Here is a 144,179-nt window from a genome sequence, read left to right on the forward strand (position 1 = left end):
ATTTCCTCATGTTATATATATGTTCATGGAAAAAATTAGGAGCCATCACCTCTCTTAGCCTTCCATCATCGTCATTTCCATTAAGATGGGCTACAAATTCTCTCTTGTGAAGTTTTGTTTTGGTTCTTTCCATTCACTTAGGAAAGGGATGCCCTAGCCCATCCTCCCTTTGGCTAGGTGGTGCCCTTCTTTAGCTCTCTTAGTGAGGATTGGAGGCTAGGTGGGTAAGAGGCAACCCACTCATCTTTTCAACTCTCAGTATGCTACCTTAAGAAGCAAAGGTTGATATGGTGGTTTCAGGAAGCCACTTGTCAAAGAATTTGGGATTGAATTGGAGTTCAACAAGCGCATTTAAATCAAATGGTTATTACAATAGTTTGCAAAGGTAGCTCACTAAGTTAGTTACTAGATTTAGAGCTTCCAATCGGCTTGCTACACGGAGTTCTTCTTCCAATAGTATTTTGTCCAACAAGGAGTGTTGCTATAGTTCAAAAGGGTATGATAAATCTTGAGTAATGAGGATAGCATGAAGTAAAATTCCATTGCAGTGCATGGGGCTATGTTGTATGGTTTTTATATAACGTTATTGTTCAACATTTGTCATTAAGCAAGTGCTATTAGTGGCAATGTCAAGGCGATGATTGTACCAGACTCTTAGGAAGGAATGTTGTGATTTACATTTTAGTTGGATTTTATGCCATTTTGGTAGGGTTATTTGCCTTTGTGACTGTTAGGACTTGAGCTTCATCGTCTATTTAGTATTATTTCATACCTTAGTATTAGTATGCATGTAGTCTTCTAGGTCAGCATATGTAAAGTAGTTCTTATACTTCATATGATGTGTCGCCTGAAAGTCAAGGCATAGGTCAAAAACATCAAGTAGTTGTATTCGAGCAGTTGTTTCTTGATCATGAATGGAATATGAGTGTGTGCAGCACCTAGAAATGGTTGCTAATGTTTGATCCCATTATCTTCTAATTGTCTCTTGAGTGTTGATGTTATTCTCTTTCACGTTGTTTAATCAATAATCATTATGGTGATAGAAAACAATGTCGCAATTGATGAATAGTAATTCTATGTTGTTGAGTATGATGTTTGCTTTGTGTTTGAATGTATTTCTTGAACATAATGTAGTGTTGATGGCTAGAAATACATTCAGGAAGTTCCTTTACAGCACCGTTATGTATTCACGTAGAATGATGTTTCATGGTTGTTATGGCATGTTGAAAGGCCATAACACTTGGCGATCCCTGCCAGGTTCAAGAAAATAATTTCTTGATTTAGGTGCAGATCTGGAATCAGGTCCTAAGAGATTCAGGCGATAGGAATGCTGATGGCATTGGGATTGGGTAATGTGCCTTCTATGGGATGTATTTATGTCAGCCAATTACCCTTATTTATCCAATCCTTTCCTTACCAAGAGCAGGTCCCAGGAAATCAGGGAGGCTTTGGCAAGACAACAACAACATGTTGCAAGGGTGGATCAGAAGGTTTGGACAGGCTGGATGAGGAGTAGTTTATTGATGCTGGGTAGACTTCTTTGGAAGGGGGTACATCTGCAGGTACATCAATAGTCTATCATTCTCCTGCCACTTCATCAGACTCTCCAAATTTGTCAGATGATGAGGGAATGTTACCTCTTGACCAGCAGGATACTCCTCCTAGGCATGCATTTGAGAGGCTATAGCATGCAGTGCTTGGGAGAACATTTTTGCTAAGAAGTGCTAGAATTCCACCTCAGAGGGTTCTGAATTTTATAGCATGCAGTGCTTGGGAGAACATTTTTGCTAAGAAGTGCTAGAATTCCACCTCAGAGGGTTCTAAATTTTATTCCATTACCACCTCTAAGGAAGCCCAAGAAGAGACCCAAAATGAATTCGAATCAGTTGGTTAATCCAAAGGTTCCTGCATCTAAATTTTCAAGTAAGAAGAAAGAAGACCCTGATTGCCATGTGGCAGAATTTGAGACCAAATGGACAGCCAGTGGTTTCAATCACATATACGGGGATCATGTTAAAATGCAATAGTTTGCTGCCACCTTCCAAGGAAAGGCTATGGACTGGTTTGCCAGTTTTGGTATGGTAGCCTTTAATTCATATAATGCTTTAAAAACAACATTTTTGGGTAGATTCCGTAAAGATAAAATTTTGGGAGACATTCTCAGAGAAGATCAAGAAGATCAAGCAAAAGGCTATGTTGGTGGAGGACTATGTCGAGAAGTTCAAGAATCTGTTTAATAGGATGCATGTTGATGATATACCTTCAGTTGAAATGCAGATTACCTACTTTATGAAGGGCTTGAGAGGTAAGATTTAGAATCCCATTACCAATGTTGAGATGGGCCAGAATGATACATTGGACACAATGATCAAGGCAGCTATGAAAGTGGAAAAATGACTTGGTACCTCTAGATCTAAGAATAGTAAAGATGAGGACTCTTCGGATTCAGATTATTCTAATGCAGATTCAAGATCAGATTCAGATACAGATAGTGATGATGAGGGCAGTGATTACAGTTCAAATTGTGATGATGATTCCAATGACTCTGATGAAGATAATTCTAGCCAGAGGAGGCATAAGAAGCAGAAGAAGAAATCAGGATCAGCCAAGACCAAAAAGAAGAAAGCAAAGGACAAAGATAGGAAGAAGTCAGCAATAGCAAGTTATATAAAATGATAAAATAGAAGTTAAAAGATTTGGGTATTTCTGAAAGTAAGAGGAAGGAAAAGCATTGTGAGATATGGCAGAGAAAGGGCCATGAAACTAGGACTTGTTGGTATAATCCTAATGTCAGGATGGCACAACAGATGCCAGTGATGCAGGCTAGACTAAGACCTATTCAACCAGCAGTAGTAAATCAAATTACCCCGGATACCATACCACAGAGACCCTTCAGAGGACCTAGAAGAATGTAGGCTAGACAGCCTTGGGGAAATTTTTAGGCACAACAACAAACTACACAAACGGGAGCATGCCACTATTGTGGAGGTCAAGGACACTTTGTTGGATCAAACTGTGAGCTTTGTGCAAGGCATAGGACTGAGAGAGGAATGCCAGTAGCAAGGTCCCGCAATGATGAAAGACTTGCAGGAGCATCTCATCAACAACATCCACCTGCCCTAGTTGCAGCAGTCCTTATAGAGTTACCTAATCAAGGTGAGAAAGGGTAGACTCCTGAAGGTACAAGAACTTTGGTTGTATGGAAATTCAGCAAGAGAAGGTTCATGTAGAGGCAAAGGAGATGTCAGGTAACACTAATGTTGTAAGTATGCATGTTAATTGTGATTGTTCTAATTGTATTGAAGTAGAGGAATGTTAAGAGAAACCAATGGTATTAGCAGTAACTAGAAGCCAAGCTGGTAAGAAGCTTGATTGGCATGAACAAGAAAAGACAAGAAAAAAGGCAACAAAACAAGTTAGAAAGTTGCAAAAACTTGCTGAAGAATTTGAATTTGATCAAGTTGATGATGTAGGGACTTCAGGCATACTGCAGCCTGAACTGCAGAACCAACTTCCTGAATATCATGAGTATGTTCTTGAATAGTAGAATCAGTTTCTTGATAGCAAATTTGCTGGACAATTACAGCAAGAAGGTTCAGAAGAGCTTTTTCAAGCTTTGGCCAAGTATTCTTTCAGTTGACCTTGGAGCAAATTTTGGATTTGATACCAAGATTTAAGAAGAAGTTACTCCTAAAGATGAGGCAGAAGCAACAGGAAGTCCTTGAAAGTACAATAGTTCAAGATCAAGCAATTCCTGATTGTTAGGCGGTCATACCAACTCAACAAGAGGTTGTGGATTACCAAGTAACTACCATTCAAGTTGAGTATGCAGGAAGAAAACATGATGATGTCCTATTGGATGGGGGTTCAGGAGTTAATATACTTCATGAACATACATATTTGGCAACTAAGCAAGAGGAGCTTTTACCAGCCCCATTTCAGGTCCGGATGGCAGATCAAAGGAGGTTACAACCTTTGGGTATCTTAATGAATCAACAAATTTTAGTGGCTAGTTCAGAGTGAGCTTTGTTGTGCTGAGAATGACAGAAATTGGAGACTCTTATGCAATGCTTTTGGGGAGACCGTGGTTTAGATTGGCCAAAATCAAGCAGGATTGGGGAAATGATTATGTGTGTATTCCAAGAGGACTCAAGGAAATCAGGTTATCTATAGTTAATAAGGTTATCTTGAAAAGTTCAGCTAGACCTATAGTAGCTCAGACTATTAACCTTGTAGATGAAGTAGAAGATGATGAGGAGGAATTATTTCTTTAGGAAAATCCTTCTGTGGTTCCAGCTTTTGAGATAGATGTTGATGGTATTATACGAGGGTATCAAGAGCAGCCCAATGTGGCTGGAAATGCCCTTTTGGAGCATCAACCTGTTGAAACTGCAGGTCAAAATCAATCTGGACAGTAATTAGAGGGTCTTCCTAAAGGTCAGGAGCATCCTGAATTTCAGGACAGGTCAGGGGGAATGAGCATGATAAATTATTTCAAGACCAAGCCACTACTTATCCTAAAGTTTTGCAGCAAGAAGGACTTGAAAAACAACAAACTGGTATGGACAATTTCATAGACAGTTTAGATGTCCTGGATGATGAAGGGAAAAAAGCCATTGTGCAGGTTGAATTAAGGTATGAACATACAATGAGAAGATCTGCAAGAGTTGTTGAAGATGAGGTTCAAGAGCTTAACATGAATATTGGAGGAGAGCCTAAACCCATCAAGGTCAGTATTTTTGTTGAGGACAATTTCAAGCATGATCTAATTCAGTTGTGTAGAGAGTTCCAATATATTTTTGCATGGGATTATACAGATATAAACGGATTTGATCTAGATGTGTGTCAACAGAGGATAAACTTGAAGAAAGATGCTAAGCCTATTGTTTAGAAGAGGTATAGAATGAATCCTAACTATGCCAAATAGGTCAAGGAAGAAATTGACAAGCTCTTGAGAGTGGGGTTTATTAAACCAATCAATGAGGTTACTTGGTTATCTTCTATTGTTGTAGTGCTAAAGAAGAATGGGAAGATCAAAGTTTGTGTGGATTACAGGAAATTAAATGCAGCTACTATTACTGATCCTTTCCTCATTCCTTTTGTTGATTCTCTCCTAGATGATGCGGCAGGTCATGAGATATATAGTTTTCTGGATGGGTTTTCAGGATAGAATCAAATTAGGATGCATCCGAAAGACATGGATAAGACAGCTTTTATCAGAGTGGGGAGCTTATGTTAGCACAATTATAAACTTTGGGTTGAAAAATGGACCGCTTGAGTTTCAAGGAGCTGCTCATAAGACATTTAAGCCTTATCTAACAACTTTTATGAGGGTCTTTATTGATGATTTTTGTGTATTTGGCAGCAAGAGAGAACATTTAAAACACCTTAGACTATGCTTTCAAAGATGCAGAATGTTTGGCATGTCTTTAAATCCTTTTAAGTCAGTGTTTGCAACCAAAAGGGATGTGTTGTTAGGTCATATCTTGTCAGAAGAAGGCATGAGTATTGATCCCAGAAAGATTGCAGCTATTCAGAAAGCTGAAGCTCCAAGTAATGTGCAGAAAGTCATGCGATTTGTGGGCCAAGTTAAGTGGCATAGCATGTATTTAAGGTACCTATCACATATTTGTTCTCTTCTTACAACTCTCACTAAGAAAGGGATACAGTTTGTGTGGAGGGAAGATCACGAGAGAGCCTATCGTGTTCTCAAGAAAATGTTAGTGGTGGCTCCAATCTTGCAACCTCCAGCATGGGATTTACCTTTCCATATTTTTGTTGATGCATCTGACTTGGCTATGGGAGTTGTTCTAATGCAGGATAAGGTATCTGGTTGGTATAGACCAATCTATTATGCAAGTAGGAGATTAGCACTGTTGAAAAGAACTATTCAGTAACTGAAAGAGAAGCACTTGGAATGGGTTTTTTAGTGCAGAAATTTAGACATTATTTGCTGGGAAATCAAGTCATTTTTCATGTCAACCATCAAGCACTCTTGTTCTTGATAAATAAGCCTCAATTGACAGGTAGATTGGCAAGATGGATGTTGCTGTTACAAGAGTTTGACTTCAAGGTTGTGCATACCCACGGGAAAGAGCATGGTATAGCTAATTATTTAAGTAGATTGGAAAATGATGAGTCTGAAGTTGGAGTTTCTGATCAGTTACCTGATGCCGAGCTTTTTGAGATTCAGGCCCTTGATCCTGATTCATATTATGACCAAATGCTACATTTCCTGAAGTCAGGAATTATGCCTACACCTTTCAGCAGATTAGAGAAGAAGGTTGGCACTGAAGAGCAAAATATTTCAGGTTATTATGAATACACTGTGCAGGAGGGGAGTTGATAATGTCTTGAGAAGATGTGTTCCTAAGTTTGAGCAACCAACAGTGTTACGTGAAGCTCATGCCGGACTGTCAAGAGGTCATTTTTTAGGAGAGATTACATGCAGGAAAATAGTGCAAGCATGGTTATGGTGGCCTACTGTGTTGAAAGATGCTCATCAGTATGCAAAAGAGTGTTTGTAGTGTCTCAAGGAAGGTCAACCACTTGACAAGGATAGGATGCAAGATCATCTTGTGTTGCCACTTGAGCCATTTCAAAAGTGGAGGATTGACTTCGTTGGTCCCATCAAACCAGATGCAAAAAGGACAGGTAACGGATACATTTTGGTTTGCACTAATTATGCTACTAAGTGGGTAGAAGCCCAAGCATTAAAGGATAATAAAGCAGCAAGTGTGGCAAAGTTTTTGTATTCTAATATTATGACCAGATTTGGCTGTCCTATTGAGCTTGGGTAAGCATTTCCTGAATCAAGTGATGAGAGAACTAACTATCACGCATATGATTCTACACAAGAAGTCTACTCCTTATCATCCTCAAGCTAATGGTTAAGCTGAAAGTTCCAACAAGATTTTGCTTTGTATCTTGAAAAAAATTGTTGAAGATAATCAGAAAGATTGGGATATTAAACTTGGTTCAGCATTGTGGGCTTTCAAGACAGCATATAAAGTTGCACCAGGGCTTATACCTTTTAGGCTGGTTTATGGTTTGGAAGCGGTAGTTCCTATGGAATTTGTAGTTCCAAGTCTGAGAGTTGTTGTTATGAGCAAGATGGATCCTAAAGAATCTGTGCAACATAGATTAGAACAACTTTTGAAATTGGAATAGGACCATTAGCAGCTTATATTACAAGTGTCACACAATAGAGGAGATAGGCCTAGGTTAATAGACATGTCAAGAAGAAAAAATTTCAAGAGGGAGACTGGGTTGTAGTTTATAACCCTCGCCTTGGCAAGTTTCCTGGTAAGTTGAAACTCAGGTATGCATGTCCCTTTGTCATTTTCAAAGACATGGGTCAGGGTACTTTTTTGTTGCAGGACTTGCAAGGGAAGGTTTTACACCCTGTAGTGAATAGATTTAGGCTTACGAGGTTAGTACAACCTTATTATTCAAATGTTCATGTAGTTACATGTGTGAATGGTCTAAATACCATGATGTTGAGGTGACACTTAACACACAACAGGGTGGACTGAGAGAGGACTTGGACTTTGGCATGCAAATGGAAAAGGACATGTATTCTTTTGGGGGTTTCTCTCCTTCTCCACTCTCGACTCATTATCGGCCTGCAACTCTCATCGCCATGATGCACACTCATCGCTCTTCAGTTGGGAAGCTGTCCCTGACCAAGCGTGGCCGCCAAGAAGATGACGATGATGAGCTCTATGTGGCCAGCGATGACGATCGATTGGTGCAGCAGGGAGATGACGAGGTAACACTGCCGAATGCTTCATCTCTTTCTAGCCCTAGTGCTGTTGGTACTCCCTTTGTGGACTCCAACTTGTATTTGAATGTTGAGGCACAAGTTCATTGGTTATGGTTGCAAAAAATTGGGTTGTATGATTATGCTCATTTGCCAATGGGATCGTTGGGCATCAAATGTGCATGCCTCCATACAGATGGATATTTTGAGGCACTCAAATTGCAGAATTGCAGGTCGTCTTGAGTTAACTCCTACCATTGTCAGTCAAAAGTTTGCACTCCCTATGAATGATAATCCAATTGGATATTGGTGTACGAAAGACCAGATGCAATATGTTTTCGATGAACCAGCTGGACCCATGAATTTATGTGCTGAAGCGCATTGATGGTGTCAAGAAATTGCAGTTGCGTTGGTTCATGGAGCGCTTCATGATGTTCATTAAGGTCGATAGTATTGCTCGAGATACTTATGGCATTCTTTACTATGCAGGGCATTTGGGGATGCCAAATTGGGCATGCCTTATGTTTGATAGGCTAAAGGCTGAGATAAAGATCTCCAAAAATAAGAAGATCTTTCAGAAATCTCGGATGGGTTGCTTTCTAGTAGGTTTGTATGAGCATGCACGGGTCTTGTATCTAGAGCTTATGGTTGAGTATTTGCTGAAATTAAATGTTACTTATTTGGACGAAGATGCAGTGGAAACTGATCATAAGGTTGATGTTTCTCATGAGATTAAAAATGTCAATGATGCTCATGATATGTTTGATGGTGATGCTGCAAAACAGGCTATTTATTGTGACTTGAAATAGATTGGATATGATGAGGCATATGCCAAGTAGGTTGCTTCCGAATTTGTCAAGGGAAATCATAAAGATGCAGGTATTAAAGATGTACTTCATGTTGGTAAGCAGGATGATGGGGATGCTTTTAGAGTGGATGGAAATCTTTATGCAAAGAAAAAGCAGAAAATTGGGAAAATATGGTTGAGGAGTAGGTCTATATCGCAGGAGAAGAAGCAAGATGCTAATCTTGTTGCTCCAAATCATATTGACAATGTCTTTGGTGATCAGCAGGTGAATGAAGGTTCAACAGAAATACCTTCAATTTTACCTGGTTCTAGGATGCATGATGATCAGTTTGGTAGTCTTTCTGATGTTGTTTGAGTTATACAGAAACTCATGGCATACTTTCAGGATTATGATAAGCGGATTGCTTGGATTGTTGTTCAGATTACTGACATGCAGATTTAGTTGGCCTACCAGCAGGCAAAAGACAATTGAGGACTTGAGTCTGACTCTACAGCACAAGCAGTCAAAGTATGATGCATTAGAATTGGATCTTAGGGATAAAATTGTAGATATGCAACAAATGTTGGATAAAAACAAAATGTCTACTACACTTTTTGAAAAATGGACTAGTGAACTTAAGACTAAATGCTTGGAGGAGATGCAATCTTTTATGGGGAAACATGTTCAACTTCATGTTGATTATCAAATGTTGTTGGAGAGATTTCAGCCATTGAAGGAAGTTGAAAAGCAAATTTTTAGCAATGTTGAAGTTGAAGTGGATGCTTCATTGATATTGAAATCTGACTTTGAGGATATTAGAAATGCATTGGTGAATGATGTCAAACTTGCATGGCAAATGGTTGCAGATAGGTTTGAAGGCATGATTTCTCGGCCTTATCATATGCTTAAGAATGTCTTTGTGTCCGCAGATTATGAGGATGTCATGCATGAGAGAGATGCTTTGAAATTGAAAGTGGAGGAATTGGAGACAAAATGCATGGATGTCAATGCAAAATTGGAGAAGGCTTTGGATGTAAAGAGAGCAAGTGAAGAGCATGTAGCTACTTTGTTGCAGCATAGAGATTTTTGGTCTAATGAGCATGATTCTGTCATTCAAGAGGTGGTTCATACACTTTATCAGGATTTTTCTGTCATGGTTCATGGGATAGTTCAGAATCATGATGTTGGTGCTGTGGCATGTCAGATATCTTCATGCACAGACATCATTCCCTATACTCGTAGATCTTTATAGCTATTACTTTGGATGTAGTTTTGTTTTGTTCATGATACATTTTGTTCATCCCACTAACTCTTAGAACCAATTATGCAATAGCATAAGAGGATTATGATTATCCTAGAGGGGCTCTACTCATGATAGCTTAGTGTGGCTTGTCAAGGAGTGCAAGGCCTCTAGCAAGGCATAATTGTGTTCTCTGAGTAGTTCTTCATCATATTTAGTTTCCATATGTTTAGTTAGCTATCTACATGCTTGTGGGTTTGAGTCATGACTGGCCTAGTCATCCACCGGGCTGTGCCAGGTGTTAGGACTTGAACTTCATTGTCTATTTAGTACTATTTCATACCTTAATATTAGTATGCATGTAGTCTTCTGGATCAGCATATGTAAAGCAATCCTTATACTTCATATGATGTGTCGCCTGAAAGTCAAGGCGCAAGTCAAAAACGTCAGGCAGTTGTATTCGAGTAGTTGTTTCTTGATCATGAATGGAATATGACTATGTGAAGTGCCTAGAAATGGCTGCTGATGTTTGATCCCATTATCTTCTGATTGTCTCTTGAGTTGGTGTTATTCTCTTTCACATTGTTTAATCAATAGTGATTATGGTGATAGAAAACTGTGTCACAATTGATGAACATCAATTCTGTGTTGCTGAGTATGATGCTTGCTTTGTGTTTGAATGTATTTCTTGAACATAATGTAGTGTTGATGGCTAGAATTACATTCAGGAAGTTTCTTTACAGCACTATTATGTATTCAGGCAAAATGATGTTTCATGGCTGTTATAGCATGTTGAAAGGCCATAACAATGACTATGATCCAACTTGAGATAAGGTGCATGGTTTTAGGTCTTACCTCTAGAAGTGTCACGAGAATAGTCATCTGAATTGCTTTGCTCTTGCAAAATACGTCTTCACTATCCTACCAAGTAATCTTCCAATGAGACTAGGTCTATCATCTACTTAAAAGTGATTCGTAGATCAATCATTTATATGCCCATTATCAAGTTGAGTGACAATTTTCTATACTAGGAGATTGGTCTTATAAGTGGTCTACAACCATTTGATAATTTAATCCATGAGTGGAAGATGGTTTCAATCCGACTATCAATGGTGGCTTTGTGACACTTGTCAAGAATACTATAGTAGTGTAGCAATCACCAATTCATTCTTAGTCATAGTGTTGTTTTTGTCTCTAGGTTGAGTGGGCCTCTTGATTGTGGCCTTTACATCATCATGGGTGGGGCTTGATGATGATTTCTCTCTCAACGGTTGCATTTCAAGCACCAAATTTTCAAGTACCGGGGTGAGGCTCTATATGGATTCAAGTTTGCATTAAATGGTATCAACAAGGGTTGTCAAATTTGCTATCACAACTCACATTGATGATCATCTCTTTTGAAATGGTCAGCTTGAGATACAAATATGTCGATGGTATAATCATTCTCTCTTTCTCATCCAAGTTAGTGATTGAGGATACTTGGATAAGGAGTGTCCTTTAAGCAACTAAAGGAGGACGAAGTCTTCTTGCTCAAATGAATTTTGATGCACATTTTTATCGAACGAAGCCCTCTTATAAGCTTTTTCTACAACTAGCGTACGTGTGGCTAAAAGTCATGATTCTGTCAGCCACTCCAATTCAAATTGTTTCTCAGCCTAGGCTTTGTTTCCTTCCCATTATCATGAACTCCAATACACAAGCTAGCTATTATGAACTCCACAAGCATGATAACATCTATACTATAGGTTAACCTGAAAAGGGTATGCCCTTGTGACTGTTTTGTTGGAGGCGATATGATATGCTCATAGTGCTACTATCAAATTATTATCCTAGTATGACATTGACCATGACATGGTCTTGGCTAGTATTTTGATCAAGGTTTTGTTCATTGACTTGGCTTGGCTCTTTACTTGTAGAAAATATAGGGGGATGACTGTTTACGAATGCTCAATAATGTAGAGAGCAAGTGCTCTACTTGTTCATCAATGAAATAGGTTCCTTGATTGCTCACAATTTCTATTGGACATCTAAACCTTGAGATTACCTATTCTCACAAGAAATTGGCCATCATTCTCACATCGTTCTTTTCGTAGTGTATTCCTCGACCCGTTTTGTTATATAACTAGCAGCAACTATCATGAATTTTGCTTGGGAATATTGTGTGGCAAGATTGATGGGTTTCATAAAATCAATTCTTCCATTTTTGAAGGGTTGGCGTGTGAGCAATAGTACAAGCTCCATTCTATCCTTTTTGAATAGACACTTTCGTGCGCTAACATTCATCACAAAGCCTTACAAACCTTCTTGCATCCTTGAATAAAGTTGGCCACTATAGCTGGGATTGTAAAACCTTCCATGCCATGGTTGTGGCATTGAAGTGGCTTCTAGCTATTCCGGCATATGCTTCTTGCAACATGTGGGAGCTTTCGCTCAACCGCCAAGACCCACGGACCACTTATTGTTTCAAGCGTTCCGAGCAAGCTCTAATGGCTATCTCTCACCTAGTCGACGCACCGTCAATCCTACGAGTGTAGTGAGCTTACCTTGATGCTTGATCGAGTACCCTCCTCTCCCTTGCACTCCGGTAGCTCCACGATTCTTGAAGCTAGCTCAAGCATCCTCAAGCCTCCTCCTTCTCCAAGCTCTATTCTCCATAGCCGTGCGCGCAATAGAAGAGAAGAGAAGAGAAGAGAAGAAGAGAAGAGGAGATGGTAAAGAGCTTCACCCTCTTGATCCCTCACTCTCACACACACTCACTCCCTCATACTCTCACACACTCTCTCTCAAGAGCACACACAAGCAAGAAGGAGAGAAGAAGAAAGGAAGAAGAAGACTCTTTTTGCCACACACCAAAGAATGAGCTTCTCATTCACTTTTCAACTTTATATACAAAGCCCTAAATCCTTTTTGGGTGGTCATCCCCTTTTCCCTATTTTACATGGTCGGATGTAGCCTCGGCCCTTTTTCCCATTTCCCACCATTCTAATTTATCATATTCCCAACTAATGCGTACACTTTGCATAAGAGCGAGCCTGGCACTCTTTTACAAAGATTCGGGGGCGCTCCCACATTTTAATAGTGCACGCTTTTTCTCTTTTGTTGTCTCGGGCCGACACCGAGGCTTTCTAAGGGTCGTGCCCGAAGATTTAAATTTTTCAGGGACTGGTTACCAGTCAAGGCACCTTTTTCTGCTTTTACACTGCGCCTTTTTTGCTATTTCCCTTTTTTTTCCATTTTCCACTCCTCTATGCTGTGGGAAACACGGTAACATTACCCCCCTCCTAGCCAAGTGCCAGTCCCATGGCACTGCGGAGGGACGTAGTGGCTAGTTAGGTCGGCTACTAGGCGGAACAGGTAGGTGGGTGACACTGCTTCCAAAGTGGTTGGGTGAATGATAGGTGATGGAGTTTAAGGACGATGACCAGGAAAGATTCCGGCGTGCTTTAGGCTCCATGAATGTACTCGACATCTTTCACACTGTTGTGGCGCCCCTTATGTAGCCGATTGTCTTTTGAGTATTAGAAACACTTGAAGCAATAAGCAATCCCTTAGGAGGATGGTATTGGAGGGATTTATTCTGGAGAAACCCCCCGAATGCTGTTTGCCTTGAAAATCCGTGGCTTTGATTGAAGATCCTTGTCTTTGAGTTGAAGGTCTTCAAGCTTGTGGAATCAATAAGCGATTTGTAGATCTTGAGGCATTGGGCATGGATCATTGGACGATGAGGTTCCAAGATCTATGCCAATGGCAGTTCTACCTTGACTTGGTTCAATCATGGTAGCCATCAACAGAGCAGGCAGATGGCTGGATGTCGGCACATGAAAAGAAGTTTTGGTCATTAAAGGATGCTGTGGGTGATCCTCTTCCGCGGGTAGCCATTTCTTGAAACTCGAACATAACCTGCAAGAAAAGTTGTGCACTCCCTAAGGGGTGTGTTTATCTCGTCGTGTAGTGTGTGGTGCCCATGGCAGTGGAACTGGGAGATGGGTCTAAAGCCCTTGGTAACGTCCCACACTTGAGGACCCAGTTCGTGCTTCGTTGGAGGTGCGATGCAAGTCTTAGGGTGATAGGTCTGAAAGTCCTGCCCTTGATGTGCCCTAAGTGTGAAGTGGGGAGGGGGCTAGGGAGAACCCTAGGTGCAATGATTGTGGTGCTTCTTTCTTCTTTTTCTTATTCTCTCTTTTTTTAAAAATAAATAAATAATAAACATAAAGAGGCGTATACATGGAGACATGTGATACAAGGGCATGACGGGAGTTTACTCCTCGTCATCCGAATGGCGGGTAGGGGATGGCGGAGGGCGGGGGGCCTTGTTAAGGAATCTACGACTCAACAAGTAGCCCTTGAGGTTGAGGCGGGTTTTGAGAGTGGTGGTAGAAAGGAAGGGGTCGTTGCACTGGGTGAATTTGCTGTCGCTCATATCTTCGAGCAGTGCAACACAGAAAGATGGCAAAAGAGAAGCGCGCATCATGAGGTGAGTCATGGTGCTGCTATCTATGGCATTGGGGTCGAAGTAGAGGGGTGGGAGGTGGCGTTCTTGAGGTGCAGGCTCTTCGTGGACTAGGATCCTAATTAGTCTAAGATAATTACAAGTGGTTATGAAGGCGGGGTCAAGACAGGAGGTGAACTCGCTAAGAAATCTATCTATAGAGCTGTACAAATCGGGGAGGGTGAAGAGAAGGGCATCCCTATGGGAGGTGCTATTAGTGTTATAGATAATGGGAAAGTCGAACCTACCGTGGATGGACGGATTAAAGTCGACCCCTACCCTTTGAGGATACGGCATGAAAGTGGGGTCGTTTCTCTCAGAAGGGAGGATATTGCAAAATGCCATCCACGCGTCAAGGTTGATGTCAAAAATGTGTCTTCTCCAGGTGGGTTGGCAATTATAGCCTTCCACCAATCTAGGCACCTGGAGGACTTTATCCTGCCAAAATTCGCAATCCTCGGCTCCCCAAGCAGTTGGGTGGGCCTCTCGCTCCGCTAACCACTTGGCCTTGAGCCTTGCACCCATAGGGATGATGTCATTTACAAGTTGAATGGGTATACTTTGTTCAAGGTAGCGGGAAACTCAAAGCTCAAGTCGAAGGGGTCGCAGTTATATTCCTGTTGTTCCCAGATAATCAATTCGGCATGGAATTCAGCAGGGGGATCTTGAGGGTGCGGTAGGAGAGGGGCAGGCTGTCTTGGAATAGGTCTACCATTCAGCTTTTTCCTTGCCTTCTCTACCATTTCTTTCCTGCGATTAGCCTGGGCTGCTTTTCTTTCAGCAGACATATCAAGGGGCTGCACTTCCACTTGTTGTGGCTGAGGGGGTGGTGGGACATATTCCTCCTCCTGAGGTCCTAGATCGAACTCCGGTTCACCCCTTCTTCTTGCACATCTTCTTGTGCCTTCGTCTCTGTGAAATCGAGTTCATCTATTTCCTGTGCCGTCAGGCCTACCTGTGCAAGATATCTTCTTTGCTCCTCTACGCTCTGCGGGGCGGGTCTCCTAGCTGCAGTGGCACGTGCAGGCCTGCTGTTAGAGCTCTGCGTGCAATGGTTAACTTCTTCTGCAGCAGTTGATCATTGGCTTCGTTTCCTTCCGGTTTGGTGGAGTGGAGTAGTGTATTGAGGAAGGTGTGCTGCTGGGCTATCATGGAGAGTTGGGCTACCTCTGCCTAATTCTCAGCCAGCACCCTATCTCCTTCGGCTTTGGCTAGCCGGCGTGCCAAGTCCCGTATTCTCCCCTCATTGTGATCAGCCCATTCTTTTACTCTTTTTTCCATATCTTCCAGGCTCTCCCCCTGATGGAGGGACATAGCCATGAGTTGTTGCTGCTGGGCCTTGAGCTCACGGTGCAGGCAGGGCTGCTCCTGGCGTTCATCAGCGATCTGTGCATTGAGCTGGTCCAGCTTCACCTGCATCCTTTGCACCTACTGTTCCCTTAACTGGTCCAGCTCTGCAGCCTCCTGTCTGATCTTGTCAAGATGGCTTTGTGCTTCCAGGTTGACTGCAGGTAGCTGATCATTCTTGCGCCACAGGTGAGCATTGGTCTCCCTCTCCCCGTTGGGACGCTCCATCAAGATTTTTCTCCTTCCTTCCCAAGCAGCATCACGTTCCTTCAGGGCCTTTAATTCCTCTGCATCCTTATTGCTGGCTTCCTCCCTGAGCGCAGCGATCTCCCTTTGATATTCTGTTATCTGCTTTGTTCTCTCTAGCTGGAGAGCAACTCATGATTCTCGTTCTGTTGCTAGCTCCTCCACGGCTGTCCTCCTTTCTTCCCTGGCCCTTTTTAACTGCGAGAGCAGCTCCTTAACATATTCGTCGTATTGGCCTGCTGGAGGTGGGGGGTGGGGCATGGTGGTGGTGGTGACAACGTCTTCTATTTTCTGCCTCTTCAGCTCCGGCCTTGGCTCCAGTTTAGCCGTGTCTACCCTTTTGACTCCTGATGCTGGGGTGGCCACGGCCGCTTCTCTTGCCAGCTCCCGTTTCACCAGGAATTGTAGCCAAGTGACCATGTTGCTCTCATCGACTTTTGGGGTGGAACCTTGGGTGGCGGTGGCAATGGGTGTCCTCATGATAGGAGTGGTTGGCATGGAAGGTATAAAGAGGGGGAGAGTTGGCATCATCGGATCTTTTTCTTTTCCTTCTACTAGGGATAGGGGTGCGATTTCCGGCACACTGGTACTGGAACCAAGTGCCTCCGTTCGGTGCGGGCTCTCTGCACCTTCCTCATCTCTTTTGTGCTGCTCCTCGATGGAGCGACGGGTGGCCAGCTCTATTTCTTCCTTTTCCTTCCTTCTCAGCTCCTCTTCGGTCTTCTTTTTTCTCTCCTCCTCATCCTTGACTGACTCCCTTCGAGCCCTCTCCAGATCTTCCTTTTCTTTCTTCTTTCGCTCCTCTTCCCATTTTCCATGCAGGGCTTGGTTCGTTGTTCCGCGTGCCTCTGTGGGGTGCTCTGGGATTCTCCCTCTTCGTCTGCATCCGTCTCCGTTTCATCTGACGACCTTCGCTGCTCTTCTGTGTGAGGTGGGGATTGTGACGGTGATTCATCACTTCCTTCATCACCTCCCTTCTTGTCTCCTCCTTCTCATCCTTGCCCTAGTGCTTCTTGGATGATGGCTATAAGGACACCTCCAAACCCTATGGTTGCGGCTTTGGAGGATAATGCCTTGCGGGTTGATCGGGACGATGGGGACTCCCCTCCAATGGCTCTTCCTCCTGTTGCCAGGGCCTTAGCCGAAGCCTCTATTGTTTTCCTCACAAACCCATTAAGGTTCACCTCATCCATCAATTGCACCGCAATGCTGTCGAGTAGAGGTACATTGATTCGGCTCATTATGCTATTGTACCTCTGGCTTGAGAACAAGGCGTGCACCATCTTTGCCTATAGCTATATTTCTGGGTTGGGGATGTCCGCCAGGCTAATCCCATCATTGGTATGGACTTTACCTTGTCCATTTCCAACATGGCGTAGATGTCTTTTTCGGCTTTCTTTCCACCTTATTCGGCAGCCCTAGTGCCCTTTCCACCAACTCGAGGGTCAACTCGATCTGCACCTATCTGGTGGCTTCATTGTCATGCACCGTGATGGTGCCTCTGTTCCTATTGAAAGTGCGCAAGAAGTCAGTGCACTGGGTGTAGTCCACCCTCCGGCCCATTGCGTCCAGGTACTTTTGCAGGTGGCACTGATCTATGATTTGGCATACTGCCGGCTCTTCGATGGCCACATCTTCAAGGTTGAAGACGTGATGGAACTTCAACTGGTTGAAGGCTCTCGTCTCCACCGTAAGGCCGTACTTCGCTTGCTCCTCCTCCGAGAAGGGGAGCTTGCCCGCTTTGTCCTAGCTTGCCATGATCGCTACCTGCAAGTTCAACCATTTCCACTTTTAGTGCTTTTTGTCAACTAATTTGCTGGAGGAATAAAAGCATGGCAGATTTTATTGAACATAGCCTTAACTTTGCTTTTCAGACTTTTACCATCACATCTTACCCTTGCATTTCAAATTTAACTAACGTTTCATACTTGGTTTACTTTTTAGATTTCCCTTGTTTATTTTTTACGTTCCACCTTATTACCCCCTTCCCCCTTTGGAACGATAAGAATCCATCCCAGGATTGGAGGTTGAGAGGCCAAGGGTGTTCAGCATAAAGGGTGTCGGTCTATTTGTACAGGAGCTAGGCATAGAAGTTGGGGTTATACTCTAGCTGAGCTTCCTTGTCTAATTCGAATGGGCGGATATCGACATGCGTGATGTATGTCAGAACATTAGTTAGGAGATTGCCAGAATCGACCCTACTTGCAATGTGGAGCTCTTCCTCTGTTAGGAGGCGGTCAAGGTAGGGGTACCCCTTGATCTGCTCGTCCATGGGTTGCCCATGGAGAGTGGTTAACACTCTATACGAGGTAGGCGCAACGTAAGTGGAATCATACTCAGCTATTTTGATGGCTCGGCATTGGTCATTATGCGACATCTGTCAACCTCCCATTGCAACCTAAGAGCATACCACTGCCTCAAGAAGGGTGATCCAGTATCAGCAAGGTGGGATAACCTTGCGATCTCTTGGTTAGTGATAGCAAAAGTGGTCCGTGGATCGTATGACGTGATGAGACGTTGCTTAATGGCTTGCTCTTTGGAGACCTCGCTACCGAGCAACTCAGTAGTAGAGCGAGAAGCATGTGCAAAGGCAAATTCAAAAGTCTCCCAAGAGCAAGGCATATTGCACACTTCCGTTGCAAAGGGTTTCTCTAATAGACCCAAGTCCAAGCGGTCATAGCTGAGGGCTAGCGACACGAAGGTGGCATTGAGATGTTTGATGCAGTCCACCACATCATCTCCGGTGTCCTCCGCAAGGTCAGCGGCTAGCGCTAGAAATGACTTCCGTTCATAGGAGGGCATAAGGCCGACGGGCGGTTGAGGTTTGCTAGAACTAGAGGCTTTGATAGTACATAGTTGCGGTTGGGAGTTTTCTTGAGCCTGCAACTGGGCTGTTCGGAAGATGGGCGGGTTCGGGTCAGTCACAGCAGCTGGGCTACTACAATCGGCTTTGCTGCGGAGAGTCGGATTGACTTGGTCGAATGATGCCACCTGTGATGGTGGCTGGTGCTTGGGCCGATAGGTTTGCATGACTCTCTTGGGCCGAAGCGTAGATGAGTTGGATGGCTGGGGCTCTGGAGAGCATTGCAGCCTATGGTCTTGAGGTGTTGGGGGGCGTGGGCTAATCAAGCTTGAGGGTGGCGTATGACTAGTGCCTTTGGCCGCGGGGGCCTTAGGGATCCACAGTGAGGCATTTCCCTCATAGTAGCCTTGCACACACAAGAGGGTTTTAGGGACCCATATTTGCTTAATCACGTGGCGCTTCCGGTGATTGCATCTTGGCCTTCTAGGTTTAGAGTTATGGGTCTTATGCGAATAGGTGCGTCGACTCCTAGGTGGTTGTTGCGGCTGTTTAGGCACCCATTGAAAGCGAGGCTATTGGGTCCTTGCTTTGGTTGTTGCGGGCTGCGGTTTATGGAAGTCGGGGAGCGGCGGACGCGCACTATCCCCTCCTTAATCTTGCCTACGGATGTTTCTATTGGTGGCCCTGTGGATGGTGATGGTGTCGCCCAGCCCTTGGTGAAAGCTGTGACAATGCGCACGTTGCCGATTGCTAGGTGGATGCACTGCGACTCATAATCAACATTGCAGCGAGTCTGCTTTTTGAAGGTTCGCCCGAGCAGCAACTCCATGCCTGCGTCTGTAGCACTGGGCAACACGTAAAACAACATTGGAACAGTCTCAAACTCGATAGAAACGACGACTCTGCACTTGCCGAGAAGTGCATAAGATTGAGCCCCATATGGGCTTAATTTGACAGTACCGTGTTGAAGTAGTGGTTTGCCAAGTTGGATCCAATGCTTGTGCGTTAAGACATTGAAGTATGTTCCCTCATCAATCAAGGCATTGAAAGTGCATGTTTGCTTGGCAGACCGTGACACGGAGGTAGGCAGGTTCTACAGCTTCCTCATCATCTTCGTTGATTTCAGTGATTGTGGCTGCTCATATTTTGACCGGCAGTTCTAACATTGGTGGCTCATGCAAAGGATGAGTGGGAGGGAAGTACTTCTTGACATGACTGCCATTGAAGAAGCCTATTCCTTCACCGTCTAGGGTCTCAAGCTCGACATTACCGGTTCGGCTGATTGCCCGAACCTTGAAGGGTCCGAGAACTCTGAATTTCATCTTTTTCTTATGTCCTTTAACTTTATGTCCTTTAACTAAGTAGAGGAGCACTAAGTCACCCTATTCAAACTCGCGTTGCTTGACATGCTTGTCAAACCAGCTCTTTCGTCGAGCTTTCTCGCAAATAAGCGCGTGGGTGGCTAGAAGACGAGTCTCTGATAGGCGTTCCAACTCGACTAGGCATTGCGTCCATGCTTCCTTCCCTTCCCATCATTCTTGGAGTGCTATTCTCAGGATAGGGACGAAGAAGTCTAATGGTAGAATTGCATCAGTTCCATAGGTCAGCCTAAAGGGGGTTTGGCCGATGGCTGTTTTATAAGCTATGCGGTAGGCCCACAAGGCTGCCATCAACTTGTTGTCCCAATCACTTCGTGAGGCTAAGACTACTTTAGTCAGGATGTTGATAAGAATTTTGTTAGTTGATTCTGCCTGGCCATTAGCCTGAGGGTAGTATGGTGAGGATTTGCGATGGATGATAAGAAAGGTGGATAGGAGATATGCTATCACTTCGTTGATGAAGTGTGTGCCTTGGTCGCTAACCAGTTCGATGGGGCAACCGAAGCGCGAGATCACTTGCTCCCATAAGAACTTGGCAGTTGTCCTAGCGTCGTTTTTTCGTGTGGCTCTTGCCTCTTCCCATTTCGTGAGGTAATCCATGGCCACCACGATGTACTTGGCTTGTGAGTACTGCGCCGCGGGGCTGATGGGTACTATGAAGTCAATTTTCCATTTTTCGAAGGGTTGGTGAGCAATAATTGGGGTTAACTCCATTTGATCCTTACAAATCGGGACTTTTGTCCGTTGGCACTCGTCACAATGGCTGATGAATCGCTTGGCATCGCGAAAAAGTGTGGGCCACCATAATTGGGACTGCGCACCTTCCGTACTGTCGTGTCTCCGCTAAAGTGTCCTCCTGCAATGCCGTTGTGCGCCTCTGAGAGCACATCGTGCATCTCATGCTCACGTACACACCTACGCAGCAATCCGTCTTGCCCCAGCCTATAGAGTTGGCCTGCAATCAGCTGGTAGGGCTAGATCTTCAAGATCAAGTGCCTAAGTCATGCCTTTTCTATTGGTCGCTCACGTAGTCCGTGCTCGAGCACTTGGACTATGTCGTCTACCCAGTATGGCGTCAGATCAGCCTTAAATAGATCTCTCTCGCTGGACAGGTGGAATAAGTGGGCGTCAGGTAACTCGTCAATGATGCCTTGTCCAGCGGCTTCTCCTATGGGTATACGGGACATGTGATCAACCATGTAATGTTGTTTTCCCTTTCGTACCACCACGGAGAAATCGAACTACCACTGAGAAATCGAACTCTAGGAGCAGGAGGAGCCATCGAGCTATGCATCCTATAGCACAAGGTTTTTTCACTAAATAGAGCAGGGCTTGATGGTCCACGAAGAAGATGAAAGGTGTGGCCAATAAATAATGCCGGAATTTCTTCACGGCGAACACCATGGCTAATCCCCCCCTTTCTGTTGTCGAATAATTCATCTCCGTCTCAGTGAGTTGTCTGCTAGCAAAGCTCACTGTGTAATCTAAGTTATGTTCACCAGGTTGACACAACACTGCCCCCACGGTAAACTTAGAAGCATCGATGTGTACGTGGAAGGTAATGGTCCAATCTGGGGCTCGTAGAATTGGTGCTGTTGTTAGAGCATTTTTCAATTCTTCGTATGCCCGTTGGCATGCCTCGATCCACTCGAAGATATTTAGCAGCTTGTACAATGGCCTGGCAATCAGTGCGTAGTTCAGCACAAACCGCCGATAGTATCCTGTGTGACCTAAGAAGCATTGAACTCCCTTGTAATTAATTGGGGGTGGAAGATCAACAATAACCCTGACCTTCGAGAAGTCAGTGGCAATGCCGTTCTTTGACACCACGTGTCCTAAGATGCATCCCTGCTTCACCCAAAACTGACACTTCAAGGGGTTCAAGGAGAGACGATATAAGTGGCACAGTTCAAAGACAGCGCGGAGTTTGTCTAAGTGTTCGATCCAGGTTGAATGGACACACAGATCGTCGACAAAGACCTCTAACTCCTTGCGAAGCATGTCCTTAAAGATGGTGCACATGAGGCATTAGAAAGTGGTAGGGGCATTGGTCAACCCGAAGGGCATGACTATGTATGCAAAGACGCCCCACTCAGTGGCAAAGGCGGTCTTGTGCCTGTCTGTAGGATGCACTTGCACCTGGTTGTACCTTGAGAAGCCATTCGAAAAACTGTAGGCTTCCTTGCCTGCCACCCTCTCAAGCATGTGCTCGGTGTACGGCAAGGGATAGTTATCTCTCTTCGTAGCAGCGTTCACCTTCTTGTAATTGACGTACACTCGAATTTTGCCGTTCTTCTTCATCACAATGACTATGGGTGATACCCAGTCTGTGTGCTCAATTTCATAAATGAATCCAGCTCTCTTCAGCTTATCAATTTCCTCTTTGACAGCATGAGCGTGTTTTGGATTCATGGGGTACGGTCGCTGCTTGATCGGCGTTGCATCCGACGTCATGGGTATGTTGTGAGTCACAACTCTCGGATCTACCCCCCGTAGCTCTTCTAAGGACCAGGCAAATACGTCTATGTACTCCCGCAAGAGAGCGACAAGACTCAACTCTTCTTTACCAGTCAAGTCATTGGCAATGAACACTGGTCGGGGTGTCTCCCCTTCCAGGGCTAGGTTTACCTTCTTGACCTTGGCTGGTCCTTCGATTGGTTTGCTCGTCTGCCCTTGACGCTTGGCACCTAACAGGACCACTACCCTATCCCCTTTTTTGAATTTAGTGAAGTGTTTAGGGAGGTCCTGCGGTTTTCGCTGTTCTTCTGATCGTGTATCCCTGGGGTGCTTTGCCTCATCCTACCTTAACCGTCTCTGCCTCAGGTGGATGGGTAAGTCCCCCTTGGTGCGTCTGGTCATGGGCGGCCTAGGGATCTCTGGGTCACTATCCGAAGTAACTTCCGATTCAGAGTCAAACCCTCCATCTTTGCTAGAAGAGGTGGTCTCCCCTAGTGGCCACAGTTTAGATGGCGATTCGGTTCTAAGTATTGATGTCGTTCCTAGTTTGTGTTAGGCCTACTTGCTCAAGGTCTATGGCTCCTATGCATTCCAACCAAGCACGATCACATTTCATGCGCATGACTCTTTGCTCCATTTTAAGGACCTGCCTTTTCTGCGGCTTGGCATCTGCTCGTATCTGCTCAATTTATTGTCCTTCAGTGTCATATTCTATGGTATCCACTTCACCCTTGATCTCATCACTGAAGGATTGGCAGTCTTCGTATTCATCATAGGAATCTTTGTCATTCGACTGTTTGGCATCTCCTAGGGCTTGGTATGCCTCGTGTTATTGGTCAGGAACCAGGGCCCAGTTATACATGAGGTTCAACTCGTGCACCCTGGTCCATTGCCACTTGGAATCCTCTAAGAGATCCTGGAGTGGTTTGAAGTTGGCAACTAGGTTGCCAGCTAGCTGTCCGTTAGGTATTCCAATACCCCTTGGAGTTTCCTTTTGTTGGATGGCACTTGGAAGGTGACAGGCTTAGGCTTTCCATGGAGGCTTGCTGCCATCATGTAGACTGGTGTAGAGAGTGCTTCGTTGGTCTTGCCGATCATTTTGATGGCCTGTTCATACGCCTCATGGTCTGAGAATGGCAGGTCAATTGTAGCGAGGACATGCATCCATTCCCGCTCATCCTCTGGGCATGGGATATACTTGGTCAAGGACCCATAGGGCTGCTTGACCTGAGTGTTCCCCTTGAGCATATCAGAGATGGTGTCTAGGTTGATTGGTGAGGTCTTCCAAGTGTCCATCTCTATTCTTACAGCATCCATTCTATTGCCAAGGAAGATCAAGCCTTTACCCCAATCTTCGATGACTCTAGCATTGCGCATCCAGGGTCGGCCTAATAGGTAGTCCACTCCCTTCATGACTATAAAGTTGATAGAGAACTGGACACCTGCGATCTTCACTGGCCAATTCTTCAGTACCCCAAATGGCTTCACTCTCATATCGTTTGCTAGTGTGACGTTAAACCTAGCAGCTTCGACAGGCAGGTTTCCCCAAGTCTGAAGCATTGCGTGGCTAAGCACACTAACCCCGGATCCCGTGTCTACGATTCCCTTCCTTGTTGTGTCACCCAGAGCTAGGACCGGCAAGACCACGTGCATCTCAGAGCCTTCCCAAAAGGCGTTGACGTGCAAAGATTTAGGCACGGAGTGCAGTGTCAAACTTGGCAATTGTATTTCTGCATCCTGGTCTCGAGGGTCTGCCGTGGCCTGCTCTTGTGATCCTTCGACCCACTGCTTAAGGACTTGCCATAGGGCAGGGTGCTGCTTAAGCAGATCTCCCAGGCTAAGTGTTACAGGGGTGGTCACTAGCATTGTTAGGAGTTCGTTAGATACTCATCCTTCGTTTAGCCTAGACTGTCCGGGCCAATGGCCGCGGCTGATCTGCAGCTCTGTTGCGTCTAGGCTTGGTCTCAGCGGCACTACTTGTGGCACAGTTGCTTCGGCCGACTTAGGTTGAGGCAGTGATATTGGCGTGCTTATGCTGGAGAGATCATCGATCTCGTCCTCTATGATGGGTTCAGCGTCTTTGAGATGCTGTTGAGCCTCCCTCACCCATTCCTTCACCTTTTCTATGGCCTCTAATTGTCGCTTTGGATGTGGGTATTCCCCTATCTTACCGCTTCCCTTATCGGCTGTCTTAGGGGCTAAAGTCTCTGCCTCCGCATCATAGACTTTCTTCCCCATGGGTAGAGTCGTAGCGCTCTCGGTCTTTAGTGCAACCTTAGCTTTCGATCTCTTCTTTTTTCGCCTGTGGCTTTTCTTTCCTATCGAGGTTGCGTCAAGATTGCTAGGTCCTTGTAGAGAGATGCCAACTTGCTTCGTTTGGGCTCGGGTCATAACTCGTAAGGGAATAGGTGTGGCCTCCCCATCGGGGTTTTCGACACCAAACAGCCCCAATGGGATGGATGGCAAATTGGCTGAGCTAGAGGACGGCTTCCGCTTTGGGCAGTTGATGAAAAGATGGGTGATTCCGCACTCTGCGCACCTTTGGTCAGCCTTGTCCCTGTTTTGCTGCTCTCTTTCAGGGTAGCGTGATGAGACATGACCGGGGTGTCCGCAAGTCCAACAAGTGACTGGATCCTGTGGCTGCCCTCCTAGGCCTCTACCCCGTCCTCGTCCTAACACCATCACCGGCACGGGTCGATAATCCATGAGGACCGTGTTGCCCTTGTCGTCATGCGAGACGTAAGGGTATATGCAGGTCTCTTCATCATTTGGCTCCTCCACGTAGTGTACTGGAGCGTCGCTCGGTGGGTGGGTCACATAAGGACCAGGCGGTCTAGGAATGCCTATAGGATTTATGTCCATTCTAGGGACGGCTGGTTTCATATCGTTAGGCGCGGGTAGAGCCAATGGGGCTCCCCTTCCAAAGAATGGCTGCAGCCTATTAGCTAGATAAGGTTGGCCGTAGGGTTGCGAGTATGTAAGTCTTCTTGGTAGTCTGCAATGTGCGATATCGTGGCCGAACCTACCGCAGTTAGGGCAAGGTCTTGACCTAGGGTCTTGACACTCGACCGGCAAGTGGTTTTCGCCACAGTACACACATTGGATGTGCGGGCACGTTGGTCATCTCAACATGTCTTGTATCTTGGCTAATTTCATCTTGACCTCAACCAAGCCTTGGTTTGTCTTGGTGGCCTTCCCCTTATCTTGGGATGATGGGATTGACCACTCACTAGAGACTGACGTTCTCTCTGAGCTTCACGGGTTGGTCTCTTCTAGATTTGAGCTCCTAGAGCTCCGCTCTTTGAGCTAGTCATCGACTCTGATGGCTTCCTCAAAAACTCTAGCCACCACGTCCCGCTGCAAGCTTGAGTTGCCTACCAATGCCTTATATAACTCCTCGTCTCGAATTCCGCTGATGAATACAGTTGAAACTACTCTGTTAGTCGGTCGCTCGCCTAGAGAGATTCTCTTAAAGAGACTTCTCACATGGGTCACGTAGTCGCGGATGTCCTCCTTCTCTTTCTGCTTGACATTCATCAAGCGTACTAGCAGGTTATCGGAGTATCCGGGCTCGGCGAACCTCTTGACGAAGAGATCCTTGAGATTATTAAAGTTGGCTCGTTCCACGGCATCCAGGCTTGTATACCACGTCCTATCCTTGTCGCCTAAGCAAAGCCCGAATGCTTGCAAACGTTGAGTCTGGTTGTTGAGGCCATTGGCTTCGCAGACTTGCTCAAAATGCTAAACAAAGCTATATGGATCGTCATGCGGTTGGTACTTATTGAGTTGCTTGGCAACAATCGGTATTTTGGCCTGGCTCTTTGAGCCTTGGTTTGCCCCTGATCCTGCAAGTAGAGACGTCGCTAGTGCAGCGGCACTCTGCTCTACTGCGGTGTTATTGAGCAGTCGTTTCATGAGAAGCTCACTCAATGTCAGGTCCCCTTCTAGCGCTCTCTCATGGTCTGTTCGGTTTCGGCCAGCCAAGTTCAGCACTCGTTGCACCTCATGCAGCTCCATGCTTTGCCTTTGGCTCCTAGCCTGTTGATCCCTATTATAATCAGCTATGCCCTGCAATGCCTTGCGGGCTAGCCTTCTCTCCTCCTCTAGGTCTGCAATGATTGCGTCTATTGTCCTGCCGTGGTGCTCGTACCGGGCGTGCGTCGTAATTGCTCAGCATTTGCTGTATAGTATATGGGAATACACTCAAATCGAGCTCCTCATTAGACCAATGGTCTGAGCTTTCTTCCGTCATGGTCAAATTCTTGCGCCCTGCTATGCTGTCGATCAGGTTGAATAGTCTTGACAGATCCTCGTCATTGGCGCTCCTTGCTTGGTCCTACCCTGTGCTTCAATTGTTTGTCTATGTCTTGGGTCCTCTCCTATTGGTGGGTTCCTTGAGTGATTTATCTGAGTGGGTTCCCTTGATTATTGAATACAAACCTCAATTTATGGTCACTTGGTGAGTGTGTCATTTCTCGTGCACTTGTGCCCAATCAAGCTTTCAGCTTTCTTAAGTGTACTTCAAGTGCGAAAATTCAATGTGAGTGCCGCAAGCAATTCCTCGGCGTCTTACTCACTCTCGCTCGTTTCGGGCCTGATAGGCTTTGTTGCTCAAGTCCTGGCCATTCTAGTGGGTTCTAGGGTCTACGCTGCTTCTTACCGTTCACTAGGGGGGGTCGATCACAGGTCCTCCGATTGGATTTCCGTTCTCAACACGTTAGGTTGCTGGGGAGTACTCCAGCACGGTCCCCCTGTCCCTTGGTCTTGACTCCTACGTCAAGAACTGCCTACAAGGCTTTCGCTATGTTATCCTGGAGCGGGTTGTGCTTCCAGTCGCTCATGGGGATCAAGTTTTGATGTTTTTCCCTTCTTCTTCTTTTTCGCCCAAGGTGTGTCCGACTCTGGGAATTGGATGTCCGATTTATTACAAGTGGTCCGATTTACTAATGGTCTGATTCTAGTGATCCGATTTACCAGTGGTCCGATTTTAGGAATCGGACCAGGTGGGTCCGAGTTTGAGCCATCCGAGTCTCAGAATCGGACAGGGGTTAGGTGTCCGATTTTCGAAAATCGGACAATTGGTCCGATCGGACCAGGCATGTGGTCCGATTGCTGACGTGTCCTAATTCGTGAGTCCGATTTCCTCGATCAGACAATCGAACAAGTAGTCCGATCGAACAGGGTTGGTCCGAGAGTCCGAGTGTCCGAGTCGAACAGGTTGGTCCGATCAGATGGTAGTCCGAGCGCCCGATTCTAAAAATCGGACACTGAATCGGGTGTCCGATTCCGCCGGCCCGACGCACTTTCGAGCACAAATTCGTCCAAAATCTCAAGACATCGATGATTATAGACTACAAAATTCACCAGGAGTGATATTGGAGTGATGGGGGAGAGATCTATATACTTAGGGATCGCCGATAGCAACGTCACTCCGTGCCTTGATCGATCGAACGGTCGCCCAAGCTCTCTCTCTCTCTCTCACTTTCAGCAGCTGGTTGCAAATGAGGATTCCCTTGCCCTTTTAGAACTTATAACCCTGCTGGTCATTCCCCGGATGCTACAGATCACTCTCCTAGCGATTCCTACACATTCAAATGCAAATTTGCTCCATTTTCCCCCTGTTTTTCCCAATTTTTTCCTGTTTTACAACAGCAAACCCTATGCCTCTTGGGTGTGATTTCCTACTATTAACCTACTCTAAACACAACACAAATCGAAAGCAAAATACTGAACTAATTTCTCCATGTTTTCCAATCATCAAATAACCAGAATATCCCAAAATACTTACCTATTTTGAAGATAAAAAACACCCAACTTCCTACCTATCTCAAGCTCCGTTTCGGGGATGAATACCCTACTTCGATGCTCGATATTATGAGGCGCGCAAGTGCTCAAGCTTGAATCTGTTGGTCACGGAACCAAAATGTGGAAGCTTTTGCTCAATCGCCAAGACCCACGGACAGCTTATTGTTTCAAGCGTTCCAAGCGAGCTCTAATGGCTATCTCTCACCTAGCCGATGCGCCGTCGGATCCTACGAGTGTAGTGAGCTTACCTTGATGCTTGATCGAGTACCCTCCTCTCCCTTGCACTCCGGTAGCTCCACGATTCTTGAAGCTAGCTCAAGCATCCTCAAACCTACTCCTTCTCCAAGCTCCATCCTCCATAGCCGCACGCGCAAGAGAAGAGAAGAGAAGATGGTGAAGAGCTTCACCCTCTTGATCCCTCACTCTCACACACACTCACTCCCTCACACTCTCACACTCCCTCTCTCAAGAGCACACACAAGCAAGAAGGAGAGAAGAAGAGAGGAAGAAGAATACTCTTTTTGCCACACACCAAAGAATGAGCTTCTCATTCACTTTTCAACTTTATATACAAAGCTCAAACATCCTCAAGCCTCCTCCATAGCCAAGCTCCATCCTCCATAGCCATGCGCGCAAGAGAAGAGAAGAGAAGAGAAGAGAAGAAGAGAAGAGGAGATGGTGAAGAGCTTCACCCTCTTGATTCCTCACTCTCACACACACTCACTCCCTCACACTCTCACACTCCCTCTCTCAAGAGCACACACAAGCAAGAAGGAGAAAAGAAGAGAGGAAGAAGAACACTCTTTTTGCCACACACCAAAGAATGAGCTTCTCATTCACTTTTCAACTTTATATACAAAGCCCTAAATCCTTTTTGGGCGGTCATCCCCTTTTCCCTATTTTACATGGACGGCCGTAGCCTAGGCCCTTTTTCCCATTTCCCACCATTCTAATTTATCATATTCCCAACTAATGCGTACACTTTGCATAGGAGTGAGCCTGGCACTCTTTTACAAAGATTCGGGGGCGCTCGATCAAGGCCCCTTTTTCTGCTTTTATCCTGCGCCTTTTTTGCTATTTCCCTTTTTTTCCATTTTCTGCTCCTCTGTGCTATGGGAAACACGGTAACACAACACTTCTTCAATTTTATGCTTGGATACACATTTCCTCACTAATCCATCCTTCCCCAGCCTATATAACTATCCTGCAATGAGTTGATAAGACCTTGTTTAAATGTCTGCACATGCAAGGTCATTCATTTCAATTGGGAGTTTAGGTAGCCCATTTATCAATATGTCGACAATGTCATTAGCCCAATAACATTAGGTTAGCTTTGAAAAGTTAAGCTTCCTACTGAAGAATAAACAACACTAAATCTAGGAGATTATCATCAATTCTAGTTGTTTTCTCTCATGACATGTGGTTTTCAATGTAGTGTTGCTTGCCCTTTCTCACAATCATGTTAAAGTTGAACTCTGGAAGCAACAATAGAGGCATCTAGTGATATGTCCTATGGCACATGGCTTATTTACCAAATATAGCAATGCTTAATGGTCTACAAAGAAGGTGAAAGAGGTGGCAAGGAGATAATGGTAGAAAATTTTCACAATGTATACATAATGCTAAGTTCTTCTTGTTGTATGGTCAAGTAGTTCATTTCAATTTTTATGAGTTGTCGACTAGAGAAGCTCATAGGAAAATCCATGTTATGTTCACAAGGTTGGCAAAGCATGGATCCAATAATGATTTTGGATGCACCAATGTGCACATGGAATGTTTGCTTCAAATCAAGGGCTCGTAGGATATGTGCACTAATCAAACCCTTGTTTAAAGCTTTATAGGCTTGTTGGCATTCATTGATCCACTCCCAATTTACCAAGAGTCTACACAATGGTCTTGCAATGGATGTATAGTTGGGCATGAAGCATCTATAGTAACCTATGTATTCGAGAAAGCACTAAACTCCCGTAACATTTTTTGGTGGAGGTAGTTCCATAATGACTTGAATGTTTGAGGTGTCACGTTTTGCTATTCCATTTTTTGCATATGACATGTCCTAGAATATTACCATGTCTCACTCAAAATTGACATTTGAGTGGATTTAAGGACAAGTGATGTTGCCTATACCTCTTGAAGACAACTTGAAGTTTCTATAAGTGCTCATCCCATGAGGAGTTGATGTAGAGATCATCAACCAAAGCATTGAGATATTTGTGAAGCATGTTCTTAAAAGTGATACACATTAGGCATTAGAAGGTTGCTGGCACATTCATCACATCAAAGGGCATAACAATGTATGCAAACAACCCCCATATGGTGGTAAAGGTAGTTTAATGCCAGTTGTGGAGGTGTACTTGCATGTGATTATAGCCAAGAATCCATTGAGAAAGTGCCTTTTTGCCTATCATGTGCTCAATCATGTGTTTGGTGTGTGGCAATGGACAATGATCCTTTTTAGTGGATGTACTCACCTTTTTATAGCTAATGCACACTCCAATTTTGCCATTTTTCTTAAGTATTACCACAATGGGAGATACCTAATTTGTGTGTTTTATCTCATAAATGAACCCCACGTTGGGAAGCTTCTCCAACTTTTCTTGTTTTAGATGCACATATCTTGGGTTCATTGGGTACAATCTTTGTTTTGTAGGTTTGATGTTTGGATTTGTTGGGATGGAATGGTCGAGCACGTGCGGTGGCACTCCTTTAAGATTAGTGTAACTCCACGTTGACACGTGTCGAAATCTTTAAGAAGTGCAATGAGTTTTGTCTCATCCTTGTATGTAAGGTTATTGACAATATATGCAGATTTAAGAGGTTCTTTTTTCTCTGAAAGATTCACTTCCAAAAGTTTGTGGGTCACTCAATGGATTCGTGGATTTTCCTTCACATTTTGCTCCCAATAGAATGACCACAAGGTCCTCATTTTCGGAGTGAGTGAATCTCTATGGGAGATCAAGCTGCTTTTTCTAATTATCACTATCTTTTCAATTTCCCTTCAGCGTTCTCCACCTCAAATGTACCAATAATTTCATACTTGATTGTTTGGCTAGAGTTGGCCATGGGATATCAAGATTAAAATCTGTGCTCTCATCCCACTCCGAGCATATATATTCTGATTCTTCACATGAACTACCATTTTTATTTTGTGCTTTTGCAATCTCATATAGGAGCTGAAATAAGATATGAGGGTTTAAATCTTAATTGTTCATGATCGAGCACCTCCAAGTATCCCAACCATGATAGATTAGACTTCACTTTGACAGCTCTTGCATCCATAGGAGTCCATCCACCTTCTTGGATTCAAGATCCACCATGATTTGTTCTATGGTTTTGCTATCTGAATCATATTATGTGGACTTGTTGCGCTCATCATCTTTGCTTTTCTCACTGATGAAATTTTCTTAAGACTCGCTTTCATCCTCTTGTCCTAGCTTGTTGTCCTTCACTAAGGGTGCTACTAAATTGGTGTGATAATCAAACAAAGGCTAGTGCAACATTATCCATATCCACTCATGCTTTTGAATTAGCTTTGTGAATGTCAAGGTTTCATGGTTGTTTTTTAGATTCCATTGCCACTGAGCAAGAATCTTTCACAATTCCCTATGATTGTTAGGGACGTGAATCCTATGATATTAGGTATAGGAAGGTTCAGGATTCATCATGAGAATAGGTCTTATCAAGTCAAAGGTTTTAGGCTAGTCCATGTGTGCAATAAGCTTGCCTTTGCCAGTTTGACAGAGTATTTTGTTTGGTTTTTTGTATTCCTCTTCTTCCATCAAAGGTAGGTCAAGAATGGATAGAATGTGCTTCTAGTCTTATTTGTAACTCAAGAAAGGGATATATTTGTTGAGGGATTTTGATGTGGCCGTATAGCCCATATCTCCTCTAAGCACATTCGATATAATGTGAGATCAACAAGCATGGTTTTCTAGCTGTCCAGTCGACCCTTATTGCAAGACTAGTGCATTGCTCCGATCCTAAATGAGTTATGTGTTTCACATCTAAGCGTGGCCTAAGTGTAAATCGCAAGCCACTCCTTTTATCACTATGAAGTTAATCTTGGAAACTTCCATAGGCCAATCCTTAATCACACCTAATGGTCACTTTATAGTATATGCTCACTCCAACATCTATGTCTATGATTCCTCTTCTCAGTAAGTCATCTAGAGCCTCCACAAGAAGGATGGCATGATGTTCAACACCTTTGGAAAAAGGTATTAACTCCAAGGGCTCTCAGAGAAGGGTCACCTCCTCCCACACTTGTATGTTCATGTTAATTGCATGGAGTGGTGGTTCATGCAGTTTTGCATTGCCCTTATGCTAATAACATGAAGTGATGGTCCATGCAGTTTTGCATTGTCCTCCATCCAATGTTTAAACTCTTGTAGAGGTCGTTACTATGCATTGATAACCCAAGCAACATTGTCAGACTAGTCAAAGACAAATTGGCGACATGGTTAGATCCCACATCCTTAGAGTGATGCGAGTGACTTGGTTGGTCGCTAATGTGTTTGGGGATTTTGAGGCTTTGGTACCTTCCAACCTTAGGTGAATTGAAGGCTAACTTTTCTATTGCACGTCCTTGTCCATTGTAAGGCAATGATGTAGTGCTTGACAGCCTTATGCCGTTCGTATTGAATGCAGAATTTGGTGCTTGTTTAACTTCTTAAGCCTCTTATACTACCTTATTGACCTTGCCAATTATTTCCAATTGTCCCTTCACATTGGGATATTCCTTGATTTTAGAGGCCTCCACCTTTTGGTATGAGGGATAGTGGTAGCACTATTAGCACTGTACATGCTTTTCTTTGTCAGTTCTATGGCAATCCCTATGCTTTGCAATATGAGTTTTCAACTACTCTTTTCCTCCTCTTCTTGGCATTCTTCTTCCCAATTATGAATCCATTGGCAATCAATGGTCCTAGAATGTGACTCTAGCTTTCTTGCTTTTAGCCCTTGTGATGACATTGACAAGTATTGGTGTTGTGTCCTGATCCTAAATCATTTCTACCTCAAAGAGCATGAGGGGCATGGATGGGACAATGGCCTTACTCATGCTAGCCTTTCTTCTAGGACAATTAGGATATGTGTGGGTTATCCCGTGTTTGGGGCATCGCTAGTCTAATTGACTATCCTTAGGATATTTGATTTTCTAGGGACATCTCAAGGACACATGCCTTGGTTACTTGCAGTTCTAGCACTCCATCGGATCCTTATACTAGGTTGGTGCTCATTGTCTTCCTTGCCCTATCACTGGGATTGGTACATGCTAGTAGTCCATAAGAATTGCATTACACTCTTTGTCACAAGTCACATAGGGGTCCGAATATTCTTCCTCACTTGGCTTCTCAATGTGGTAGACATGAATTAGAAGGAGAGGATGGGGGTCAAGATCTTCTAGATGGATTGATTACAGCTCGGTGTGATGTTGACTTTTGGTCATTAGGAGTAGGCAATACTAATTGTTGTGGCCTAGGGTAATACAATGCTTTTGTTGTGGATATGGATGATTGTGGAACACATTTGCATAGGATAAGCATCTAGGCACTCAATAATAGGATGCATCATGTTCGATATGTCTATAGTTTGTGCACACTAGTGGATATGGATTATAGTTTCTGCACACTAGTGGAGGTTGGGAATGCTTGGTAGGGAGATGATCACCTTTGCATTGTATGCACTAAATGTTTGGCCGATAAGGTTATGGTTGCTTAGGGTATCCGTTAGCCTTGCTAGTTTAGTGTGGTTACGTAAATGTAGTGAGAGGAGATCTAGTGCTAAGTAGTGCTAAGTTCACTTCTACACTACTTCTTGATGATGCAACATTGATTCTTATTTTGTCCTTCTTATCTCGATTCCAAAGGTCTATGCACATCATTCATGTGCATGGCCTCATCTAAAATGATATTCAAGTTGGACCTATCAAATGTTGAGTTACTAGTCATGGCCTCATTCATGGATTCACTCCATATCCCCTTGACAAATGCTTTTCAGAAAGCCTTGGGGCTTGGCCTCTCAACAAGAGGATTTGTTTATACAAGCATTGAACCTTGGAAATGTATTCGTGTATGCTTTTTTCTTTTTGTTGCTAGAGGCTCATGAACCATATTATTGGGTTATCTCCATATCCCACTTTAGCAAACCCCATGATGAATAAGTCCTTGAGGTTAGTGAAGCACATCTTTTTGTTCACATCAAGTCGTATGAACCACGTTCTACCCTTGCTCAAGCACACACAAAAGGCTTGAGGCATCTTGTCATCGGTAGTAGTGAGGTTGTGTGCCTTACACACTTATTCAAATTAGTCTAGGAAACTATATGGGTCGTTGTTAGCTTTACACTTACCTATTTGCTTAGCAATCAAGGGGATTTTTGCCAAGTTGCATGATCCTAGCGTAGCTCCAAGTCCTACCAATAACGACTTAGCCACGTGTGTTTTGATGTGAAGGGTCTATGAATTATCTAATGCAGACTTGTCAAGCTAAAATTGCCAATCCCAATTTGTCAAGTAGAAACCTTTCTAATCAAACTCATTAGTAGAATCATTAGCTTGAACTTGACAATCTAAAACCTATCAACCTCAACCTCTGAACTTGTCAACTCGAACTTGTTAACACAAACCCGCCAATGTGAATTGGTCAAATCGAGTCTATCAACCAAAAATTTGTTGGGTGATTCATCAAAATAAGTATGCCAATTCAAACCTACCCTCCCCAATGTAGCAAGCCTAACTTGCTAACCCAAACTTGTCAAGTCATTAGGGAGGGGGAAATCTATTAGCCTTGTGGGAAAACCTATCAATAGATTAGAAAACATATTAGCTTATTAACGCTCAACCTAGTCAATCTATCAACACAATGCTAATCAACTCACCAACACTTAAGTAAAACCTGTAAATGAAATTGGGGCTCTTCAAGGGAAACTACACATCAAGGAAATCTTGGCAATGTATCAACACAAATAATGGCCAAGTCATCTACTCATCAATCTATCAACTTGTCAACCGGTCAATCTACTAATAAAATTGTCAATAAGAAAGATCTAGACATATTAACTTGCTAACTCATCTACATGGTGTCAATTTGTCAATTAGCTAGTCAATCTACCTATAAAACTGTCAACATGAAATCAACGAATTAACTTGTTGAAATACAAACTTGTGAACCTGAGACCCAAACATGCTAATTTGAAATTTGTTTATCATTAACAACTTGTGCGCTGACCAGTGTGGGGTCAATTCACCAATAAGGAGGAACCTCAATTGTCAATTTGATAATTGAGATTCATGGTTTTGTTAGCTTTGACACACGTAGATTGCCAAGCCATTAAGTGCCAACACTTTAGCTAGATAATCCATCCACATGAGACTTGTCTAGCCATTAGAGTAGAGGCTTGTCAAGCTGTTGCAGTAGGAACTTCTCAATGCCAAGCCACACCTTATTAACAGAACCTTGGAAGTTGTGACACATAACCTCCATTGTTTGCTCACTCAAATCAAGTGATTTATCGATCTTGTAGCCTAACAACTTGCCAACTTGTTAGTCCATCGACTCATTGACTGAGCCAAAATTAGGACTCTCCTCTTGGCAAGTAGAACATGAGGGAAACGATCTTGGCAACCTAGGGGGATGCAACCAAGTCAGTTGGTCAAACTCATTGTGACTTAGTCTTGCCAACTTTCCAATGTGATTCAAAAGGTTAACATGAAGTTGTTAGGGAGGGGGAATTGGGTTACCCCTCCTCCTAAGCTATAATGTAACTTCTCTTTTACTTTTTTCTTTTTAAAAAATAAAAATAAAAAATCACTTCAGATTAATATTGCGAGCCCTTGTTTCCACTTGAATGCCTTGTATTAGGTAGATCATCTTTCTCGTGGGTTGCTACCTACTTTGAGCTCTCTAGAGTGTGCAACACCGTGTGTGCTTATGTTTGGTTTGGGAACACTATTCCCTTGCTGCCACCATCACCTTTCCTTTCTCCTTGTTTTCTAGTCTGCTTGATTATTGAGGTGTCCTTGCTATTTGCTTCTTCCTCCGTGCCTCCCTCCTTGTGTTTATGTGAGTAGGAGTTGGCAAAGTGTTGTGAGGCCTCACACATGTTACATGCAAAAGAAGAGATTCACACTTCTATGATGAGCTCCAATCCATTTACATTACAAAGCTTGAGTACATGCGGTATTTCCCTTCGACAATCGCAAAGGATGCATGTTGTAGTGATGCTCATGCTTGGAATGTCATGGAGAACCACCTCATGAAGTCACCCTCACTAGGGACACGTCTTAGCAAGTAGAAATATGCTATTGAGGAGGACCATATATATTTGTCTCTGAGCTTTGGCACAGAGAAAGTGGTAGCGCTGTGTTGAGGATTCTCTTCTCGTTATTGAGTGCACTTTTGTACCACTCGTTGTGTTGCTTTAAGTCTGCTATCCAATCCTTTTTCGATCCCTCCCATGTTTACCCCTTATGCTGTAAGAAGGAGTGGTCAAGAAGAAGGAGTGGTCTACCTCCATCCCATCATTCCTTTCCTTCTTCAACTTTCATTGCTAACCCCTAGAATGTGGAGTTCGCAAACCAATTGGTGATGATAAATGTAAATAGGAAATTTTGATAGCCGTTTAGAGGAACGGGGATGAAAAGGTTCACAATAAGGCTCTCAAGAAGTACACCCAAGTGTTTGGCTTTATTTTGGTTCTATAGCCTGGGTTGAAGGGTTGATGTAAATAATTTTTATATAATATATATTTGCATTATAAAATATAAAAAACCTAGACGGTAGACCCAGCAGCGCGGGCATAAGCACACGAGTTTGGAACGTGGAATTCAGTTAAAGTACTTCAGTTCATATCGTCGACGGAATAAGGTCGTGAATCAGGACTTCATATAATGATGCACTCATAAATTGCCCTTCATAGGAGAAAGTGGAAGTTTCGCACAGTACAGGAAGGGTCGTGGTAAGTAATGATATGCGAACAAAGACGGGGGAGATTTTTTAAAGAAGGACTTTACCTTTTGACAATTTTCAAAAAAAGCACGTTGTAAAAACGTTATGTTTGTTTGGTTGTTTGGTATATTTTTGTTTAACCAACTATTCTTAGCATTGTCTGCTCTGCCCTGTCGATCAGCTGTCTTGCTGCGGTTTCGGCATCGCTCTCCTCTCGTTCTGTTTTTTGCGTTTCTTTTTTTTCTTCTTCTGGATACTCAAATTATCACATTGTCAGCAGTGCCGCTCGTGCTGTTGTGAGGCTTATAAAACCAGACAAAAGGCAATGGAGCAAGACCTGCCCCCCCCTCCACCCTTCCCCCCTCACGGTCATGGCCCAGGGCCTGGAAGACAACAGGGCCTCGGAGCTGGCAGAGGCCATGGACCTGGCGGTAGAGGCGGAAGCAGTAGTGGCGGCCTTAATGGAGCTGGCAGCAGCCGCGGCGGCGGCAGCGGCCACAACGCAAGCCGTGGCCGCGGTGCCAGTGGCAGGAGTAGCAGCGGGTCTTCCAGCAGCGGCGGCGCCTTCCTCGAAAGAAGGCCAGGTTTCGGCACCCTCGGTACGCCGACTCAAATTGTTGCCAATCACTTCCGCGTCCGCTTCCGTGCGCGGAAAATTTATCATTACGATGTCACTATCGAGCCCGAGCCCGGCAAGGGGCAACACAGGGATATCATCAACCAGGCTGTTAATATGTACCGTACTGAGAAGATGGATGGTGCACAACCTGCATATGACGGTCAAAGAGCCTTGTACATTGCGAAACCGCTACCGCAGGAGCTTGAGTTGAGCGTAGAGCTTGCAGGTGACAGTGATGCTCCCAGGAGGTTAGGCTACCTTCTCCTTCAGTGGTCGGATAATACTTGTGTGGAGTTCTTGTTAATCCTTTTTCGTTATTCTGAAAACTGATAGGCGCCGAAATCAGTTTAAGGTCACCCTGCGTAAAGCTTCAGTTCTGGACATGAAGCACCTTGAAGATTTCTTGCAGGGAAGACAACGGATGCTTCCACAGGAAACCTTGCAGGCGCTGGACATAGTGTTGAGGGAAGCTGCATCCAAGTAGTAAGTAGATTTTTTGTGCAAAACCTGGCCGCTTATATTCTTTTGAGAAGGTACAATAACACTAAACATGTTCCCATTGATCATGCAGCTTTGTCCCAAGGGGCAGATGTTTTTTTGGAAAAAGTTATGGTTCCAATGATATACCTGGAGGGCTTGTTGCCTACAGTGGGTTCTATCAGTCAATAAGGCCGGCACAAGATAATTTATTAACATTAAATATAGGTGGGCAGGAGTTTGCTGCTCATGATGTTTCTGACTGAAGACTAGCAACTGCCTTGACTTCTGCTCTAATCACTCAGCATGTTCGCTTTGCAGACATTGCTGCAGCTCCATTCCTTCCAGCTGTTCTCCTTCCGGACTTTCTTGGAAACGCTTTTCAGAAGGACCCTCGGGACCTGGCCAATGAGCTCTCTAGACCTGATGCTTATGGTGATGCAAATAGAGTTAAGGTAAGTACATTCTTGCATGATTTTTTATGGAATAGGAGTTTGGAATTTGGATGCTGGAAAAGCATTACTTGAAGCAAATGATGATTGTTTAATGTTTCTTGCCTGTCTCACATCTTTAGGCGAGAAAATTGTTGAAAGGGATCCGGATAGAGACAGTGCATAATCAGGGGGCCAAGCGTAAATACCGGATTCAAGGCATAAGCAGCGAACCTCTTCACAGTTTGAGGTATAAATCATTGCTTCTCAGGAATGTGACTTTGGGTTCAAAAAGCAGTAACATTTTGGAATGGTGCCTTATTGAGGCACTTATTGGGTTCTAAACTTTCATGGCTTCATTCTTGTATGATAGTAATAGGCGGAAAGAATCTCTCGAACATGTTCTCACTAACCCATTTGAATGTAGCACTTGTCTTGTGTGCATGCATTTCTCTTGACGTTTAGAATGTAATTGTATTACCAGCTCATTTGAATTTAGGGTTTATGATATCATAAACCTAAAGCTAGTGTGCTGCAACCTGGAGAGTTTCAAAGTCTGAGTTATTTTGTTCATGTCTGTCTGATAAAAGAAATTCAGTGAGAGTGCTTTGAATAGCAGACTGTGTAAGGAGCTGAAGAAAGTTATTTGAATTCAGGCTTTTGTAATCCCGATTTTCTGTGCTACGTTTGAGTTTTTGGTTGAGTCGCTTGAATGCTTCTCAATTTTCTGCTGATGTGAACCTGAATGATTAGTGTCAAAACTTCACAACTCAAATTTATCCTTGATCTGTTGACAAAGCCCCAAGAAATCAGAGAGCAGAAAACACATGGCTTTTAGAGTGTGTGCCTCATTGTTATGAGAGTGTATTTATACAGATTTGATATGAACGGAGAAAACATTACTGTAGAGGATTATTTTTGGAGGACGTATGGTTACAAAATGAGATTGCCAGGTCTTCCCGCAATAGAGTCCGGAACAAAAGAAAAGAAGCGGTATTTACCGATGGAGGTAATGAAAATTCACAGTTTTAGAAGGATGTTCTGTAATAGAATTTTCTAGCATCAAAAGTTATCATGTGGTTACAGGTGTGTAGAATTGTTGATGGACAACCATACGTTAAAACAATGAATGAGAACCAAAAGAAAGCGCTTCTTGGAGTGACATGTGTACGCCCGGAAGATAGAAGACGGACAACTGAGCAGGTAAAGCTCTTTGGGACTGTTTTAGTAGCATATATCAATAAACCAAAAGTCCATTTTCGTTCAAGTTTAAGTTAAATGAAAGATCTGTTTGATGGCTTTGAGAATGTTATACACCACCAGAGGGTTCACATGTTGGATGTTGTCAATAGGGAGTTGACAATGTTGGGATTAATTGCAAGTTATAGTTCACAATGTTGGCTTTTATAGATACATATGTGTGCATGGGGAGGAAAGCCTTGTTGATCCAATTTTCTGTAGACTAATAAGGTATCCATGCAAATTATTTTTGTTCACTATTTTGGTCTCATTATTTGCTCCTTTTTCATGGCAAATTGCCATTTGGGATGCTTGAGGTTCTCATACCAACTTTTTTGCTCGGAATGTTATGTGATGAAGACAATGGATAAAGTAGTGGGTGTTGGCTTAAGAAAAAGTAGTGGGTGCTGGCTCAACAAAGTGCGTGGAACCGTTTGGGATGGAATTTGGTGTAAGGATCCCCAAATATCACATGGTCTGTTGGTATTAGAGAGGTAATGGGTTCCTAAGGAGTTGATTGTGGAGTTAGAAACTTTGTAAGTGTGTTAGGAGGTGGAAGTAAACCAGACTTAGATGGTGGTGAGCATAGATAGTGGAGAGGGCTTTGTTGGTGTAGGTGCAAACAGTTGTAGAATGTTTTACTCGTCCAATATGATATCCCTCTTGACCAAGACCTTGCTGATATGGGGGTCATACAAACAGTAGACCTTGGCTTTGGAGCACTAGCCTACAAATATTAGAAGCTTTGCTTTGGGCATGAGCTTACCTATCTTGTCATATGGCCTACTTGTGTATGCACAATTCTTGAAGACTTGAGCCCTTTATGGATGGTGTAGTGTGGATAATTTGCTACTAAGACTGATGTGAACCTATTAGAAGTGGGTGCATCGATTGAAGCGTAGAAGATTGCTATCACTGCACAAAACAAGAGAGAAGAGAGAGAACACAAGAAGAGAGGAACAATGCAAAGAGAGAACTTTGAGATATGCTTGGCAAATGGAATCCATATTTGAGACAATCGTGTATAATAGTGAGTTATTGAGTTTATGGGCACTTACATCGTCCCCCTCTATTCAACTGGATGTGCTTTGGAAGACTACAAGTGAATAAATGACCGAGGAGGAGGGAGCGGACACATATATATGCAAAAAATAATGCCTAAAATGTATCGGTTGGCTAGCATCATGTTGGTCTAAAAACAAAGTTGGCTAGCCAAAAAATTCTAGAAAACATGAAGTTAAGCTTAAGCATAAGAAAAATGCCTTAAAAAATCTCGTGCCTAGTACGCAAATACACATGCAGTGACTCACTCATGAGTTGATTAAGGTGGTAACACCCTCTCTCAGATCATGGATGATTTGATACAATATAATGATGCAATGATAATGACTCATAATAGTCTATACAACACATACTATTAGAAGAGGACCATGGATACCCAATCAGTGAGTGGTCCAGTCCACCACCAAGGTTCCTCAGAGAGAACTTGATGTCAATGTTGATTGTGTCAACTTTTGAAAACAAAGGAGAATCATGGCAGTTCTCTATATTTGTCAACAATGCCTCGTAGTAGCATACATGACCCTCTTGCCAGTAATGCCTCTACGCATACATGACCATGGATTCCCCGCCTTTGGCTAAAGTACCAGTGTCTCCTCATGTGAGCTTGAACTAGGAGCCAATCCCGCTGTATGTCAAGAAACAACCCATCATGAAACTAGATGTCAATCCAACTCCAAGATTTCAAACGTGGAAGGAAAGTCTCTCTTTGGATCCTTTGCACCTATATACTTGTATAGATGAGACTCATTGGCCCCAACTCATCACTCACCCTCTCATGCTTTCTCTGTGGCATTGGAGGGTCACGACGGATGACCGCATCACCAACACTAGAAAGTAGCATAGAAAGGGGCTTGCTCTCCCTCCCCCTTTTCTAAAGAAGATCCCTTTTGCACCTTGGCCTTGGCCTTAGCCGAGGATCCATACCGAAGTTGGAGGAGGATGAGGATAATTTGTTGGAAGAGTCCATATCTTGCTGTTGCTTCTTCACCTTTGTCTTGCTTGAAGCCTCTAACTCCTTATAGTCCTTGCACAAATGTCTCTTCTTATGATAGTGATGGTATAGGGCACGTATAGGGCCTTCGACTTCTTTGACCTAGCACCCCTCTCAGAAGCTACAAATGCCTCATTTGTTAGCAGTCATGTTTGTCATGCCTTGTCATCTCCTGCTTGTGAGCCTCAGTCTGAGTCAAATGAGGACTTTAGGAGCTCTGACCTGTCTATTACTTGTTTTGACGGAGGAGGTAGTTCATTCCAGATCACTTAGTTTATTGCATTTCAGTGCATTTTCTCCTCCAGTCAGGATTTTATGTTCATTTCTGGAGGCAGTTTTTGCATTCTTCAGCCAACCTCACTTGCCAAACATTGTTCACTCTTTCCCGGATTTTTTTGAGCATTTCTAGCATTTTTACTAGCATTAAATGCTGGTCGGACATATTTTTGGCCCCAAATATCAGGTTGGCCAGTTTTTGGGATATTTGGCTTTTATGGCCATTTCCCACTTGGTAGTCAATTAGATTATTACCTTCCCTCCTTCCTTGGCAGGTGCACACTCGGAATCGTCATCTTCCTCTGTCTTCGGTGTTGCTGTCATTATCAGCTTGATCTGGTGCCCTCATTGATGTTGTGGGCTGCGTGCAAGGACTAATTAGTCCTCCTGTATTCAACATTTTTTCCTTGTTCAGCATAAGTTTATTTTCTTATTCTCTTGTAGATTGTCTCTCTCTTCTTTTGTGTTCGAGTTCCTTCTTCTGTTGCGCACTCTCACATGGTATCAAAGCATAGTATCATTGCCTAGGAGTGACACAGAGCTGACTACTAGTAGAGAAGACCACCCCAGACTTCCAGGCGGCCTTGCCACATTAGCTTTCTCTGAGAGACGGAGAGATTTCGTGCTAGTTCACACAATGACCAGAGGTGACCTACCCCGTTTGTACGAGATTTGTCTCCTCCCCATTCTCTCCATTTTTCACAAAAGGCTCGTCCTGTTGGCCTTCATATGCATTTCATGGCACATCCTCTATACAGGTACCCGTACTCCCTTCTTTGCCCAAAGAAGACCGCCTTGATGGTTCCAACAACTTGCTTTGGTCATGTAAGGTGGAGTGTATCCTTGATACCTTCGATCTTTGGGAGTTTGTTGCTCACCCTATTCCCTGTCTAGTGGAGGATCCCACTGTTGGATCATTGATGGATCGTGTGGCCTTATGGTATTGGCTCAACTCAAGAGCTCGATCTTTCATCTTTATGAGCTTATAGGATTCTCTCCTAGTGCATGTGCGCAGGTTGCGGAAAGCAGCGGTAGAGTGGACAAAGCTTGCTTCTATGTACCATCAGAAGACATTTGCCCATCAGATTACTCTTGAGAAGAAATTATGGATGCTCGGTGTTCATGGTTCTTCTTCAATGAAGGATCATATCAACAGGTTGGAGGACATGAGGGATGAGCTTGCGTTCCTTGGCAAGCTGATCTCTTTAGAGGATATGACCATGATTCTTTCAACTCAGCTGCCATCTCCTCGATTTAATGTATTCTATACGAGCCTTCTTACATCGAGGACCCTTGAGAAGCTTCTATGGGAGGAGTTTGCCCCACTTGTTTTGGAGCATGACGAGCACTCCAAAGAGGTAGCTAGTGGATCCACCTTCACCAAAGCTTTTGTTGCAGGTGCGGGAGGGAGGGGAGACAAAGAGGAAAGGGAAGTCAAAGGCTTAAAGACAAGAGAGTTCTTCAGGTACTAACTCCTACATGGATAAGCCTAAATGCCCATACTGTGGGAATCATGTTTGTCATGCCTTGTCATCTCCTGCCTCTGAGCTTCAGTTTGAGTCAAACGAGGACTTTAGGAGCTCTGACCTGTCTATCACTTGTTTTGATGGAGGAGGTAGCTCATTCTAAATCACTCAATTTATTGCATTTTAGTGTTTTTTTCCCTCTAGTTGGGATTTTATGTACATTTCTTGAGGCAATTTCTGCATTCTTCAGACTGCCTCACCTGCCAAACATTGTCCACCCTTTCCGGGTTTTTTTTTGAGCATTTATGACATTTTTACCAACATTAAATGTTGGTCAGACATACAAATTTCAAGTTGGCCAGTTTTTGGGATTTTTGCTTATTTATAGCCATTTCCCACTTGGTAGTTAGTTAGATTATCACCTTCCCTCCTTCCTTGGTAGATTCACACTCGGACTCTGTCATCTTCCTCCGTCTTCGGTGCTGTCATCATAATCAGTCTGATCTGATGCCCTCAGTGATGTTGTGGGCTGCGTGCAAGAATTGATTAGTCCTCTTGTATTCAGCATTTATTCCTTGTTCAGTGCAGGTTTCTTTTCTTCTTCTCTTGTAGATTGTCTCTCTCTTCCTCTTTGTTCGAGTTCCTTCTTCCATTGCTCACTCTCACATCATCATGGCCACCATACCGAGATGGGAGCTACTGCATCAAACTTTGGACAGAGCTTATGGAGCATAGTCCCCACAAGACAAGGTTTGGAAGTGTGGACTACATGTGTTGAAGCTGATCTTGTACTTGTGTAACATGAAGCAAGAACGACTGAATGATATCTTTAGGCTCGAACTTCATTTGTTGCTGGAGCTGTCCATAGAGGGTAGCTTCACGCATAGTGGATGGAGCCTCATATAACATTTGAAGCTTTTTCCATACTACTGAAGTTGTTATGCAAGAGGTGATTGTTGGTAGAACCTCTTTAGAAATGCATTGGAGGAAAGTGGAATACACATGGGCATCATTGTAATCCCATGTAAGCACAACTTCCTCATGCTGGACAGGGTTCCACTCATATGGAAGAGGAGTGGGAGGTTGGGGCTGCTCAATAGCTTCGAAAACAATATGCCATAGTCGCTTCTGCACAAACCATGCTTTCATGACAGCACTCCATAAGAGAGAATTGAGGCCATGAAGTTTATCATGAGTAGAGGAACAGGGAGGTGCCATTTGGAGAGGATAGGAGGAGAAGATAAATAAAATAAGAGAATCAGAGAGAAAACAGCCAGAGCACAACATAAATTGCAATTGCATGAGTTTGCACTTACAGACAGCTGATCACAATGCTGCAGCAAAGATAATCTGGTCAAAAACAGCCAACACAGCTTTGAAAAACAGTTGTCCAGCCTACAGGGCAGAAAAAAATCTGAAAATGCATATGCTGGACAGCAGAATGCTATTAGTATGACCGTTAAATGCAGCAGTCGCTGAATACAGCATCAGCAGTTGGTAGATTTGCAACAGTAGACAACAATACTCTAGGACTGAACACGGACGTTTAATACGAATCACAAGTTGGGTGCAAGTAATGAATGACTAAAAAGGGAAGCCAGAAATAAATAGGCAAAAAATACTGCATAAAATGTATCAGGTCGGCCAGCAGCAGGCCTAAAAATAAAGTCAGCCAGCCAAAATATCTAAGAAACCACAAAAATTGGCACCAAAAGAATGCCTAAAATCTTGTGCCCAACCCACAAATATACATGCATAGACTCACTCATGAGCTGACCAATTTTGCTAACAGAATCAATTGGGGTGGCCCTTCAACTCCGTGCGTGGATTGTTGAAGGAATGTTGTGCAGTGCTGTTTCCCTGATTGACAGTTTCAACAAATATCCCTTCCAGCTTGCTGAAAATGGCTGACCTTGCTAGCTGATCCAATAAGTCATCTATCAATGGCAAGCGAAAGTACGCTCGTGTCTACCACTATGAGATGATACTTGTTGAAAAACTTGTCTTGGATCTAATTTCAAATGCTCCACTATCTAGCAAGCAAGTGTAACGTAGCCTACGACCACCATGTGCACGAGAACAAGATCATGATGCCCCAAGGAAGTAGATTCAACATTTCATAGGAGTACTAATTGAGGGCTAATTGAAGAGCACAGGCCATGATGGATGAGGTTGAAGCTGCCTCGACAGTCTTGACTCCTATCTTGGTAGTCTTGTCTTTCAAGTTGCAATTGTAAGGGCAATCTCAGCATTATGCTTCCCTTTGCTTACATGTGAAATTGAAACCAGCCTTTCTTCTTGGACAAGGTAGTAATTGACCTGATTTAACTGTAATTACAGCAAGCAATAAGTTCACAAATGTGAAAATAACACTTTGCTTGATTAATCTTGGATAGCTAACACGTGATCGACCCCAACAACTGGCTTTGCTCTTTCGGTATTTCCTTAATTTATGTTGCCTGAACTTAGTAGTACAAGAGAAATGTGTTCATCTCTAAAATTCCAACATGTGGGGTTGTTGCAAATGACTAGGAGCTCTTGGAAACAAATTTCCCCTTGATTTGGCTTCAATTTGGTTACAAGCTGGCTTAGGTTACTTGCATTAATTTGTTGTTAAACTTTGATATCATTGATTTCTTTGCCATGGTTGCTCATTGCTTCTCGGTAAGAGAGATGGTACGACCTAATGAACAAGTAGGGATATTTTCTAATGGTGTATGGGTGCGCTCAAGTTGCCATGAGCAACCTCGTGGTTGAAGTAAGATTGGAAGTAGTTGAAACATGACTATGGATACGTAATTGATCTTGCTTTGTGTGCTTGATCCACCATCATAACTTGGTGGTGATGTTTGAACAATGTCTATTGTATTGGAATTCTCATTTGTTTCAACTACAGACAGGTAATTGATCTTGCTTTGTTTGTTTGATCCACCGTGATAGCTCAGTGGTAGTAATGTTTGAATACTGTCTATTGTATTGGATTTCTTATCTATTGAATCTTAAATCACCAAGTGCTCCTTTGCTTGACTATTAAGTGATCTTCAAATAGGAGGAAGCCATCTAGCCTTGGAAAGTAGTGAGCTCTTGGTGAGGTGATTCTGTGTCCAAGTGTGTTATCACCACTACCACATGTATTGTTTACACTTGAAACCGATCCGAAAAGGAAAATCCTCGTAACTTGTTAGAGAGAATTAGCAATACTTTTGGAAATCTTTGATTCGATTGCTCCTCACCCATTGAGAGTTTACATTGACACTAATTGCAAAGCATAAGGTCTTAAATTCCACAACTTGATAGAAGATAAGAGAACTTAAAAAGGTGAAATGAGTTTCAAATCTTTATTACACTAGTTAGTAGGGAGTTGCACAATTATAGATTCGAGAACCCAAGCTTGAACCCTCTTCAAATTCTCTTCTTCAATATCACTTGTCACTCCAATTGGATGCCATCGCCAGTACTAATGCTGTTACCAGCATCCCCCATAAACACAACCGTGATACTACTTGAATCCAATTTAATAGAGATATTGCCTCTAGCCATGTTGACCACTTGTACATTGCTTGGTAAGATTTGGGCATACATGTATCAATGGAGGACTATATGACACGATTCATCTTATTGGTACATCTTTAAGCAAGAATGTCCCACAATAAAGTTGATATGGTGATGGATATTGAGACACATTGGCTCAAGCGATTTATTAATATCACCAAACATGTGTCATATGTTTTGTCGCCTTCAATGAGGGAAGGAGCAAGCCTACTTAGCAAGACTCGATCATGACTCGTATTAACTTTTCCTAGGATAGGACAAGGAGACCAAGATAGTCTTTTACATTACCTAGAGCCCAAACACATGTTATATGATCAGAGTTTTTGACATGATTGTACCACCTAGATACTTGAATACCTACCCAGGTGTTAGGGGGCTTGCTTGATGATTTCACCTTCATCCTTGTTAGTATGATCGATGAGGCAATAGATGGGTTGCAGGATTGTTGATGGTTTAGTTGCTAAGCATCTGTCCTAGGCCACATGTTCAATGGTGCCCTTGGTGAAGGTTTTTCTACCAATTTGTTTATCTATACTATATTGATTTTGAAGGTACATGAACCTATAACTTTGAGTAACCATAGGATCACCATGGTTAATCATGTGCTACCCAAAGCATTATCCACACTAGAGCATGACTTTTACAGAGACCAACATCCCACATGTGGATAGTTGGGTGTAGAAGGTGATATTGTACTCTAGATCACATCTCATGCTTTAAGCTATCATTGAGGAAAACAAGGCTCATGTCAAGAGTGTGAAACTAGCCTTCCTTCTTAGGTAAGATGTAATTTCTTGATCAAGCACTGAATTACAACAATCAGCGAATAAGCATAAATTGAAAGACACAATTTACCTTAATAATCTTGGACATTAGATAGCTTGTTGGCCCCAAAACTGGCATCCCTTTCGGTAATTCTTTAACTCCAATTGCCAATGGATTGATTACAAGCCGAGGTCCACAATCTCCTTGGCTAATCCAAAGCCCTTTGCTATTCCAACAATCAGCAAGCAAATTGGGCAATTTGCCTCTTAGTTTTCACTCAGGACTTGCTCTAATTGGACACCAATTGGCCAAATGTTGCCCCGAATTTACAATGGATAGTTGGGCATCTAAAATCCTTGACAATAACACAAATTGCAAGTGCTGATTTCAGTGTACAATGTCTCCTAGTGATGGCATGGGTCTCTTAAGGTCACTATTAAACCCTAATTTCTGCAAAAAGTTAGGATTTCTTGCGCCACTGACACTTATTGGCCAAACAACAGTCCCAAGGTCAAAACTGACACTGACTGACCATCAAAATCTAGTTGGCATAACTTATCACAACTTTTGATTGACACCCATTGTATCCTTAGGGTCCTTGGCTTGTTACCCTAAAATAATTGTCTTATACATCACATGTGCTAAAAAACATAAAATGGATGCATTTGTTGAGTTTATATCAAAATAACTGTCTTATACATCACATGTGCTCTTGCCAAAAGGATGCATTTGTTGAGTTTATATCAAAATCAACATCAAATGGAGCAGTTGTATTACCAGCACTCATTCCTTGAGTCCCTAAGGATTTAGGGTTGTAGATGCATTACCAAACATACCACTTTTTGCCTTGGGTATTAAGTCAATGCTGCCATACATAGGATTTGTACATTTCCAGCCATACCCAAATACATTGGCCCTTACATACCATAGGGATTTTGCATGATGGCCTTGCATTTGCATTCCTTTCCATGCAGGCACCAACCGTTTTGCTTCATTAGTAGTTTTGGGAGCTTCAAGTGAAGACTTTAGCATTACCTTTGGTACACCTTGTTAAGAAATCACTTATTCAGTTTCCAAACTTCATTTAGGGTTTTTCATTGATAGCCCTAAAAAGGACTGGTCTCCACATTTTGGTCATTTCATGAGTGGGTGTCCACAAGTATTGTGTCGCCCTAGACAACTTATGCCTATTAAGTAGGCCATCACTTCATTCATTTTTCACTACTCAACTTCAATCATTTTTTACTCCTCTTCTTTTGTTACTTTGATATTCTTCCCTTCTCTCTCTAGCCCTTTCACTTTCCTGACACCCCTTTTGGTGGATATTGTGGTTTGTGGTTCGTGGCTACCTTTTTTCCACCATCTCCTATTTGGCATCATCTCCCCCATATCTGGCGACATTTTTTTTTTGCATTTTGTATCTTTAGAGGCTCTTCCCTTGCATGCATCTCCTTCCATGAGCCTGGCGTTTTCATGTGATTTGCATTTTGCATTTGGAGCCCTTCCCTCGGCTTGGCGTCAGCTCTCACCACCGGGTGTCACCTTCCTCCACTTGGCGATAGTTATTTCTTCCATGGCATCAGCTCATCCAGTCTCAGGTATTTGTGTTTTGTAGCGTGAGTTTCCTATACATTTGGTGTCATCATACTCCATGTAGCGTGCACATTTGGGTTGCTTTCTGTGTGTTTGACAGCTCCGACACGCTCTGGGATTTGAGTTTTGATGCCTAGGCCATCTTCCCAATATTTGAGGATTGCGATTTGCTCCCTCAACAACTAGTGATTATCTTTTTAATCTCTAACGGTATTAGAGGACTACGGTTTACTCCCTGGACAGCTGTCCTTTACCTTCTAGTGATTACTTCAATAGCCCATTGCCTAGAGAATTGCACTTTGCTCGCTTCATTGTTCAAATTACCTACAAGTGCTACTGCCTGATTTAGACAGGATAGTGCATTCATCTTCTAAGCTTCAGTTCCATTATATGAGTTTTTTCTTCTCATAGCATGATTCAGTGCATCAACGTCATATTGTTGTGTTTTTGAGTTTTTCTTCTCTCTTAGTGTTTGTTGTACACACTCTGTGTTGCTCCCAACAAACCCTATTGTCTCTCTGGTCTCTTAGTCATTTTTTTGACATGGCATGTAACGATCTAATTCTATTTTCCTCCTTTCACGCGTGAATAGGGCATAGGGATAATTTTTTTATATATAAAAGCAAAAAATTTTAATTTCCCCTCTTCTCCAGCCGACTGTCGAGCTGGAGGAAGAGGGGATTAGTAAGTAGGCAAGCTCCTTGCTGGAGCTTGCCAAGGCGTTGTGGCATGCCTGCTGACACGCAGGCGGGGGAGAATCTTATCCCCTCCCCTATATATTTGAGGGGGCGCAGGCTGAAAGAGGGGAGAGATCAGAAAAAAAAAAAGACATCGTGGGCCGTCACATTGTAGAGAGGGAGAGAGCAAGTCTCTCTGCTCAACTCGTAGGGGAGAGAGCTGCCAAGCTGCTTATCGTCGCCAGTGCCGGGGAGGAGCCGCCTTGCATTCACCCTCGTCGCCGTCGGACGATTGTACCCCCCCCATGTCTGTTCTGAACCTTCCCATGTGGCCATCATGAGGCCTCTCGAAGCCTTGGAAGATTCCAAGGGTGGCCTTTTAAGCCCCCTTCCTGTGGGCTTTGTGGGCTTTGAAAGTACCCCCCCAAAAATTCCCCCCTAGACTTTACAAGCCCCCTCCCCCCAAAAAAAAAAAAAGTTGACCTTAAAAGGTCTTATTAACCCCCCGTGTCTTAAAATTCCCTTAAGCTCCCTTCCTATAAACTTTTGGACTACCCTTTTTCTTTCCCTTCCAACCACCCCCCCCACCCCAAAATTCTCCTTGGAGGGGCCTTTAAGAGGTCTTAGGCCCTTTTTCCCTCCAAAAGTTTTTCCCTTAAAATGCCTTATTTTCCCCCCCGTGTCTCAAATCCCCCCTAAGGGCCCCCTTAGCCCTTTTCTTTCCCCATGCAAAATACCCCTTGGAGCTTTGTTTTTCCCCCACATGTAAAAGAAAAGAGAGTGTTGAGGGTCTTTTGACACCTCCCTTTCCCACTCAAAAGCTCTCGTAAGGGATTCCACACCTTTTTATTCCCCGTTTGTGCGAGTCTTTACAAGGCCATTAAGTCCCTCCCATGGCTTTAATGGGTCTTATCCGCAAAAGATTTTGAAACACCCCCTTTTCTGAAATCCCTACTTCAAGGAGGAAGCCTTCTAAAATTGCTTTCGATGGACGGTGTAAGTTATTGCCAAAAGGGAGCCACGGTTGAATTTCAAAAAGGAAGTTGTAAAGCTGCTTCCACGACGGAAGACTATAATTGTGATGCCTTCTAAGAAAGTCCAAGGCGCAGCCGCGGGAGGGTCATCTCCCAGCATCCATGTAGATATCTCACCCCAAGCCCAGGTTTTCTTTCCTAGTTTTTATTTGGTATTGTTGTAATTCAATCATGCAAGGTTAATTGTTGGAAATAGGATATATTTTTGTCCTAAATGCTCACAACGGAGGAACTTAGTCATTAATACTTTCAATAAAACAAGCAAAAATAAAGGAAGCATAAATGCATTTCTAGCAAATAGCTTTATGCATTGAAATGAATTAAAAATTAGATTAATACCCATTAAAATAGTATACTTCGTTTAAGCCTGGAACTATAAACTGCATATCACACTATTGACCCATATCCTCTTCGCAAGGAATCGTCATGGAAAGTGCAAGGCATGAAATGATTCTTACAATGCATAACTCTAGGAAATTATCTTTTGTCAACTGCATAAATTATCAAGAAAAAGGTTGCTTGTTTAGCATGAATTTTGTTCGCAAAGTTATAGAAAGATTAGTTGGAATTAACCTAATCTATGCCTGACCTTAATCGATAAGTTAAGGTTGAAAAATCAATTTACGCGTAGACAACGAGTCATGTGTTTATGAAATGTTAACATAACTATCTCCAAGAGATAAACAAATTGGCACAAACCTAAACACCTAAACCCCGGAGTACTCGTTTAGAATGAGTTAAATTTCAAGAAAATTCACTAGGAATTAATACGTAACCTAATCGTTACGTATTGCTAAAACTGAAACTCCTATACCCTAAATACTTGCCCACTTTCACCGAAATGTAGGGACAGTGAAATGTAATTGGAAAGTGAACTAGGGTTTGTCCCTAAGAATCTTACGAGATGGAACTTGGAACTCTAGGACTGACGACGTCAGTCTAACGTAATCAGGAACAGATTGTTTCGTGACTCCGTTTAATGAGTAGAATAAGTCTCATAGTTCGATGCGACACTTGCGCAGCAAGTGTGGAGTCATATGCTCTTGTGATTGGATCACAAGGGAATGGCCAAATTCTCGCAACGAGGTTGGCAAGTCCTTACGCAAGTTATCTTGCAAGAGGATGAATGATCATCCTAATTTAGTATCTTTCTTGAGTAAAGAAGATTGCTTGGAAGCAATAGACCAGCCGATAAACTGAAATAACCGATGAACTTAAGGTTTGACCAAGTCGGGTTAATAGGGTACGCCCTAACCCAGGATAAAGGGGATCTTGCCAAGTTACAAGTCATCCCGGATCGAGTGCAGGACGCATTCGAAAGGAAGGATCCATTCCTTAGTAGTTTACCAATAAAAACGACCAATGGATATGTTTGTGCTTGTTACAGATTTAAGAGCACTGTTTGGCTTTGTCTGATTAATGAACTAAAAGATAAATGGATATCTAATACTTCAGGTTGAAGGCCTGAAGGGAGAGGTAGCTTCAGTTACCCCCGACTGCTTGCTTGACCCTAACCAAGGGGGTTGTTAACCGCGCCGGGAAAGTGGACCGAACCCGCCGCGAGAGGTCTCTCTGTTGAGCGCCACTTGGAGTAGGAGGACGCTTGGGTGCCAGGGGGGGCTCTGGCCATAAATCCCTCGCCTTCCAAGCCCTGCATAAGAGGCTAACGTGACTCAGGATTGGATCTCGAGGCTTGCATACTAGTCTAGGGGCGGAAACTTGGATTGGTAATCCCTGTGGATTGCTGGATAGCCTTCGGGCGGATTGTGGATAAGCCTACGGGCTGGACTTTTTGTATTTCAAAGATAAATATAATATGATAACCTGTTAATAAGAAACTTGTTTGACATTGTTTTTCTATGTCAAGTGATATGATTATGTGAAAGAACCAGTGCCTAACGGGCTAATTAAAGAAGTTGATTGATACATGTTCAACTAATGTGTTAGGTAATCAAATAACTAAAACAACCTGAGAAAAGTGTGGAGGATGGGCCATAGGTCCGTCCTACGGATGGGTGGTCCCGGTTGGCCGGGAACTTTTCTCAAATCACGATGGACAGCAGGAAGATCGTCAAAAAACACGAACAACAAAAGCGTTGACCTAGAGTTATGATTGATCCCGATTTACGCTGTTTTAGGGGAATGGAATGGGACTATGCCTTATGGCAGAGAGGTTGAGCTTTGCATCCCTCTCGTTTCCCATTCTCCTTGAACCAAGTGCAGCGTGAATCCGCTTCGGACTTGGCGTTTCTGCGTAAAGTAGTTCGCTTGGGTTCGACGCTAGTTGCCGTTAGGAAATGACCAATAAGAAAAACCCTAATTCAGGTCGATCCTAAGTGGGAACGGCCGGAATATTTCCGCTACGTGGCAGATGCGGAAAGCCCTAGATTGCAAACCTCGTAACATTCCATGGGAGTGCCGGGCGGAGCTTTTTAGACATCCTTTTCGATGGACTGCTAAGATGTGTCCTGAAGATACAAGTAGACACGTTACATGGCATTAGAGCGAGAGGTTGCTGAGTGAGCTACAACTCTATGCATAGTTTACATGTAATTGCTGAAATTTATTGACACTAATACACTTGTGAATGTAGCGAGTGCTCTAAAACTAATCTCACATTATTGCATGGCTTAGAAATTAGGATGCATCTATAAACTAAGTCACAACCCCCACTTGGCAGACACACAGTGTTCAATTTTCAGTCTTCAGTCTTTAGTCTTCTGTTTGCAGATGCACACACCAAGGCTCTAACATTTTGTGCTTGGTGCGGCCATTGTCATTAGCTTGATTTGGTGTCCTCATAGACGCTTTGGGCTGCATGCAGGGACCGATCAATCCATCTGTATTGTATCCGCATTCTTCTTCAGTCATTGCAATATATATATATATATATATATATATATATATATAGAGAGAGAGAGAGAGAGAGAGAGAGAGAGAGAGAGAGAGAGAGAGAGAGAGAGAGAGAGATGTTCATGTTTCTCTTTTGTTGTGCACTCACACATCATACAATACGGCAAACCTCTACAAAAAGGTTAGGTTCGCCAAACTATGAAATAGAGAATGCACTCCTCATGATCGATGCATCTTTTCATAGATACATTAGGAACCCAAAGATCAAGTTTACTTGCACATAGATAGAGATTAGGCCACCCCTCTATAAGGAAATGCTAGACTACAGAATATAAACACAATTAAACGACAAACACACAAATTGATAAAGAAACATAGTTAGGGTTAGGGTAACACAGAGAGAAGGAATAGTGAAGACGAAAGAAATCTGAATAATGAATAAATACAATGCTCAATGCATCCAAAACACTATGCTAGGTGAAATATTGGCCCCCGAACTTATTGTCTATAGGAATAGGGTAGAGAGTATGAACACAAGAGTGTTGTACAGTGACAGTTCCTAAAACGCAGCTGACAATCAACAGTATGGCTGGTAGCAACAAACATAGCTCACAGATCGCTTGATCAGTGTGAGACAGAACAGAAAGAGGTTGGATCAGTAAAATGCAGTAGTGGTGATGAGAAAGCATTTGAAGTGGTGCTGCAGCCTAGATGATGATGCAGGTTGAGTTGTGACTGAACAGGCTGGAAACAGGTCATGAGCTGTGGAGACAGCCTGAACAGCTGTTGCCAGCACTTTGGGGGTTCTTGAAGTTGGCGTTAATAGCAAATGGCACTCAAACCGAGATATCCTTCGTGGGTTGAGGACAGCAAGAGTTTGGGCACCAGCAATCTGCAAAAACGAGATTAAGCTTGATTGGTGGGGAGCGTGCTTATTTATAGGTGGCCAGGTCCTCCCAAATTAGGGTTTGACTTATGGGACATAGACTCTCTCTAGGAGCACATTTCTTTGAATGTAAGTTTGGTAATTTAATTATGTAAGCTTATCTTGAGGCTGTTCAATGTGGCTAATCAGCATGTAATGCATTTTTATCTCAACACCTTGTGGAATTAAAGAGATATGGGAAAGCATCGAAGTTAATGATGAAGCAATGTATAATGAGAATTGGATGTAGCAAGAGCCATGTGGCATGCTAATATGAGAGAGGAAACACAAGAGGAGGAGCTAAATATGCATATAGAGAAAGAAGCCAATACTCTTGTTGAAGTAACTAAACAAACAAAGGTAGACGTGGAAGAGAATGTGTAGTTGATGGGGGTAGTGAAAAACCAAGAGGACATGCTTGACAGCAATGTAGAATACTGATTGCCACCCTTGAAGAGGTGGCCGAGAGGTGGACCACAGCTTTACACATAGGGGTCCCCCTCAAGAAGACGTAAAAGCACTTTAAACAAAATAAGTGTACTTAACATAAGTTCTATAATTTTGAGACATGGAAAAGAAAAGAGCTTCTCTATCCAAGAGGTTTTCTCAACCCCAGAAGGGGGAAAAATTTTCTTGGATGAAGACTTGGCACCCAAAAAAGTGGCACATGGGTAAGCCCACATGCCACAAGTAGTGGAGGCATGGAAAGAGGGAAAGTGGGCAGTTTTTGGGGATGAGAAGGTAGTCATGAGAGAGTGGCAGAATGCATGAGGAGTACAGCCTATGAGATATTGAATATGACTTTTAAGAATTGCAGTGGATCTCTTCAGTTAGATGCATGAAGTGTCTTAGCCTTTACTTTATGCTGCCTCTTTCAAGCATGCAGTCGACAAACAAAAGCAGCCCATTTTTACATTAAAAAACTGCCAACCGCTTTCTCTGATGTTTTGGCACGTCATCAGCTTTTAAATGGTCCACCTTGGAGGAAAAGGTCAACAGCAGTCCTGGTTGGTAGTGAACATCAATAGCAGCTCAACTAAGTGCACAAAGTGCTTCACAACTCGCCTGACCTGCATTGCCATGTTTTCCTGGCTGCTCATGTGATCATGCTGCTTGCCCTGGCAGCGCCAGCCACACGGCTGTCCATTCATGTTGTCTTGCTCTGCTCATGATCATCCAAACACAGGCAATGCCAGGTGCATTACACAAGGCTACTGCAATGAGTTTTGGGGTGACAATAGGACAAGGTCAGGGTTAGATTGTGAATAGAGAAAATTTATTGGATTTGATATCCTTCCATTTCCTACTTATTCTCCATGTTCCTAGTGCCATATAACTTATTCTTTGAGGCCCTAATGCTTGGAAGACTTTGAAGTTTCTGTATTGTGATATGTGGCTCGTCCTTCAGGCTGTATTGAGTGTATTAGCAGTCAAGGAAGAAGCGTGGCTCTGTCCCCCTCCCCTGTTCTTGCAAAAGGGCTCTCATTCTTGCTCAAGGAGGACATGATAGGCTACGTATCATAGGCCGGCTCTCCAGACCTTCTCAAGTGAAGCAAGGGGGAGTGTTTGCGACAAGAGGAGCCATCATCTAGCTAGACATGAGCGTTTGGATATACCTATCGTTGGAACCAAGGGCAGAGAAAAGAGAAAGTTGTGGGAAAAAATGAAGTTATCTCACATGCAGAATGAAAAGAACAATCATGTGCCAAAAAACAATAGAAGAGATATATCCCTTGTAACGTTGCTATTGCGCACATGGCAAGTGCATGCACTAGCCACACTTGGGCTACTCAAAACACTTCTTGTGAGATGTTCAATTTAGAGGCAGGTCACGTTTTGGTTACTCAAAGTAAATATGTCCATATGTATTAGAAGTTTGAGAGATTCGTTGGGGGGTATCTGCTACCTCAAACCAATGACACAGGATTGGCTGAAAGAGACCAGGAAACCATTGGACTACAGGTTTACACCTTGAATCCATGCCTTGTAAGAGTGTAGACACTGCCACTGAGCTATTTAAGCCAAAAGGTAAAGGCTCTCTCAGAGCAATGAACTAGTGGAGAGTGTAGCTATCAATTCTGTCGGGAAGATTTTGATATATTGCAGGAAAAATCATTGTTGGAAATGTGAGATATTATAGATGATGAGAGACTACAAGGATAATCAATCTGCAAAACATTCAAAGACAAATGCCCACGAATTTGAAATCAAAATATCATAATTGAATTTATGTTCTTAGTACCAATTTCATAATTTGTTAAAGTGCTCTTAACATCACATGCGTTCACCTGCAAAATCATGCTTTTCTGCCTATCCTCAAATAGAACAACAGTAGAAGGGAAACAGTTTCATTGTATTTTAGGCTTTATTATGTCAAACTTTCTGGGGAAAGATTGCGATGCGACCAGTACCGTTTTATCAGTTAGGTGTGTGCCCTAGGGCCTAGACGGTAGGTAAGCCTCACGATCGCCATATGATCTCTCTTTTCCTCTCAGTTCCTCTCCCTCTCTCTTTGGATTGAGTGTGAAGAGGCTGTAGTGGCTGTTGTAAGAATGGGAAGAAAGAGGATTTGCAGGTCTAGACGTGATCATGCGGCAGTGTGGGAGGGCCTCACCTATGTGTGGAAGAGAAGTTTGCTCTTTTTTTGGGGTGGGGGGGATTTGGAAGGAAGGGAGGCAGGTTTGAGAGAGGCTCACTTCTTTCCCTCGCTTACTATGCAGATTGAACATGATCTGGAGAAAAACACTCGCAGTATTGCTGCAGAGTTTGGTGTAGAAATCAATAAGATGTCAACTAGGATAAACGCCCGTGTATTGCCTTCTCCTGCTGTAAGTGAGAGAAAAACTTTATTGATCAGTACGTAAAGTTTGTGGCCTTGGTATAAATCATGTCTGATGTGTTAATGCCATCTCTCCTGTTTTGTAGATTCAATATCAGACAAATCAAGTTGTGCCTGGAGAAGAAGGTTCATGGAATATGAAAAATAGAGTGGGTATTTTTTATCACAGAATGATCCATGGATGCTTGTGAATGTTTATTTCATTGCAAGTTTCTGAAGCTGTTTGAAAGGCTTGATCACCTGATCTAAATGTTATTAATATACACATTCCTCAGATCAAGCATATTGCACTAAGGTCTACTAGCTCAATAACAAAGTCATAAGCATGGATGTAACATCAATGTATAAATGTTTACAGATGATGGTCAATGGCTGCACAATCAGATACTGGTCTCTGATCAATTTCTCACACCACCTCAATGAGAGAGAAGTCAACACTTTTTGTACAAGACTTCCTCAGATTTGTGATAGCTATGGTCTTGTAAGCGGTTTTAATGTATCTTATGGTTTTACTTGTGCTGTCAACATTCACTCAAAGTTCTGATAAAGAATCATGATGTACAGTCAATGAACCCGACAATGGCTGTTAGATGGATCGCTGAAAGGGGAGGAAATGCTGAGGCTGCAATCAAGCATTTGAACCAAATGAGTCTTCAGACCATGGGTCAAGAGTTAGAGCTCTTGATTTGTATAATGCCTCAAATAGATAACAAAGTGATATATGGTACACTGATTGTTCTTTAGGATACACCTGAACGACACTTTTATGCAGCTGTTGTAGTCTCTGAAACTTCTCTCTGACTGTGCTTTGCAGCCACTGTGAAGCGTGTTTGTGAAATAGAGTTGGGCCTGGTGACACAATGCTGTCTATCTGATCATGTCAAGAAATGTCGACCAGAATACATTGCAAACCTTCTTCTGAAAATTAACGCCAAGGTGATCTCTTAGCCTTTCGATGTGATATTTTAGTATTACTGTTGTGCAATATCAAGGAACTAAGTTTGCAGTATCTGAGCCTTTCGATGTGATATTATAGTAGTATTCTTGTGGAATATCAAGGTACTAAGCTCACAGTCTTAAGGGGATTTCAACTAGGAAGTGTGTAGAAGCATGGTAAGTGAACCAAAAAGATGCTAATGTAGGGTCGTAACAGCAATCAAATTCTTTGCTGCATAACATTTGATTACAGATCATTTGTTATTCAGTAATGCTTTTGAGAGCTATTAATTTTTGGAATGCAATGTGCTATCTTGTGAATTGAGTTTGATAGACCCATTTATCAGGTGCAGGTTGCATTGCAAAAATTTGAGGTTGTTTAAGTTTGAATCAGTTTTCTCAATATTCCATGGCATATTAGGCATTGCCATATTGCTACTTCCGTTTGCAATGACTCTTGGACTGAACGAGAGGTTACTGAAACGAAAAATGTTTGTTTGGAGAGAGAAAATGCTTCTCAATTGGAGGATCTGTGGTGTTAGAATATATTCTCTATAGAAGCCAAGAATGTGTTCTGAGTATTGCTATATGACGGACTTGAAAGTGAGATGTTAATGAAACCGGGGTTGTTTATGCAGTTAGGTGGATACAATGCATTGCTAGTGGATGAGAAAAACAAGAAGCTGCCTCTCATATCTGAAGTTCCATCCATAATTATTGGTGCTGATGTTTCTCATCCCAGAGTTGGTGATGATTACAGTCCCTCCATTTCTGCTGTAAGTACATGCTTTGTTTGCGATGATTTCAGTCTCTTAAGCTGCCTGTTTACAAGTCAACTTTGGGAACAGGTTGCAGCTAGTATGGATTGGCCAAATTTCTCTCATTATGAAGCAATTGTACAAACTCAAAGGCAACGTGGTGAGGTCTGTGAAGAACTTTACTGGGAGAGAGAAGATCAAGAAGGTTCAAAGCAGACTGGTGGAATTCTTAAGTACGTTTCAGAGATGCTGGATGAGTGTGACAGTCTCTTAGAACAGAATGGTCATTGACATGGTTTTTCCTGTGATATGCAGAGATCTGCTTTGGTCCTTCTATGAAAAAACTGCCATGAAACCAGAGAGAATTATTTTTTACAGGTCCAGCCATTGCTTAAGCTGAAAATTCCGTGTTTTTTTTGGATTCACTCAATATTGAGAAAAAAGTTTGTGTTCCGCAATCAAATTACAGAATCAGTTGAGGTATTATGGTTTTTGCTTTCAAGTTCAAAAACAAAGTTAAGCTGAATGCTTCTTTCCATTGCAGGGATGGTGTCAGTGAAGGGGAATTTGAGGCTGTACTCAACAATGAGATGGAGGCCGTGAAGAAGGTGCTTATCATGTTGTTTTACCTGCCCCTTGCACACAACAACATATAGCTTAGTCTTTCAATTCATCTCTTTTTGGGTTCCTTTCCTCAGGCTTGTGAATCTTTGGGTTGGGGCACCCGTGCTCATAATGGGAAAGAGGAGGAAGGGTCAAAGAGGCCTCGTTTAGATGCTTCGTTGCCCAAGATAACATTCATTGTGGTACAAAAACGTCATCATACACGCTTCTTCCCAAACGACAACAAAAGAACAAAAAATGGAAACATACTTCCAGGTAGAAGCTCCTTCTGCTCCATGCATATGACTAAAAGCAGAGGCTAATTACAGAAAACTGAAAGGCATCTTTCTAGAAGTAGAGGTTGAGAGTGAGAAGACAGCTGGATGCAAAGGACTTTTCCAGGCCCTACATGGTTTTGGTTTTTCACTAGAACCCCATGCATCTATAGGATTGTCTTGAGCTTCTCCTTACTTTGATTAGACATGAGCTGTGTGGTGATTACTATGAAACATTGCACTCTTGCTTTCCTCAAACTTTCCAACCACATATAACTAGCCTGTGCTAGGATCCAAGTGAAGTAGTCATACGTAGTGGAGGCCTCCTTCATGCTTGTACCTCACACTGAAGTAAGCATTTTCCTTAGAAATAACTAGTATTTGCACTAGGTGGAAAGAACCTTTGGGATTGAACTTGTGAACCATTAACTGCATCACAAGTATACAAGATAATATGCACATCTTTGCCACATCCACATGCAACTTGTAGAGCACCATTACTTGGCGTGAAGTTTTTCTACCACCTCATGTGCTTGGAGTTTTATTGTTGTCCGTTTTTGACAATGACCACAACCAAGTTTCTGCCCATGCTTAGTTGTGGATACTTGTCTACCATTATTATCCTCTATACTCGTGCTTGCCCATTAGTTTGGGGTTTAAACTTTGTCTTATGTATGCGAATCTCGTCTTAAATCAACTAAGATGTGCCACTTGTTTCTGTGTGCAGTGCAGTTGTGATGTGGCATCATTTTGTGCAGCAGGATAGGCACTTTTGGCATTAGAAAGAGTCGTAACCTGATCAAGAATATCCTTGGACCATAGATATTAATTGGTCAAGGTTGAAGACCTTTAAAATGGCCTTAGAGAGTTGTTTTGATCATAATATCAGTTGGCCATTTTCTAGCTTCCCATCATTGTCCCATCCAATTGTATGCTGTCCCCTTCCCCTAGACATGTGTTAGCGGATATATCAGTTCATGGTTGAGTTTGTGCATGTGATTCAGTGGGTTAGGTCACCAGGATATTATCGTGATTATTTAGGCATTTTATTTGGCTATTTGTGATGGCTATTTTAGACTTTTAGGCAAAGTGCATAGCAAGAAGGTAACAGATGAATGTCTAGACAACCTTCTTACTAATGTGGCTGACTTGTCACATTGTTTGCATTTATTTTGCCGTGTATCGGGCACACCTCATCCATAGTCAATATCACATTCATTTGCCACCTGTTGGATTGAGAAGTCAGTGCCAATGCCTTCACAACTTGTAATTCACATTGTTTCTGTACTTCAGTATATACATTCTATTTTCCAAGTTTTCTTTTGAGGTCTGTTCTTATGTAGCATTCTTTTTTTCTCTTTGCCTTGTGTTCAATAGTTTTTTTCAGCATACGTATATGCTTCCATGGCTGCATCCACTCCAAACAACTTGTTCCATGCCACTATGGTTTTAATTGTCAAAAAGTGAGATTTAGTGATTTGGCCAACTTCAATGATGCCTATGATAATACACTAGGTCATAAAAACACAACTCGCATAAAAGACAACAAAACCCAAAGGAAGAAACAACCTCAAGTCTTAAATTACAATTATAATAGGAAAATGTATAGGGTATGGCACTCAAGAGTCCACACATTGTGTATATATAGTACTTCCCTATCCAATCTAAGCCGGCTACAATCAATCTTTACTCAAACTCATGGAACCACGAAGACTCTAGTTGATCTCCTCTAACCACCTATTCACACTTGCTCTCATGATCACACTATAGACCCAAAAGGAGAAGGTCTCAATCATCTTGATCAACTCTTGTGAGCGAGAAGACAAGAAGACTCAATGTTGATGATATTGACTCCTCAGTTAAGCACCAAGAAGACCTTTAAACATAGCCTGAAACTCATGAGATATCAATGAACGAATGAAAACCATGCACCATTGTAATGTTGCACTAGACCCAACTACTCAATCACCCTTTGCAATGCTAGGAACATGGGAAGCGAATGGGGCTAGACAAAACTTTAGATAGGTAGACACTCCTTTAGGCAGCAGGTCATCGTGACTGGGTAGCCATGGCAGTGCTTGCGTTGCCATGACTTTGAGCATTAGGCAACAAAGCACATGTTCTTCGGAGCTAAGGTGGCGTTGCCGACAGGCCCACAAGTGGATGCGAATAGTTTTATATGGGTATAGAGACGACAGAGAGGGAGACGATAGGAGGGGCCGCAGGCAGCCTCTCAAACACAGCCACGGTAGCAGGGAACAGGAGGGCGAGCGTCGGCCCCCTCCCGGCAGAGCACCACATAGCCCCCGCCTCCTCGCTCTACCCGACAAGACCACATGCCTACAGATCCACCCCCCACGGAGGCATCACTGGCGACCCCTCCCTCCCCCCCCCACCATAGAGCTACCGGCCCCTCCTCACACCCACCGTGTGCCTGCGATCACCCCACCATCCCTCGATCCTGCCCCTCCCCACCATCACCCTTGCCCAGTATAGGTGACTCCCCCCTCCCACAGGAGGTGAGGAGCCCCATAGATGGACATCCTCCACCCACGTGCAGTCTAGTCCCTCTTCTCCCCACACAGCCACAAGTTCATCTGTCCATGCTGCCTGTCACACTTTTCCGAGACAAGCGCATATGCTACCACGAGATTTTTCGCGTGGGCCGTGGTCCTACCTGAGAGTTGCGGAGCGTGGAGAGTTTCCATTATCCTTGGAAGTGGGAATCTTCGCGGTACACAAGTCTAGGAGCGGCAAAGTCTGTCACAAGATTGTAACAGCTATTACCTTTTTTGTTGATTTCTTCATAACATATTTTATTTGGTTTTTCTTTTTGGAAGGATCCCTCTTGAAATCTAAACGCCTAAGTTGCATGGCCAGTATGTGAAACGGACAGGAATGTCTAGTGAGTCAAGACTGGACAGTTAAGGTCCAGTACAAGTCTGGAAGAGACTGATGGCACTCTAGATTGACAAGCCTGTAAGAGACTTGTGAAAGTGTATATGGACAAGTGTGTTGAAGAACTAGCCTGGAAGAGACTAGTTCAAAGTGAAGATGGACAAATTTCCAACAGATTAGTCCATGTGGGGTCATCAGTGGAAATTCACTTTCAGTTGAGCTACATTGCAAATTTGGATGTAGCCATAGTCTGCAAAGATGGTCAGAAGACTAGTGGGGATGCGATGGAAGCAACTCCTTAAATTTAGGGAGTTACTATTTTTGGACCCTAGAATCTGTTCACGTCATTATCTTCGTTTTTGCACGAGGATTAATCCTTTGGTCTGTGCCGAGGTCAAATTTCACACCGAGAATGGAGAATTTTAGACCGGAAGGCTAGAACGGGAAACACCTTGCAGTGCTGCCGTTTGGCACAAATTTGTGCACTTACCTCTTTAAAGAGGGGCTGGCGTGCAGTTTTTTGGGTCTTTGGGGGCTCATTTGAAGAGGTGGAATAGTGGCTGATGAAGAAGGATTGAGAGCTTGCCTACCTTGCTTAACTATGATGCACAGAGGGTTGAGCTTGCTCTCTACTCTCTCTCTCCCTGACAGCATGGTTATGCTTTAGAATCAAGGGCTTTTCTTCTGATTTATGTACAGTTGTGTTCAAAAATAGCAACTCCTAAAATTTAGGGAGTTACTATTTTTGGACCCTAGAATCTGTTCGCGTCATTATCTTCGTTTTTGCACGAGGATTAATCCTCTGGTCTGTGCTAAGGTCAAATTTTGCACCGAGGATGGAGAATTTTAGACCGGAAGGCTAGAACGGGAAGCACCTTGCAATGCTGCCATTTGGCACAAATTTGTGCACTTACCTCTTTAAAGAGGGGCTGGCGTGCAGTTTTTTGGGTCTTTGGAGGCTCATTTGAAGAGGTGGAACAGTGGCTGATGGAGAAGGATTGAGAGCTTGCCTACCTTGCTTGACTATGATGCACAAAGGGGTTGAAATTGCTCCCTACTCTCTCTCTCTCTGACAGTATGGTTATGCTTCAGAATCAAGGGCTTTTCTTCTGATTTATGTACAGTTGTGTGGGAATATGCTGTTTTTGCATGAGGCAAGAGCCTCCTTTCTCCAGGAACAGGAGTAGTTGTTGGCTGCCCCCAGCAGGGACAGGTGACGGTGGTAACCTCACCAAAGCAAGTGTCTGAAACAGCACTAAATCAGTATTGATTCTGGACTATTCAGAGGTTATTTCAGAGCCCAATTGATGTCAGAATCAAGGGGCACTTGGCACGGATGTTGGAGAACAGTACAGGGAACAGTATGAGCTGAAATCAGGTTTCAAAACAGGTCTGAACCAGTAATTACAGCAGGCTGAAATGGTCAATTCTGCACTCCAACCAGAAGTTTCAGACTTGGGCAGAGTTTCCCCTCCTGGTCAACTTGTTTTGGGTCAGTAATTGTACTGTTATGCTGCCAAATTTCACCCAGAATAGGTGAAAGACAGCCCATTGTACTTTCTCTCTTTTTAAAAATAAAGAAATACCGCGAGGGGCGCCTGACTTAGGGGCCAACAGGGTGTCTATGTCACAACAGGAGCATTCTAGCTTCCTGTATATCTTCTTGATTGTGTGTCTTTAAGTTTAGGTAAAGTGGGCGACTGTGAATTGGGTGAAAGCATTTATATATTGTGGTTGTACACTACCGCCCTTTCCAGAGAACAGGCCGGCTACATGGTTCCATTGCCGGGATCGAATCACTTTTTCCCTAAAGAGTGAGCCAAGGTTTGTTTGGGTGTAAGACACAGAATTGTGCATTATGGCTGATAGAAAGGAAGACACCAGAGAGGAAGCGTCTTCATCACAGGAGATCCCTGTTGTTCATGAGGTGGGAGAGTCTTCTAGACCTCCACAGTTTGTTACTCCTCTGTTATGGTTGAGCCACAAATTCTTACGGCTTCTTCAGTGGATGAAGACATTTTCAAGACTCAGTTAGTTGCTGCTGTGAGTATGTTTACTCAAGTGATGCAGAATTCAAGGTTTTTGGCATTTTTGCAGCCCTCCCTTCCTTTACAACAAGTTGGGCAATCTGCAAAGATTTCGGATCGAGTAGAGGTCCAGGATAAGGGTAAGCATGCTGCAGATTCAGTGGAAACACCAAGGCAGCTTGCGGAGTCAATGGAGACTCCAAGATTGGTTCCGACTGTCCAGGAACAGGTGGCGGAAACGCTAGTTACATAGGCATTGCCAGTTCAGCTCGCCACTTTACAGCAGCCAAATGTTGGTTTAAATGGACAGGGAAACAATTTTCAGACTTTACCATAGGTTTTCCCACCGACCTCTGTACATCCTGGATACTTTGGAGGTGGATCTGTATTTCAGAGTATGGCTGGTTATTTGCCTGGAAACCAGATTTATGTACCAGGAACAATGTTTGGGGGTACACAGGGTTTTATGCCAAACCCCATGTATGGCAATATAGGCATGCAGGCTGGATTTTAGGGAGTTCAGGGCAGTTTTGGCATGCCACAGGGCACTTTTGGTATGGCTGGTTATCAAAACCAGCAAGCAAGTATTGTGTCTACAAGCCCTGTAGTCAGTGGTCTGGCAACTTCCATGCCACCTGTTAGTGTTCCTATGTTACAGGCATATCCTACGGACCCTTTGATGGCTCATGAGAAGTCAAAGCCATACAAGGAAGGTGGTGCAGCCGTACATTTTGACATCTTTCGAGGATTTGAAGATAGGACTAAGGCTCTTTCCTTCTTATAGCAGTTTGATGCCGCATTTGCAGGAGGGAACTTTACAGAGCCTTCTGAGGTCCGGAAAGTTGCCACTTTTCTTAAGGACAATGCTAGTTAGTGGTGGAGTACACTGTTGATGCAAGGACAGGCTCCTGCTACTTGGACTTACTTTAAGCAAGTATTTGCTTCTGCTTGGTTGACCAATGAATTTGAGATCGATGTTATGTCAGCTTGGCACAATTTGGATGCATCTAAATGCAAGGATCTGGAAGACTATAACAAGAAGTTTTCGAAGGCTTTACTTCTAGCATAGTGACAGGAAACGGCCGGAACGGCCCCCTGGCATGTGGAATCGCCGTCCCTGGAATGTATCCGTGCTGCGTTCCCTGTCTGAAACGGGACAGGGAATGCCACGTGGCAAAACTTACCTGCGCCCAGTTGCGTCCTGCTCCCGCCTGCATCCTACCCCCAGCCACCTTCATTCTCTTCCTTCTTCTTCTTTCTTCTCTTCCTTCTCTTCCCTCTCTTCCTTCTTCTTCTTTCTCTTCTTTCTCCTCCCACCTCCAACCTCTTCCTTCTCTTCCTTCTCTTCCTTCTTTTTCTTTCTCTTCTTTCTCTTTCTTCTCTTCCTTCTCTAGGTTTGGCATTCCCGTTCCTACTTACTTCATGAATTTTGATTTTTTAAATGCCGTTCCCGTTCCCACGTCCCTGTTCCCTAGGCTTGGCGTTCCCGTCCCCGTCCCCGTCCCCGTTCCCCGTCCCCTAGGTTTGGCGTTCCCGTCCCCGTCCCCGTCCCCGTTCCCCGTTCCCCGTTCCCCGTTCCCCGTTTCATGTTTCTATGACTTCTAGTCACTTCTTACAGGGTTGTGCCATTGACCGAGCGAATAGAGAAATATTGCTGTGGGCTGCCCAAAATTTTCGGAATTATTGTACAAAGACAAAGGTCACCACTTTGACTGAGTTAATTGAGAATGCTACCACAGGAAATACATTATTGTTGGGACAGCCAAGTGGTTTTGGGGGCAGCATTAAACATGACAAATCTGAAAAATTTTCAGCAAAGAAGCCATTTGGTAAACAGGTTTCTTAGATTTCTCAAAGCACAAGTAAATCTATGCAGTTCAAGAAGAAGCCAGCCAAGTTCTTTGGACAACAGTCAAAGGACCAGAAGAAACCTTTTGTGCGCAAGTCTCTTGAAGAGAGAAAGGCTTTAATGGTTGAGAGGAAGTGCTTTATCTGTGAGCAGATTGGTCATATTGCGTCTAACTGTTCGGACAAGAATAAGAGATCAGCTGATGATGATAAAGAGGACATGAAAGGAAAGAAGCCCAAACCTTCAGCAGGTTTAGTGCCAGATATGCTAGGAGACAAGCCACACTTGGATGCTAATGAGCTTTGCAGAGCTTGGGGTAAAGTTAGGGATCAATATGTACTCATTTTCTTTGATCCTGGAGCTAAGGCAAACTTTATCTTACCAGAGTTGGCTTCTACTTTGGGCATCAGAGCAGATGAGATGGGCTACACAGCAGAGGCAGGGTTGGCATGTCCTGGCCACTCAGAGTCTGTGACACCCATTCTTGGAAAGCTGGGTCTTCATATACAGTCTTATGTTGATGAGAAGAATTTTATATCATGCCACTTGAAGGCTGTGATGTCTTGTTGGGAATGCCATGGATGTTCAGAAAGCATGGTGTGCTGGATGCCTTTAACAAGACACTGACTTTGGAACATAAGAGAAAGACTCATGTGCTTGATGTGAAGCTTAAAGGAGAGTCTGTACCTGTTGTATCGGCTTCTGCCATTATATATGTAATAAAGAATCATCTTTCTGCGTACTTGATTTTTGCACGTGATGTGAAGGATAATGATGAGTCAAATTTCTCTATGTTAAATAGAGACAGGTCTGCTTTCTTTTCTCAGTTCACTGATTGTTTTTCTGACTCATTACCATCACAGTTGCCACCAGAGAGGTCTGAGGATCATGTGATAGATTTGGTGCCAGGCAGTAGCCCACCAAATAGACCTCCGTATAGGGTTAGTGCAGCCCAACAGAAAGAGAGATTGAGCCGGGTGAATGAGCTGTTAGGAAAAGGGCTGATTCAGCCAAGTTCATCTCCCTTTTGCTCACCAGTGCTCTTAGTGGAGAAGAAGGTTGGCTCTTGGCGCATGTGCATAGATTATCGAGCGTTGAACAAGAGTACCATTAAGAACAGGTTCCCCATTCCAATAATTGACAACATCTTTGACCGTTTGGAAGGAGCGTCAATTTTCAGCAAGATAGATTTGAAGAGTGGATACCATCAGATCAAGATTAAGTGAGAGGATGTGCATAAGACTGCATTTAGGACCACGTTTGGTCTCTATGAGTTCTTGGTAATGCCATTTGGACTTACTAATGCTCCTGCTACGTTTAATCGAATGATGGACATGATTTTTCGTCCATACAGGCAGTTTGTTGATACATTCTTTAATGACATGATTGTCTTTTCAAAGAATGAACAGGAGCATAGAGAACACTTGAAAGCAGTCTTTGATGAGCTTTGCAGAAATAGGTTGCTTATCAATGGCAAGAAGAGTGAGTTCTTCTTGGAAGAAATCCAGTTTCTGGGGCACATAGTCAAAGGATGGTGTCCGAATGGATCCTGCTAAGGTTGAAGCAATTAGAACATGGCCATGATGTTAGAAGCTTCTTGGGTTTGTGTTCTTACTAGAGGAGGTTCATTCGCAATTTTGCAGAGATTGCTTCACCTTTACATGCTTTACAGAAGAAAGGAGTCTCTTTCTAGTGGACATAGAAAGAGATTTCAGCTTTTAATCTTCTTAAAGAAAAGATGACTTCTAGTCTAGTGATCATTTTGCCAGATCTTAGGAAGTCATTTGTTGTCCAGTGTGATGCCTGTGGCAATAGTATTGGTGCAGTGTTAATGCAAGATGGTCGGGTAGTAGCTTATGAAAGCAGAATCCTGCGAGGGCCAGAGAAGACTATGCAGGTCTATGAGAAAGAATTACTGGCTGTGATTCATGCGCTTTCTTGTTGGGAACACTATCTACTTGGGGCAGATTTTGTTGTCCAGGCAGATCATTAGACATTGCGTTATTTCTTAACTCAGACTAAGCTATCAGAAAAGCATATACATTGGGCAAACTTTTTGTCAATGTTCCATTTTCAGATTGTGCACGTGGAAGGCAAAAAGAATGTTGTGGCTGATGCTTTGTCAAGGAAGCCACAAATTTCAGCTGTGTCAATTCCTTATCATCATGAGCTTGATGATATGAAGGAATAGTATGCTGATGATGAAGATTTTGCAAGGATCTTTGATCAGCTTGTCAATGGACACCATCATGAGCATTATCTTCTCAAAGATGGTTTCATGTTGATGCATGGTAGACTATGTGTAACTATGCCATTGAGACGGAAAGTTATGACAGAGAGTCATTCTCCACCGTATGTAGGGTATCGTGGTATTGATGCAACAGTCAAAGCAGTAGAGACATTCTTTTATTGGCCTACTTTGAGAAGAGACGTGGATGCTTTTGTGCGGCAGTGTTTGATTTGTGAGAAGGTCAAGTTTGACAGGCAAAAAGCACCAGGTCTTTTACAGCCATTGCCTATTCTAGATAAACCATGGGAAAGCATAGCTATGGATTTTATCTTTGATCTTCCAAGGACACAGACAGGAAATGATGGGATATGGACTATTATTTGTAAGTTTAGCAAATAGGCTCATTTCATTCCTGCCAGGAAGAAGATAAAACCAGATCAGATGGCACGTTTGTTTATGTGCAATGTTTTCAAGTATCATGGTATGCCTCAGTCTATTGTCAGTGACCGTGATCCATGGATGACAAGTCTATTCTGGAGAGGTATATTTGAGAACATGGGCACAATGCTTAAGTTCTCATCGTCATTTCATCCACAGACTGATGGACAGTCAGAAGAGGCAAATTCTACTATCTTGGATCTGCTTAAGTGCTATGTGTCAGAGCACAAGTCAAAGTGGGAGCAGAATTTGCCTTTGGTTGAGTATGCATACAATAATACAGTGCATTCGTCAATAAGCAAAGCCCCTTTTGAAATTGTTGAAGGTGTTAAAAAGGTTCCTCCCATTTTGCATACAAAGGATAAGATCTTTCAGGCAGATCAGTATGTGCAGAGTATGGGTGAAATGTATCAGAAAGTTAAGCATGCCCTTGAAAGGACTCAGGCAAAGCAAAAGAAAGCTGTTGATCATCACCGTCGTGAATTGTTGTTTTCACTTGGTGATTGGGTACTGTTGCGGTTTGAAAAGGCGCGCTTAAAGAAGCGGAAAGGCAAGGAAAGTCTTTTCACTAAGCTTAGTATGCGATACTATGGGCCTTTTCAAGTAACAGAGAATATTAGTGATGTCAGCTATAGGCTGAAATTACCTGACAATTGGAAGATTCATAATGCTTTCCATGTAAGTTTTCTTAGACCCTATGTGGGTGATGTGCCAGAAGATATGCCAGTTGAGGAACAGTTTGAAGTTGAGGAAATTGATGAAATTCTTGTTCCAGAACAGGTACTGGCACACAAGGAAAGGAAAGTGAAAGGCAAGGTTGTTAGAAGGTATTTAGTTAAGTGGATGGACGAAGGTGAACTTGCTGAGTCACCTAATGTGTTGGAACTTTACCTTGAAGCATTTCGCTTGCAATCTACCTTGACCCCTTGTATCTCTAAGCTGAAATAGATTCTCAAAGTGACAATTGCTCAAGAAAGAAATTATGTACAGAAACAGATTTTGTACAGGTTAACACTTATTGTATCCATATGGTTTTCTCAGTGCTAAAGAAGTAAGTATTGCTTGCAAGAATACAATTTTTACTTCTATTGAATTGAATACATGTTGTAACAATGGTTACTCGATCGGGCATGTATTCTGTGAATTGACTCGGTGGGGATATCATTTTGATGTACCGGCCACTAGATCTCTAGTTAGGGTGATGTGGAGTCATCACATGAGAATCTGCCACTATGGGGATATCATTGTGGTGTACCGGCCACTATATCTGGAAAGAGTGATGTGGAGTCACATGATGATAGTCTGCCATGTTTCATAGTTAGAACATACATGTGTTAACAGTGTGTTCAGTTCACAATGTTGACTGATAGCATGTATGTGTTGTACATGTGCTGCCAAGTGTAAGTTCACTGGGTTAGCTGGAAGCATGCATGACATTCATGCAAACGAGGACGTTTGCGATTTCGAGAGGGAGGTATGTCATAAGATTGTGACAACTATTACCTTTTTTGTTGATTTCTTTATTACATACTTTATTTGGTTTTTCTTTTTGGAAGGATCCCTCTTGAAATCTAAACGCCTGAGTTGCATGGCCAGTATGTGAAACGGACAGGAATGCCTAGTGAGTCAAGACTAGACAGTTTAGGTCCAGTACAAGTTTGGAAGAGACTGATGGTACTCTAGATTGACAAGCCTGGAAGAGACTTGTGAAAGTGTATATGGACAAGTGTATTGAAGAACTAGCCTGGAAGAGACTAGTTCAAAGTGAAGATGGACAAATCTCCAAGAGATTAGTCCCTGTGGGGTCATCAATGGAAATGCACTTTCAGTTGAGCTACATTGGAAATTTGGATGTAGCCATAGTCTGCAAAGATGGTCAGAAGACTAGTGGGGATGCAATGGAAGCAACTCCTTAAATTTAGGGAGTTACTATTTTTGGACCCTAGAATCTGTTCGCGTCATTATCTTCGTTTTTGCACGAGGATTAATCCTCTGGTCTGTGCTAAGGTCAAATTTTGCACCGAGGATGGAGAATTTTAGACCGGAAGGCTAGAACGGGAAGCACCTTGCAATGCTGCCATTTGGCACAAATTTGTGCACTTACCTCTTTAAAGAGGGGCTGGCGTGCAGTTTTTTGGGTCTTTGGAGGCTCATTTGAAGAGGTGGAACAGTGGCTGATGGAGAAGGATTGAGAGCTTGCCTACCTTGCTTGACTATGATGCACAAAGGGGTTGAAATTGCTCCCTACTCTCTCTCTCTCTGACAGTATGGTTATGCTTCAGAATCAAGGGCTTTTCTTCTGATTTATGTACAGTTGTGTGGGAATATGCTGTTTTTGCATGAGGCAAGAGCCTCCTTTCTCCAGGAACAGGAGTAGTTGTTGGCTGCCCCCAGCAGGGACAGGTGAGGGTGGTAACCTCACCAAAGCAAGTGTCTGAAACAGCACTAAATCAGTATTGATTCTGGACTATTCAGAGGTTATTTCAGAGCCCAATTGATGTCAGAATCAAGGGGCACTTGGCACGGATGTTGGAGAACAGTACAAGGAATAGTATGAGCTGAAATCAGATTTCAAAACAAGTCTGAACCAGTAATTACAGCAGGCTGAAATGGTCAATTCTGCACTCCGACCAGAAGTTTCAGACTTGGGCAGAGTTTCCCCTCCTGGTCAACTTGTTTTGGGTCAGTAATTGTACTGTTATGCTGCCAAATTTCACCTAGAATAGGTGAAAGACAGCCCATTGTACTTTCTCTCTTTTTAAAAATAAAGAAATACCGCAAGGGGCGCCTCACTTAGGGGCCAACAGGGTGTCTATGTCACAACAAGAGCATTCTAGCTTCCTGTATGTCTTCTTGATTGTGTGTCTTTAAGTTCAGGTAAAGTGGGCGACTGTGAATTGGGTGAAAGCATTTATATATTATGGTTGCACACTACCGCCCTTTCCAGAGAACAGGCCGGTTACAAAGTCCATCTACTAGCACCACTGGATGGACCAAACTACGCCTTCTTTCTTCAGACCTCTCATACTGAAGAGTGGACGACGACTCGGATAGAGAAGGCGAAGAGCTAGGTGGCAAATCACATCTGCTAGTGGATGGGAGAAGGTGGCCAGCTTGCATGATGGACATTAACTGGTGTGTTGGGGCGGAGGTTCCTCATCTAAGCATTATCTTTCGAGCCCCTCCGCAATGGTGATCACCGATTGATGTGGTAGAGTGGGCCTTGGGATAGGCAACCCGTTTCTACCAGTGTACAGAGTCTCGCCTCTCAGTGTGGTTGAATGCTTTGGTGGTTCCACTAGGTGCATCCATCATCCCCATGGTTCCGAGGGCTACCATAGGAGAATGCAGTTCACCATTCAGGCCGGCAGCGAAACGAATACATATGCCTCATAGTTCCTCTTTTCTGTTAGCAGCTTCCACATCGAACAGATGCCTGTTCGGTCAGTCACAGCAGTGTACCCTGAAAAGGCTTTTCGACAGTGCCGAAACGGACTGGCCGTTTTGGACTGGGACAAAGGGAGATCGCTATTTTGCGATCCTGCGGCCCGTTTTGAGTGGTTATCTAGGACCGAAACTCGTTCTCCTTCCCGATTCCGGACTCATGCATGCGGCTTACCTAAAGCTCTCGCCTTCTCCTCCTCGGACCTGCAGCTCCCGCCTCCTTTTTCCATTTTTTCTCCTCTTTCTCTTTCTCTAAGCTCTTCTTCTTCTCCTTCTTCTTAAGACTTTTTCTTCTTCTTCTTCTTCTTTCTTCTTCTTGAATCTTCTTCTTCTTCTTCGTCGTATAGGGTGTGAGTGGGAAGATCTATTCATAGATGCATTTCGCACGAGAGAGCTTCAAAAGGAGAATCATCCATAGAAGTCTAAATTGGAGCCCTTGAAGAAGGCATGGGTGAAATATGGATGCACAATATTATGCGATGGATAGTCAAATATGTTGAAAGAATATTTACAATGTTTTATGGTGCAAGTGGTGACAGATAATGAAAGCAATTATGTGTCTATGGAATGTATGCTTGAGGAGGAGTTTCCTAGCATAGTATGGAATCCATGTGTTTCCCATCGCCTTGTTTTGCTTATTGAAGATGTTGGGCAAATATCTTGGATAGATGACATTTTCAAGACGGTAGCGAACATGGTAAGATTTGTGAAAAAGAGACCATCCGTCATAAAAATGTTTCGAGCCAATAGTACACTTGAGCTATTGAAGCCCTCCACCACTAGATTTGCTTATATGTTTATTGTATTGGAGAGGTTCATATAGGTCCCTGTCCAAATTTGATACGGATCATTGCATGCCAGGAATGACTCACATGAAGTGAGAGAGAGTCTCCAAAGGCTCTTGCTTTTAGGCACAATATTTTAAATGAGAGTTGGTGGGTTGAGGCAGAGGCATTGGTGAAAAATCTCACTTCCATTTACACTGTATTGCACATCACTGATATGGAGGGGAGTACTTTAGGGCTTCTGTATGAGTATATGGATAAAATTAGCAAGGCCTTGCTTCGTAACAGCTTGTTGCTCCAAGACAAGTAAGTTTTTGTTTAATTTTTATACATGTAATTATTTGATATTAACAACTCCTTGATGATTGATCATTATTCTAACTTCTAAGTTTTTAACTTATTTTATCTATAGGGTTGATGAGATTCGTGCAGTGTAAAATGCACAATGGGATTTGTTTCATTAACCAATCCATGTTGTCGCATTTATCTTGTATTCCCTTTGGCGTATCGAGGAGCAGTACACTAGCAAGGAGTTAGAGGAGGGCTTCATGGAGTACATGAGGCATCTCAAAGGGGATGATATAGATATGATGAGAAGAGTAGAGGATGCTTTATTGATTTTCTGCAATCATTCTATTCATTTTGGCCAAGGCTTCGAGAGACAGAGCTTCAGCCTGTCTCTTGGTGGAAGAAATACGGCAATTTTGCTCCTACTTTGGTATGTGATTGGTGACTTTATATTTTGAATCTTGATTATTTGCTCTTAAATTTGAATAGAAACGTATTGCCACTTGGGTACTCTCGCAAGATTGTAGTTCAGGGCCTGCTGAGAGAAACTAGAGCACATGGGCCTCTTCCACACCAAAAAGAAAAACAAGCTCATAATTGCCTAGTTGGAGCGTTTAGTGTTTTGCCATTGCAATCTCCATCTTCTTGAGAGGACCGCTCTGTCCCTTGAGCCTTCACAGGTAAATTGGTAATGATTAGTATTATGTAAAAGTAACTTTTTAACCTTGAGTCCTTGACACTTGACATTGCTAATTTGCTTGGAAGTTAGATTGTAAATTGTGATATGTGTGAACATTGAACATATTGAATCTCCTCTCATATAATATATCTTTGTCTCGTTCACCTTTATAGGTGAATGTTGATAATATTGATATAGAGAAGATGCGTGACATTCCGTAGATACCATAGGAGGAGCGAGATATCTACTCCATGCTCTATGAGGAGCTATTGACACCGGTGCATGAGACTCGTGCACAGAGGAGGGTTAGAGTGAGGGCTGCACGTAGTTGTGCATCACAGGTAGAGTTAGAGCCTGTGTCTGAGGATCAGGCTGAGGCTGCTTCATCAACTTCTCGATCAGGGCCCTTGGAGTCGGACTAGGAGATGGTACTCAGATCCTCAGAGTTCGGATGACTCGTGATATACAAGAGTCAGTTTAGCAGCGCAGAGTCCAGACTAGAGTTCTCGGTTGTTCATTGATGTTAATATTGATAGCCTCATTGGACTTTGAAGTTTTGATAGATTATTCATATGACATAGCTACTATCATTGTATCTTGATCCCATTTTTTATGCATCTTGATTCTTGTTCCATTGTTCTTAATGCCAGTCTTCATTTTTTAGATCATAGATTATTCATGAATTATAAATTCTAATTCATTTTGTTGCCTTATGTTTTGAAAATTGAGTCTTAATTGTGTTAAGCTCTCTTAAGTTTCAACCATTAAGTCCTTAGTCTTGACTCCTCAATCTTTACTCGGGAGTCGTGACTCATGAAATTTGTAATGAATCATGGTTTCAATCATATGACATGAAGACTTAAAATTTTTGTATGAAATTTGAATACATGTTGTTGTAGGCATTGATATATTTAAATTTTACATACCCACATATTACTGTTTTTTTTTTTGTGTACAACCCGAAACGCCGTTTCTCCGTTTCTAAAATTTGGCCAAAACTTGGAAACTTTGGATTTTTCCGTTTCCGTTTTCCCTATTTCGGAAACTCCCCCGTACTATGAGTTACAAGTTTCCCTATGAGTTTATACCTTGCATCCTGGAATGTGAACAACCTTGACTGTAGTAAGGCACGTGGTTCCAGGAAGTTGATTGTTCAGCAGGAGTTGTAGCCTGTCCTTGTTGGAGGATCGACATCTTACTTCTATAGGAGCATAATCTCACTGCCAGGCTCAACATGTAGGGAAGGTACTCTCGGGCAGTTCATACACTTACTGGGAGCACGCCATCGGTGCCCACGGTAGGAGTGAAGGCGTATGCACCTCTATTGGCCCGAGTCTCACCGCTTGTGTACGAGACCACGGAAAGATAGTGATAAGGAGGCTTCTATGGATCGGATTGGATATTGGAGACTTGTGCCTTGGAGTCCTCAATGTCTATGCCCCTACTGAGGTTAGGACATGCAGTAGGTTCTCGGTGGAAATCGCATTAGGACTCCCAAAGTTGGACTCTTGGATTGTTGAAGGAGGCTTCAACAACCTGGAGGCTTGAGAGGACCAGCAGGGTAGAGGCAAAAACTACTAGGGCAGTAGTAGGCATGGGAGACCTTTCTACTAGAAGTAGGAGCACGTGATGTTTGGAGAGACCTTGCCTTTCACAAGAGGGAGAGGTTGTTGGACTTCTCTTGGGGATACAGGCGGCTAGGTGGAGGCTTGCTAGAGCGGTTGGACATGTTCAATGTGGGAGAGTGGGGATGCTCTCGTGGAGGCCAAGTTGGGCAGTTGGCGAGCACCTTGTTGTCCGATCATTGCCCGGTTCTCCCGACACTTGATCCCCCGACATTTGCCTAGACATACGATCCTGTCAGATCCCTGACGCAATCTATAAGAGGGAGGAGGAGAAGAGATAGATTAAGCAGATTTGGACCAGGGAGTGGGGTAGGAGGAACAGGATTGCAAAGGAGGTTGCAAAGGTCCTAGTCGAGTTGAGCAGTATCTGCTAGAAGGTAGCTCTATAGGCCAGACAACAGAGCTCGGAGGAGGAGAGAGCACTTTGGCGGGACCTTGCAGCCATGTAGAGATTATTACAAGAGGCACTAGGGGATCCTACCCTCCATGCACAGGAGGTGCGCTCGCGAGCAGCCATTGCCGGCTTAGAGAACAGACGCTCGGAGTTCTCATTCCACACCTTTGCAGCCTTTTGGGTATGGAAGGGGGACACGATGTGCATAAAGTTTTTCTAGGTGCACCAGCTCCACATCTCAGGAAAGTAGATACGTAGGCTTCGGGATCAATATGGGAGGACTCCTAGTCGAGACAAGGTGATGGAGATTGCCATCGACTACTACAGACACCTTTTCTAGCAGGAGAGAGCCTCAAGTAGAGGACAGTGATGTAGATAGCAGGTCTGGGATCATATCCCGTCCCTCATTACAGAGGAGATGGGATGCTCCCTCCTATTCCTCTTCATAGAGAAGGAAGTAGAGGAGGCTTTCCATACACAAGATGGGCACAAATGCCCGGGAGAGGATGGCCTTCTAAGGCCTTCTTCACTACCTATTGAGAGGTGGTGAAGGACCCCTTACTGATGGCCTTCCTAGAGATTTTCGCTTTAGGACAAATGCCAAGGAGTCTTTCGACAGGCCTCATCAATCTTCTCCCCAAAGGGGTGGACCGGTTGAAGCTTTCCCAGTGGAGACTGATCACCTATTGTCAGTGGCCTATAAGGCACTGGCAAAGATGATTGGTAGGTGACTCCTCCCTGTGCTTCCAGACATCATTCATGACACACAGACAAGCTTTGTCCAAGATAGGAGCATCCTAGACAATGTATTTACCTTCTTTAAGGTGACTGAGTGGGCTTAGCATAGTGGGCAGGGACTTGCCGTACCACTCCTGGACTTTGAGAAAGGCTATGATAGGGTGGACTGGGATTTCTTGGAGGGCACCATGGTGAGGTTGGGCTTTCCCTAGGCATGGATCCGCGGGGTCTCCGCACTTTACAGATCAGCTACTTGCAGGATTCTCATAGGTGATAGGCGAGGGGAGGAGTTTCGACTTGAGAGATCGGTCCGGCAGGGCTGCCCCTTGGTCATGTACTTGTACTTACTCTTTGTAAAGGCCATGTCTCACTTTCTCAGGTCACGTGTGAGCAGGTTACGCGGCATCCGACTTCCAGTGAGAGAGGAGACGGAGTTGTTTGACTAAGAGTATGTAGATGATACAACACTCTACATAGAGGAAGATGAGTTGATGTTGGAGAGAGTGAGACTGGCTCTTGAGGTGTTCTGTATTGTAGTGGGAGTGAAAATCAACCGGTGAAAGTTAGTTGGATTCCTTACAGGCTTGGACTCTAGCGTGGAGTGGAGCGTTCATCTGGGATTTAGATAGGTGAGCAGAGGGCAGCAGACTGTCCATTACCTAGGGTTCGAGGTGGGACTCGACATCACTCCCGCCCAACAGTTTCTTCTAGTCCTTGACTCTATTCGGAGGAAGATGACCTACTGGAGTACTGCTCGCCTCTCCCTAGCAGGCTGAGCCCTGGTAGTTAACCAGGTCCTCCTAGCGACGGATTGGTACATCGCCTCGTGTTGGTGCTTCTCCTCATCTTGTGTAGTTCAGCTTCGCCGTCTAGTGTGGAACTTCCTTTGGTCTAGGTGAGACTGTTCCAGGGATTCTTGGGCCAAGATGGCATGGGCGACCATCATCTGGCATCATTTAGAGGGAGGACTTGGGATCATAGACCCAGAGTATCAGAGTATGGCCCTCTTGGGCAATCTAGTAGTAGTCCGCGGCCTCATACAAGGAGGGTAGACTTGGAAGGTCCTATTGCAGGAGGGTATTTAGGATTGTAGACCGAGACTTGGTTGTGAGTGGAGGTCGTCCCTGAGATGGATGTTCACGATAGCCCAGATCACCCCCCACCCTCTCGAACCCCCATTCCTTCGCAGCTTGCTCTGTGTGGCAGGGCTTCCATAAGGCCCTAATCCAAAGCCCCTCAGGTTGCAAGGAGGAGATAGACCGTCAACTGGTGATCTAGAACCCCTAGTTTCGATATCGGGATGGGGCACAGATAGGTGAGTGTCCCCACATCCAATGGGCAGGTTGGGAGGCCGGCCCGGCTCGTACCATCGATACATGGCTGGTGGTGTACAGGATGGTGGATGAGGAGGTGCTACAGCAAGTATCAGGATGCCAGAGAGGAGTTGAGTTGAGGAGAAGGGAGATAGACATGCAATACCTTCGGAGTGGCTTGCTCCCCCGATATAAGAGCCGGTAGAGCCTGGGGAGGTATGGGCCGCTAGGTTTTCACCAATAGGTATCCCCCTACATGTGGTAGGTAGAGTTGGAAGCGCTCCACATGGGACCTTCACCACCGTGGAGAAGGGGGGGCGTCTGGCCCTTGACAGAGGGTTGCAGCCTGAGGGGATATCTGTCCTTTCATGGACGAGGATTCAGGTGATTGGCCTTTAGGGGAAGAGATGTCGGCTGGACCCTTACGCCTCTGGATCTGGGAGGGCATGCCACTTGATGAGCTGAAGTGGGATCTGGGAGAGTGACTATGGCCAACCATTGCGGTGGCGAGGAAGTCATGGAGGTTCCTGGAGTACACAGCCAGGATTGGTAGACACATACTGATGTAGGAGGACATGAATTGGGTGCTGTCATGTAGTAGGCACTGGGCGGAGCACAGCGATTTAGACGCTTTCCGACGGACCTTTTGGCGCCACCTATGGGATAGTTGGAGGTCGAGGAGGGTATCTTATTTCTTATGGCTGGTGGCACATGGAGGCTTGGCGGTGGGAAGTTGGCTAGCCCATATGTAAAAGGAGGGAGGTTGTAAGTGCTGCGCACAACAGCCTCTCGAAACCCCAAAGCATTGCGTTTGGTTGTTGAGGCGGCGCAGCTTGTGTGGAGAGGAGCATGCTGCATCCTCCGCCATATACCACCCAGCCTTGGATGTATCTCATGGGCAGCTTCCTGTTGGCAGGCAGTCAGCTAGGGCCGTCACCTTTTGTATGAGGCTGGGATGCAGGACACGATATTCCTTATTGAGGCACAGTTGTGCGTAGTGGTCGGTTTGGATGCTCTACCCATCCGCCAGGTAATGGAGCCCACAGGCTTTCAGTATAGGCAACCTTAGCAAGCTCTGGACCTCCATCATCCACTCCCTCTGCAGCCGATGGGACCAGGTGCAGGGCGAGTCCAGGTCTCACGTTAGGAGCTCCGTTGTCATTTCATGCACACTTGGGGCAGCCAGGACCTGTTTTTCGTGATGCAGGCAGGCAGCCCTAGATGGCGATACTCCCCCCCTCCATGGCTTCTTGCCCCCATACCCCCAAAACCGTCCTGAGAGGCTTGCACCAGCTCCAGCTAGTTTGTTGAGCATGAGCACTTCCTTGTATTCAGGTTTTTTTTTTTGAAGTAATATAATTAGCCACACTTTATTTGCAAAAAAAAAATGTCAATGGCGAGATCATGAAAGTGGAAGGACATTAAGTGTGAGCAAATGGTTCGAGTAGGGAAGACTCAAGTATTCATGGTTGTGCAGAATTAAGTGGAGATTGGTCATGATTGGATGTGATTGTCCTAGATTGGGTAAGGACATGCTCTACATTAACGCATATCTTCTACTTTTTTCTATTACTATTGTAAATAGGAGTTGAGGATCAGTTCCACCTTTGGGTTCTTTCAAGTTCCAATAGAGGAGATTGATCATGATCGAGCATGATTGTCCTTGATTAGTCGAGGACACATTTTCCTATTGAGGATCCATTTCACTTTTGGGTGCTTTTGTCTAGTCTATGAGTTTTCAATTTGGAACATAGTCTCTCTCTCTCTCTCTCTCTCTCTCTCTCTCTCTCTCACAGAGTCATTGGTTCCACACTTGTTGCAATGGATCTTCCAAAAGTTGAAAGTAAAGTTTGATTATTGGAAATCCCAGGCCTAGCCATTTCATGTGTGTCTCAAAGTGGCACAAACTATTATGTTGCCCACGCTTAACGTATTTTTTGTTGCTTTTGCCCTGGACTCCAACTATTTTGGATGATCTTTTTAGGCATATGCGGCTTCATGTTGTGGAAAAAGGATTCAGTGCATGCTGGTATTTCTTGTTGATTTCTTTTCCCACAATCAGATGGATTTTTTGGATCCCTTGTGGATACCATACTCTATGAGGCAGAATGTTGATGTAGTTGCATGATTGACAACCCTTCCCCACATTGGATCCATATCATGCTTGGTAGGATTGGGACCTTGTGGGTGGACTGAGCTTGGAGGGTGCTTTGATTAACCGGATATATCACCTTTGATTAGAGAGTGCCATTGGTTGGTGACCAAAGCCAATGTTGTTTGGGGACTATACAAATCCAAGGTGTGGTGGAAACTATCTTTCTTGGAAGGGTGGCTCAACAAGACTATTCAAATGCGAAGTTATTATCTGGAGAATGCTGATAGGTGGCTTGTCCCTTTTCTTGGCACTCTTCAAGCGCCATATTTCGAGTGGCAATTGTTTGCTAGGAAAACATGGTCCCTCCTACCTGACATCTAGAGAGCTGTGGGCAGGCCTTTGATGTGCCCATCATATTGGGTCTTTGGCAAGGTGAATTATCTTACCCCCATGTAGCCACACATGAAGATCTTGTTTCATTTCCTGAGATTCTAGGGCTGTTGGCACAATTGGGTCACTTGGAATGCATTCATCTTCGATTCCCCTTTTGGGGTTCAAAGTCATTGCTAAGCTTAAGAGTTTTCTTCACTAGAAGTTGGATCTTATTCAGCATGCTGGCCTTCTCCTTACGGAGTATTTAGCTTCTTGGCATATGACAGTTTCTTCTTCTTCTCTTCCGTGACTCTAGTACTTCTCATGCAGTTAATATAATTATGAGAGAGAGAGAGAGAGAGAGGTTGAATGAATTTGTGTTCTATATAGGTACAATTGTGGACTCGGGCATCTGCCATCCCAGTCAATTTGACTTCTTTCTTTGTAGCCATTTTGGTATCAAGGTACAAACTTGGTTGTTTGGTAATATGTCTGTGTGACAAGAGTAGTTTGGGGTGATTCATCTCGGTTTTGGGGTTATTTTGTAGGGCACCAGCAGACCGGCTCACTACCATGTCTTAAGGGATGAGAATAATTTTAATGTTGATCAAATTCAGCGTCTGACAAATGATTTATGCTTCACGTGAGTAGTGTATCTCTATAGGCGTTGCAGTTTTTCCTCCCCCTTCTAAATTAGGTTTGCATGTAGATGTTTACAAATGGAATGACTGTGGTTGCAGGTACGCGCGCTGCACTCGGGCAGTCTCAATTGGTAAGTTTCTCTGATTTTGTCTGCCCTTTTACTGTTTCCACTACTAAAACAATGTTGAAGCATGTCGTGATGTGTCATTGTCACGTGTAGTTCCACCATGCTATTATGCACATCTTGCAGCCACAAGGGCTCGCCTTTGGATCAGCAGTGGTGGTGGCTCCGATTACAGTTCACAGCATGATGCAGCTAGCAGCATGGGAGGAAGTGCAAGGTCAGGATTCTCGAGGGGAAGGGCAGTATTGCGGCCTCTGCCAGAACTCCACCAGCGGATCAAGGGTTCTATGTTTTACATCTAGGTAAAACATATATTTTGAGACAGCACTCCCCTTTTCATTTTTCCTTCAGTTGGTTTGTGGGGGTTGTTATGTATATCTCTTCAATTTTTGAGAGTTTGGAGATGACTGTACAAGACACTGTCTGACTGTTTTTTGAATACAGTGTGGACTCTCTTCCCGGCAGTGTCCACTGTCTCAACTGGCTACTATCTCACCTACTTACTGTTTCAACTGTTTTTTCACAGAATGTTTCATTTGCCTCTTGTCATGACACATGGTAATGACTAGGAATGATTCAAAACTTAAGATTATTGCAGCATGAACAAGACACGGGGGTGGGACAGTAGTAACTGTCGAAACCATGAAGTCATTTGGAATGGAAACAGACATGATGCTGGAGCTTGCAAGTTGGAGAAGGCCTTACAGCATAGCAAATTTTTTATTGTTATGCTGCACTTAAGACGGATCAAAGGACTTGGATTTAATTTGAATAATGGGTTGGAGAATCCCTGAATGGCACTCTAGAATCTTCATGATTGTTACTGCTTTAAAAGGTATAGCAGACTGGGGAGAGACCTGAGATGATGATTATTAGAAGTCGAAGGATCATGGAAGCCAGGGTATATAAAGCGAGCGATGGAATCAGGTGGGAGGAAATTTTCAATGGCCATGCTGAACTCAAGGAGGATTGCAGGACTTGAAACCTAACTTGAATAATTGGCCAGGGAACCCTAGAATCTTGTTACTTCTTACAACTAATGTTTTATCAATCTGACCCAAGCGGAGAATGTAGATTGAAAATTGAAGGCTTGGACTGTAATATAGCCAGGATGTGTTTAAATCTCAATAGTAACACCAGTTATTTCAATACTGTTGGCATTGAATCGAAGAATCATAGACTAAAGGTAAAACTTTTAACATCTAAAATTAGAGCCACCAATGAAGTCTTCAAGCAAAGCAGAGCATCAGAAATCGACGGCACTCCACGTGACAAATGTGAATTAGACTCCACGACATCGGCTTGTCAAGGAGTGACCATCCAATATGACGAATATTTAAGAATATCCAGTCGGACAACGTTAACGTAATAGCCTTACTCTTGCCATCTTATGCGAATGGAGGAAGCATCAAGTAATAGCCTTACTCTTGCCAGAACGCCGGTGAGATTCCCGTATTTATTATATGCAACTAAAATCGGTATATCCAAAAACGAGCACAGACGCTGAAGGTCTTTGTTTTCGACGCATTACAACGTATTTTTAAATGTGAGATGAGCACTTATTGCACTCGAGGGAACGTAAACCTTTGTAGAATTGAGATAAAGAGGGGTGGTTGTTTGAGCCTTTATTTATGCCTTAGACAGGTTTGCATTCATATGACACTTGAAGCCTTGGCGAGTTATCCTTGTGCAAAAAGAAATCATTTGACAAGGTCAATATTTGAATTCTCCGTTGTGTATGTATCTTGAAACTAAGAACGGCTCTCGTGGTGGCCATTGTTGTGTTCTTAATACAGCTATTATGTTCCCTTCATATTCAATATGAACATCTTTCGGAATATAGATTTTCACTAATGCTTGAATATCCGTATTATCCAATATGTACATATCTTACTGAAGAGCACACCTTTCTAATGCTCTACATTTATGTATAAAAGACTCTTGTAAGAGATTTCTCAAAGGTTTGAGAGCTATCAACAAGGCCTTCCAACTTGAGAATTGTGCCATTTGCCTATAAAACTTTGAATTTAATATTATAAGATGTTAATGTTCATAGTCTTTGCTTGCCAAGATTGGTGTCTTTTACCCTAGTTTGTGTGCACTGAGGATAATGAAATTGCAACAATATGCTACCAAATGCAAAAATTCATTGTGAATGCACATGTCTATTAGGGAGGGATTATATATATATATATATATATATATATATATATAGAGAGAGAGAGAGAGAGAGAGAGAGAGAGAGAGAGAGAGAGAGAGAGAGAGAGAGATCTTCAAGTCAAAAGACTCCTAGAAATGCTAAACGCATGGCATGTACTACATTCCACTTTGGGTGTTCATAATGACATAAGTGTACATACTAACTATTGTTTAAGTTTGTGTCAATAATATAGCAATCGAGAAAAAAAAAAGGTTTTTGGCTTCAAAATGGTTATAATCTAAAGGCAAGACATAAAATCAAAGGAAGAATGTGAAATTCATCAGATAAAAAAGAGAGCCTTCATGTGAATTAATGAATCGTGATTAACTCAACGTTATTCAATTTGACTGTCAAAGAGTGTACATTGCCCAAAAAGATAGCATGATCTCATCCCAACACAATGCTAAAATTTTAATGTCATCTTATAAAGTTGCCAAAATTTACTTTGAGCGATAAAATCTTTTTCATATGAGAATGTCCTATTATGTTAGAGGGACTTTGTGTAATGCCTCTAGCACTTTTAATCAAGGTCATGAGAATGGATATATATTGTTCTACTTTGCGAGAGTACGAAGGTAATGGCATTATGGTATGATGTTCAATTGTTTACTTGTAAGGCTTGCTCACCCTTAACCAAGGAGAAAATTAGTGATATTATGATTTGGATGGGAAGCTTCTAATAATTTGAAAATTATTGTTAATTGTATGTGTTGAGCCTTCATATTTAGATGTGCGATGTGTATACTGGTTCCTATGAGCTTACAAAAAACAACCAATGCTATGATGTCTACCCTTGTTGTCTACCGGTTTACAATCAAGGTTATCTTTAAAAAAATTACCTAGATTTTTTTTTTCTCAATGCTTAAGCATTTGTATACTGATTTTTTCACATCTTTATGATCTCTCTCTCTCTCTCTCTCTCTCTCTCTCTCTCTCTCTCTCTCTCTCTCTCTCTCTCTCTCTCTCTCTCTCTCTCTCTCTCTCTCTCTCCATACTTGTGAAGGTGCAAGACCATCTCACTATGGCATATCTATGGGTTATAAATTTTGGCTGCATCGATCACTTTGGGTTCAATAAAAATAAGAAAATTTTATGAGCTTGTATTTATTAAAGTTTATTCTCCTACTCCTTTACAAATGCTTATTGCTGTATATCATAACATGTTTATACTTACGATTTTGAATGTACCTAAATAAAAGTTGTAATATTATATTTATGTCTTACTAGCTATTTACATGCATGATGCATGGGTATACATAAGTATTTAGGCATATTGATGTGCATGCAAACATATGCATGCATACATAACCATGTATGGCTCACATAATGCATGAAAACATGTGCTAGAATATATTGGTACATGTAAATAGAATACTCATTTATGCTCTCACAAAATATGTGCCCATAAAAACATGTGCGCTAGCCTAAGCTAGAAACCTTAAACTTGGCTAGAAAGTTTGTGCTTATTTTTATTAGGTCGAGTTTGAAATTCTCTCCCAAGTCTTAGGATATACTTCCATGCTTCAAAAAATGCCCATTAATACTTTATGGTTCATTCCATGGTTTCTTTCTTTATGAAGATTCCTAGTAGAAGTACTATGACTGCTCTTTTCCCAAAATGCATCATATATGTGGGCCCTTGTGATTACATTTTCTTTAATTGAAGAGCCTTTTAGGGTTATCACTACTTATTATTTTCAATTCCAAACTTTTATCAAGTGTACATAAAGATTAGAAACCAATATTTAAAGAAAAGTAAACACACAATGATAAAGATGACGAGGAGAGTAAGCTTAGAGTGCATTGATATTTTCAATTCCAAACTTTTAAGTGTACATAAAGATTAGAAACCAATGTTTAAAGAAAAGTAAACACACAATGATAACGAGGATGAGGAGAGTAAGCTTAGAGTGCATTGATATTTATGGGAATATTTTGCCCACCCAACCAATATCTCGAGGCCCTCCTCTTGCTTACAATCTAACTATCACGCTCTATGGAGTCTTGTAGAAACCAATAAATACATTGTTAAGATAAATTTTATCTTTCCTCCCTCTATAATTCTCTCTATGTGTTCAAATTCTCTCTCTTCTCCTTATTTTCTCTCTCTCCTTTTCTTCTCTCTGTCTCTCTCCCCTCTCTCTCCTTTCTTTTCCTTTTTTCTTTTCCTCTCTCTCTTTCTCTCTCTCTCTCTCTCTCTCTCTCTTAAATTTTATATTTCTTCTCTCTAAAATTGTTTCTCTTTGTTTCCCCCCTCTCTCTCCCTCCCTCTCTTTTTTCTTTTTTGCTCTTTGTATATTTCTCTCTCTCTCTCTCTCTCTCTCCTTATTTTAATTAAAAAAAGTTTAATCTAACTATGAGAGAGAGAGAGAGAGAGAGAGAGAGAGAGAGAGAGAGAGAGAGAGAGAGAGAGAACCTAGGCCCTACACATGAGAGAGAGAGAGTGGAAGGGGGAGGAATTTTATTAAAAAGGAGAGGGGGAAAAGAAAGAGAGAGATTATAAGTGAGAGAGAGGGGAGGGGGTTTTAATTTTAAAAATGGAGGTGAGGGGGAGAGGCTTTAATGAAAAAAGGGAGGGGGAAGAGAAAATGAGAGATTACACATGAGAAAGAGGGGAGGGGAGGGGGCTTTGATTAAAAAGGGAGGTTTGAAAAAGGAGGTAGGTTCGGGAAGCCCTCTGGAGGTTTGGGGCTTTTTGAACCTATGGCGAAAATAATATAATAGTAAGATTTGTCATAGTCACTTCACTAATAGACAATTGTAACTGCAGCTCTTTCCTTCTTCCATCATAGCCAGTTTGTCTAGAGATAATCTCTAATCACAAAGAATCACAACACATTCCAATCTAACAAGCCAACATTGTTCAACTCCATGTGCAATAACAACATTTCAGTTGCATTTTGGGCATCTCTACCTTTAATAGTATATTCTAATTAGGAGTTCCACATTATATCTCCCCTTGCATAAAGGTTGGTTGGGGCACAAGTATTGCACATTTTCTAATCTATGTCATCAACTTGTAGCCAAATCAATAGTTTAGCCCATGGGAGGAATTTATGCGTTAGCAAGTTTGCAACTTGAAAGAAAAGCATGTGGTTTTGAACAATTTTCTTTCTAGGGTGCTTGTATGCTTTGTGAAGCTAGAGGAAATATGGCAATATAGGTGGCTACTAGTAGTAAGAAGATTGAACATGAAGTCAAGAAAATGACAAGTGAAGTCCATGGTGCTTGTATGCTTTGTGGAGCTAGAGGAAATATGGAAATATAGGTGGCTACTAGTAGTAAGAAGATTAAACATGAAGTCAAGGAAATGACAAGTGAAGTGCAAGAAGAGATATAAATGGAAGTCAAAATGAGGAAGGGGGCAAACAAGTAGGAAATGGCAAACCTTTTCTTTGCACTAGTTGATGAAGCTACATTGCAAATGAAGTTTGCATTGCATGCACATTTTTAGGAGGTGTCCCTTAGGAACGTCATCAAGAAACACAAGAGAAAATAGAAGGTGGTTAACATTGTTCATAGTTATACAAGCTAGAGACTATATTAAGGAAAACTATGGAAGAAAAAACAGCTCAATTAGATGGTCCCAGAAAAAATCAACACACATGATAAAGTTGAAGGAGTAAAAGACTCAAAATGATTCAAGGGAATGAAAATGTGGATCATACTTTGACTTATATCAATGTAACTCAAAGCATGACAAGGTGAAATTGACAAGATAAAGGTAGCTAGAAAACATGCAAATGGCAATTTATGGAGGCAATAGACTAGAAAGCCATTATATAGGAGTTCAGAAAGCCTAAACAGTGAGTCAATTTAGGACTAAAACGTATTTTAGTAATTGATATAGTATTGATAGTTTGGATTCCTGTTTGTGGCAAAGGTGCATTTAACTAAGTCTCTTTTGATGCAAATTGTATCATTGTAATGTAGACTATATCATACTTTAACTTATATTAATGCAACTCAAAGCATGACAAGGTGAAATCGACAAGATAAAGGTAGCTAGAAAACATGCAAAGGGCATTTATGGAGGCAATAGACTAGAAAGACATTGTATAGGAATTCAGAAAGCCTAAGTACTGAGTTGATTTAGGACTAAGAGGTATTTTAGTAACTAGTATAGTATTGATAGTTTGGATTTTTATTTGTGACAATGGCACCTTTAATTGAATCTCTTTTGGTGCCAATTGTATTTGAAGTAGAGTATAACTAAAACTTGATGTGTGCCTCCTTCTATGATATGTTTCTGATGCATGTAAAAGAATGTCCACACACACACACACACACACACACACACACACACACACACACACACACACACACACACACACACACACACACACACACACACACACACACACACACACACACACACACACACACACACACACACACACACACACACACACACACACACACACACACACACACACACACACACACACACACACACACACACACACACACACACACACACACACACACACACACACGTACGTGTATGTGTGTAGCCAAATTTCTTAATCAAAATTACAAGTCAAACAGAACATTTAAAATGGTTATTATTTCCCATACATTTAAGTTGGTCAATAATATAGTTAGATTACTAGAAAACTTAAAGAATAATCAATGGTACCTAGAAAGTAGTCAACATTATTTAGTCTTAGTCCCAAGGTACTTTTGAAAGGCACAATGTATTTTAAGACAAACCTATTTAGGTTGGCCAAGAAAGCCTTCAAAACAACATTGTTGTATCATGGGAAAATATAAATGATGAATCACAAGCATATTATGAAGATCATAGTCCTTCTCTTGAGGCTCTAAACCATGGTCAAGATGGTTTTGATATGAGTGCTCCTAAGAGAGAAAGAGGTTCCTATGTGGCTCCCAATGCCAGTGAGTAAATGGTTGAAACTCAAGTTTCCAATGAATATAAAGAGATGTCATATAACATTAAGCACATGAATGAAGGGATTCAATGACTTAATCACAATATGGATTCAAAGCTTGATCAGTTGATTGTTGCATTCACCCTATTCAATTAGAAATTAAAACCTACAATAACTCCCAATGGTTCTGTTCCAGTACTTAATAGACTTACAATAGCAAAACAATAGAATCAATATAGTACATCAACTTTTGATGTTGGGGAGCCATCTAGGGCTAAAGACAATACAAGGTCTCACAAAAAGGTTAGTAAAATCTTCCTCTTCTCATCAAACTCTACCTATCAATTAGTAAGCTCATGTATCTATTTGGATAGCCTCTAATGAGCTATCCAACACTAATGATTGTCTTGATCTGTGAAACATAGATGCAACAAAGAATTTTGTCAATTAAACACAAAATGTGTGGTGACATCTTGTTGCTATCGTACTTTGATATCCAATGCTTGGCTTTTGATTCACTGGCTCATATTCCATCTTGTCCAGTTTATGCTCTCACATTTCTTGGTGTGCACATTCTCCTCTACTTATTGATTTTTTTGGTGGGCTTCTTGGCTAAGTCTTACAAGTTTCTAGTGCACTCTCTCTCCAAAAGTGTCCCATAAACTTTTATGACTTTTGGAATCACTTTTATAGCAAGTTCAAAATTTTTGTATATGAAGCACTTTGCAAACTTGTGGCTAATGTAATGGTTTAAAGGCAAAGCTTGGTACACCTTGTGATATAGTGAGCACTTGTCAACCAACTCCAACCACAACATATGCAATATAGCAATATTTATGTTGTCTCTTATTTTGGGAACATTGAGTCAATCTACCTATGGCAAGCCTTCTTTGGTTTGGTCCATGGGGTCATAGGCCAACTGATTTGAGTTTCATGGATGATTAGTTTAAACCTTGGGATGCAATTCCTTGGAAACATAAATAACTTTAAGTTGTCTAAGACTTCTTTGGTCAAGTGTCTTAGAAGCTTCCCCTATGGAAACACTCGATCATTGTGCCTATAATAAGTCTTCTTTTGTCTATACAGAGAGTTTTCAACTACCTTGATTTGCATGAGCTAGCTAGTTTTCAAATCATGAAAATCAATTTGATGCACACACATATGCCTACCAATAGATATCATAACAAATATGGGAATAATTAAAAAATGTAGAAAAAGACAACAACAAACCTTTAACAAAACTCCTTACGATCACAATCGGCTTTCTCCATTGATGATGGGGTGATGTGAAGGTAGACATTCATGGAGTCCTTGTTTTTCTAGTCTTACAAAGAAAATAAGTTATACAAAAAAAGAAGAAGCAAGCCTCATAGAAGGAAAATGTAGGTGTTGCAAAGTAGAAGGTGGGCAAGAGGTAAGGATAGAGAACAAATAGAGAAAGCAAGAAGGGAATGGAGACTATGATTATAGTAGGCAAATGACGTTGTAGGTAGAGAATTTGTTCCATGATGCTATTGTTATTATAGTAGGCAACTAAGACTAGATTTCTAAACTCAAAAGGAAGTGAGTGGTTTCACACATGGCAATCATAAATGGTCACTAAAATTCCTTATGTGATCATACCACATGATCATCCTTTTATTTCCTTGAGATTATGTTTAACTCCTAATGAAGGCTAAATTTCTAAAATCAAAAGGAAGTGAATGCTTTCACATGCAAAAATTATGAATCCTCAACAAAATTTCTTATGTAATCATACCACATGATCATCCTTTTATCTTCTTACAATTGTGTTTAACTCCTAATGAAAATAATATATCATTGTGATTATTCACACAAAAACTACCATGTCCTTTTACCCACACATCTCATTATGAATAAGAAGTGTGTACACTTCCACCATGGTCTTAAATGGGGAAACTCACACACTTGTTAATTGATTTTACTTGTAAAGAGCCTCTCAAATAAAGAGCTAAGAGGCAACCAAGATGAACATATACTTTTAAATGTACCATTGCAATTGATGTCATAATTCATAAATTAAACCATATAGCAATAATAAAGCTTGTTGCATTAGTAATAGTTTTGAATAAAAACATATTGGTAATAATGTCATTAGTAGAAATGAAGGTTATACATCCACAAAAAAATTGTCATTTAAATTTTAGGAAGATCCTCATACTGTCCATCGAGCTAATGACTTGCAAGTCTCCAAGAAGCTCAAAACCAAGCCAACAACCCTAAAGTAAGCAATGATAACCATGAAGAACTAGGGATAATCAAATAATCAATTTATTAGATATTAGAAAAAGTTAGTCGAATAACAATAGGCATCCAAATTACTCTTGGGAGACCATGTGAAATGAAGAAAAGGCCAATGTGGCCATGTACGGGGAGCCTTTTTAAACCATACAAGGTTTTCCACACAAGCGTGATACATATCATCCTCATAACCTACAATAGGAAATCTATTTAAAGGCACACAAAGATCTCTTCTTGGATGTCACCATTTGGGAATGAGCTTTACATCAATTTGGTGTATCAACCAACCATGCAAGCTATAAGAGGTAAGAAAATACGCATTTTTACCATCCATGCATTGGGAGAAAATGCCTCCTGAAACTTCATTTCCATTATATTTTATCACTTTTTTGTGGAAGGATATCTCCACCAAGACCTATCTATGATTCCGAGTAGGAATTTATCAAGCCCTAACTCAGATACCCTTCTCTCATAATTTATTGTGCATGGTATCATGGTTTTCATTTTAATTTGTAAATCTATGATACTAATAGAGCTTTTTGTTTGGCACGTGGACTGTGGGATGTGCATTGATGTGTCTCATAAAAAAGTTTGGGTTCTATGGGTATTTGACATGTCCTAGATTTAGCGCCTCTAGGGTCTTCTCCATTTTGTTTTGGCTTGTACTACTTTGGTAATTTTTCTTATCTAAACCTTGAGAAGAGGATGGGATGTCTTATAGCTACATATTCAAACTTTTCGATTACTAAGTCAAAACTTTTAGTAGCACCTCTCTCTCTTGCTCTCTCATAGGACACACAAATAACTTGTAACATACAAAGTGCATAGAGTTGAAGGAGATCAAGCTTACAAAGCTAAAGTGAAGCTATGGAGGTCTTAAGCAATCAAATTTGTTCTTGATTTCACACTTGTAGTTCCAATTTCATCAACAACAAGTCTCTTATCTTTACTTATATCAATCATATTAATAATACACTTAGTTTGATTAGGGATTTTTTTGAAATACCATTGGGTAAATCTTAGACCATTCATGTATAGTTTTTGAAAAAACATTGGAAGAATCTTATCACATTTCATTTTTGCTATTTTTATTGTATGGAATAATATTATATCTAGCAAATAAAATGCATTAATTAAGTCTTTAATATGCCTAATTTGTGATTAAAGATAGCTTGGGCACTACTTCTAACAACTAGGATGCAAGCATTATACAATTTGTGCTAAATTTGAGTTATATTATTAGTGTTGAATGCCCCATTTAGTGTAAAATTTGGGCTTCACTCTACCAAATTTGAGCTAGGAATGATTCTACCAATACTAGGCTCATTAAAATGTTAAAGCTCAAGCTATTGGTACTTGAATTGCATGAATAAGAGTACATATTTCATGATTGTATTTATATATATTTTTTCATATTCTCATATATTTTCTTGAATATAAACTACATAAACATGAGTAAAAATTGCATGACTTTGTAGTTAATATTATATATAAATATTTGCCGCTATTCTCATATAGTCTCCTAACTGTACTCAAGTGTATGGTATTGAATGCATGTAATTTTGGTTATATATTATAGTTGGCTTGAAGTAGCTATAACATTGCTCATTATTCATCAATAATAATATTCTTGTTGATTTTCTTCAAATTCATGATAATATGCTTTATGTTTATGAAAATAACAATTAATGCCTAGAAAATACATGTTTTAAATTTTGATATATCCAAATATATTGAGGAAACAAGATACATTGATAGTGAATCCATAATTTACAAATTCTTGTACATGTAATTAAGCAACCTCAATAGGAATTCAATTGCAATCACTAAGGCTAAGGTTTAATGCATCATTGTTTCCAATATTTTCCTATATAAAGGACGTATTATATGAGGGAATTGCCATAATCAACAAGTTTATGACCTTAATAATGTGTCTGGTTTAACTAGGTGGATAATGGTATTAAAGGTATCAATGCTTCAGTTATGTTGTTGATACTTATTATTTTCTTCTAAATGATAAGAGTAATGAATATGATATTGTTCCTTAACCTTGTTGATATTTATTAGTGGAGCCCCAAGAGGAACACCAAGAAAACGAGGTTTAGATTGTAAGAAAAACTATCTTGTACTATCAACAACCATCTTTTTCATATTTGATATGATTTTAACAAAGAAAAAAAAAACCAAGAACAAGAAATCTTCACGCAACTTCATAGAAACAATTCTCCCATGGCTTTAACTTTAACAAAATCCATCATATTCTTCATAGAATTCTTTGATAGACATTGAAAACACAAAATAATACTCCACTTTGAATGGAAAGATATCACATATAATTTATCTTCAAAGTTTCCATATCTTTCTCTCACAATCTCTCATAGATAGATACATTGTTTAGTATAGAATTGGCTCTCTCTCTCTCTCTCTCTCTCTCTCTCTCTCTCTCTCTCTCTCTCTCTCTCAATAGTACATCATCTCCTCACTACAATACTCAATAATCACTCACAATAACCCTTCTTTGGTCATGAATACTCCTCCCACAAGGTTGTTCGATATGAAAGGTCACCAGAGCCACTACAATGACTCTTCCTAGCTCACTACTGTCACTTCACTCCAGTCTTCTCTTGAGTCTTCAGTAGCTACTTCTTCCACTTCCTTGAGCTCTTTTGAACTTGCATTCACCTCTTTCGAAGACTAGAAAACTTTCCCAAAGTCACACATACATTCCATAGAACTCTTACAGAGGCATATAGAACAAAACAGAATAGAAAGAGAGGATCTACAAAATCTCAACAGAAGATTTCATAGAAAGTCAATAGAAGGGATCAAGCTCAACTAAAACCATCAAACATCATTAAAAACCTTTTAATGAGCTTTCAAACAACCTCAAACTTCATCAATCATCATCCCAACCCCTCATATAGAAGAACCAAAAAAAAAAAAAAAAACAAAAGCTATAAGATCCAAACAAAACCTCAACAAAACATCACAGAACCTCATATTTCTACTAAAAAACATCATGAGATTATCAAAACCATTCCACTCTATCCAAAACATTTCAAACCACTTCCAAACCATTCAATCCTCATGTAAAATCAACCATTTAGTCCTAAAAAATAACAAAAATCAACCAAAAAACACACATCATTTCAACCTTGAACATATCCCCACACTTAAGAATACAAGTTCATCAAAGAGCTCAACTTGATCTTCTTTAGGATCTTCAAGAACACCATCCAACCACAACCCCATCTTATAATGTGTATCTAATCAAGAATATAACGAAAGGAAAACCCTTTATCCATTAACACATCTTATAAACAACAGAGAATCATGACAAATTCATAAAGGGTTTAAGAGGTTGTTTCCATCCATCAATCGAATAGAATCATGAACCACCATCCATGAGTTTCTCAATCAGATCCATCTTCACCTTCAACTCCACATAAGAAGGATAATACACCACACATACATCACAGAACATACACAAAACTCATACAGACACAATACCAGGTAGTCTATGGCACATGCCCCTGAAAAATGGAGAGCAAAGAAAAAGTTTTTCATTAAGAAAAGATGATACAACCAAGAAAAGAATTCACTTTGAATTAGGACAAATATATTTCTTTTTAAATTGCAGGCTAAGCTTGAGACCCTCTAGAGCTTTACTCTCATCTACAAAATATTGAGGTACATTCTAGAGGAACTGTAAACAACACATCCTTTCTAGCAAGATAATGAACCTAGTAGGGAAAGCCTGTGCAAAGTAATACATGACATCAATTTGAGAAATAGTCATGTCCACATTTGGATTTATGATCAACTGTGGGATACTCTTCCTAGTATTAAGATGAGACTATTGATGTATGAAAGCAAGATACCAACAAAAGTGAGCAACAAGGCATATAGAAGTATCCTCAGAATGAACATGCACTCGAGCAAAATAAAGATAAGAAGTCAAACATTTAGCAGATGCCTCCTAGGAAACTTAAATAAGAGGCCAACAATTAAACACCGATCTTGTCAAAGAATTATGCAATGTCCATTGCCTTCGATGAAGGATGTCACTGTCATACCCAAGTGTATTCAACACTATTAGAGAAGAAGGTTAATATAATCAAATGGAGAGGGAAATGGAATAAAAGGGGAGCATTACAAAGGTGGTTAAGAGAAATCATAAAATGAAGGTAAGTGAAGGGATAAGGAAGAGGGAAAAGGCGAAGAATTTGTAAAAAACAATTGAAGGGATTCCGCTGATAAAATAGAAGGAATAGGAGGAACTATAGGAGATCGGAGAGGAGATATGAGCAACAAAAACCCCAGAGCTAGTAACAACTTTACTGGACACCAAAGGGGTAGATGTCTCCTTATGAAGAAGTGAAAGGATCTCCTTGGCAGTTAATAACTAATTGCCACTAGGTAGAAAGGAAGCTTAAAGAGGCAAACATAATGCTTCACTGATATTGACAGTGGATAGGCAGAAGCGTAAACTAGATTGTTTTTTGTACGATGCTAGGAAAGAGTAGCAAAGCTTGTTGTCTACCACTGGCGAAAACCTAAGTGCTACAAATGAATGGAGACCAGCATCGCGAATACAATCCACCTCCAAGAGAAGGCAATAGTCATGCACTGGCAATGGCACATGCTAGATTAGAATTGAGGGAGTGGAGGAAGATGCCATTCAAACTACACAGGGTATCCACACACACACAACTAAGAAAAATAGTGAAATTCCTGCAAAACCCAAACAAGCCACCACTAAGAAAAATATGAGAAAAAAGAACCAGAGGAAAAAACAGGACCAAACTAGACTTCCCCAAGCAATCCACATCCTTTGTAAAAAATTTGACATGACCTACGCACTCGTGCGATCGAAAGCTTCATGCGATGCAAACAATCAGGCATCTTGAAACCCCACAGTAGGCACTCAAAAAGAACAAAAAGTCAAACACACCGTATCCCAGACACTAACTAGACTCAAAAAAAAATTACAGATTTGGATCATCAGAATAAACACAAACATTGAGTGTGGTCAGTTTGTTTTTGTTTGTGTTTTTGGTTTGTGTTGTGTTTTGTTTTTTGTTTTTATTGTGTGTGTGTGTATGTTTTTTTTTTTTTGGGTGTATTTTTTTTTGGGGGGGGGGGGGGGGTTTGTTTAATGTTTGTTTTGTTTTTTTGAAAGGTAATTTTTAAGAATCAAATAGTGAATCCAATATCGAAATTGAAAAAAAGAAGTGCCGTGAATTTTCAAGAATTTGAACAGTAATTTTTTGCAATTGTTCGCAAATTTCTAAAGCATTTTTGACGTGATAAATGATATTTTGACACTAAGAATTATATGCACATCGATGGTGTAAATTGTTATATGTTTGGGGCAGTTAAAAATTCTGAAGGATTTTGTGGGTGATGTTTAGGAATTTTGTGGAATTATTGCTGAAATGTGGCTGGGTTTTATTGGTTTTTATTTTTTTATTTTTATTGGTTTTTGTTGTTGTTACTTTTTTTAAAATATTGTGTACTAAGTTGGAATGATTTTCAAGGGAATGTGGGGATTTTGGCCAATTTTTTTGTTAAGAATATGTCCAATTGTGTGTGTGGTTTTGAAGTGTAAAGAGAGAGATGATGTGGTGTAGGGGTTACATTTTGTGCTGTGTGTTTTTCTGTTTTTATTTTTTTTATTTTTACTTGTTTGGTTTTTTGGGTAAAGGTGGACTAGGGGTTGGCTAGGGTTTTTTTCTAGTTGTGGGTATTATTATGATTAATATGAGTAGGTTTGGTATGCTGTGTAGAAATGTGTGTGTGTGTGTGTGTGTAAGGGGGGTGGTGGTACCATGGGGGAGGGGTGGACTGGTTGGGCGGACGGGGTGTAGGGGGGTTGGTGGGTGGCAGGAGAGGAGGGGGAGGGAGAGGAAGGCCGTGGTGAAGAGCAGGCTGGGGCGAGTGGATGGGCGACGACGCAGTGACAACGCTATTGAGTGGTGGTGCTCGCAGCAACAGCGGGGACGAGGCAATTGGACGAGCGACAACACCCAGCGCTCAGCGGGCGGTAGAGGCAGAAATGGGCAAGCAGATGTGGCAATTGCGAGCGGCATCGTGGACTTGGGCGGCAGTGGCAATGATGAACACTAGGGTGGCGATAGGGGCTGGCGGTGGCAACGGGTCCCAACATCAACGAGCAGTAGATGTAGTGGTTGCGAGCAGGGGAAGATGAAGAGGAGAAGTTGGAGGGAGGAGGAGAGGGAAGAGGGAGGAGCAGAGGGTAGGGCGGATGGGTTAGGGAGGAAGAAGTAGGAGGGGATTGGGCATGCAAGGAGAGAGAGAGGGAGGGAGGGTAGAGGGAGATAGGAAGAGGAAGAGGGTACGGGGAGAGAGAAAGAGGGGGGAAGGAAAAGAAAGAGAGAGAGAAGAAAGAAGAAAAGAGAGGAGAGAGAGGGGGGAGTGGGTGGTTACGAGAGGGAGGGGAGTGGGGGATTTTTTTTGTTTTTGTTTTTTGGCGTATTCTTTTTGTTTGGTTTAAATTTAATTTTAAAAATGTAGCGTCCCTTGGTCTCGCACACATGCACGGGGTAGGGGTAAAAAAAATTTGTGTTACAGGGAACGAGAGGACAGGCCGAAGCATGGTGGAAGTGATGAATGCGACTACAAGCGTCAAAAGATGAAAACAAGAGCATTCATGTGCAAACCTGCGTGATGTCAGGACGCAAAATTAGACGAAAACGAATTTCGAAAAATTTGTCCACCTGAATGAAGTGCGGAAGGAAGAGTAGGCAAGATGATGTGCCGGACATGCCTAACACATCAGAACGTTGTTTTAACAAGAATATGACGTGTTCGCATGGAGAAAATCGTAAAAACGCGCCCAAAACTGGAAAGATCCAATGGTCGAAACTCGGCGAGGTGAACATGAAAAATGTTTGGAGGAAGGGGTTAGACAGGATGGCTAAGGTCAAATGTGGTCATGGGGACAGTAGGACATGTTCGCATGGGAAAAACGGTAAAAAATCTAGCTACAAAAGAGTCGAAATTTAATAAAGAAAAATCTATGCATTGCAACAGAGGGCAACGAAATGAAAAACGTCGGGGGAAAATTGTGGGATAGGTTTGTCATGTCAAAATGTAGTTGCAAGGGTGTTAGGGGCATTCACATGGGAAAAATAAGAAAAACAAGCAAAATAAAGGCATGAAAAAAATTAATAAAATAAAATGGATAGATCGGATCAGGGTGGGGGAAAAAAGAAAGTCATGCAAGGAACCAAGCCAGATAGGGCGTTGCAATCAAAATTGAATTCTAAGGTGGTTAAGGTAGGTTCACATGAAAAAATGATAAAAAAGACACCTGGAAATTGAAAATACAGAAAAATTAATAACGGACAAACCATACATCGGAATGGTGGATAGTAAAAAGGAAAAATATACAGAGGAGGGTATAGGTAGGGCTATTATATTAAATCGTTGTTCCAGAGCACAAAAAGACGTGTTCACATGTAAACACATTAAATGGGTAGAAATTTTTTCAAAAATTAATAACTCATGATTCATGGCTCAAAACAGGGGGCTATAAAAAGGAAAAGTGGCCAATTTGAAGGGATGAACAGGGTTGTAAGGTCAAATTTTACGTTTGGTAAACATAGGGGACATTCACATGAAAAAATGATAAAACCAAGGAAAAAATGACAAACAGACAAGGAACAACCCCAAGATGGGTTGAAAAGAGGAAAGTTGGTTGGGGAAGGGACCCCATTAGGGTAGGAATAGGACATGGTATACTGCAATCATCTGATAGGGATGTTTCCAAAAGAGTATACACAACGAACATGCATGAATAATGCGTTCCCAGACCAGGGACCTTAATAGATCAGATTGACGATGCAACAGGGGCCTAACACAAGATCATAACCCATACACGTACATCCCCACACTTAAAACATGACCGACTCTTGAAATCAACAGGGGTAGAAAAACTTGACCCAATTTGTAGATGACCAAGGGAAACCGACTCTGTCGCATGAAATATTGTAGTCGTTGGTATGAGGTACTAGGGCTTGCCACAACACACTCATTTAGCATGGCAAGGACCATGCAACAGCACCCAGGGAGGTAGCTTTGTTGTTGAAACATTGGCTAGGTTGTAGATGGCGAGGTATACAACATTCAATCTTGACAGTCACTCATGTTGAAATGATAGATCAGTCACTCACCCCGTGGGGCATGTCACTCGAAGCATAATGATTCAACACCCATAGCTGACATCTAGTTTAGAAATCGATAGTAGTTGATGGTGCAGCAGTGTGTCCCAACCCATTTGGCATAGGTGCAAGAAGGAAGACCAAGGAGCCTTATTATGCAGTGTGCCAAAGAGAATGAGGTGTAGAGTAATGGCGGAATGAATACCTACAGCTCACATCCACTTTAGAAATTGACAAAATGAATGGTCTAGAGGGAGTATGCCAATGTGCACAGTTGATGGTGCAGTAATGCGTCCCAACCCATTTGGCCTAGATGCAAAAAGGAAGGCTAGGGACCCTTATTGTGCAGTGCGCCAAATAGAATGAGATGTAGAGTGATGGCAAAGGAGGTGTGTCCCGTGTGTGCATAGGGAAACGAGAACGTACCTGTCTTAAAGTGTCAGAAGATCCCTCAACCCTCACCTCTCAGTTGATGAAAGGGAAATCAATCATGCTCAACCCCCCTCTATCTCATGCTCTATTGATGATAATAGGAGGGCAACCGAGTTCCTCACATCTCGTTAATTGAATCCTCACTGACACTTGTGCGAAGGTTGTATGCATTGTGCACAATTGATGGTGTAATGGTGCATCCCACCCTGTGCCAACATATGGTGCGAGAAGGAAAGCCAAGGAGCCTTTTGGTGTTGTGCACAAGAACAAATTCGTGCTTTGTGCATTGATCCCGTGCGTGCAACTCTCCATTCACATATGTCACGTCTCTGATATAAAGGGCAAGGACTGGTCACTCACTCCACCCTCTGTCTCACACTCTGTTAATGAATATAGAGGGTAGCCCATACTCACATCCCCATCCGATTAGGATAAAAGCTCACATCACTCTACGTTTGTCAATGAAGATCGGCTTCACTCGGTTGATGATGTCAATGTGGATTGGTTGATGAAGAGGCATACCCAAGGAGGTAGCCAACAAGTCTGGTACTTGGATTGCATAGGAGAAACATCGTCTATTGGAGGAGTTGGAAGCACTTGATGAGGTTATAGGATTCAATGCACCAACGGAGGTGGCTTGGAAACTTCTACTGCTGAAGTTCTGCTGGAGATTCAATTGTTCTGGATTGAGGGGTATTACCACTTTTCCACAGCCAACTTTCCATCCAAGGGTATGTACCACCTTATCTTGGAATCAGGCCTATGATGACAAGGAAATTCTTCCTTTTCTCCCATAAAAGTTTTGTAATTATTTTTTTCTTATCTTATCTTTTCTTTTGCCCTACTCCCAAGGGTGTTTCCACCTTTTCTCGAAGCATAGATCGGCATGATAGGGACCAAAGTTCTTTTCTCCCATGACCGATATATGTTTTTTTTTCTTTTTTGAAAGAGGCAAATGGTAGGAACACCATGTATCAGAACCATCCTTGCCACCTCTGATACATCAGAAGGAAAGGAAGCCAAGGATGGGTGAAAGGTGGCTATGAGGGGCTAACAGATCGAAGCCACATCATGAGGATCAACAAGAGGGCTATCAAGAGTATTAGGTAAAGCCGTATTGACCGTCATGCAAGGGATAAGGAAGCTATTGGCAGTGATTGTCAAGATCCATAGGGAGGGTAATATGTCTTGAGGCGATAGCCATTAATCAGAAAAGGATTATCCGAAGTATCTGTGTCTGGACAACAGAGCCATTAGGGTTGATGGAAAGTACCTTGTAAGGACCCACCCAACGCTGTTGAAGCTTGCCTAGAAACTTACCAAATTGCGATTCATAAGCTAGGACTAAGTCAACTTCTTTAAATTCCTTCTTCTTGATGAAGCTGTCATGATAAGCCTTTCTACGAGTTTGCATAGCTTCCATGCACTAGAGGTCCATCTTGCAAGTCTCATCTAGACATTCCAAATGCAAGAGATGGTGTTGCAGGGACTCGTCATCTCCCAATCGTTCTTTGATAGCCATGCACAGAGAGGGTAGCTCGAGTTCAACAGGAAATATGGCTTTTATTCTATACACCAACTGGAAATGGGTTTTTCCTATAGCAACCTTATAGGAGGTTTTGTATGCCTAGAGGGCCTCTATAAGTCGATCATCCCAATCACAATGATGTGCAGCAATCGTCCTTGTCAGGATCGAGCAAAGGTTGTGATTAGTAACTTCAACTTAGCCGTTGGCTCTAAGGTAATAGGATGGGGACTTACGATGGCGGATCTTGTACAACTCTATCAATTCTTCCATGATCTTGTTAAGGAAGTGAATACATTTATCACTGATGCGAGCTCTAGAGGACTACCAAAATGGATGATGATGTTCTCCTATAGGAACATGGCCACACTGTTACCATCATCCTTCTTTAGAGCTTTTGCTTCACACCACTTTATCATGTAGTCTGTACAGACCAAGATGTATATGTTCTACTTCCATCTGGTTGGAGGATCAATAGGGCCAACAAAGTCGATTCTCCACTTCTCAAACGGCTTTAGGGGAAGAATGGGTTGCAGTGGCATGGCGCTAGATCTGGTAGGCTTTCCCATTCGTTGACAAGCATCACAACATTTGCAATAGTCATAGGCATCCTTGTGGAGGGTTAGCCACCAATATCCTGCAAGCAAGGCATTTTTGGTTGTTGCTTCTCCTACAAAGTCACAGGGTTTGCATGCATGCTTTCAACACTATTCCAATCTCATCTTTTGGAATACATCTTTGTAGGACTTCATCTTTGCCTTTCTTGTATAGTGCACCACCTAACAAGGTGTAGGGGGATGATTCAAACAGAAGCTTCTTCTTCTCACAACTTGAGATACCAGGGGGATATAGTTGGATTGCCAAGAGGTTGGCTATATTTGTGTACCAGGGGGTAACGGTTTCAACTAGAAACAAGGAAGCATTACAAAGGTGTGGATCATCCTACTCTTCATTATCACTCTGAGGGATTTGCAAAATATGATCAGCCAAGACATGGGAGCGACTAGGTTTGGTGACCACTTCAAAATCAAACTCCTGAAACAATAGGAGCCATCTCATCATTTTTCCCTTCACATTTGCCTTGTTCATCAAGAAGGACATGGCTTCATGGTCCATATAGAATTTGAAATGCATTGACAGTAGATAGTATTGGAACTTCTCCAAGGCAAACACCATTGCTAGGCACTCAAGCTCCATCACTATGTAGTTTCGTTCTCTATCGGTTACTTTCTGACTTGCATAATAGATAGGTTGATCTAACTTTGAGGGGTCCTTTTGGCATAACACTACACCTAGGCCTTCAACTGTTGATCATTGTGCACATTGAACTCTTTTGTCAAATCAGAAGGCTACAAAATGGGTACTTCAATCAGGCACAATTTAAGGTTTTTGAATGCCTTGTCACAATTAGTGGTCCATGTGAACTCTGCATCTTTTATGAGAAGTTTATGCAAGGGGCTTCCTTTGTCGCAAAGTGTGCAATGAACCTTCTATAATAGCCCACATGGCCAATGAATCCCCTCAATTGTTTAAGGTTAATTGGCGTTGTTAAGGTGGTAATCTTCTCAATCTTGGCAGGATCTGTTGCTATCCCTTGTGCACAGACAATGTGGCCTAGAAGAACTCCTGACGAGATGCCAAAGCACATTTATCAAGGTTGAGAGAAATCCCATACTCTCGACGTCTATCAAAGCACTGCTCTAGGTGTTCCCAATGCTCACAGATTAGGCTATAGACACAAAATTCATCTAGGTACATGTCAATGAAGTCATGCAGATAGTTTTGGAATTTGGCCATCGTCACTAATTGGAATGTGATAGGGGCGTTACAGAGCCCAAATGGCATCACTTTATAAGCATAGGTTCTCCATTCTGTTGTCATTTTGGATTGATCTTCTTCTGCGATCTAGACTTGATTATATTTGTTGAATCCATCCAAGAGGGAATAAAGCTCATGGCTTGCCACTATGTCCAACAGTTGGTCTATGAAAGGGATAGGGAAATGATCATTCTTGATCTTGGAGTTCAACTTTCAGAAGTCCACACATATTCGTAGCTTTCCATTCTTCTTGGGTACTACCACAATGGGTGTAAACCCATTCACTATTGGCCACTGTATAGATAAACTTAGCTTTAAGGAGCTTCAGTAATTCGACTTTCACTAGGGTAGAGTAATTTGGATTCATACGTCTCTATCTTTGCCTCACAGGTTTGGCACAAGCTCTAGGTCGATGTAATGTTACCATACTATGGGATCAATCCCCTTTAGATCTTTATACGACCATGTACACTCGTCCAAGTTCTCCTTCTCACAGAACCAATAGTTCTTCTTTAGAAAGATTTATACCCACCTTCAGGTGATGCTCAATACCTTTTGCATCCATGAAATTTAATTGCTTTTCACCTTCCACTTCGCGGATGAATGTCCCACAAATGGTTTCTGGGTATAGATTCGTCTCCTTTAATGGAGTGGTGTCCTCTACTGATGATTCATTGGAACCAACTTCCTCTTTTAGTGGAGGCTTAGCTTGCTCCTTGGGAAGTGGAAAGTGTATTAGAGGAGTTTCGGGTTTGGTTTGGGGATGAATTACTTCTTGGCTTGAAGACTTGTCTTCTGAGGATGCATCCAAGAACATCACATAATAGGAACATTGTGTGTTCTATTTGAGCTACTGAACTGGTGGTTTTTGGCATAGTGCATTATCATCATCTTCTCGTGAGAAAGGTGGATTAGGGTGGCAAGAATCATTGTTGAAGGAAGGCTTATTCCATCGAGCAGAAAGGGATCTTTTGCATATGATGTGACCCATTAATTGGTCCAAAAGGTACCATAGTCATTCTATCAAGCAGAAAGGAATCTTCTGCTTCTGAGGCTTCAGGAACTTCTCCCTTATCTCTGCCTTTTGTGAGTGTAGAATAGATTCTTCTAGCTTGCTTTGTAGTCTTCTTCTACATTATCATCTTCATCCTTTTCAGACTCTATTTCTACCTCTGTGAGGGCTTTATAAGAGAAGAACATGCTCTTTGTTATGTCCTCTACTTCTACTTCTATGTCTGTGTATGCGTCAGTCTCTGCTTCTACTTTTGTGTCTATCTCTGTCTCTACTTCTGTAATTGTCTCTGCTACGGCCATGTAACAGGGAGAACAATACATCCATTCTTCCATCTCGCTATCAGAGGTGAATTCAGAAGTCAATTCGTGTTCAGGGAGAGGTATTCCCCCATTGACAAAGGCTTTGCTTCTTTCGGCAGTTGGCTTATAGTGCCCATTGTTAGGGATTGTGCCTCTATTTTCTTGGGAAAGATTTGTTTGACAGCTTATTAGTCTGCTGATGTACCATTGTTACTTCATTGAACGAGTCTGTTAAGACTTCGATGGATGTCGATCCATTGCCTTTTTGTAATCCATACAACTTCAACACCACTTTATTGTCCTCTACCTAGGGTTAGGTTTCCTTTGAACCAATCCATCCATGCCCTTGCTTCAAAGAGCCAAGGTCTTCCCAGCAATTGAGGGTATGACATCCCGCAGGAATTTGATTTGACCACCAAATATGTTAGCCAATAATCCCTTCATGCGAGGGTTGTCTTTACGTACGGAAGGCTTGATTCTACTTTGGCCTACCAGTCTGATAAGCCATTGTGTAGGTTGCATTTCTTGCAAGCCTAGATTCTTCATTTTCATATCCATTACTATGTTTACTGATAAGTCTCCATCAATCAATGCATGTGCTATAAAACATCATTCAATCCACACGCCAATCGCTGGGGTTCTAGGATTCAGGAAGGCATTAGCCACATCCACTTTCTTCACAAGCTCTGAGGCGCTGTTGGACTTGGTTGGTGTTGAGGGGGCAATCCGTAGGACTCTTCTTCTTGTCAATATTCTTTTGAATTTCTCTTGACAGCTAGGAGACAATATCAACAATTGTTGGAATGTTAGGTTTGGTTTAAAAGTGTATAGGTCTTTGACCATGTCATATTCTTTGATATGATCCACATGCTTCTCCAATCGGCTAGGGAATGGGGCCACACCTACTTTTATCTTCCTTTTTCCTTTTAGGAGCGGCAACATCTGCACTTCTTCTCCCTGAGGAGGTGCTATCCTCTATCTCTTGGACCTCTGGTCCCATCTCTGCAATTATCTCTATAGCTCTCTGTGGCTTTGTGCTACATTGTTATGTGTTGCACTGTTCTATTTCTCCTTGGGAAGGTTGAACTTCACTATCTTGGTAGAGGGAATGTCCTCCTTTGAAACTCTGGGTTCTCCTTTCTTTGTGTGCCTTATTGCGGCAACCTCCAATTTCACCAAATTGGAAGCAGGTACTTGGGTCTTCTATTGGGTATCAGGAGTAGCTTTCATAGGAGCTAGAGTTGGACAATCTTTTGCAATGTGGCCTTCTCCTTTGCATTGATTGCATAAGGGCTTGTAGTCCATGGATCTTCTAAGGTTTGGATAGTTTGGTGAGATATAATCCTTTTCTCCACATTTGTAACACTCCATCTCTAATCTCTGGCCACCACTAGATTGTTGTCCTCTATAACTCTGAGAGGGAAACCTCCTCAGGCCAAAGCTTTGGTCCAATGTCCTACGTTGTTATTTTGGACTCCAACAAGTTTGAATCTTGCGTCTTCATCTTTCTTTCTTCTATCATGCATCTCCTTTTGAGAGTAGATATCCTATGTATGGTTCTTCCTCAAATAGTACGAACAAAAAGCTCCAGGTGGTTTTCAGGTACATTCACTGGCTAAGTGTCCCACTTGATAGCACTTTCCACACCATGTATTAGAATGCATCACATCTCCCCCACCTCCCATAGGAGTGGATATATTGGTGGTATTCACCTTCATCGTATGTAGCTATTTTGTAATCACATCCATAAGCTCCTTCTTGATGCTTGCAACGATTGAATTGGATAGGTAGTCCTTCAAATTTTCACATTCTTGAGTACTTGTAGTAGGATTTTGGGAAGCTTTTATGATCATTGCATATATTGGTTGGGTTGATCCAGAGGGTCGTGGTCTAGTTCTAATTCAAAGCTCCTGTAGCGAATGGGGGTTATTGATTCCAGTTGGTAGGATTCCACTATTGTTGAGCCACCATTGGAGAATCTATCTGAGGCCACTACTATTGTGGTTGAACCATCATTTGAGGCATTGTTGTGTGTGGACACTATGGATTCGATGCACTATACTACAGCACTGTTTGCATCTAGGGGTAGGGATAGGGAACCGTCCCTGGGATTGCATTTGGTGGGTATGCCATTTTTTGGCATGGGAGGAGGTAGGACTCCTCTTCCTGAGGGCGTTGACAGTCTTGCTTCAACTTCATTATATAGTCTTGCATGTTCCATTGCAGCTTGCAGGTTGCATGGTCTTCTCAATTCCAAAAACTTATGAGCTTTTGGTTGCAGGCCTCTGAGGAAAACTCCCTTATGGATGCCTTGGTCCAAATGATGGTTGGTCCATCTCTTCAACATGGATTCCATTCGTGAGACATAAGCTTCTACTTGTTCAATGACTTAGGCTCATGAACTCCTCTCACATTCACTCTTCAAAACCTTCACACTTGAATTTAGTGAGGAAGGACAACTTCAGGTCATTCCATGTGCCAAAAGTTCATGCTACTTGTCTCTCATATCTTTGAAATGCCGTGCCTTTGAAAGCAATGGGGAATATTACCAACCGATGCTCAAGGGTTCTGGCATTGTTAGCCACACATGCTACCATAAACTCTGCTACATGAAGATTGAGTTCTTCATTGTACTCTCCCTTAAAGATGAAAAACGGGACTATATTCATTGGCATGTCATTAATATTTCAAGGACAGATGTGACTATGAAGGGGACCTTGAGTCACCATGGGGACTTCTGTAAAGAGTGCTACTAGGGCATCGAAGGAAGCTTCTACTACTAGCTTGTTTTATGCTTTGGTTTTTGTATTCTCTCTTCTCACGTACCTCTGGACTCGTTCTAGTGCTTGCCTCTTGATTGTGTCATCCATTAGGGAGTTGGCTTCACTCAGTTGGTCTGTGCTCAATTAGAATAGAATCAAAAGGGGCTTCAGTCTCTAGAGGACTCTTTCGTCAACGTTTCTTCTACTTGTTACTTTTCAATGTCTATGAATTCAGCTTTCCGACCAATACAGAGGGGAAGGTATTCAATTCTAAAAGTGTCAAAACTCATTCTTCTAAAAGTGTCAAAATTCATTCTTCTAATGGTTTCAATAGTGTATGTTGTGAAGAAGACTCTATCCAACAACTTCCAGTGGATTGTTAATTGGACAAACAGGAGGTTGTCAGTGTACCATGCGTCCCACATATCCTGATGTTGAGCATCCACAAACAAATTCCAACTCTTTTCGTGAACTTCCATTGACCATGAATCTTGAAGCTTCTTCACGATCTCCCACTAGATGATATCTAGAAACTTCTCAATGAATGCTAAATCTCCCATGGATGATCGTTCTCTCTATTTTTGCATTTTAGTTCATTCCCAAACAGTTTGCCACCAAGATGCATGCCCCTGTTGCTTCAGCAGGAAGAGGAAATAGTCCATCACATAGAGCCTGCATCATGTTGGTAATATGTTTCCGCCATTGTAGAATGAACTTCTTGTAGAAAGTGGCTTTGGCAATGAGAATCTCCAATTCTTAAGTGGTAGAAGGAAATTTGCAAGCATCCATTGAATTCTTCTCCTCTTGGCAATGCCATTTTTTACATTTTCAGCCTCTTTCGATGCTTGTTGATGGTAGTTTTCCTCGGCTGCACACCAAAAACATGGAGCCCCAAGAGGAACACCAAGAAAACGAGGTTTCTACTACAATAAAATCTACCTTGTACTTTCAAAACAACCATCTTTTTCATATTTGATATGATCTCAACAACGAAAAAAACACCAAGAATAAGAAATCTTCCCGCAACTTCATAGAAACAATTCTCCCATGACTTTAACTTTAACAAAATCTATCATATTCTTTGATAGACATTAAAAACACAAAAAAATACTCCATTTTGAATGGAAAGATATCACATATAATTCATCTTCAAAGTTTCCATAGCTTTCTCTCACAATCTCTCATAGATAGATACATTGTTTAGTATAGAATTGGTTATCTTTGACTCTCTCTCTCTCTCTCTCTCTCTCTCAAAAACACATCATCTCCTCACTAAAATACTCAATAATCACTCACAATAACCCTTGTTTGGTAGTGAATACCCCTCCCAAGAGGTTGTTCGATATGAAAGGTCACCAAAGCCACTATAGTGACTCTTCCTAGCTCACTACTGTCACTTCACTCCAGTCTTCTCTTGAGTATTTAGCAACTACTTTTCCACTTCCTTGAGCTCTTTTGAACTTGTATTCACCTCTTTCCAAGGCTAGAAAACTTTCCCAAAGTCACACATACATTCCAGAGAACACTTACAGAGGCATACATAACATAACATAATAGAAACAGAGGATCTACAAAAGCTCAAGAGAAGATTTTACATAAAGTCAACAGAAGGCATCCAACTCAACTAAAACCAATAAAAATCATCAAAAACCATTTAATAAGATTTCAAAAAACCTCAAACTTCATCAATCATCATCCCAACCCCTCATACAAAAGAAAAATAGAACAAAATAGGAGTTATCAGATCCAAACAGAACCTCAACAAAACATCACAGAACCTCATATCTCTACTGAAAAACATCGTGAGCTTATCAAAAGCATTTCACCCTATCCAAAACACTCTCAAACCACTTCCAAACCATTCAATAATGATGTAAAATCAACCATTCAGTCCTCAAAAATAACAAAAATCAACCAAAAAACATAGGTCATTTCAACCCTCAACAATTAGAAACCAAATGGCCTTGTAATGTACTTGATTTGGGTTGTAAGCACACAAGTTAATTGGTTAAAATCCAAAATTTTGAGAAAAGAACCCTCAATTATAAGTAGTCTATGAGTAAAATCTCAACCACATATGAACAACTCGTAATATAAAGGAGAAATTGACAAAAAATATAGTGAAAATAAGAAAATGTATAAGACTTAGTAAAGCTTATTAAATCTTCTAGCTTTAGAGAAGATGTCACCAACAAGCTATTATGACAAAAGATTAGCCACCATGATTTCCAAGTTGTTGAATGCATAGTTAATCAATTGCCTACATGTAAGGGGTCTCGAATCAATTAATATCTATCTCGACTCACCATGCAAGTTAGGGCTGCCATCCTCAACCACCTTGAAGTTACCAATAGTTCACATGCTTTCTCTCTCCACCTTGAAACCACCAAAACAATGATGCATCCAATCTTTTTCTATCTTGAGATTATCAAAGCTCTCATACACCACACATATCAATGCCCAAATTGATCGTGACCATTCTTTTTCTAGCTTGAGATTATCAAAGCTCTCATACACCACACATATCAATGCCCAAATTTATAATGACCACTCTTTGTATGTCAGGGTCATCACAATGTATGATGGTAGGTTGCATGCCCCACATGATGTGATATCCATGAGGCAATTACTCTCATACACAAAGGGAGGCCAATAGGTTGCCCATATATTATATAAACCATGCTTATGTATTGCCCACATGTTGCCCACATATTTATCCCACATATTTATCATCATCCATACCAAGACAATCATTTAATACGATGTTACCGTCATCTCATACCATGCATTCTCATTAGCATATGAGAGAGATTATGTGTGTGTTGGCTAGGGGGAAAAGGGGGGGTTGGTGGGTGGGTGGGGTGAGGGACAGAGTGCATCAAGGATCCATTATCCAAGGAATTATCGAGACCTGCTTCTACTCTAGGTAATTGTAGTACTTGGAAGCAAGGCCAAATTCTACAATATCATGTAGATCGGTACTACTCAAAGATCTTGACCAAGATCTCATTTTTATCAAAGAACTCTCAAGATTGATGGAGCTCCATTCTTTGTGATGGCCTTGAGTTCCTTGTTCTTAATTACTTATGTTCTAATAAACACGTAGGAATGAGGAGAAGTTGTTATATTAGTCTTAAGGTTAGAATAATGTTAGACATAATTTAAAATTACCTTCATGCTAGCTTGGAAAAATAGAAATTGTAGATTGACTTTATAAGAAAATAATAAGATTGAGAAAAGACTCAGAAAAGACCAATATAGAAATACATTAGGATATTAACTCAACACTCTACTTGCATTAGTGAATATTAAATTCATTAAGTTGAACTAAGATAAATCCTTAAAAGGAAACTTAGACATACACATTCAAATGTTCTAATGAAACTTTAAAAGTTGTAACTAGTATGTGGATGAAAATATAGAGCTAGAAGAACCTAGAGTAAATCAAATTATGATTAGATAAATTAGATGGGATCTTATTAAAATTTTATTTATTTGGGACATCTAAATTAACACAAGGATTACACCATAGAAACTTTAGGATAACATATAGCCTCTTAAGCCCCAAACAAGTTCCTTATATTTGATGCATTGATCCAAACCAAGCTTACATTTACTCATAGAAAACCTTACAATATAAGCCTTTACTTAATTCACTATTGATTCCCTATGAGGGAATGACAAAATATTGATCTTAAGAACTCTTATCTTAATTGAAAATGCCAAATAATTTTAGATAGATCCTTAATCTAATGGATTATAACCCAAGGTAGACTCTAAAAGACTTAAATTAGATAACATGAAAAAATCTAGATTAGTCCTCTTAGATCAATCAAATAAATCATTAACCTAAGATAAACGTGTAACACTAAGAATGATGTAGCTAATTATATGAAGAGTAACTAGCTAAAAGTGTAAACTAGAACCATGTTGATAGATTCACATTAGTCCATCAGTCTACTACTACATATATGTGTGGAATAATAAAAGAGGAGAAGATGATGTGAAGGTACTTTAACAAAAGTCAATAAGAGATACCTATCTACTCATGCATCAAAATAGTGTGAATGGAAAATGAAAATGAAGATGAGGACTTTTGATCCCTCAATTATGCCCATCTATTCTCTAGCCATTCCTTTGGTATCAGAGTGGGACTGTTGTTGGCAATGTGGAGCATGAGCAAAAAAGATGAACTATGATGGCAACCATGATTGCATATCAAGGGTTTCCAAGACTGAGAGGTATAAATAAAAAACAAATCTCTTTCATTTAGGTCAAACAAGTGCTATTAGATTAAGTGAGTGAAGGGAGAAGCCCAAGTGGAAGCACGAGCAAGCAGAAGCAAGAGAGGTTTGAGCTATGGCGGATGGAGCAAGAGAGCAAGAGAGCAAGAGAGAGAGACTCAAGATATGGGAACTCCAACCATCACAATGTGTGACCAGCCTTCCCTTTGTTCAAATGACATTGAAAGAATAAAGAATGAAGTGACACTTATGGGTGCCCATCGCTTGCAGTGTGCAGGTGTAGGTACTATCAATGTAGTAATACACGAGCGACTAGGCACAAGTGCCTTTACCCCCAACAACGTCCCACTTAAAGGTGAATGTGCCTAGAGCGAAGAGGGAATAAGGAAAAAAAAGTGACAAAGTACAATGTGTACATAGAGTACAACTAGATAAGGAATAGATGCCATCTCATCCAATGCCCATCAACTTCCTAAGGAAGGAAAAACACTCTGTTGAGAGACTTTTCATGAGAAAATCTCCAGAATTTTGGTCAATTGATATCTTGACAAGGTCAATGGACTTATCCTCAATGACCTCTTTGTGATAAAGTAGTACTACACCTCAATGTGCTTCGTCTTCTCATGGAAGACTAGATTCTTGGCTAATTGGATAGCACTCATGGAATCCGAATGTAGTGTAGGAGCCACCAAATGGCCAAACCAGAGAGCCTCCTTTTTGCAAGCCTTAGTGGCCTGCAACATCCTCAGCCTTTATAGTAGAGAGGACCATGAATTCCTGCATCCTAGACATCCAATAAACAACACCCCCAGCAAAGGTAAACACATAGCCAGAGGTGGATTTTCTATTGTTTGTATGTCCTATATAATCAGAGTTAGTGTATCCCATGACTCGTGTATCCTAATGCCGCCTACTAGATGTAGCCATATAGTGTACCGCAACTCCCACTACAAAGCTATGTCAAGATGACTGGCTATCATGGCATACATCAACCTGCCCACTACAAATACATAAGGGATCTTGGCCATCTTGGCCTTCTTCTCATCAAACTGTAAACAATTGGCATGGCTCACCTTCACATGAGAAGGAAAAGGACAGCCAATAAGCTTAACATCTTGCATATGAAACCACTCAAGGACCTTTTGAATATACTCCTTTTGTGATAAGTAAAGAAGCCCCTGAGAGCTGTCACACGTAATGCACATCCCAAGAATATGTGAGACCTATCCCATGTCTTTCATCTCAAAGCTCTTCTTCTTGAGCTAACTTTTTAGAGCATCTAGCTCATCATGAGCTCTCCCAACAATCAACATATTATCCACTTAGAGTGCCAAAATCAAAATTTTTCCATCACAAGCCTTCTTCGCGTATAAACACAGATCCATATCATTGCATGTATAGCCCTGTAAGTGCATAAAAGCATCCAACTTATGGTACCATTCCCTAGGTGCCTGCTTAAGGCCATAATGGCTCTTTCTCAATCTGCACACTAGGTGTTTCGTGCCTTTTTCCTCAAAGCCCTTAGGCTACTGCATATAAATCTCCTCATGCAAGTCCCCATGTAAGAAAGTTGTCTTAGCATCCATATGATAAAGGTCCATATCTAACTGAACAACCAATGTTAGTACCAGATGTAGGGTAGTCATCTTGACTATAGGAGAAAAGACTTCCTTGAAGTCAACACCATGCTCCTATTTAAAACCCTTAGCAACCAATCTGGCCTTATAGGCAAGCTTGGGGCGTCCAGGGGTGCTCTTCAACTTGTATATCCATTTGCATGGCAATGCATGCTTTCCACCAAGCAAAAGAACCAACTCCCATGTATGATTTTTCTGTAAAGAGTCAAACTCTCACTGCATGGCCCTCTCCCAAGAGTGACTTTCATCGGTGCATGGCCTCATCATAAGTGAGAGACTCACTTGCATCTATCACCATCACATAATCAACGGAGGGCTCAAACTGCTCAGGAGGATGTCTGGCACTAGTAGAGTGTCTCAAGGCAAGTTGAGGAGCCTGCACATTTTGTCTAACATCATGGTTATGGGCCACTAAACAAATCAAATCTCAAATGCATTCTATAGCATAACTAAGCATAGAGATTCAATGTAATGTACCAATACATCCAATAGAATGCCTGCATAGCATGAAAGAGCATTAGGCATAGACTATCCCTGTTAAAAGCTTGTTGTCCACTCTATGTACACTAATAAAATGATAGTCAAGACTGAGACAAATTGAGTGCAATCAAAGCCCAAAATCATTCTAGGAGCATGGCCAAGCATGTGGCATCAACCATAGACATCAATCTATCATCCCAAGTAGCCGGGAAGCATCAACGAGCAATAGTCATGTGCTTTTACTGATAAGATAACCTTCAGCCCTGCTTGTTATAACAATAAAAATGATAGTAAAATTGTGCCAAATATGGATTCAAATCAGTCCAAAATCATTCCAATACATCGGCCAAACATTCCCCGAGTGTTTAGCATCAAATGAGCATCCCAAGAGCATCACATAAGCCAAGACCATGTCATTTTTCAAATACAGCATTCAACCCTATTACGATAGCTTGCAACATTGAGGAGAAGGTAAGAAGGTGAGCTTACTACATCATTGTCAATTTGTTTATTCTCGCTTTCATGGGATTTAAGCACAATATATGTATCAACTTTCATGGGATTTAAGCATGAGAGATGTATCGGCTATGTGAGAGGTAGCCATTGCCAAAGCATGAGAAGTGCTTGAAATAATAGCCATTTTGTCAAGTTTGCGTCAAGTTTGGGAAAGCTCTAACATTTTGGACTTGTTAGAGCTAAATCACAGGAGGTTTTGAACCAAGTAGTGTAACTGAATTATTTATGCTAGCAAGAAGCACCAGTAGGAAGTGATATGTGAGGCTCTACCTGCTAGTGCTCCAATATGTTAGGCTCCATCAGATGGAGCCAATCACCGTATGAACTCCTGGGCAAGCCCCTCTTGAAACACAAAGTATTTGTCTGTTTGACCTCTACACATCCATCCAAAGCCCAAGTAAACTCCCTAATGGTGATTGAGTCAACATCAGCAAGACTTATGTGAGCTGATGTTTGTGCATGCTGCTGTGGGAAACACAAGGTCTACGAAAGAAAAAAGGAAAAAAAGGTGGAAGAGAGTTGACATGCAGGTGCAGGCTAAAATTTTGGGGCTGAGAATTGAAGGCAGTCATGGTTTAAAAACAAGGTAAAAACCAAGCTACATGACTGTCATGGGTAGATGTTATGATTGATAGGATGAGTGCCTGTAGTGTAGAGTATCCTCCCATTATATAAACTATTTTTATCGAGTCGGTGTTTGCTTTCTGGTAATCATGTTGGGGGAAGATAGAAGTGCTCATGAGAGAATACATATGAAGCTACAAGTACAAAAAAGTTGGATGTAATTAGCTAAGATAAACTAAACACCCAAAAAGCAAGGGGCTTAGGATAGGACACTTTGGTAGGCAAGTCAAGAAAAAAAATTGTTTTTTCATTTTTGAAGAAGATGGAGGGCAGTCAACAATGGGCAGTACTCTTCAATCATCTCATCAAAAGGAGCTTGATTGTCCCCAAGCTTGAAGCAAGAATAGGCTAGAGTGACAAGCTACTCAAGACCAAGGTGAAATTAAAGATCAAGGAGTCTAACATAATCAAAGCCATGTCTTCAAGCATCTCATCAAAAGGAGCTTGATTGTCCCCAAGCTTGAAGAAAGAATAGGCTAGAGTGACAAATTATTCAAGACCAAGGTGAAATAGAAGATCAAGGAGTCTAACATAATTAGAGCCGTTGCCACCAACTCTAGGCTAGTTCAAAGCCAAATGAGGTGGATAGGGGATGGGAGAGGGGATCCCTCACTGCTTTGATCTATATGAAGGATGCACAATGGCTATGATGGAGACTACATCCCACTACATGAAAGGACCAAAGCAGCCTAGCAAAATTGTGGCAAAAGGAGCTAAGTTGGAGACCAAAGGAGCAAACTAAGAATGATCTCAACCTTATGAATAGAGAGGTAGAATGGATGTAAAGCTTACTCACCAAAAAGAAGAAAGGAATCCTAGCCTATCTCACATGTCCCCACAAAGGAAAGGATCCTTTCGTATTGGGGAAACAACAGGAAGGTGACATTGCATAGGTTGGAGAGTACGGTTAGCTTTGAGGCAAAGGACACAAGGTTGGGATTGAAGCTTAAAGAATAGATTCTCAAATGATTCCCTTTAAATATGGTCAAAGAGATGCAAGAATATATGGATGTCCACCTCTTTATATAGGTTTGATATGGTGATGTTCCAAAAACTTCCAACAAATAAGGAAATTAGAAACTTCAAGCAAAACGATCCTATGTGCATTTATTTTGAGAGTGGCATATCATGAAGAGGATATGGAGAGCCTTCGAGGCATACCTAGAGTAGATAGGGTTTTATAACCTCGTCAAGTTGAAGCAAGATTGTCTGGTGATAGAGGCAACATGAACTAAAATAACTGAAAATCATGGGCAATAGTGAGATCATTCATTGAAAAATGTTTAGGTGCTAAGAAATGCAATGATGAGAGTAGAAGCATAGTTCAATAGAAATAACAATGACAATGCCGCTAGCAAGTGCACAAACGAAGTGAAAGAAGTATCAAAGCTTTAAAGGACACTAGGGCTAGCTATAAAAAATTTGCTAAGGTTTTTAGCAAATTTTGAGTAATCCTATGGGATGTTTTGAATATCCTTTTTACCCTATACTAATACCATCGGTCGCATTACCAAAGAAAAATAAGAATATAAATTCATTTTATAGAGTAGATTTACAAAAAAGCCATCTCACATACACATACACACTTCAATTATCACAAAAAGAATATAAAGTTGTGAAAACCTTCAAACCCCAAACACACAACATTTATGTGCCTACCAAGGAGTTAGCTTGCAAACAACCCAAAGAATTGACCAAGGTTTGGAACTTGGAATATGAGATATTCCTTAAGGCATGTCTCTTTAAAAGAGTTTTGAGATAAACCCCAACCGTGACCAAAATGGTCCTAAGTTTCATCTTTCCATCGAAATGACTCAATTACTACACTAATTTCACTCTCACTACAATAGAATTAGGTCAAGTATGTGGGGGTTGTAAAACCCTTGTAAATTTGAGTCACATTGTCAACTAAGGGGTCTTATAAAAACTTTAATCACTTAGATCCACAAACACCAATTTAGTGAGTTTAGGTGGAGATGGTAGACCTATGCAAGTAAAACTTGAACACATCCATACATTGATAGCATCTTCAGATCTCTCTCTCTCTCAATCCTTACCATATAATAGTAGAACAAAGTCAATAGCGCCATCCTAACTACCAAGGTATCATAGCATGCTAGGATTACTATGTCGTTTGTGTGATAACTTCATCAAGATGTCGTAAGCAACTTGCTCACATTGCCAACCATGATTCATTGTGAGTGAAGCAAAGTTGTATTGTAATAGCTTCACTAAACTTATGACAACCACCCCTCATCAAAGATCAAATCCAAAAATCAAAATGTAATCAATTTAAGTAAAGTTAGTCATGTAGTTCACTATGCACATGTTTCTCATGCAATATTCTCTCTCTCTCTCTCTCTATGTGTGTGTGTGTGTGTGTGTGTGTGTGTGTGTGTGTGTGTGTGTGTGTGTGTGTGTGTGTGTGTGTGTGTGTGTGTGTGTGTGTGTGTGTGTGTGTGTGTGTGTGTGTGTGTGTGTGTGTGTGTGTGTGTGTGTGTGTGTGTGTGTGTGTGTGTGTGTGTGTGTGTGTGTGTGTGTGTGTGTGTGTGTGTGTGTGTGTGTGTGTGTGTGTGTGTGTGTGTGTGTGTGTGTGTGTGTGTGTGTGTGTGTGTGTGTGTGTGTGTGTGTGTGTGTGTGTGTGTGTGTGTGTGTGTGTGTGTGTGTGTGTGTGTGTGTGTGTGTGTGTGTGTGTGTGTGTGTGTGTGTGTGTGTGTGTGTGTGTGTGTGTGTGTGTGTGTGTGTGTGTGTGTGAAGGATATATTTTCTTATTCTACTATGTAAAGACATAATGACAAGATGGCTTCAAATTTCTTTCTCCCTCTACTTATAAAAGTGTGAAGCACATTGGGCTAAGTGAATCTCCAACATAAAAACATTGCTTTGCTTGAAAGACTTAATTGTGCTCTATATGTTATATATGCTTGCATCATTTTGTAGAAAGGGTATCAAGCATTGGAATCACTTGAGCATCATTTTTAAATGGTTAGAGCTCTATAATTTAAATGTGACGAATAATCTATCAATTTACATAAGAAAACACGATACATCTAAGTTTTGGCATGAGTATATGACTCAATATCTGCTTGAGATAATAAGCAAGCATTATCTAGGTGATATAGTTATATCTGAACTTTTCAGTTGTAAGGTCTAAAATCTCTCTCTCTCTCTCTCTCTCTCTCTATATATATATATATATATATATATATATATATATGTGGACACATATGGTGTGTCATCTGCCTATTTTCGTCATGAATTCTTTGATGCGACTTATACTCAATGGAACTTACCTATACTCAATGGAATCCATTCTATGTATAGACAAGTAGGGTCTTCTTTGAAGATCAACTGGACAATCATGAAAATTTATTTTTCCCATTGTCCTTTGCAAGAAAATAGGCATTACCCTACTTTGCAAAGGACAATGCAGTTTCTTTGTACATTTCATCAAGAAAAGTTAAAAGTTTAACAATGTGACATTAGGCCAAAAGACTAAGCTTTTAACAATCCAATGAAATCTCATTAACTACTTCATTAGTATCCTAATCTCAAAGATTAGTAGAGCCTAGCACTCATCAAGCGGCTTCTTGGTTCCTCTCCCAGAGATGCAGTCGTTCCTTTCCCTAGAGATACACTAGAGAGTCACAACATTAATAGTGGAAACTAGCTTCCAATTGGTTTCATCTAGGTATCCACAGGAGCAGTTCACAGGAGGGTGCCTACTGGGAAATAGTTTCCCACTTGGCAACAGATTTTCAAAATGCAAAACTATTCATAGACCAAAATGAAATTAAATTGGGACCTGCAACTTCCATACCTGACAATGCTCTGAAATGCTGAAAGATATCTCCTTGCCCACAATTTCTGCATGTTTGTGGCTCCATTGTAGATCAAGTACTCAACAAATGCTTTTCTATAAGAGACATGAGAGAATGTCAGTCCTGCAACATACAAAACTGAATGAACTTGTTCTTCCACCAAATGTGTCACTTTCCTTTGCTACTAATATTTCATGTGCAGTGTACTGCAAAAATATTACATGTTGATGTTAAAGATATTCATGTGCAGTGTACTACAAAGATGTAACAATGTAGTATCATCTAACTTTAGAAATGTAGTGACAAGGTTGTGTAGAGATTGTGCTACAAATATGCCACTCATAGCTTCCAGGTTAGACATGTTGTCAAAGCTCTGAAACACATAAAGATACCTCCTCGCCCACAATTTCTGCGTGTTTGTGGCATTTCATATGGATAATCCCTCAAAGGGGGATCTTCTTACTCATTCTTAGAAGGGGCAACAAGGGAAGGGTAAAAAATCAAACTTCAAATCAAAATCAACATCAAAAACAAAATCAAATAGGAGAATCACAAGGAAACTACCAGTCTCAATTCAAACCTGGGTAGCAAAATGTACCTAAGAAGAATAGGTATTATCAACATTGTGTAGAGTGCAACATAAAGTGCATGATGGGAAAGTAGGGGGATACAAGGGCCAATGCAAAATACTCAAGGTGCTAAGGAAATAATTCTTTTGGCCAAATATGAAGGAGGTCATAGACTATGTCAAGACTTGTCCCACTTGCTAACTAGTGAAAGCTCCATGCACCAAGCTGACTAGCTTACTTCAACCAATGTCAGTGCCAAGCCACCCATGGGACATCATCAACATGGATTTTATTGTAGAACTCCCAAAATCCCATGGCTATACCAAGATCTTTGTAGTGGTGGACTAATTTCCAAGCAAGGACACTTCATACCTACCAAGCCACCATTGAATGCCAAGGAGGTAGCCCGCCTCTTCTTTACTCATGTTTTCAAGCTACATGGGCTACCATTAGCCATTGTATTAGATTGAGATGATCGCTTCATGAGCGACATGTGGAAGGAACTCTTCAAGACTCTGGAAACACATATCAGATTCTCATCATCCTTCCACCCCAAGATAGATGGGGAAACATAAAGAGTGAACCAAGGTATTAAAGACTATCTCACATGCTATGCCACCCAGGTGGACAAAAAAGATTTAGCCTTGTACCTTGATGTGCTTGAATTTCACTACAATAGCTCAATCCATTCAATAATAGGTTACACCTTCTTTGAGTTATCCACAAGGAAAGAAGTCATCACACCCTTGGCCTTAGCCTCAGGAGTGGCCAAAGTAGAAGATCAAGATGCAAAAAACTTATTGACAAAATGGCAAGAGAGAAATGACATAGCCAAATAAGGTTTGGAAAAAAGAAAAATCACCATGACCAAAGAAGCCAACAAGAAACACAAGCCAATACTATTCACCAAAGGCAACATGGTTCTCGTCAACTCCAAGCATATGTCCCTATCCAAGAATATGAACCCTAGATTCAACCATTGGTACTATGGGCTATACCACATCACCAAGTTTTGAATGAGGTCACCTACAAGTTGGACCTACCAAAAAGCATCTACGTCCACAATGCATTCCATGCACACCTTCTACACAAGTTCTACCCCAACACCCAATGGGGGAAGCACATCCATTGCTTCATTCCAATGACCCCTTTGAAGTAGAAGCAATCCTTTGGCACGAGGAGCACAAGGGTTACCCAAGTACCTCACCAAGTGGAAAGGGAACCCTATCAAAGAAGCCTCTTTGATTTTGAAAGCAGAGGCTCACAAACGTGGTAAAGAGACCTTTACTACTTGGCTCAAGGAGAATAGCAACAATACTTCCAATGTATCTTGAGTCATACTTTAGATTACCATAGGACTTGCAAGCCTCCACTCCTCAAATGTAATTCAGTGGAGGGTGGACTAGAATGAAAAAGAATCAAAACTAAGTCTAGATGGGCAACCCTGGCCAGCTTGACAGGAAAAGCTATGTTAAGACCCTCCAGTCATAGTGCAACAAACACTAACCAGCTTGATAGAAAAGGCTCAAACTATCCAATCCATATCATGAAAGTAGTGATTCTACTCATTAAAACTAGCCTTCCTCCTTGGATAGAATGGTATTGACCTAGTTTAACACTAAATACAATAAGTAATTAATTTATATAAATTGAAAATTTCCATACTTAATCGCTTTAATATTGGACAATGGTTAACATGTTAACCCCAAAACTAGTGCCCCTTGCGGTATTTCTTTAATCTTTTATTACAAATGGATGGAGTACAATTAAGATTCTTTGATCTCCTCCACTAATCCCAATGCCAGTTGCTATCAAAACTAACTAGCAAGCCTCCAAACCAATTTCCCCTTGGTTTGCTCAAGGGGATTGGCCTTCACCTTGTTCCTTGAAAGACAAATTCAGCATCAAATCTGATATTAGTTCAACAACCTCTTGAATCTCCCTAAAATTCCTCAATTTTTAGCTGTTAGAATTCAAGTCCTAGGCTCTTAATTCTTAGTACATATCCTGAGGTGGCAGTCAAACACTAAATTTTTGTAGTAAATTAGGGTTTACAAAACACATTTTTCAATATCTCCACCTCTCGTGACTCAAATGGCTAGATTTTACTAAGATGAGAGATAGTTAGGGGAAGAGAAAGAATGCTATAGAGAGAAATTTTAGAGTTTCATTGCGAGAAACACTGAAAAATTATTGCTGCCAACCTTGCTTAAATAGCCTTGGAGGCTATCACCTACAGCCTAGGACCACCAACAAGACTTCTTGCTCCTCTTGTATGCCATCACCTGCACTAGAAGGATCTTGGGCTACTGTCACTTGCTCTTGGAGGACTCCAAACTACTGTCACTTATTGTAAGAATGGTCCCTAGTGGCTACAAATCATATCAATAGCATCTCATTGCTCTCTAATAGCCTCCTCTTTCACAATAGCTAGAATAGACTTCCACCAATCCCCAAAAACGTCTTTTTCACTTGCATGGGCAAGTTTTTCCAAGTGGTAGTCTTCGAATCCCATGTTTCAGCATTATCCAACTTGTTACATCACTTTTTAAAAGATTAATTTTGAAATTTAATATAGTAATTATTCTAGTACCCAAATTTTTTTTCCTCCAGCCAATAATTAAATTAGCTAGGTCAATTTGTCTTCCAAGTATCCTTGAGCAATTATTGACCCTTAGACTGGCATTGATTAATTGATTAATGCCTAGTCTCTCATGTCACCATCGCTAACATTAGTGGCCAATAAATTGATTTATGCCCAAATCTGACATTAGGTACCACCTAATACCTGCGAAGCATAACTTATTATAACTTTTGCCTTTGGCACCCATCGATATCTCAGGCTCTTGGATCCCACACTATGAAATAATTAACTTATACCTCACATGTGCAAGTCATATCATCACATTTGATTAACTTTTAATCAAATGCTAAGCAAAGCAATAAAATTTCACGTCCTCATGACACTCATCACAGATGTCTAAACAGGTCTCTTGAAGATGGAGGGTGTAAGCCATTCTATTGTCCTTCAGAGCAGGAGTATACTAATGGTTCAAAGGCAAATGAATTAAGCCAAATACTCCTGCAAAGTGAAGCATTGTCATTTCTATTGCTTTGTGTGGGCCAAGTTGCCTCCCCAATTATTGACCACAATGAGAAATTATGAAAACTCCCCAACCGTCCCTTGGTGGGTCTTTAAAGCACTTTTGGGGCTTTGCCGCTTAAAATCGTACTGATTGCAGCTACCGCCTTTGACGAAATCTATTTTTCCCCTGAAATTTGGATTTTTTGGCTATTTTTAAGCACTTCTCAGTGTCAAAAATCATCTATCATTGATGACCACAGGATAGGACGACTCAGCCGGTCGAATCCTACGAACAAAGTTGCACATAAATACAACCACAAAGAGCATCAAGCTGATACAAAATATAGGCAACAAAACACATCACAGCTTTCACCTTACCCCCTGACAAAACCAAGGCATGAAATCCACGAGGAGTAGGCCTAGCATAATTTGACAAAAAGCCTAAAGCTAGTCACTAACCAACTGCTCCAACACGACCAAGTAAAAAAAACTATGAGAGAGCTAATCCTAAGTGGTGGTTTAAACTACCTACCTAACGAAGGAAAACTCAACTAAGAGCTTCTACTAGGTGAGAACTCCTATAGCCTGATCAATAGATGGTGTCTTTTAGCATATTTCCCTTATAGCCCCGAATTTTCCATACTCGGGCGTGTAAAAAGGAGGGAGCTCAGCGTAGTGACCCAAGGAAAACAAGGCATCGACCTCAGGTCATGTCTCGCTACCCAAGAACCTACCAAGCCCATGCAAGGCAACACTTAATCCTTTTCTAACTCTGACTTTTATTTTCACTCCAATCCTTCTTTTATTTACTTTGTTTTTTAGCTAGTTGCCATCCCCAGGAAGAAAAGGTATCGGCTCTAGCTCTTGTCTCATCCCCAAGAACCTAGCAGGCCTTCGCAAGGCGATAAATGACCGCTTAAAGATTTTTCTTTCTTCTCTATTTTTATAGGGACTAAAACCCCTTTTTACACACCTTTGTATATTCATAGATTTTTGTTCAGATATTTAGGTTTTTTTTTTCCCCCTTTGTGTTAGTTTTAGTAGGCTTCTCTGATTGCCCCACACTAAGAGGACCTCCTAGAACAGTCGCCTAGCAGGTCAGCAGAATAGGGTCACTAGAACTCTCATTTAAAATAGGTCTTTCTGTGCTTGACAATGCCAGTACAGGAGGCAATGACTACTCATATCTTCTCCCAAACATACGTAACCTAAACCTGAGACTTTATGCCTTGATTGACGATCCCCAACAAACAGAAAGAAAGCACCCTTACATACACATGTATCATTATTTGCTTAAGGGAAAAAGACTCAAAAAGAGGATGAAACCACCTGGAATGGCCACAAGAAGCTTGTTCGCAACAAAGGCTCCCTCCAGTGACTTCGTCAACCTATATGATACAATCACTAAAACAGCAAACCATTAAATGTACCTGCACCAAACAAACATAGGGCCCTCTTGGCCTAAAGAAATAGCACATTTCACTGCAAACTAACTGACCCTCTTGGCCTAAACAAATCAAACATTAACACCTGAAAGTAATGGGTCCTCTTGGCCTAAAGAAATCAAGCGAACCAGCTTATATAGATCCCTCCTTGGAAGAAGGCAGATATACCAAAATACGCTTTATTCCAAGGAAAAAAAATTAGGGTTTTCTACCCTAGACTAAATGCATCAAGTTGTGACACATCCTTCTTGCATATATAGCAAGAGGTATATGCATAACATGTTGTCTGACCAACGTATGGGTCCAAGGTAGTAGTGGTACATGGATCTCGGTTACTCTTCATATTACCCTTATTAACCATCGCCTGCCATATAATGTGTGGTCTGATAAAACTCCCCACAAGCGACCAGGTCCTGTATCATTATCAATGACAACATCTGGATTAGGACCACAGTTGAAGTAGAGGTCCTCCTCATAAGAAAAATTTGCTAAGGAATCCGCAAACTGATTCCAATAACATGGAATCAGCTGAAGAGAGACGCTCTCAAATTCATCAAGTAGGGTTATAACAGTTCGATGATACATACAAAGGATAGGATTCTGAACCGTGTATGTTCCATTTAATTGATTTGCGATCAGTTGGGAATCCCCTTTTACTAACAACTACCGAATACCAACTTTCTTGGCAATATTTAGTCCCATAATCAAGGCTTTATACTCTACGATATTGTTAGTGAATCCTATCCCGAGATAAACAGCTAATTTCATTATAACTCTACGTTGGGGATCTTGGATAACTACTCCAACACTCCCTTTTTTATTAGGGCCCCGAGACGCTCCATCAAAGTATAACATGTACATCCACAATGGGTTTACACAGCCAACCATCGAGAACTCCCCCTATTCATAATTATGATAATCAAAATTCAACATATTTAGAGGATGAACTGATGGCTCCATCCCACCTTCTTCATTAAACTCAACAGGGATGCTTATCAGGATTTGTAAACAGTGATGGCAGAAAACTTTAATCTCCCACACAAAGGTACCGTCTCCTGATGATATATTTGCTATGGATATAGGTGCTCCAAATAACAGATTAACCGCCCCATCAACCAGTTTAAGATCTCCTGCAAGTCTCAAATCATCCCCAGCATGGATCTGCAATGCATTTAGCGTGTTAGCATCCTAAAAAATAATCAGATTTAATCTTATTAATATTAACCTTATTTTTAAATTCCACTCCATATAGATCAACTAATAAATCCGTGGACTTCTTTTTACCCATCCTAACTATCTTGTAAGGGCCATCCCATCTAGGTTCCAACTTCCCTGGAAATAGCTCCCTACGCGCATCGTAGTATAGAACTAACTGTCCTTTCTTAAAGGTATATTTCTTCACTTTTAGATCATGTAACCGCTTCATCGATGCTTAGACACTTCCTGGTGCAACAAACTCTGCAATTTAAGCTCATCCAAGTGGGCTATAGTCATAAACCACTCGAATAGGGTATCTTTATCACCCAAAGAATGATTAATTGCAAATATTATGGTCGGCAACTCAATTTCCAAGGGCAAGACACACTCCTTCCCATAAACTAATTTAAATGGGGTGTGGCCAATGGCTCGTTTAAACGTTGTGTTATACGCCCAAACTGCCACATATAATTTTATATCCCAGCCCCATTTCTTTTCAGAGACTATCTTGGATAGGATACCCACAAGCTACTTGTTGGTACTTTCAACTTTTCCATTGGCTTGCAGATTATAGGGAGTTGTCTTTTTATGCTTAATTTTCCAAGTTTCAGTCAAGCTTTTAATCACCTTATTCAAAAAGTGAGTTCCATGGTCTGATACTATTTCCTTTGGCGGACCAAAACGGCATATAATTTGCTAAAGTAGGAAATTGGCAATCTCTTTTGCATTGTCCTGCCTCATCACCCATGCTTCTAACCACTTTGTAAAGTAATCAGTGGCTACTATAATGTATCTCTTCTAAGTAATAGATGATGGGATAATAGGACCCATAAAGTTGATGCCCCACTTCTCAAATGGAAGGATAACCATAATAGGCATAAGTGGTCGCTTCCTATTCTCTCAATTTTCATGTCTTTGACATCACATCTCTTAACATACTCAAATGAATCTTGGAAGATGGACGGTCACCAATATCCAGCTCTTAAAGTCTTTTATGCCGTCAACTGCCTAGCAAAGTGCCCTCCACAAGCGAAGTCATAGCACTCCTCCAAGATAAATGGAACCTCGTCAGGCATCACACATCAGTGATAGATATCATCAACACCTTGTCTCTATAATGTTCCTGCGATCAAGGAAAATTTCAATGCTTATTGTTTAATTTTTCTATTCTCTGATTTGGATAAAGTAGCTCTAGTCTCTCCCGTAGATAAATAGTGCATTATAGCAGCATACGAGGAGGGAATAGATGCCACATCAATCTTAAACAATATTTCCATGTCACTTCCTTCAGCCACGACCTCTTTGGGTTCTCCAAAATCCACAAGACATTCTACAATGCCCTATAGCCTCGATGGCTTGCTCTTGATCTCATAATCAAACTCTTGCAAAGTGATTAACCACTTTGCTAAACGATTCGACGGCTATAACTTATTCAACAACAATCGAAGCCCTTTCACCTTCTTATAGAAAACCACCTTCTCATAGAGAATATAGTGCCTGAACTTTTTGGTCGCAAATACCATCGCAAGGCACAACTTCTCCATATAGGTATAGTTAATTTTCGATATGCCCAACTTTCGACTAACAAAAATTATTAGATGATACTATGCATAGTGGCTACTGAAAATATATTGAACATTTTTCCCCTTTTAGGCGCTTTTAAAGCAGGTGCTTTGGCAAGCTCCTGCTTCACATCGTCAAAAGATACTTTGCACATCACTCCATGTAAACTGACAATTGAAGGACAATAGGTTCGTCAGTGGCAATACTTTTTCTGCCAAGGCATTGATAAACCTCCGATAATACCCTACCGATGACAGAAAGCTATGTACTTCCTTTGGAGTACATGGCAGACTCACGGCGACTATGGCCTTGATTTTTTTAGGGTCAGTCGCAATCCTTACTAAGCTGACCACATGGCCTAACAATAGTCCATAAGGCACTCCAAAGACGCACTTCTATGGGTTGAGAGCTATGCAAAATTGTTTGCAATGCTCAAAACACTTCTGCAAAATAATCAATAGTCTTTCTCTTGTGGTGGCTGCCCCTAGGTCATCAATGAATACTTTCAACTCCTCTGGAGAGATATCACCAAAGGTCTTGTCAGTTGTTCTTTGCCACGAACCAGGTGCATTACATAAACCAAATGCCATCACATGGTATGCAAAGGTACCAAAGATAGTAATAAATATCATTTTAAGCTTGTCTTGCTCAGAAATTGCCATTTGGTTATACCCCACAAAGCAATCCATGAACGAATATACTTCCCTACCTACTAATTGATCCAAAATTTGGTCAATAAAGGGCAACGAGTAGTAGTCCTTGACTATTTGCTTATTTAGCTTTCTAAAATCTACACAAAGTCGTATATGATTCTTCTTCTTCTTTCTAATCACAATTGGTGAACACCATTCAGTATGTTGAAGAGGGAAGATCAAACCCACATTTAGTGATGATTGTTCAAGGAATCTATGGGCATATTTCATGAAGGAAAAGAGTGATATATTTGAGCACTTCAAATCTTTCAAAGCAATTGTTGAAATAGAAATAGGCTTGAAAGTGAAGTGCTTGAGATTAGATGGAGGGGGAGAGCCCTCTCTAATGAGTTTAGTAGCTTCTTGAGGACTCATGGGATAAATAGGCAATCTACTTGCAGGTATACCCCACAGCAAAATGGGGTTGCAAAAAGAAAAAATAAGCATATTGGAGAAGTTGCACGAGCATTAATGGTTGAAAAGATTATGCCAAAATATTTTTTGTATAAAGTTGTCCATACTGGTATCTCTATTATTTTCGCAACTTTTGTAGCTCCTCAACCCGTCCCTTAGTTCAAAAGGCATACGCCTTACTTTCTGACGTACAGGGTGGGTACCTTCCTTTACAAGAATAGTATGCACAATCAAATTGGGGGGAATGCCCCTAAGTTCCTCATAGCTCCAAGTGAAGATGTCACGGAACTCCTGAATCAGGGGCACAATCCTCCCTCTCATCCTAACTGAGTATAGAACCTAATTTGATTGGACGCGAATCATTAGGCATACCAAGGTCCAACTCAATTACGTCCGCATCTCTTATTCTATCTTGAGGCTTTATCGGCTCATTCAATGTTATTTGATAAATGTTCTCTGTAGAGTGGACCCTTCTTTAAATCCATCGCTCGATGACGTCTCACTACCAGATGGATCTTCTACTGTTTCTAGTTCAGTAGAGGATAAAGGAGCCCTCTCACTCTGAGGCGACTCAGGGTAAGCATCTACTATTACACGATTGGCACCTCTACCTAGAATCACTTGACCAGCGGGTATATTGACTTGGCAGTCTGTTCATAAGATCCATTGCCTACCTAGTAAAACTGGATAGCTAGGATGTCCTACAAACCTTATCACCCTAAAGTCCAGATAGCATTCCACGCTTGCAACTGTAATGTGGACTTTAGTGATGCAACCTTCTGGTTGTCTTAGATTGTCATCCGCCATCCTAATAAGAGTTGTCTTTTTGAGTCTTAAGACCTAGTCTCTCCATCAAGTCTGAACTCATGATATTGATGGAGGATCCATTGTCCACAATAGCATGCTCTACTAATATTCCATCCACGTATGCTGGAACCCTAGGGCAATGCTTTTCAGCATGATCGAACCAATCTTCTCCCACTCATGCAATGCCCAAAGGTTCTATGATATACCCAATACACAGGATTTTCTTGAATTCCTTGCGTACTCCTAAAGAAAGTTTAATCAATTACAAGAGGTTCATGTATCAACAGGCCTATCAACAGGCCTTAAAGGCCCACCTTCCATATCAGGATTCAGAACTTACTTTCCCCTAGCCTCTTGCTTAGGGTTTCCCTCGACAGGTTTTACAGTTCCTTTGTCACCCTCTTTAATCTTTTGACCTCTTGTTACGGCTCGTAGATTAGAAGTTTCAGCGTCATTGACACATACAGCCTCAATAAGGTTGACTCCGCTGCCATGAGGCAACTCCTCTACAATAGCCTTTCCTCGTTGCAGTATTTGGCTTGGTCCCTCATCTTGTTGGAGATTATTCCCTTGTGCACGATGGTTAACTGGACCTGGCAGTTTACTCCCTTATTGGAGAGAACTGATCTTACTCCAACAAGTAGCAACTAAGTGGCTAGACTTCCCGCAAATATCGCATTTGACATTCGGACAATTCCTAGGGAAATGTTGGCTACCCACCACTTACAGTTGAATCTTGAGGGGGCACCCTCTTCAGGGCATCAACTCCCTATCAGATTCTGCTACTTCTTAAGAAAATTGACATCCACAGTTATTTGTCTGTATTGTTCAAAAATCATATCGGTGTAGTGCTTCATCATGTCCTTAACTTCGCCAAGGACATTAGAGGCACTCGACTCATAGCCACGATCGTCTGTCTGTTGTCCCATCGGCCTAACCACTTGATTAGGAATTGACCGCTGACCTACTGGGACAACATTAGGATTTGTTATTTGGCCTCTACCATGTAGTGGGCCCATCTGACTAGCCATAGGCATAGTCATGCTATTGGGAGGAGCTAGTAACATAGGAAGATTCGGCATGATACTCCCTTTGCCATTTGCATTTGACATGGGGTCCCCTTGATTCCCATTGGTCAGTGCCAAATTATTACCATTCCAATTTATCATTGCTGCATAAGCTCCTTGCAAGCGCGACTCTACTCCTTCTGCTTGGGTAATAGCAATGTCAATGTCGGCCAAGGCGACACTACTGAGCTGCACCTGGATATTGAAATCCAATCCATGTAGGAAATATTGCAGCTGTGGAGCTGGTGGAATGGGGATATAAGCATTCAGTTTTCGAAGAACTTGCTTTAGCTTCTTGGTAAAGACCTGGACATTCTCATTTGGCTCTTGTGTGTTACATTCAAGACACGCAACCAATACCGTCCACCTCCTCAGGAGCAAACTCTCTACGGAATGCCGTGAAGAATTGGTCAATGCTAGTTATGGTTCCGACCTCTAGACTGTGATACCGTACTACTGCCCTTCCTTTTAACGTCATATTGAAGAACATCATTAAGTGTCCTTCGTCTTGGATTCGATAGTTGAACATGAGTGTTTGAAACTCCTTAATATGGAGTTCTCCATCTTCTTTTGCTAACCCATGGAAGATGGGCAAAGGTGCTCCTAATGCCGGTAAATCTAGTGTCCCTACTGGAATTGCGATGGGTTGTGCCATAGCTACAATCAGATTGACAACAGGAGTTTGTGTAGGTAAAACTACACCCCCACTTAAAGTGGGTTGATTGACTGGAAGTGGGGAAGTACTAAGACTTCCACCTATGCTCAAAGGGCTACTTATGACACTCAGGTTATTAGAACCACTGTTGCTTATGTGTAGTGGGCTACATCTTTGAGGGAAATAACGCCTTACAATTTCCAACTGCTGTCTAGCCCTCTCAGCATGTTCTACTTTTTGTATTTTGGCTTGACGGTTCTTGTCAGAGGACATAAACCAACTATTTGGTCCCTAGAAACCCTAGATTTGGAACCACCACTTATTTGCGACTCCTAGTAGATGCACCATTAATGGGACCTAAAATGGGCCGACACTAGCTATGGCACTAGTCGGGGCTTCATGCACAAAACAAACAACCCCACCACACAGCCTCGCGGGCTAGGAGTATCTATAATACACTGATGTACACTAGATAGACTTAATTATGCGTTTGTAGTTGGTATGCAGTCCAACGTTTACCTTCCCTTCTCCTCAAAGGGAGATCCCATAACATGTAGGCATAGTGCCTCGTCACACAAACATTAGGAAGCTCCCCTTCGGCTGATTGATGTGGCTCCACTGTGACTCTCCTACACCTCGGGGATTGGCCCCAAGATGCGTCACTCCAACATATAAGACATAACGCACAAACTCCACTCTTTTCTTGTTTTGTACGATCCAGGAATATATAAACCCTTACCAAATAGTCCTAAGGAAAGCGTACAACTGACATATAGCGATGGCTCCTTTCCACTCAGCGTATAAGTCATATCCTAGAAAGACAATTACTATGCAATCCAAGGCTGATACCATGTCATGCGTCATGCATAGTGTATATGATCCTAGTGCACAAACAATATTTATCCAATCAACGTTTTGTGATGTGGAAAAACAGCCCTTTCATGATTTTCACTAAACGTAATGGGGACTAGCATCAATTTCTCGTGCTACTAGCCCCTTAAACTGAATTATCGTAATTCTAAATGGAATGCACAATCAAATGCTTCAAAAATTCAAACCCTCTCATCCCTCTTAATCTCTTAACATCACCATTCCCTCTAACATTTAGGTTATGCTGTGTTGCATAGGTGTAGGGTATTATTTTGTATGGATTTTTCGCATAAAACAAAAAAAACATGAACTATAGCGCATAAACAAAGCCAAAATTCATGCCTCAGCTTTGTTATACAGCCACAACTACAAATCATAATTTTCTAGATTTTTTAAAAATTAAAAATATTAATTTTTTTTTCTATTTTTAGCTATTTTCTCTATTTATTTGTGCATAAAAATAGATTTTTTTAATTTATGAATATGGATTGTTTATGATAGCTTAAAGATGTTTTGTCTCAAAATTTTATCCCATGTGCATCTATTTTTTCCACCCAAAACCAAGAAAACCTTCATTTTTACACTAAAAAGGGCGCTTTTCGGGCTATAATTTAATTATTGTGACTATTTTTTATTATGGATCTGCATTTTTTAAATGCACATCCCTCAATCATAATGAAAACAAGATCCAAATAAATTTTTGTTCCATATGAACTCCATTCCAACCATCAAACATCAACAAGAAGCAAATTTCCTTTGTAAAAATGAGGCATACCGCTTATTGGCGTGTTGCAGGTTTTGTAATTAAATTTTTTGAGGTTGCCAATGGACCAACCAGCAGCAAATCATCAATGTTGAGCATCTCCCCTCAGCCTCCTCTTGACCTTGGAGCAATCCGAGGCAAGCATCCTTCAACCGATCTTCATTCTTCTTCATGTGCATGAAATGCCCCTTAAGGGGAGAGAGAGGGAGGAGAGAGAAATATTGATTTTCATTCTCTTTGCTCAATGCATCAATTCTTGATTAGATTCTTGCGATGGAGAGCGAAGGCTGGGAGCATCTTAGGCCTAAGAGGATTCTTCTCATCTCTCCCGATCAGAAAATGATGATTAATTGGAGATTTTGGAGGCGTCGAAAAACTGATGCTCCCGCCACCCCCCCCCCCCCCCCCCCGCCCCCATGTCATTTCAATTTTAGTTACTAAGCTCTTTATTAAGAGCTTTAAGCTTTAAATCAAATATCTAGTTCATGCTTATTAGTTTCACATTGCTGCAAGTGGTTTTTTCGGTTTTGAGGGGCCAAACAACGTCGGAATTGAGATCCGTCTGGACAAGTGACTTTGTGACGTCGAAATCTACAACTATGGCCCCTGTCCTGCTCTTCCTGGCTTCCCGATCCAATAGCTGCTTTATAACGCTAACCCTTGTGGGGATTAAATGGAGTGGGTCAAACGACCTCCGATCGACAAACTGAGACTTGCGTTGGATTCCTGACATCGAAATGCATCTAGGAAAACTCCAACTTGGCCATCCGCCACCATTTGATTTCTCATGAAAATTGGCTCTTGGACACCTCTCGGGCACTACCATTTGACTATCCAGCGTCCGATTTGAGGTTTGGAAATTTTCAACAATCTGTCTTGGAGTCCCCTACTGCCACACATCTCCCGAAGTCTCATCTAACATGCCGAGAAATTATAAAAACTCTCCAACCGTCGCTCGATGGGTCTTTAAAGCACTTTTGGGGCTTTGCCACTTAAAATCGTACTGATTGCAGCTGCTGCCTTCAACGAAGTCTATTTTTCCCCTGAAATTTGGATTTTTTGGCTATTTTTAAGCACTTCTCAGTGTCAAAAATCATCTGTCATACCTCAAGGATTGATGCTAGTTAAGCTTATAGGTGACCTTAGTATCAAATTAGAAACTCGAATTTAGGTTGATTTTTAGGTCGCAATCGAAACCTTTCATTACAAAGTGGACTCGAGAGAGCCTAGGTGACAACTATATTACTCCAAGGAGTACAGAGCAATGTCACCTAGGAAAAGTCTTCCGATGGAATAGTGCCATTGAGTGGTCCTCAATCAAACATATTATACATCGATTGAGGAGCCCTCAACACACAACCTAGTGCTCCATCAAGAGACTTTTCCTACATGATGTCGCATGGTACTCCTTACAGTAACACGGGGTTTGTTGCCCAAGCTCTCTTGCATCCACTTTGCACAATGGAAGGTTCCCACCACAACCTGCAAAAGCATGGACCTAAATCTAGGTTCCTAATTTGATGCTAAGGCCACTTGTTAGCTTAGCTAGTGTCAATCCTTGAGCCACTACATTCACAAGTCAACTCAAATCAAAGCAGATCAATGGCGCACTTGGTTCATAGTGAGTGAGAAACAAGGAGGAGAAATATGCATTGACCCCTTTGCACGTAGGGTATAGTCTTAACTTCATTCACCTAAAATAACATTGATCAGGTCTAAGACAACACAATTGGCAAGCATGCATAAAAACTTACGACTCACGAGACCACCCATCCGTAGGATGGATCCATTGAGGATCTCACCCTCTTACTTTCCTTAGGGGTGTGTTTAGTTATCTAATTATTCTAACACATTCATGTTTGATATACAAAGATAACTTTCTTGATTAACAAAACAACATTGGTTCCTTCACATAATTTATTGCCACTAATACATTCATGTTCAATATACAAATATAACTTTATTAATTAACAATTAAACATTGGTCATATAATTTATTGCCATAAATACAAACACAATGTCAAACAATCCTTTGAAAGTATCTGCAAAATAATGTATTTTTATTCCGCTCCTTCTCCAAGGTACAATGCCAACCTAGCAATTCATCCCTTAATTCGGGACTTGTGTCCAATCTTAGGTACACGATCCACCAATCTGCCCTTATGTAGCATGAAGGCCTTGCATGAAGTCCATCCCGGGTCACGTAGGGGTTGGACAACTCCTAGGAGTATAAGGGGTTTACTAGCCAAAGCCCCCCTGGCATCCTCATCTCCTCCTGCCCAAGGGTTTCCTACGGAAAGACCTCTTGCATCTAGGATCATTCTTAACCTCTAGCATAGTCAAACAACCCCTTGGTGAAGGGCTCCCACCCCATCAACCTTGGGCTCAAGGGAGGTTTAGTGCATGACTATAAATCTGCCCATGAGGGCACAATAACTTTTGTGCAAACACAATCAAGCAATCAACTTATCAACAACAACTAGGAAAGCATTCCTTTTTTATAATATCATTCAAGATATTATCTTTGAATATTCCAAAAAAATCAACCACTTATCTTGGCTATGAAGACCACCTCTTTTTCAAAACAACAAGCTCATTTTGAAACTATAAATTCAACAAAGAAAACAATGTCCTTTGATACTTCACAAAAGAAACTACAATCCCAATTATCCTTCCTTAGAATGCAATCACACAAGGATTCCTCTTCAAGTAAATCATGTTATTCAAACAATCCGTGCTACTAGTCTAATATTTCCTTTACCAATTCCTACCTTATCTTCAACTACTAGATCACTTGTCCTCTAGGGGAGTCCAAGTTTATAAATGGCACCCAAAAAGTTTATGATACTAGAGGAATAGCCATTGTAGTTACAATTGAGTGCTTTGTATTTTGAGATGCTCAAGTTTTGGGAGCCATCACATGTCCCAAGCTTCACTCACTCTTCCTTGAACCTCAATAATACTTGTGTTTATCTCCAGCTTCAAGGTTTGAGGTCTCACTTATTTCCATATGCTTCAAGTCTCAACTATCCACTTTGGTTTGATGGGGTTTGGAATCAAGGGTCTAGTGTCTGCTTAGTGAGTAGTACCATACTTTCTGAATCTCTTTCTTTCCCTCTATCTTTTTTAGTCCTTCTTTCTTACTCTATCTCTTTCAATCTCTCCCTCTACCTCCTTCCTTAATCTTCTTCCTAACTTTCCTCACACACACACACACACACACACTCTCTCTCTCTCTCTCTCTCTCTCTCTCTCTCTCTCTCTCTCTCTCTCTCTCTCTCTCTCTCTCTCTCTCTCTCTCTCTCTCTCTCTATTTTTGTCTCTATCTTCTCCTCCTCTCAGTGCGAAATACATCCTATGACTCATTAAGAGTACCAAGTAAGAAAAAAGGAGTGACATCCTCCGCAAAAGTGATGTCCTGCGAAGTCAAGTTCTTGAGTATAGCATGGAACTGGCTCAAGTGAGCAGACATAGTCACATCCTCCTTCATGCGCAGATCCATAAGCTGCTTCAGCCAATACATCTAACTCATTGTCATAGAGATTTTTGATCTTTTCCCACAACTACCATGCACTATGTTCTTCCTCAAAGCCATTATAGTGAACCCGTCATGTGAGAGACAATACAATAGTGGACTTGCACAACTCATCAAGCTCAAGCCATTCCTCATCTGGCATAGTTGCAGGCAGATACCCACTTAACCTCAAAGGTTTGATCTGTGATTTCTACACCAACACCTGCCAAATCTGGCTCTTCCAATAAGAGTAATTCGTACCATCAAGCTTAGTGATGTTGAAAATAGCATGATCAGTGGACGAACTCGCCATAATGCAGGCTGGAAGACTGTAGACAGTTCAAAACTGCTTGTTGTTTACTACAGAAAATGACTAAAAAATCACCAAATCGAGGAAAAATGGCAAAGAAAGTGGAAGCAAAGCTACTGCCCACCAAGTACTAGTGAAAGTGCATCATTTTAGAGTGTTTCAACATGAAAAATCCATGTCATTCCATACATATATGCTTGTTGTAATAAATTTTAGATTTTAGTAAAAGAGAGCTAACAATGCAAAAATCGGATCCCAAGGCAATCAAATACTGCCAAGACCAAAGCCGACATTATGCGGGCATAGCATAAGCATATGACGGTCGATAAGCATGAATCCATCACCCAAGTATGTCATACAAACATCTGCCAGGGAGTAGGCAACCCCCCAGGCAACGAGGCAAAGTGTTCCTACCACTACCAAAACTTGACACAAGTAGGTGTCAATTCACAAAGATACAGATCCAAAACTGAGACTTAGCTCATAAGCATACAGTGAACCAAGACATATGATGTATCATCCCAAAAGGTAAGAAGTCCCAAAGTCTCAAGTGTTTGTAACTGCTCAATAGCATGTAATGGCTCAATGCATAAAAGTACCGCTTGCTCAATGTTTGATAAGCATTCAAGAATGCTCCCACTGGCACAAAAGCCATATGTACGAGCTCAAGAGCTCAAGCCAAGGCAAGACACATTGCCAATAACATAAGTCCAAGATAGTACATCCTGAACATGTAGGCGGTAGAGCATCCATAAGCATGTAAGACATCAAGTACATCCCATAATACAACTCTGACAAGACAATAAATAGCTCAAGTAAGCTCTGAGAATCCAAGGTCAAGCCAAGACCGAGCTCCAGTAGCAATAGGCTCCAAACAATGTAACTAGCATGTAGTAATGGCATAGGCTAAGCATGTCAAGACCGGTCAAACATAAGCAACATACATGCCATAAGTACATCCAAGATGGAGCATCCAAATGCTTTGCAAAGCGAGCTCAAGCTCAACCAACGATCGTGAATCAAAACCAAGCTCTATGTCGAGCCCCAAGTGTCAATACATCACCATATATGCCCGAAACATAGCCCGAAAAGCATAGGCATAAGTATACATGAGTAAAATGACTTCAGCCCAACTGTGTATAGCAATGATTTACTATTTAAAACTAAGAATTTCAGCACCAAAATCAGCTCCAAATGGTTGCCAAACAATAGGCATACATTCCCCTAACATCCGAGCATCAAACGGGACCAACCGGGCATCAAATGATAATGCCAAACAAGCTGTAGCATCAAATGTCAGTGTAACACTATCATAAACTGCCTGTGGACTGTTATGACAGTCACAAAACAGTGTTAAATCAGTCCAAATGCTATGCCAACACATCAACCATCAAAACCAAGCATCAAAGCATGTTCATATGCCCGAAATGGAGCCTTTCCAAGTGCCAATGGAGGGGGAGAGCTGCTGTTGTGACTGTCAATGCTGAAGACACATATGGGAGGGCTGCGTGATTCCGCCAACTATAAATGCTGGTCCTGGGGCTGCAAAAATGGTGGCCAAGCTTCGGAGGGGTCTGGTTAAAGCCACGAAAGGCCTCAAACAAACTCCAGCAAGTCTTGTTCAGAGGCAAGTGAGATATAAAGCAAGGGAACTTCAATGGTGGCTGCCCCAATCTTGTTTACAGCCTGTGAGACATGAGAACTGCAGTAAACCCTAAAGAAAATGATCAAATACCTCTGATGTAATGCCGTGAAGGTGCCCAACAATGCCGAGAAGGTGCTCGGGAAGCCGGGGAGTGTCGGGAGCTCGAAGGAGTTGGATATGGCTGCGGGGAAGGAGACCCAATGCGAGTGGGGAGTCGATGGGAAGGTGAGAATGCCACGAACCAAGCTCAAGAGTCAGAAAGCAAAGCTCTGATACCAGTTGAAAGGGAATGACGGATCGAAGGTTGGACTCGAGAGCTATGGCAAGAGAGCTCTTAAGAGCAAGAAAGGGAGAGACTAGAAATGGGAACTCCAACGGTCACAATGTGTGACCAGGCCTTCCTTTATTCAAACTGTCACTAAAAGAATAAAGAATAAAGTGACAGTGACGGGCGCCCGCCACCTACAGTGTACAATGGCGGTGACTGTCAGTGTAGTAATACATGGGCGGCTAGGCAGAGGCGTCTTTACCCCCAACTAGGATATCCTTTCTAGGAGTCCTTTTGCCTATCTTTGATGCTTTGGTTTCCTTGGGTGTTGAAGGCATAACTTCACCTACTATAGTTACATGCAGCTTCTCTCCTTCAATGTCCAAACCCCCCATTATTGTCCATTCTTGTCGGTTGTACACAATTGACCATTATGTACTTCATGAACTTTGCTCTTATATACCAAACATGCTCACTTGTATAGCAATCCCTTGTAAACTATCATACATTTGTAAGAAAAGATTTTTAGTTCATTGTTATTTTTTACAATGGACTATATTATTATCATCAATGGACTATTTTGTAATAAACCTCTATCTTAAAGTTTAGTATCTTTCACATTACCTTTATAAGTTTATCATCATTGAGATAAATAAATTGAACCAATCTTCTGGCATATTCAATTACTCTCTGATCCCACAAGAGTAACTATCATCATGATGAGGACATTGCAATCAACAATATAAAGTAAAACTATGAAACTTGTTTATGGTAGTTTTTAGAATAAATTTTCTTAGTATGTTCCAACCATATTAATCAAGACCTTACCGCAACTTGTCTATATTGCATTGTTGTTAGTAAGTCAGAAGGCATGGGAGGCTTTTTCTCTAGCACTTCAATCAATCTTTTTACAGCTCTCTACCAAAAAGGCAATAAAATTTAGAGTAATTACAAAAGAAAGATCAAAATATTTAGAGTACCTGTAAAAAAAGATCAAAATATCAAGGAGACCCTAGATTATATAACTTACAACTTGGCATTTCCATGGCTTGCTTTTATAGAATTGATGAGGAAACATTGCCTCTCCACAGAGTTTATTCCAATTAGACTCCAATGAGAATTGAAAACAAAAAAATTTCAATAATCTAGCAAAATAAGATCTTATGAAATCTAACAAAATATCAATTTACTTACTTTTCATTGTATGGAATTAGAAGAACCTCCAAAGTTTCAAAGTCAATTGAATTGAACCAATGGTCAAATGTACTTGCATCAAGCTCCCTCCTCATATAGTATGGGATAGATGGATCAAGAACCTCAACCTTTTGTTGTATATCAAAGGGGAGCTCATGCATTACACACCTAGCAAAGGAATGGAGATGTAAGCATCAACATGAAAGTCTATTGCTAGAAAAATATAGAGTAAAAACAAATTTTGGCATACTATACCTCATCCTAGTACGAAGAATAGAGTCATTTACTTCTCTCACTTTATTCTTGAGTTGAACATAGTCAGAGTCCAAAAATACCATATCAGATCTTTTGTTAATATCACCAAGTAAAAAGCAACAAACATTGAAGCCCTTAGGGTCAACCCTTTCAAGAAGAGTAGATAACTCCTCTTCAAAAGATGGAAATTGTTCTTCTTCCTTCTTTCTTTTATACTTCCTCCATTTATCTGCTTGCTCTTCTGTGGCATTTTCCTCTTTCTCATGTTGTGTCCTTTTCATGGGTGACATCTTCAACCTTAAGACCTGGATCATTTTTCTTCTTTCTATATGGAGGCACATTTAAAATATTGAAAGCCTTCACATCAAAAAGGGGGACTGGCTCAAGGACCTTTGAAAACCTATATCTCAATCTCCTAAGAATTATCATATCTTTATTCATAAGTGTTAGCATGTGTGCATGAGCAGCATAGATATAAGAATCTTGAAAAACCTCAATCAAAAAATATTATGTAGCCTCTTGAATACAATTGAGAGTTGCCCTAGTCCATCTAAAACTATCGACTATGCTTGTCACAAATTTCTCTGACAAGCCTCTGAAAAGAGAGTTTTGAAATTGCATTATTCAAAGCTTTCATTGCACTTCTAATCTCCTTTAGGCATCTAGCATGATGTAAGAACCTTCTCCTTGACTTCAATTTCCTTGTAAGTTTGGAAGGCTTGGAGGACTGATGGATCTTTGAAGCAAGACCTCTAGGATCAACTTTCTGCTTCCTTGTAGTGGCCTTAGTTCTAGCCATCTGAAACATCTAAGAAAACAATTAATACAACCAAATTAGGACAAATCTCCAAACATCTGATAAAATGTTATCTACAATCACTTAGTAGCAAACAAACACTAATCACATAGTCTACCTCCAATTTCAATAAAACAATGCAGGCACAAGACGTATAAAATGCGAAGAGGTCTTCTAGACAAGAGAAACAAACACCCTCTCGCTTTTCACACGTCACTTCTTTTTTGGATACATATTTGATCAAAGACAATTAATGTCATGAAGTTCTACAAGTCTTAGAATAGAATAGTTGTCATTTCGCAAATCTCATAACTTATTCTCAATGAGTTCAAGCCTTGAAAGAAGATCTATTTAAATGTTCACATCAATGATATTTAAATCTTATCCACCTACTTCCTATCAACATTAGTGAAAAAAAATATATCATTTTGTGTGATCAAGCTCTATTAGTCCATGATTCTATTTAAAGAAACTTGCATTCCAAGTGATGTATGAAACACGAAGTAACTCTTTTCCATGGGAAGAGCCATGACTAATCATGTTTCATACATTGGGCTTTTTTTGGGATCATTTGGTAAGATTTGTCGAGTGATTCAGAGTTAGCTCACATTTATCAAAAAACTTACATTTTTGAGGGTTTTATAAGTCTTGGAATAGAACAATTGTCATTCTACAAATCTCACATCTTATTCTCAATTAGTTCAACCCTTGAAAGAAGATCTATTTGAATGTTCACATCAATAATATTTAAATCTTATCCACCTAATTCTTATCAACATTAGCAGAAAAAATTATCCTTCTGTGTGATCAAGCTCTATCAATCCATGATTCTCTTTGAAGAAACTTGCATTCCAAGCGATATATGAAACGTGAAATAACTCTTGTCCATGGGAAGAGCCATGACTAATCGTGTTTCATACATCCAGCTTTTTTTGGGATCTTTTGGCAAGATTTGTCAAGTGATTCAGAGCTAGCTCATATTTGTCAAAAAACTTACATTTTCGATGGTTTGGTGCGTATGCTATAGGGGTTTAAACCTTCTTTAGTCGCCTTGCACTAAAGAATAATTTTGCACTATGACCAAGTTAGCGTTGTGTTGGTGTGATAGAGCATAGAAAGAGCTTTGTCTTCAAAAAAACTCTTTTGCAATTCAAAAATTGGGTTTAAATGGATGTTGGTTTACGCGTGTGGCTGTTGTAATGGGTAGTTAATTTCACATGTGCGACGAGCAGACCGTTTTTTGCCTAGGAAGTTGTGCCATGTGTCACTTTTTTTTTGCATGATAGCACTTTAATGGCTCCACTTTTTAAAGATAAAATATAATTCTTAGCATTTTCCTTTTCATTTTAAGTGCACCTCCTCCGAATTAGTGCACTGTACTTCTTGAACAAATGTGCAGTGACTGTTGGCATATATATATGGCAACTCAGGGTCGGGTTTATGTTAATATTTGTTTCACGTATCTTGTCTTGTCTTCGATGAACTATTTATTCTCACCAGTGGCAGGGACTTGTATTCTAACAAAAAACCATTTATTCTCAACACAACAGGGACTGCAAATCTCACGTATCAAACTTTTTCTTGTCATTTTTTCTCTACAATCCTGAATTTTCAAGGCATTGAAGATTATCAAATTGTAACCTTTCCTGCAAAACAATGCACTGATGTATGAGACATGATTTTACCATTCACAAAGGGTTTTGAAATTTTGTTGTCATGTTTCATGAGTCTTCAATGCCAAATAAAAACTGATTGATGAAACACGAAACGGCATGCCTCCTGTGCTGCTCAAGCAGTCAACTCACTTTTTATCAGGCATTGTATTTTGATCAATGAACCATGTGTGATATCTTAGGGATTTCAACATGCAAGATGAATGAAATAAGGTGTCATTGTTAAATATTGATTTGTGTTTGTTGGTTTAAGAGGAAAAAGATACATCAAGAACTTAGAAGTTCTATAAGTGTTTTACTTAGTTTTTCTATCAATATTGGTCTTGTACAAATCTTAAACAATGGGGTTTTGATGTTCTAGATGCATTGTTTTGGATAAAAAAATTTGGATGTATAAAACATGAATTTGTCAAGTTTTTTTTGTTAAAGTGACGTGAGAAATGTGATTTTATGAACAGTGAAGTGGTTTGGATCATTGTTTTTGTGTTTCATAAGTTGTGAATGTAAAACAAAATTTGATCGATGAGACATGAAATTTCATGCTTTCTCTGCTACATAAATTGGATCATTGTCTTCTAGATATGAGCAAATGTGGATTGGTATATTATGCCCCTTTTTTTTTTCAGGATTTGGTTTTGTGTGTAAGCGGGATGACTAAAAGGAAGTTTTCTTTAGAGGGAATGGAGGAGGAGGAGGATCTGGAGGATATCTGTGTGATGAAAAGCTCTTTGATTTTCTTCATGCAACATGAAATTGATCTAGATATTAGAGATATGCTACTAGTAGCCCCGAAAGTGCCCATCCCTCAGAGAGAGGATTGTTTACCTGTGAATTGGAACACGGAGCTTGTAGTGTGGGAATAGAGAGAGAATAAATGCCAGTCATTTGAGTTTACCTTTTGATACCCACCCACGTTGAGTCGAATGCTATCCCCTAAAGTGGTGGGGGAGGTGATAAGCATGGACAGAAGGCTCAAAGATCAATGGAACACAAAAAGAGAGAAGAATCCAACATTGTGGGGAATGCTCGAGGGACAGAAGCACATGACTATTGGGAAGATAAAGTTATAGAGGTGCCCAAGACTATGAAGGTGTAGGAGTCATAGCCAAAGTGGAGGAGAAGAATTTGGGATGGGAACATGGATGTCATTTTGTAACACCCTACCTTATGAGAGAAATGACCCAACATACATGCCATATCCAAGAAGGGTAGAAGTGGACTTTAACTTCGACATCCATGGTTGTTATGATTTCCCTAAGATATATAATGTAAATGCTACTAAGCCACAAGAGGAAGCCCTTACATTCTCCGAAGATGACCTAGGACCCTCCATCTCGCATTTCCTTAGTGAATTCTCTTCTTGGCCCCCTCATCCAACTTTCATTACAATCTGTAACTATCTTAGGCTACTTAGAGTTTTACTTAAGCAAGATCCTACCTCTCATGAATACCCCCTATACTGCCCTTGTTTTTTATTTAAATGCCAGCATAGATAGTCGTGCGATGGCCTCATGATGAGAGCCACCTCCTTCCATCCTTTTGTATGGCCCTACTAGAGGACATGAAGGACAACCGATTTACTAGATGTAATCATCCATTTTTGTCAACAACCCCTCTAAATGTACGCATGAACCTAAAGGGCTACATGCAAGGTAAGAGCTTTCTTAGTGAGTCCCTTAAGCCTCCAGCCTCTCCCTCTCACGACCATGAACGCGAGGACTAGTTCTTTGTATACATTCAAATAAAAAAATAAAAAAATCAAAGAGAAAGGAAGCAAGGAAAAAAAAAGAGAAAGAAAAGAGAAAAAAGGAAAAGACAAGAGCAAAGGAAAAAGAAAATAAAAGCAAGTAGAAGCAAGAAAACACACCTCACTTGATGAGTGCCACAATCACTGCACCTAAGGGTCCTCAAGTTAGGTGCATCTGGTGGCCTTAGTCGGTCGGCTCTGTCCCTAAACCCCTAGCCCTTTTTCTCCCCAGTTCATGCTTAGGGCATATCAGGGGCAAGCCATACCTAGGGAGGTCACACTCGCCTATAATAAGACATGTCTCCCTAAGCTACACCCACTACACCTTCCCTATGCATGACCTAGGTCCTTAAGTGTTGGACAA

General features: G+C 41.5%; 1 protein-coding gene across 2 annotated transcripts; it reads left to right on the forward strand.

The window, feature by feature from the left end:
- Window positions 1-37,402: 37,402 nt before the first annotated feature.
- On the forward strand, window positions 37,403-83,701 carry LOC148013882 (protein argonaute PNH1-like). 2 transcript variants are annotated; one of them, XM_087666195.1, is made up of 22 exons: window positions 37,403-38,128; window positions 38,214-38,363; window positions 38,452-38,585; window positions 38,679-38,812; window positions 38,932-39,038; window positions 39,665-39,797; window positions 39,875-39,991; window positions 57,942-58,049; window positions 58,147-58,209; window positions 58,419-58,541; window positions 58,625-58,784; window positions 58,875-58,996; window positions 59,635-59,772; window positions 59,845-59,987; window positions 60,070-60,132; window positions 60,299-60,362; window positions 60,453-60,633; window positions 82,198-82,271; window positions 82,356-82,450; window positions 82,548-82,579; window positions 82,670-82,875; window positions 83,100-83,701. In XM_087666195.1, exons 1-21 carry the CDS (start codon window positions 37,587-37,589, stop codon window positions 82,873-82,875), a joined length of 2,889 nt encoding a protein of 962 aa, XP_087522321.1. In that variant the 5' UTR covers window positions 37,403-37,586; the 3' UTR covers window positions 83,100-83,701. The 2 variants fall into 2 exon arrangements, with proteins under 2 accessions (XP_087522321.1, XP_087522322.1); XM_087666196.1 differs by having other exon boundaries at window positions 37,969-38,106.
- The last annotated feature ends 60,478 nt before the right edge of the window (window positions 83,702-144,179 follow it).

This window comes from Lygodium microphyllum, chromosome 25 (assembly GCF_053477565.2).
Source record: "Lygodium microphyllum isolate KBCC chromosome 25, Lygodium_microphyllum_v1.1.10, whole genome shotgun sequence".
NCBI classification, from domain to species: domain Eukaryota; kingdom Viridiplantae; phylum Streptophyta; class Polypodiopsida; order Schizaeales; family Lygodiaceae; genus Lygodium; species Lygodium microphyllum.

Coding starts and splice junctions, on each gene's coding strand:
- LOC148013882 (XM_087666195.1), top strand. CDS start 37,587: ATGGAGCAAGACCTGCCCCCCCCTCCACCCTTCCCCCCTCACGGTCAT. Junction 58,785..58,874: donor AGATAACAAAGTGATATATG/GTACACTGATTG, acceptor TGTGCTTTGCAG/CCACTGTGAAGCGTGTTTGT. Junction 59,988..60,069: donor CAGACTGGTGGAATTCTTAA/GTACGTTTCAGA, acceptor TGTGATATGCAG/AGATCTGCTTTGGTCCTTCT.